The sequence below is a fragment of the Vicia villosa genome, linkage group LG1 (assembly GCF_029867415.1).
Source record: "Vicia villosa cultivar HV-30 ecotype Madison, WI linkage group LG1, Vvil1.0, whole genome shotgun sequence".
In the NCBI taxonomy this organism is placed as follows: Eukaryota; Viridiplantae; Streptophyta; class Magnoliopsida; order Fabales; family Fabaceae; genus Vicia; species Vicia villosa.
In genome coordinates, this window is record NC_081180.1 from 27804798 (window position 1) to 27916214 (window position 111417).

Sequence of the window (111417 nt, forward strand, 5' to 3'; positions counted from 1 at the left end):
TGTCCATTGCCATCCCTATTTCATTCTTCGCAAACTCTTCATATTCAATGCATTGTGTTACATCTCTTCGTATCATTTGGAGTAATTATCATAACATCAAAGGGTACAAATTTTCTTTACCTGTTAATTGATTATTTTTCAATTTGTTGTTAATCTTGTTCTTCCTTATTTAATCTGTTTTATTATTTCTCATTATCTCTGTGTAGTTGTTCTTCCGGCTTTCTATTTGCTTTTATTGTTCATTATGTTACAAATAAGACTTGCAATTACCCTGAATCAATTACTTTTAATTTTCTTTTTGTTATTTGTCTGGTTATTATGCCATTAGAACTAAAAAAATATTCTTATGAATTTCAAAACATTATGAACATTATATTTAATAATTATTCTCGTTTTACTATAGTCTATTTAGGTGACATGTTATTATTCTCAAATTCTATAAATCAGCATATGTAACTTATGAACTAATTTTATGAGATAATTAAAGATAATGGATTAATCTTATCAAAAAAGAAACTTAAAGTATTTCAATCTAAAATAAGATTTTTGGGGTTTGATATTTTTCAAGAAATATATACCTCGTTAGTAGATCTTTGGAATTCATTAGTAAATTTTTAGATGAATTAAAAGATAAAACTCGCTTACAAAGATTCTTATGCTGTTTAAGTTATGTGTCCGACTTTATCCCAAACTTAAGAACCATTTGTATACCATTAGTCAAGAGACTTAGAAAAATTCCTCTTTTTGGGATGAGTCAATGACCAAAATCAAAAGTGTCTTGCAATTAAAGCAAATAGTTAAAAAAATTACTCTGCTAAGGAATACCTGATAAAAAAAGAAATTTTATCTATTATTTTGTATATTAAAAAAATTTAAGATGACTTGTTTTCAAAAATATTTTTATTAAAAATATATTGCAAAGCTGCATAAAAAAGATATTACAAAATATTTTACAAAAAAATGTTAAAATAAAAACATAAGCTACAATACTTGAGATTCGAAACGTGTCATAGTTTGTTTTTCTCATCAATTTTATTAAAAATTGAAAGAATATGTTGTTTCTATTTTTATAAAAAATAAAATATGACGCGCCTTGTCATAATACCTCAGTTTTTTCTGGATGAGGTGAAAGCTTCCTCATAAAATCATTATTTATTGTAGTGATTATATTCGTGCATGTCTCTTATAATTGGCCACTATTCATTAAAATGTGTATAGCATGCATTAAAATCAAGTTAACATTACAACACTACCACCATAAAAAATGACATTACAATATTCATGACATAACACTTAATTCAGCAACTACATTTCATAACAAAATACACATTCAGGATAAAGGACACAACAAGACAAAACATCTTCAATCTTCCATGAAATTTCTCTGTTTTCAACTTCATCTTCAAGTTCTTGCTCTTCTTCCTTGATTCTTCATACAAGAACTTCATATATCCCAAAGATGCCATGACTTCTGAATCAGTGTTCATCGAATCTGCAACTTCAGTTCCATAATGGTCTGCAAAATCTTCATCCCATATGAAGAGATCACACGTATCTGCTCTCCTCCAATTAGGGCATCTCCAAAACAACCTACCTTTGTTTGGTCCATTCTTGCAGTGATACGACACCATACGAACATAACACCCACAAAACTTCCCAACTCGAGATTTCACCGAAGCAGTTGACATGATGATGGAGAGCAGAACAAGAATAAGAGCAAAAGGATGACAAAAACAAGCAAGTGGGATGATGGGTTTCACGATTTTAGTAGAGAGGAGATGAAGAAGAAGAACATGAAAAAATTGAGAAACTTTCTGTAGCGATTAGAGCAAATGAAGAAATTGATGCTCCTCTTTATAAATTAACCTACTTATGCCACGCTGTCATTGCAGAAAGTAAAAGAAAAACAAATATTTGTTACACGTAGGATGCCACATAAGCAACCGTTAGTGGCATTTGACGTTAGGATCAATTATTGAGACGGAAAATTTTGAAGGGATGAATTGTTGAAGGAAAAATTTGGAGGGACTAAAAATGAAATTTCAAATATTTAGAGGGACGAAAAACTTATTTAACCCATAACTATATTTAAGTAATTTTTGAGTAGTTTTGCCTTATAATAGGATTGTTTCCATATACTCACTTTTGTGTAATTTTCTAGTTATTATTATTATTATTAGTGTATTCCGAAATTGGTTTCGTTAGCAATCTATTTAAGTTGCATATATAATTTTCACTATAGATATTATCAATTCTTATATATTTCAAATAATTACTAGATGATATTAAGGTAAAGTTAAATAGTAAGAAGATTCCCACACATAATATAAAGCCGGATATAATAGAGAAAACTAGAAGTTCAGATCCGCAACAGAGACTTAAGTCGTCGCAATTGTGACATGAGCAGGACAGATTTAGAATGATTGCATCAATATAAGGAAAATATTTAACAACCTTGTTTGTGTCATCTTGTTTAACTTGTTCACTCAGAGATTTTCCAATTACCCACAAACCACTCTTTTGAAGTTCATGTACAAAATCATTTGGCAAAGACATCTCAAAAAGTTTCCTTTCTATTAAATCAAAGACAACACTACCATCCATAAAATCACGAGTAAAACCCAACCAATAAAGAGCTCCATTAAAGAGTAACCCTGTTTTGGGATCAAGGTACAAACAGGTTCGATCTTCTTTCACCAATTGTGCGCAACTTTTCTTCTCAACTCGTTGCATTCTCCATTTTCCGAGATGCAGCGCCTCTAGGTTAGGTTAGAGATGAAACATGAAAGATGAATTGGGCTCCAACCCAAGAGCACACTTGTCTTTTACTAATACAGCCCAATTAGTTTGAGTTTATACATGTCAGCCCCAAATTATACATGCCACCCCCACATGTTATTTCTAAAATGCCATACTATTTACTCAAAAAATTTATCCTTTTTGAAAAAAAATTACTGGGGCAAAAATCATGAAAAAACAAATTTTTGGCACCCTTTTTGGCAGATACTAGAAATTCTTTATTTTTACAAAATTCTGGTATCTATTTACCAAAAATTTCAAAATTTCTAGTGTAATATTCAGATATTTTAAAATTTTCGGTAATTTTATAACAGTCATTACCCATCCCAAAAATTTCACAAATTTCCACTAGAAAACTAATTCCGGATATTTGGAATTTCTGGCGTGGACCTATGTGTTCTCAAGCGTAACAGCCTATTATCAACGTGTTCCAATACCGAAAATTGCTATGACCATGTGTTTAAATTTTTGGTAAATCAAAACAATTCAAATAAACATATCAAAATTTTGAAATATTCGATACCGAAAATTTTAAATTTTCGATATATAGCATCAATTACGATAAATTAGTAAATTCAACAAATTTTTTGATATTTATATGATATTTCCGATACATTATCGAAAATTTTAAAAAATCTAATATTTTATAGGAATATTTTGATAAAAATGCCTACTTAAAAGATGCCATATATAATTTGGGGTGATAAGATAAATTCTCAATTAATTTCCTTCCCTTAAAAAAAATATATCTAAACATTACTTAAGTTTTTGTAACACGGTTTGAAATTTTCTATAACACACAAGTTAAGTTGTTGTACGATTGCATTCCAGATTTTTTGAGAGCAAATTTTATAAAGAATAAGCTGGATCTGTCTTTTTTTAGGTTCATTTCTTGAGAGGGTTTTGGTCTAATTCCCCTGCTCTGTTTGTTCTGTTTTGTTTGTTTCAATGAAACATTATTAATAAAAAAAGTTGTTGTACGACATGCAGCAAGAAATTGGATACATATGCTACATGAGTGGAAAAGCAAAATAGGATTATAAACGAAATTAATATGTAACGTGAATTCTATTTTGATGGAGGGCCAACAAATGATTCTTTATTATTATTTATTTTTTACTGCCACATAAAAGAAGTTTAATTTACATGTCCCATGGGACTATCAAATATCAAATGTAAAGTAAATGAGACAAATTTGAGAGCTTAAAATTAAGCAATTAAAATTTTGAAGGTTAAAATTAAATAATTTAAAAATTTGAATGGTCAAAATCAAATAATTGAAATTTGAGATCAAAATCAAACCATTAAAAAATTTAAAGAGTCAAAATTATAGTTAAGCAATTAGAAAATTTATTTTGCCTTTGCTTTCTAATATTATTGTGTAACTATCCATGTTCACTTTTTTGCTTTGGAGGAAAGTCTCATTTGTATTTACAATATAGTAGTGTTATTAAACTTTTATTTGAGGCCTTGGTAGCCTTGCCCAAGGATGAGTCTGAACACTCTCTTAACTAAGATAATTAGAGCATCCGCATCCATCATATCCATTTGAGTTTTTTAAATAGCTCCTATTTAATTTTTTATATTATTTTACTCTTCCCAATTATTTAAACAACACAACTATATTTTCTAAATATCCATACAACCTTATAAAAACTTTAAAATAGATCTCACCAAACAGATGGTATTCCTCACATTTGAATTAACTTTGATACTTTTTAAAAAAAACTAGCGGGATACCCGTGCTATCGTACGGGACCGTTTGGATTTAATATTACGTGGATAAGATCTATCTTATAAAGTTATTCCGTATATATTTAAACAATACGCATATTAATTGAATGACTATTGGAATAAAAATTAAACATGTAGTATGTTAAATAATAGTTAACGATGTAAGAACTAATAATACATCCAAAATTTAGATTTAACTAAAACAATAATTACACGTCGGTGGGTAAAATAATTTTATAAAAATAATTAGTAGATTTTTCTTGTTTATTAAAATATTTGTAACTTGTTTCCGTTTATAAAAATAATGGTATCACCAATATACTTTTTTGCATTTATAAAAATATTTTTAACTTATTCACGTTTATAAATATAATTGTATTAATAGTAGACTTTTCCCGTTTATAAAGTTATTTGCAATTTATTTTCGTTTATAAAAATAATTGTATCAACAATAGTCTTTTTTCGTTTATAAAAAAAATTGTATCAACAATAGGCTATTTTTGTTTATAAAAATATTTGTAGCTTATTCCTGTTTATAAAAATATTTGTATCAACAATAGACTTATTTTCGTTTATAAAAATATATGTAACTTATTCCCGTTTATTAAATCAATTGTATCAATAGTTGATTATTCCCGTTTATACAAATATTTGTAATTTATTCCGATTTATAAAATGAACTGTTTCGACATTAGACTTTTACTTTTTTCCGTTTAATAAAAGTATTTGTAATTTATTCCCTTTTATAAAATCAATTGTATTAACAATGCTTTTTTCCCGGTTATAAAAATACTTAAAACATATTTCAGCTTATAAATATAATTGTATCAACAATATTTTTTTTTCTAATTTATTAAAATATATGTAACTTATTTCCCTTTTAAAATTATTACATATTTAATTATTTTAAAAATAAATAAACAAATAATTATTAAATAACTTAGCTATAATATGGTTGAACATAAATATGCATTTAGATTGATTTATTTTTTATTTAAATTCACAAATATAACTCAATTATTGTTAAAAATATAATATATCTTTAACTATAAATTAGCCATACTTAATACTCTTTAGATAATTAAGAATAAATTTATTATTTAATTAATTATTATTTAATACTCTTGAATCTAATTGAGTCACATCATCATTTATTTTCTGCATATTTATTATCGTGCATATTTATAATTCCAAATATATAATCGTGCATAATTAACATCTACCAAATATATATAATTTTAACATCTTTCTCTTATCTTTATAAAAATATTTGGATCAATGTCGACATTTATAATTCTTCTATAATAATATACAATAATTTCACGATTATATTACATTTGTGTTTCTATTGTATAGAATATTTATTTAATACTAATATTTTATTTCTTAATTTATATTCATTATTTTTATCACTATCACCCTAAATATTTGCATCTTTATAATTATACATTAATTAATATTATAATCATTTATTGCATTTACATTGAATTATTTTATTATTTGTGTTCACAAATATAACTCAATTATCATTTAAAATATAATATTTTCTTAATTATAATTTATTATATGTTTAATACTCCTTAAATAATTAAAAAAATGTTTATTATTTATTGAATTAATGTTTATATTTTATATAAAAAATTAATTATAAATATGATATTCCTATTAATGTTTTTAAAACTAACTGAGTCACCATGTATTGTATATGTTTGTGGAATTTGAATATGGAGTGTAATGGAATACATGTATTAAAAAATAAAAATAAATGATTTCGTTTTTATTTATTTATAAAGATGATTAGGTTAAATGGTATTGACAATAAAGGTAATAATTATAGATGTGAATTTTGAATAAGGATAGTCATCGTTGGAATACTGAAATACATTCATTGCAATACATTAATTACAAAATAAAAAATGATTTCGTGCTTAATATTTATTATATGGAAGACACGCATACATTGCAATGATGACTCTAATTTAGTGCATAATACTATATTTTGAAAATTAATTAGCAATTTATGACGAAATTACAAAAATCGTAATAATTAAAAAATCGCAATTATGATTATTTAACGTTTTAGATTTTCTAAGTTTTGGAAGAGAGAAATACAACAATTCTTCACTTATTGCAGTGATAAAAATAGTAAATAATGAAACAATGAATCATAATTAGAAAATTAATCAATATTGAAAATAAACTATAACAGTTCATATGCATATTTGAAACTAAATATTATAACATAGTTGTACAACTGAATTATAATATTGTATCAACAATAGACTATTTTTGTTTATAAAAATATTTGTAGCTTATTTCCGTTTATAAAAATATTTGTATCAACAATAGACTTATTTTCGTTTATAATAATATATGTAACTTATTCCCGATTATTAAATCAATTATATCAATAGTTGAGTATTCCCATTTATACAAATATTTCTAATTTATTCCGGTTTATAAAATCAACTGTATCAACATTAGACTTTTACTTTTTTCCGTTTATAAAAATATTTGTAATTTATTCCCTTTTATAAAATCAATTGTATCAACAATAGCTTTTTTCCCGGTTATAAAAATACTTAAAACTTATTCCAGCTTATAAATATAATTGTATCAACAATATTTTTTTAATTTATTAAAATATTTGTAACTTATTTCCCTTTATTAATATAAGTGTATCAACAATACTATTTTTCCTTTTATAAAATATTTATAATTTATTTCCGTTTATAAAATAAGTTAACAGTAAACTTTTCTCCGTTTATAAAATATAAAATATTTGTAACTTATTCAAATTTATAAAATATTTGTAACTTATTTGAAAATATTTGTAACCTAATCATTAATTTAAAAATATTTGTATCAACAATAATTTTTTCCCTTTATAAAAATATTTGCATCAAAAATAGATCTTTTTCGTTTATAAAAATGTTTATATCCAAGATACATCTTTTCCCGTATTTAAAAAGAATGTCGTTTTAAAAAAATTAGATTAACAATATACATTAAAAAATAAAGTAACACTTACTTTTAATTTATGATAAAATAATTTTTTAACTTCTATATTATAAAAAATTTAGTTTAAAATTTTTATTTTGTTTTAGCATTTTTATAACTTAGAAGATTGAAAAATGTTAAATTTTATAATTTAATATTTGAATGTGGGCACCAACTATAATTTATAAATTGGTTCATTAATTGAGGCCAAACTTTTTAAAATAGATGGTAATGTTTTTAATTTAAACGTGTTTCATATTCTTATTAATTTTCTCATAAAAATCTAAAACATTAAAAAAAATTATTTCGAAAAAAGAATCTCTAATTTTAATTTTGTATAAATGATTAAAACAAAACAAATTTGTAGTATTAAAAACCTAAGGACCAATATCTGTTATAAACATATCACATTAAAATAAATAAGTAATAAATTGTAATTACAATATTAAATAATATTTTAACCTTTATTATAGTTGTTATAATTTAATTGCATTTAAGATCTAAACTATTAAAAATTGAAATTGAAACTTAAAAAACTACATTGAAAATTTGCATTTATTAAATGATAATTTGACCATTATTATATTATTAATTATTTGAATTCGCATTTAAAATTAAGTGAATTATTCATAAATATGATAATTTATATTTATTATTTTTTAAAAATGCTATTATATTAATAACATTAATAAAGTTTTAATGATATACATTTCTACTATTTTAAAATACATATTTTTCATTATTGCCAATATTGTTGTGAAGGAAAAGAAATATTGTCAAATATAATTCAAATATATTTAAATAAATGAAATGCATTGAGCAGCATAAAATGTGTCATGTTAGTATCTTTAATCATTATTTTTTGTATATATATATATATATATGGGGACGACTCAAGTGAGAACACATGGTTATTATGAGAAATGAGAACAATGAATCACGACCATTAAATTTGATTTTAATGGACTGGATTGATTTATCTTTCTAAGATCCTTAATATTTAATGGACTGGATCCTAGAAAGAGAAACCAATCCAGTCCATTAAAATCAAATTTAATGGTCGTGATTCATTGTTCTCATTTCTCATAATAACCAAGTGTTCTCACTTGAGTCGTCCCCTATATATATATATATATATATATATATATATATATATATATATATATATATATATATATATATATATATATATATATATATATATATATATATATATATATATATATATATATATATATATATATATATATATATATATATATATATAAAATATTGTTACAATATTATCAAACCTATAATTTATGGAATCAAAATCAAATCGTACATAAACACTTTCAAAAAAAAATGAAAAGTATTGGCTATGTGAGTTATGTGAGTTTGTATCTAATATACAATTATATAGTGATTCTAATTTAGTGAGATCCAAAACAGAAAATAAATTCACCATAAAGTAACCGTTAATCTCTAACTTATTGATATTCTAGCTTAGTTGTTTCTACATGATAAAAATCCGCAAAGTGAATATGTAGAAGTATTCATAATATGCAGCTAACAGAGAGGTCGTAGCTTTGGCAAACATTTGAATATTGCACAATACCTACATAAGTCAAAAGAGTAAATAACTATTAAAATCAAAATCAAATACATTTGATATTTAATTCCATAAAATATTATGATCAATAAAATTTGCCTTGTCTAAGGAGTATTGATTAGCAAGAATTCATCATTTTTTTTTTGCCTTGTCTAAGGATATTTTCTTTGTAATTCATTTTTCTTCAAATTACAACTTTCCATACCCTCAAACAAAAAGTGATGAGAACATAATGACAACTTTCCATACCATCAAACAAAAAGTGATAAGAACATAATGGTTTTAGATGAAAACCTAACAATTGCTCATATAGTTTTTCTAAAGCACTGTCTTCGACATCAACAGCCCATATAACATGCCTTGCAAGAATATCATGTGTAGAATATCAAAATCAATGAAATCACACACCTTATGGCCATCTAAAAACAAAAACAAAGTTAAAAGTTGAACAATGTATAAAATATTTATAGAAATCACTAAACAATTTGCTTCAATTTGCTTCTTTACGATAAAAAGGTTTAATATTTTCTTACCTTTTCTTATAGCGCTTTTAAGATTTTCTCATGGCCAATATCAGTAGTTTTCTTCAAAAACTCAAACATGGTTTTGTAGGAGAACTCAAATGTAGGAACCACAAATGTTTCAAAACTGGATTTGATTGTATCCTGCAGCGCTCAAAGCTCTAGATTTGTATATTTTATAAAACCGACAATTTCCTGCCAAAGAACGAACAACTCCCCCGTTATGCATCTACGAAAGGATGTGATGTAGTGTCTTGAAATACTGTCTTTTCTGTTGTAAACTGTAGAGAGCAAATCAAATCGAATACATGACCATCAATAAAACAAAAATTGAACAAAATCAGAATGGGTTCATAATGATTCCAGATCTAGTATGTAGAAGATTAGAATAAATGATTCCAGATCCGAAATTCCCTCTCTTAGAACCCTAAAATTCCAATATCAAAAACATTAGAGCATATGTTAACAGAAAACAGAAATACATTTGATTGAAAGTGAAATTAGGGAAGAAGAAAATGAATATGCGGGGAAAGATGAACTTCACAGTGAGAAGAAAAATTAGGGAAAGTGAAATTGAAAGAGAGTTTAGCAGATAGTTGTCCTTACACGGCGGATTGTTTCCCTCAAATTCACTACAAAAATTTGCTTTCAAACAATTGTTTCCCTCAAGTTCACTACAAAAATTTGATAATAATGAGTTCACAAGTATTCTCGCAAAAAAATAATAAACTGAAAATTGAAACTTTGTGGATTCATCCTTAAAAAACTAAAAACATATCTTCATCCTTAAAAAACTAAGAACAGATCCAGCAGAATGCAGATCTACAATAGGGCCAGCCATGAACTAATATGTTGAATCTATAAATGAAAACGAAGAGATAGTAAGAAAACAGTATTGATATTTCTGCAAAAACGTTTGACATAAAAGGATTTCATAGTGGGTAATACCGAAATTAGGGTTTCAAATTCATAGATTTTAAACTTTATACCGTCAAAACAATGCAAAAGCGTGCTCCAATGATGGCTGAGTCCATATATGCAGTGATATGTTGAATCTACAAAGAAAAGAAAGACATGTTAACAAAACAGAATTGATATTGCTGCAAAAATATTGACATAAAAGGATTTCATAGTGGGTAACAACAAAATTGTGGGTAACCGAAAAATGAGGGTTTCAAATTCTTAGATAAGGGTGGGATTGAGAAGGTGAAGGGTTGATAAGGGGAAGGGTTGAAGGGAGGATTAATAGCAGACATAGGGAAGTGGAGTTGTGAAGAGGAAGCGTTTATGACTTGGGAGAGTGGCGTGAAAAAGTTTATGACTTGGGAGCGTGGCTTTTCAGGTGAAACTTGAAATTGAATGTCTTTCCAGTTTCTTGTATATTAAAATAAATAAAAAAAATCAGTAAGAAAATAATGAGGGATTGCCATGTCAGCAAAATTAAGATTACAATCAACTATATTGTAGTATTTAACGAATAGACTAAATTACCCTTAATAATTAGATTAGTTTAAGTTAAAGTCAATTAAGGTAGACTTGGAATTTCCAGGTACTTTAACTTTTATATATTGTTAATAGATTAAAATAAAAAGAAGTATAAAATTGTAGAAGCGTTGTTTACTGTAACAACATTGCTTTATGCATGAACGACTTTTCTTTCCAATTACGAATTACCCATTGTTTTCTGATACAGTGGTATCAAAAAAGTGTAGGAACGTTGAAATAACACCAATAATTATGCTCTTAACTTCAATAAGCCATGTAACTAACTTGCATCATCATAAGTCAGGCAAGTTCATCTAAGTGTCAATGTTATTGTGTAATACATTAAGCATATTTTTATTCTCACATGTGCAACTATTGTCGTTATCGTATATCTTTATTATAATTTAAAGAATTCTTTTGAGCATACGCATGATCATTCCCTTTATTTTCAAAACAAATGACCCGAGGTTTGGCCTTGTAACCAGGTCCAGTTTTTCTAGCATAGCTTATCATTAATTGGATTTTGCTAGCTATTACTCCCACTTCCAATGTTACTAATTTTAATATGTGCTACCTAGCTTGTTTGAGGGTGTCTCTTTTTAGTACCTTGCTCCAATTTTTTCTTCGGATAGGACCATCACATTAAAAGTTAGGTGACCATTTGCATTAACAACATACTATCACCCATTCTATTAGCATATATTGAAGAAAACTAATATTAACTATATCATTTGACTTATTAGTTTTTCTTATAAGTATATTTTTTTTTACAATATTTCTCTGCCCCTAACTATTTGTCTCTTAAAATTAGGAGTGATAAAACGGGTAGTCGCCCGCCGGGCCAGCCCGCGCACTCGCCAAAAAATGGCGGGTTGGATTAAGATTTTAGGCCCACCGTCCTGCCAAAGTCTGCCCCTCCTCCAAAACTCACTCTTTTTTTAGTTAATTCTGGTAATTACAATTCTTGATGGTTTATTTTGTACATTTATTTATAAATATATGTAATTTTTTTAAAGTAAATTTGTTAAAAATTTGCTTTTATAAAAAATTGTTTTAAAAAATAAGTGAAAAATTTAATTAAAAGGAAAAAAAGCCTATTAATATATTAAAAAAATATAAATAAAAATAGACAGGTAAGTCCGCCGCCCGCCAACCTGTCATGTTAGCGGGGCTGGCATGACTTTTATGCTCATTTTACTTGGATGGCATGTCCGCTCCGCTCGTTTTTTGGCGGGCATAAGGCGGGGCGCGCGGCGCGTGGCCCGTTTTGTCACCCCTACTTAAAACACAACTGGATTATAAGACACTTTTCTATATTAATATATTCTTATTTATTATAACTTAACTCATCTAGAAACTTCATTAACAAATACTAAAAAGAATATTTTATTAAATTAAACTATTTTACTATTGAAGTAAACAAAATAATTATTATTTTAAAAAGTGTACAACACTCAAACATGACACCTAAAATAAAATAGATTGGACGTCGTTGCCTATTATTTCATGTGAGAATAATATTTTACTTCTCAAAAATCAGGTGTTATTGTAGAGTAAAAATATTGTAGCGTGTGTTTGAAATGAGTTTCTCAACTCCAAATTTCTCTCTAAAAAACACTTAGACCTAAGACATTGTTTTACCTAAAAGTTCTCTCTTTTGTTCTCTCAAGATTTCTCATAAAGAAAATTAAACAAAGACTTAAATAAGGCTCTGAAATTGAGACATGCGCCTCGTGACTTCCTCGGGGGCCTCCCGCTCTCTACCAGTGGCGGAGCCAAAAAATTTAGAGAGCCTGGGCAAAAATTTTACACCTTTGTTTTTACTAATTTTACACTCAATTTCTATAAATTTTGCCCTTGATTTTGTCTAAAATTTCGTCCTTAATTTTGTCCAAAAATTTCACACCCTGTTTTTACGAATTTTGCCCTTAATTTTGTCTAAAAATTACTGATTTTGCCCCTCGTGTTGTCTAAAAATCGACTATTAAGTGGAGAGTATACAACAAAGGGAGAGGTTGAGTTTGGGCGCTTGCCCGAGCTCGCTGGATTGTAGCTCCGCCTCTGCTCTCTACCAAAAGCACTAGGCATTTCACACTTGGTGAACACATCCATCCGATTGCCTTTCAAAGTAACATTCTCAACTACGATCTCTTTATATTCAATCATTTCTCTAATAAAGTGCAAACAAATATGTCAATGTGCTTTATACTTTCATGATATACTTAACATATTACCTCCATGAAGTCCATTTTCCAAACCACATAGATTCAAATGGTTGTACTAAAAAGTCTAGTAGAAATCATCACATAGTTCTTGTTCTTCATTTTATCATCTTGGAGCAAACCTTAATTAGCTAGCTCATTGAAACCTCTCTCATTCACATGCCATAATAGTAAATCACATAGTTTTTTATCATGCAAGTATCCATAACTGATGTTGTTTTAACTTGAATACTAGTAAACAAAGTTGAAACAAATAAAGCAAATGAGTGATCTGTCACGTGATGGAAAGTCGGAGAAATGAGAATATAAGGTAACCATATGGCAACCTGATAAAGAAAATTTTGGAGCACATTAGATTTAACCTTCAGAAGGATAAATCTATTGGAAACTCAACCATGATATGGAAACATGCCTTGGGGCAGAGGAGGATGACTATCAACAATGGAGTGTTTGTGCAAAAACCTCCAAAAGCAAATGAAGATGGTCATCGTCAACAAGCTCCAAGTAGTAAGCATCTCAACAAGGATTACCTTCAACTGTGGAGGATTTTCATTATGAAACCCCTCAAAATCTTCCTACTGAAGCTCTCTTCAACATCATTTCAAAGCGGAAAATAAGACCCAAAAAAAGATAGCTTACTTAGCTCGCAAGATGACAAAAAATTGAATGTCACTTCGTCATGGTTTGTTTCGTGATGATAATGAGGACACTAAGTAATCATTTCCCGCTTTCTTTATTTTCTTGTTTCTCGTTTACTCTAATTTCTTTTGCTTATAGTACTTTTCCTTTTTGTAATCTCTTCATACTATTACTGAGTAGTTCTTTTGTTTGGTAATTGATTATATTTTTGTTATATTTCTTCGATGATTACTTGTGATCTATGTCTTGTGCTATTTTATCTTTCCTTCTTTATGTTTCCTTCCTTTTTAATAATGTCAAATGGGAAAAAGTATATTCTCATGAGGAGTAGAGAATATTATCTTTTCATGTGAGAGGGGGTTTAACACTCCAATCTTTCATCTATGTTTTATCTATTTTTCCACCTCCCTTAGATATGTGTTGCCATCATAAAAAAAAGAAGAGAATTTGGATCTATGTGTTGTGGCAGGTACAACTTTTTGGAGCTGTTAGATTATTGTGCGGGTTTTGATTATGGCAACATTTTATGTAAAATGACATTTAATGAAGTCTTTAATATCAGGATGATTCAATGGTCAAGATGTTCTTTATGAGGAAAAGTTTAAGCTATCTTAAATGATGATATCACCTTAGGTCAAACAATGTTTGTTGAAGTCTATGGTGACATCTATCTAGTGATCTTTGGTGATGGCATTCAATTGTTAAGATATTTCGAGCCTCCTTAGTTTGAAGAGTCAAGTTGCAACACTTAGTACCTGTTTGTGTTATTAGTGTAATATAAAGTATAAGATTAACTATTAAGATATTGTTTGGGGACGCCTAGAAGGCCCAATATGAAATACCCAAAAGCTAACGCTAAAGATGCACATGAGAAGAATAGGTGAACCCTCATTACCAACAAGGGCATGTAATTTTGAACTCTTATGTATCATACATCATCCAGATCATTCAGGCACTCGATCACATAACATGTTGCATGCCATGCAGGTAAATCTTACCCACCTCACGTAAGGTGAAAGACCCTGCTAGGCCGCATGCGGGCGGTTTGAATGATGTTGCTAGGGTTACTTGGAGCACAATGTTCTCTGAGTGGTGTTTTAATGTGTGTAAGTAAGTTTTACTCGAGAGTTATTCTTTATCCCATTGAGAGATAATATATTTATAGGAGTTATCCCAAAACTAGGGTTTATTGCCTCATGGACGTGGTCTTAACTACTCCCTTTCATTAAAGAGAGTATGGTCCGACTATATTTTTGGAGTCAACAAAGAAATTTCTTTTTATCTAAGTGTCACGTTAGGCGGACCGTAAGGGAGACTGCATTGGGTTCAGTCCAAGCAGTCCCTTCGTTAGACGATAGACGCCTTAATCTAAAACTTTGTCAAATAAGACACTACAATTTTTAACCAAACTAGATATAAAGAGAACACTTATTTTACATATTTAAGTTTTTTAAATCATTGTTATTCAAATTTGTTAAAATTGAAACGGCTGATAAAAAAATTGAAAAATTCTGTACAAAGTATTTTCAAAGAAAAGAAATCAATTTGTTTTAAATGATTTGTGAGAAAACAATGGTTTTCTTGTGGTGAACACATCAATCATTAGCCAAACTAGATTTTTGGCCCGTGCGTTGCACGGGTTTTATTATAATTTTAACCTGAATTTTATTAAAATCAAATAATATATTTATTAAGTATAGTTAATTATAATAATATCATTAAACATATTTTAAAATTATATTAAATACAAAATAAAATTTTATAGTATGAGATCTGTTTATAAATTATACATAAAAATTTTCAATTATATTTTTAAATTAGAAAGATATGTCATATTTATGTGAATAATACAATATTATAAAAAAAATGTTATATAAAATCATGTGTATGTATTATTTGTGATTAATCATTAAATTCATAATAAATATAAGAGTCAATCAATGTAAATTTCAATTTAGTGTTTAATCTATAATTTATGAAACCTAAGAATTTTTTATTCAATGTCAAGTCCAAAAAAAGTTTTAATTATATATTCTCTAAAAAAATTAATTATTTGAAATTATATTATATCTTACCATATTGATTCATATTTTCATGATTTATTTATTTATTATAGTGGAAGAAATATGTTGTGACTTGATTAATGGATTGGTTATTTAATGGGATATAGAAAGCTATTATTTATTATGGGAAAATGTATATCATTAATCAATTGAAAAACTCTATATAATCATCTCAATAAATTAATTATATTCACATCAATAATTAAATTAAAGAAAAAATAAAAAAAATAATTATGAAAATTAAAATGAAACATTGAAGAGTTCTTTTTCCAATTTTATAGACATTGATGATTCTAAAATTTATTATTAAATAGTTCTCATATTTCTCTTCCATTTAACAAAAAAAATTAATTATTTATAGTACATATTACTTGAATACTATAATAGATCAAATACTTTATCATTACGTAACTCTTAAAAAGTTTAGTAATTTAAAACTAAATCAATTATAACTTACAACTAAATTTTATTTTACAATTTTATTTTTCGTAAATAATTATTTAATTTTAAAGGATATTTAGAGATAGTTAATAATTATTATCATATTAATACAAATAAAAATTAAAATTAAAATTAAAAAAATAATACAAATAAAAATAATATAATTTATATTATAGGATTCAATTGATGTATAAAATAAAATAGAAACCATGCCGATTACTCATATAAAAACCCAATATTATTAAAATGATGTGTAGCAAAAATTAATTATTTTATTTATTATAATTAAAAAAGAGAGATAAAAAACTATAAACATAAAAATTACAATATAAAATTAAAAACTAAGAACCATTTAAGAGATAATACAAAATAAAAAAGTATATATTCACCATATAAGAAGTGTTTGGAGAAAAAAAATAAGATCTACGACTAAATTGTATACTACAATGTAAAATATGTGGATCAATTATACATTTATATATGCAATCATAATTATTAATAGACCATAAATTTCATTAAAAATGATAACTCATAGCTTTAGTAAATAAAATTGTAATTAATTAATATCATTTGTATTGAGTAATAGTCTCCTAGTTCCGCTGCCAGGTTTTCAACATTGATCAAAAGAGATGTTCAACATCTGTTTCTGGTCATTGTGTCAAACAATATCCCATTGATAGGAAGGCCAATAATTCTCCTTTGCCACCACCGAGAACGTATTGGTGTACACATTTAAGACTTTTTTCGACATTGTAAACGGGAATATATGTCTTCCAGAGACATATAATTTATAATTTAAATATCAAATATAGAAGAGAGAATTTTTTTATTTAATATTACACATTTAATTGTAAAAAATAAAATTTTAAAATAAAAGTTTTAAAATCTTTTTTAAGAGACAAATATAATATATTATATATAAGACAGTACCTACAAACAAATACTAAAAAATTAATAAACATCAATAAAATTAAAAAGACTTAACATATTATAAAATTGAACAAACAAATATTAGTAGTAAATATAGAAATCAAGGCATAAAAAAATAAGGAGTATGTAAATAAAATGTAAATATTGTGTTTGAGATGAAATAGCATAATAAGGGAATTATATGTGAGATTCAATGACATGAATTGTGATTGAGATGAAATAATATAATAAGGATCGATTATTTATAAAGGGAATGATAGAGAATAAGTGGGTGAGTGAGATTGGTTATGAAATAATACTGATGGAGAGTAATGACGTGGTTGATTTTTCTTAAAATAATTAATAGATTAAAAATGACTTTATGATAAGAAAACGGATAGTAATGGAGTTGTACGTTTTATTACAACTAATTAATAGATAAAAAAGGAGTTATTATAAGAAAAATAAATGTCAATAATTACATTTCCAAAACGAATGGAGTTATTGGACCATTTACGTAGCTATTATTATTATTTTAAATGCAATAATTATAATTGTCACACTAAATATTAAAATTTATTAATTGTAAAAATTATATATATATATATATATATATATATATATATATATATATATATATATATATATATATATATATATATATATATATATATATATATATATATATATATATATATATATATTATCAAAACAAAATATATTTTATTTTTTTTGGTAACCAAAACAGAATATATTTGAGTTATAGAATATTAGTATAAATGTTGAAGCAATCTAAAGAGAATATTTATAATACTTGAGTTATTGAATATTTAGAAAAACTAAGTAATTCAAAGTTTATATAAAAAAAATACTTTTAATATTAAAAAAAAACTTAAAAGAGAATAATTAAGAAAAATAATTAAAAGAGAATTAGGATTATAAGATATAATAATGTTAGTTGAATATAATAGTGTTAATTAAAAAAATTGTATTATTATTTGATAATTAAATATTTTTTTTGTATGAAAAAATGAAAAATTAGGATAGTAAAATATAATAGTGTTAGTTGAATATATTATTATTATTATTATTATTATTATTATTATTATTTTAATATTTTTATAAGTTAGATATTATATTATTATTATTATTATTATTATTATTATTATTATTATTATTATTATTATTATTATTATTGATTATAATTGTGGTAGTTGGTTATTAGAATATATCACAATTTTAAATTTTTATTTTATTTTTATTTCCATTTTTATGATTATATAGTTTTATAAATTTATTAAAAAAAATTAAGGATTATTAATAAAATATAATTATTGAAGGATTAGTAATAAAGTAATAACTATTTATTAATATTATTATACTATTACTATTTGATGTTATTGCTAGAAAGATGATTTAATAATATTGTTAAAAATATAGTGGTTAGAAAGGTGGTTTTAATAATATTGTTAGAAAAATATAGTGGCTCATAAAAATTGAAAATTCTAAAATTATGCCACATAAGCATTATAGTTAGGATTGTGTTCAAAGTTGCTATAATCATGCCACATAAGCATTAGGGTTAGGATGACAACCTTGCATTTAGATTAAGTAGATTAAATCATATCATATGTATATTCTATTATTACCATCAATAAAACAAATTAAAACAATGTATATTTAATTTTTCATATCAATTATTGATATATTTTCATTTTCATAAATATGAATTAGAAGATAAAAACAATTAAAATTACATTAAAAAATTTAAAAGTAAAAACTATTTTAAAATAAATCTATTTTATAAAATGTGATAGTTATAATAAAATATAATGTAACAAAAATAAAAATAAATACAATGATTTTGAAAAAATTATATAATTTTTTTTGTTATTATACTATAACATTACAATATACTGTACGGTATGTAACTAAATCACAGTTAGAGTATTATAAAATTTTATTATTAAAAAAATAGCAATCACATAAAAAGCACCTATTTTATATATCAAATCAGTAATTGTAATCTTTAAGATTAACTTTTTCATGGAAACATGACACGTGATTTTACTAGTATAAGGTATAAGAAGAATTATTATCCCATGAACAAAATAAGGATAATGCTAACTTGTATCTTAAGGACACCAGTTAAGAAACTCACTTATAGAAATTTTATTTTGAAATAAACAATAATAAAATTAAAGTTTAAATGTACTTTTGGTCTATGTAAGTTATCGAATTTTTTATTTTCGTTCCTATAAGGTTTTTTTTGGTTTGAGTTCCTATATCTTACTTTTTGTTTGCGGTTTTGTCACTAAGCCAAAATTCGTAGAAAAATCTGTAGATTTCCTGCGGATTTTCCTGCGAAATTACCTACAAATTTTGATTTTAGAGACTAAAACAAACGCGAAAGTGAAATATAGGGACTCAGACAAAAAAAAACTTACAAGAATGAAACTCAAAAATTTGCTAACTACCAAAAATGCATTTAAGCCTAAAATTAATTTCATACTTAGTACACAATTTTTAAAATATTCTTTCTTCAATTAATTCTTAATTTATTCGCTAAAGACGCAAGTTAGCATCAAACAAAAAGATTTTGGCTTAATTGTAATTTTGGCCCCTCTATTTTATTTTTTTTGAGTTTTGGTCCCCCATTTTAAAAACCACAATTTTTTGTTCCTTTTTTAAGTTTTATATTGAATTTTAATCTCCTATCTAAATTTGGACTAATTTTTAATGATGTAGCATTGGTAGTGACGATGTGTCATTGCCACAGGATCAAATTCAATTTCATATCAATTTAGTTAAATTTATAATTACGTTATTTATTTTTTAAAAATATATTCAAAAATAATACTAATTTTATTAACATTAATCATTCAAAATTTCAAAATTATACATTAATCATTCAAAATTTCTATAAATAAATATATAATAATAAATTAGTATTATTTTTAATACATTTTTAAAATTAAATAACATATTTTTAAATTTTAAAAAAATGACATGGAATTAAATTTGATCATGTAGCAATGACACATCATCACTACCAATGCAACATCATTAAAAATTAGTTTCAAATTGAACAGGAGACTAAAATTCAAAACAAAACTTAAAAAAGGATCAAAATTGTAGTTTTTAAAATAGAAAAATCAAAATTGAAAAAAAGAAATTAAGCCAGAGATTTTGTATATTATATAGAAAAACTGATCGATAACATATTAATGTTTGTGCATTCAGTGCTATATAAGGCACCTAAGAAAGCTTTCATTTCACACAACACCCAAGCTAGTGAAGCTAGCTAGAACATAGTTTCCTTCCACTTTCCACCACCACCATGAAATTTGATCTTCTCTCTATTCTTGCGTTAATCTTCTCACTCCAAGCAGTTGTATCTCTTACACCATTGCATTTTCAACACCCACTTGACCCTTTAACCAAACAAGAATTTCTAGAAGTTCAAACCATAATCCGAAACAAATATCCCATCTCAAACAACAAACTAGCTTTCCACTATATTGGCCTCGATGACCCTGAAAAAGATATTGTCTTAAAATATGAAACACAATCAACTCATGTAACAATTCCACGTAAATCTTTTGTCATTGCTATCATCCATAGGAAAATCCATGAAATAGTAATTGATTTAAGGTTGAGAAGCATTGTCTCTGACAGTGTTTATAAGGGATATGGTTTCCCTATCTTATCCGCTGATGAACAATCCCTAGCAATAGAGCTTCCATTTAAATATCCACCTTTTATTGCTTCAGTTTACAAGAGAGGATTGAATCTCTCAGAGGTGTTGTGTTCTAGTTTTACTATTGGATGGTTCGGTGAAGAGAAGAATAGAAGAACTGTGAGTATAAATTGTTTCATGAAAGAAAGTACTGTGAATTTCTACGCTAGACCAATTAGTGGAATCACAATAGTTGCTGATCTTGATCTTATGAAAATTGTTGAGTATCATGATAGAGATATTGAAGCAGTGCCAACAGCTGAGAACACAGAATACCAAGTTTCAAAGCAGAGCCCACCATTTGGACCGAAACAACACAGTCTCATTAGTCATCAACCACAAGGTCCAGGCTTCCAGATCAACGGCCATAGTGTTAGGTAATATACTTTATGATTCATTTTGTGCTGTATACATATATATCACTTGCTTTAGAAATAACATTGTCATGTGTTTGTTCAGCTGGGCCAATTGGAAGTTTCATATAGGATTTGATGTACGAGCGGGTATTGTTATATCACTTGCTTCTGTTTACGATCTTGACAAGCATAAGTATCGTCGTGTTCTATACAAAGGCTACATTTCTGAACTTTTTGTACCTTATCAAGATCCAACTGAAGAATTTTACTTTAAAACCTTCTTTGATTCTGGAGAGTTTGGATTTGGTCTGTCTACGGTGTCCTTGATACCAAATCGTGATTGTCCACCGCATGCACAGTTCATTGATACATACATTCACTCAGCTGATGGTACCCCAATCTTGTTGAAGAATGCAATTTGTGTTTTTGAACAGTATGGAAATATCATGTGGCGTCACACTGAAGTTGACATTCCTAATGAATTCGTAAGAGTCTTTACTATAACCAACTAATTCAATTATTTAATAAACCTATTAGTAACTAGCTAGTTATCTCTTTGCTTTTTTTCCTTAAATAATATTTGACAGATTGAAGAATCTAGAACAGAAGTGAACTTGATCGTAAGAACAATAGCGACTGTGGGAAACTATGACAGTGTTATGGATTGGGAGTTCAAAGCAAGTGGCTCCATCAAGCCAGCGGTAAGAGACAACATATCCCATTTGGCATGTGACTTACATGTATTTTGGATTAAGTAATTCTGATTAAAATTTTAATATATGCTTTTATTTATGTATACTATTGGAATCATATAGTGTTTGTCTAGCCAATGGACTTTCTCACCTTCATTGAAGTGTTGAAACACTTTCATACATTGCACAATTTGTGATTCCTACACAATGTGATTCTCCTTCTTTATAGATTTTAGTTAAGATTGAAGCTGACAAACTCACGCTTTCATAATTGCGTTGAAATGCACGAATACGATCTTAGACTTAATATGAGTGCTTGCATGCAAGAACCTATGTAGTCCGATAATAGTCAGATAAAGAGCAATTGATCTTGAATAATCCAGGTTTCAAACTCACATTCATCTAAGTGTTGAATCACTTTCATACATTGCACAATTTGTTCCATGAGTTCTATGCTAAGTAGAGAGTTTGTCACCCATATACAAACTTCTCTAAATAACTATTACAAGACTTTTTTAGATGAAAAACAATTATATCTTCAGCTCTATACAATAACATATTGCTTTAAAATAGAAATAATAGATTGTATTTTGTGGCATTTTGTTTATTTCTTGTTTCTTCTAATGTATACAGATAGCTCTATCGGGTATGATTGAAATTAAGGGAACAAATATTAAGCACACAGATGAGATTAAGGAAGATATACATGGTAAACTAGTGTCAGCAAACTGCATTGGAATTTACCATGACCATTTCTATATATACTATCTTGATTTTGATATTGATGGTACACACAACTCACTTGAGAAAACAAGTTTGAAGACTGTAAGAATCACAGATGGAAGTTCAAAGAGAAAGAGTTATTGGACTACTGAGACTCAAACTGCTAAGACTGAATCAGATGCAAAAATCACAGTTGGACTTGCACCAGCTGAACTTGTTGTGGTTAATCCAAACATAAAAACCGCTGTTGGAAACGAAGTCGGTTATCGTTTGATTCCAGCAATTCCAGCTCATCCATTGTTAACAGAAGATGATTATCCACAAATACGCGGTGCATTTACAAATTATAATGTTTGGGTGACACCATATAATAGAACTGAGAAATGGGCTGGTGGACTCTATGTTGATCATAGTCGTGGCGATGATACTTTGGCTGTTTGGACTAAACAGTACGAATTTTTCTTTACTTGAAAATTTACAAGTAAATGGTCTTAGTTAAAATTGATTAATATACTAATTAATTTAATTTGTTTAATTAAAATTGCAGGAATAGAGAGATTGAGAACAAGGACATAGTGATGTGGCATGTAGTGGGAATTCATCATGTTCCAGCACAGGAAGATTTCCCCATAATGCCATTATTGAGCACTTCATTTGAGCTGAGGCCAACCAATTTCTTTGAGAGGAATCCAGTTCTTAAAACACTTTCACCAAGAGATGTTGCATGGCCTGGTTGCTCCAATTAAAACTATCCAGCTTTGTTGAAATTTAATTAGTAATTTTGGTTTTAAATAAATTCTAATTATTAGGGAGTAATTACTATGAGTTATTTGAGCAATATTTTTGTTTTAGTTTTTTTGTCAAGAAGTCTAATGACTGAAATTTATCTTTTAAAGGTGAATAAGTAAAATGTCACAGATTCGAACTCGCGTTTCTGCATCTGATGTTCTTGCACAACTATCAACTGAGTTGGTTGAATGAAACTTTGTTTTAGTTATTATGATTCACATTATAAAATGTGGTAGTGGGTGATTATTTTATTTCGTATGTAAAAGGCTAAACATGTTTGTAGTTTGACTCATTCAATTAATTCAGTTTCCTTCTCATAATTAGTGGAGATGTGATCTTTTATTAAAGCAGAACATGGAAGTGGACTATTAATAGCACTTAAGAGTACAATTCAGTAACTGGTGATGAGGTTGAAGAAGAAAACATGATCTGCCTTCAAATTCTATTATTACAAATCTCACCATCTGCCACTCAGCAAATTCACAAGTAAAGATAAAGTACCAAATGAATCTAGTTTCTCACAAGAAGAAGGCAAACATGGATGCAAGATTATGGGATTATCAGAGTTAATCAAATTGATGATCTAGTTTCTCACTTTGTTTTATTTTCAGGCCATTATCCTATTGCTTTTCATGATATCATCAAAGATTCAAAGTGGCAGAAAGCTATGGATGAAGAGATTGAAGTAATAGAAAGAAAAAAAAAACAACACTCAGGAATTAACAAATCTTTCAAAAGGACAAAAAAACCTATTATAGTAAAATGGATGTATAAGAAAAAGCTCAATAAACAACTAAAGAATGCTTGAAGCATAAAAGAAATGCAGCAAAATCAACTCTCATTTTGGCGAACTGGTCGCTCTACTTATTCGCTCGAAGTTCCCGGTGGCCATCAAAAAGTCACCCTCACAGACAACTTCGCCTCCAACATATGCCTTCCCTTCCATCTTTGCTATTCCAAATCGCTTTTGCAGTTTGATAAGTGTCATTCTCATAACTAAGGTGTCTCCGGCAATCACAGGCTTCCTAAACCGTACTTTGTCTATACCGGCAAAGAAGAAATTCTCGCGAGAACCTCCCACTTCAGGTTGTAACATAACCAAGCCACCTACTTGTGCCAGTGCCTGCATAAAACACCTCGCATTCATCACCACAAGCAGTAAATGAATTACGAATGAAACCTGACAGAGCAAGTAAGAACCATACCAACATACATATTCTATTCACAATCAATTGAGATCATATGAACATTAAGTTTGGCACAGTTGCACATTGATCTTCATATATAAAATCAACAGCAGAGTGGCATGTCAAGACAATCATTCCAAATTTAAATTGTAGTAATTTCATTCATACATGTGTTTGAACATGAAAAATCATGGGAATGTGTGTGTAAATGTAGAGCTAGCTTGTGTTTTTTAGAATTACAAACCTCAACCATAACCACCGCTAACAAATTCATAATGTTAAGAAGTGTGGTTGGACCTACCTCATATCTACAAAACCGGCTTACTACACAACTAAAGTCCAATTAATAATATTATATTTGTTACCATAACTAAATAATTTAGTTAATTATATTTACTTTCCCTATTATTACTCACCCTTCAAAAGCAATCTTGTCCTCAAGTTGTAAGTGAGATAAACCTCTAAAATATTTACCAAAATAGCTTTCAATTTCTTCCTTGTGCCTGTGCTTGCTGCTTGTCATTTCATCTAGAACATACATTGAAATTGCGCTTGACTCCTTGGCTTAAGGCACTTTAAAGCATGCTTGTTGTTTCCAAACAATTGAAGTAATTGTGAACTTGAGCAAGGTACACCATCAATCAAGAACAAAACCAAAATTAATTTCATGTCAAAGACGACAACCCGACCACTTAAAAGTTCAATAGCAAGTTTGGTTTTGGAATTTGCAAACGATAACACTTGTAGCATAGAACTGAGATGAGAAAAAATAACACTGCAATGAGGTTCTTTTCCTTGTGGAGTGTCATGGACTTCCATTTTAGTTTCTGTGACAAACTGGAATTCTTTTTCCAATAGAGCACTTTTTATTTTGTTTATAAACAGGAACAAGACCGCATTCATTTCCTACAACCAGAAGTAGGGAAACAAAACAAAAGTCCAATTTTGTCATTGGAGCAGTTAACCCGGCCACCGTTTCACCATTAACCTCTCCTGCTATGTAGCAATTATAAGACACGATTAAGTGTGTGACGTCAAACAAAAGGACAGATTCCATATAATAACTCACAGAATAAACTCTTTCAACTTCCAGTATTTTGATGCCACCAATTGTTCCATCATTGTAAAGCTTCATTATCAGTGAACATTGAACCAACACAATAATGATCTTATCATTATCAGCAAACATTGTAATGCTGTCAGTGTTTGAAATAAGTTCAGGAGAGGCAACTGAATGTGTTTCATAACTAGAGTTTTCAATATCCTAGCATCTCATTTCAAGGACCTTCCTGTGGGAATTGGAGTGCAGTGAAGGACAAAATGTTGGACTAGCAGCAGGACGGTATTCAGGGAAAAGTCGGTCTGACTTGTAGAGAACGCCATAAGCATTAACCATTCAACCGCATCGCAGAGAGATGGTTGTATCTGAATTTTGTTCCAATATAGTGATCGCAAGACCCGTCTTTTCACAGTAAGTCCCTGCATCAATGTCATTATTCTCACTTTCAGTGACAGTAATTTTCTCTTCTGAACTTGTAAGATAGTTGGAATTGAAACCGTAAACGCCGCAATCAGCAGAATTATGTGTATTTATGATATCAGTTGAAAAGACAGTGGTATTCAATTCATTCCCTATATCTACAAGATTCCTATTCTCTGAACATTCTATTTTCTACATCTATATACTTCCCAGGTGACTGTCCTGATGTAACAGCTGCATCACTATGACGTACTAAGGACGACCACGGTTGTCCAGTAGGAAGTGCAAGCATGTGAGGCAATGCATTAAAGGGACTGAAACTCTTAATGATATAGAGACCAAGCCAGGACCAAGCAATTCTAAATTCAGTGATGCTGCAATGCAAAGCTTTCAGTTAAAATTGTTTCCAATTCTTATAAGAGGGTAGAGTTCACATAAATGGGTGTCAGAGGTATCTTAACAAACAACTTGTGGGCAAAAGCTGAATACAGGGTGTTGGCATACAAAAGGTTAGTAATGCCCTTTGGATTAATGAATGCGCCTGCCACATTTCAAAGTCTGATGAATAAGGTTTTACAAACTGCATTAAGAAGATTTGTTCTTGTGTTTTTTGACGACATACTAGTTTATAGTGACTCTTGGGAGTGTCACCTACAAGACTTAGAGTGGGTACTGCAAGTTTTAACAAAAAATGAACTTTTTGCGAAACTGTCCAAATGTTCATCTGGCCAAAGAGAAGTGGAATATTTGGGGCATATAGTGTCAGGAACAGAGGTTACCATGGATTCCAATAAAGTCCAAACGGTGAGAGATTGGCCTAGACCTACCAATGTTAAGCAATTGAGGGGATTCTTAGGTTTAACAAGGTATCACCGGAGGTTCATTAAAGCAGATGCTCACATTGCTGGTCCTTTGACTGACTTGCTAAGAAATTATTCATTTGTGTGGCAAGAAAGGGCGGAAGAAGCATTTGCTAAGCTGAAGTATGCTATCACTACAGCACCGGTGCTCATATTACCAGATTTTACACAGCCGTTCACTATAGAAACAGATGCGTCAGGCACAGGAGTCGGGGCTGTGTTGAGCCGAAGTCGATTGTGTCTGACAGGGACAAGGTGTTTACTAGTGCTTTTTGGAAACAATGGTTCAAGTTACAAGGCAGGCACAACTCTAGCTATGAGCACAGCATACCATCCTCAAACGGATGGACAATCGGAAGCCTTGAATAAGTGTTTAGAGATGTACTTAAGGTGCTTCACTTTCAACAATCCAAAAGGGTGGTATAAAGTCTTAGCTTGGTCAGAGTTCTGGTATAATACAGCGGCTGTATGGAATGTCACCTTTTAAGGCTTTGTATGGGAGAGAACCACCAACACTAGTAAGATATAACAATAAGTTTGCAGATTCGCCCAGTGTTAGAACAATTGCAGAGAGATTTGGTGATTACACAACTCAACGCTAATTTGATGAAGGCACAGCAGAGAATGAAACATCAAGCTGATAAAGAGAGAAGAGAGTGGAAGTTAGAGGCGGGAGAACTAGTATTAGTCAAGCTTCAGCCCTATAGGCAACAATATGTCGCCTTGCGAAAAGATAACAAGTTGTCTATGAGATACTGTGGCCCTTTTGCTGTCTTGGAAAAAATTGGAGAAGTGGCTTACAAGTTACAATTGCCCACAACAGCTAAGATTCATCCGGTGTTCCATATCTCAGAGTTGAAACCCTTCAAAGGAGACTCACGAGAACTATATTTGCCCATGCCTCTGTCAACAACAGAAAATGGTCCTATCATTCAACCAACTGCGGTGCTAGACGGCAGGATTATCATACAAGGAGATCAACAAATTCCACAGGTCCTCATTCAATGGGAGGATGGTGATATACCAGAGACTACGTGGGAAAACTATAAAGATATGCAACTGAATTATCCGCTTTTTAATCTTGAGGGCAATATTGATTTCATAGGAGGAGGTATTGTAGTGAAACCGACCAGGCGTGAGGGGAAGAAATGATGACTCGGCAAATTCTGTTGCAACCAATTCCACAGATGTGGGAGTGAGAAGAGGGTGCAGGGTGCGTGCACCCAATTCGCGTATATATATATATATATATATATATATATATATATATATATATATATATATATATATATATATATATATATATATATATATATATATATATATATATATATATATATATATATATATATAGCAGAATCTAGAATAAGGAGGATAGTGTGATCATTATTTTCTCTCTAATTATCTTGTGTTACATTCAGTTTAATTCTTCCTGCACTGTACTTGATTTCTTCCTTTTGGAAGGTGATTTTCATTTATCAGTAAACAATCCTTTTACTTGTCATTAGTACATAACAATCAGCATAGCTCATAAAGCACAACATTGTAAACTTGCACAAATATGAAACATGAAAACCAAAAACACGTCGAAACCGTTAATAATTTAAAAAATAATAAAAGGTGTTTACCTCAATCATGAGTACCCCAGGCATGATAGGTCTTTCTGGAAAATGTCCAGGAAAGAAGTTATCATTTATGGTTACATTCTTAATAGCCACTGCAGAAACTCCAGGATTATATTCAATGACTCTATCCACTAGAAGAAATGGAAACCTAAACAAAACCCCACCAAACAAAATAAAAAATATTGAATTGAATTGATGCATCCAATAAAAAACCAAAGTTTTACCTGTGTGGTAGAATATCACGAATCTGATTGATATCCAATATGGTTGGAAATGCAGGGTACCCTACAAGAAAATGAAAAATCAAGAAACCATTAAAAATGAGAAATTGAACGTGGGTGGTGAGAAGAGATGAAAACAAAAACGCATACTTAATTCAATTGGGGTGTTTGCGGAATCTGAAGAACAAGAGAGTGAAAATCGTCTTGTGGCATTGGTGTTCCTCAACTGGGTAGGTATAGGCAGATATCTGGAGGTGGTGAATCTGGGAAATGGAGATTTGGAGGCATATGAATGGGGAGAGATGGTGTTAGTAAAAGTTGAGGATGCCATTGTTGAGGTTTAGTGAGTTTTTGGTGCGAGTGGAGTTTAGGGGGTTAAACTAGGATTTCTTATTACACAGGCGGAAGTAACAAAGATGCACGTGCGAACTAACAGCATAAGTATAAGTATCGGTATTATTTAGGCGTTCATACACTTTCTCCAAAGAATCCTTTTGAACGTACCTTATTTGAGAAAAAAAAAATCGAAAGTATATAGTATATCTAAGGTTGGAGGACTTGTTTGATTCAGCTTTAAAAAAAAATGAATTTTTTTTATATTTTTTAAAATATATTTTTAAGTGATTTTTTTAAATATTATAAGTTTTTTAATATTTGTTTTTTTTTAAAATGAAATAATATATTTGACATCCTATAACATAAATATAATTATTAAAAATCAAAATTGTAATTTTTTAAAAACGTTGTATTTTAAAAATAATTTTTAAGAAAATTTATTTGAAATAGGTTCAAAATTAAGTGATTTTTTGAAATTTTAATATCCAAATATTTTTCCAATAAGTAAATGAATACCTAAAATCACATTTTAAAAATAACTATTCAAACTAAATTTTCATTTGAAACTTTTATAAAAAATTTCTTTGTAAAAATTCTACACAAAATTTTGTAACTGACAATGGATTTCAAAATCTCTCCCTCTAACTCATTGATTCATTTCCTTACCGGTAAATGACATGGGTTATTTGTTAGTTATTTACAATGCATTGGTATATAATGAATGTTATCAGTAAATATTTTACTTTAATGATAATAAATTGTCTTTTTTATATTAACTTTAAACTAGATATATAGCCCGTGCGTTGCACGGATTTAATTAAAATATATTTTTAAAATATTTTATAAAATTTAAAATATCAATTTAAGTAAATATAAACATATATAAATAACTTTTTAAATATGAAACTGTGTTTATATTTAGTATTAATTTATTATAGAAAATAAATTTTTTATATCATTTATAAATATAAACATTATATAAGATTTATAAATATAGTGGTTTACTGATAAACGTTGAATATTATAATGTTAAATATACTGAGTTAAAATTTTTTTGTTCAATTAGTAAAAGAGACATTTTTCAATTTTTTAAAATAAATAAAAATAATTGAAGATAGTTTTTATATTATTCAATAAATTTTAAATATCATATTTTATTTTAATAGTGGTATCACATTATATTTTATTCACTTATGATTGGATATTCTTATATTATTTATATTTATCTTTTGTTATATACGATTTGTAAACAACAACTCATTTATATTATAATAATTTTTTACTATTCACTCATCCCATAATACAAAATTTGTTAAGTTTAAAAATATATTCATTCGATTATTTTTTCAGTAATAAGATAAGTTTTTAAGTTTTAAATATACTCATTCGATTATTTTTTCAATAATAAGATAAATTTTTAAGTTTTAAATATACTCATTCGATTATAATATATTAGTTGAATGTCTTTTTTTTTTTTTAAATAAGATAAATATTTCTTTTAAGTTTATTTTATTTACTATGAATTGATTTATGTTCAATAAAAAAAAGTAAAAAACTATCCAACTTATTGTATTTGTTAATAGATAATATTATTTAGTGATATTGAAATATTATTTTTTATTTTAACTATGAGAAATTAATTTGTATTTATTAGAATTTTTATGCACACAGTTAAAAATTTCAAGCAATAATTTAAATGTCAAATCAAATGAGGATGAGAAATAAATTTTATATTATACATTGAAATAGGAAAATTATTAATTTATTAAAATTAAAAAAATAAATAAAGTTATAATGATGTAACCGTAAGTAATTGTATAAGATTTTGGATTGTAATATATTATTTTATTAGGATAAACAAATGAAATATTCATTCATGTTAAAATTTTAGAGATAAATTTTAAATATATGTCTAATTTTTTTTAATTTTCATATTGAAGGGTGCACAAAAGTAAACAATGGTTTTAAATAAATTATATTTTTTTAAATGAAAAATTGATATTATCTTTATATGGTGCAATATAATAATAAATTCGTTTACTTTAATCTGAGATTATATAATTTTATTATGAGAAATATTTTATTAGAGTCAATCTGTTTGACCAAATCCAAAACACATCCACTTATAAATAATCATAAATTTTCCTTAATTTTATATATGATATACAAAATACAAATAAATATTTTGTATATCATTGCTTTTGTGAAATATTTTATTAGAGTCAGTCTGTTTGACCAAATCCAAAACACATCCACTTATACATGATATACAAAATTTTATATCAATACTACCAAAGCAATGATATACAAAATTTGATTAACAACAACAAAAAACTATAAATGTGTCTTTTTAACAATGATTAATATCATAAATCATATATCCTCACATATTCAGACAATTTTTCCAATTTAGAATCCTCTCCTATAGTCAATTGTGACACAACCTCTTTTTTTATACAAAAATATGTGATTTCAACAAAAAAAAAAATTTTAATGGTTTAAATTATTTGTAAGATGTAATTAAAATGATGAGTGAAAAGAAAGACAATAAAAAAATTCTTAAAATTTCATACCTTTTTTATTTTTTCGGTTAATTATAGCAAATAGAAAGTAAACCAAAATAATATAGTAGCCAAAACCTCCATTAAAGTTTGTAAATCCAAAAAATAATAAAATAATAATTGTTCAAATCACATATATAATATATGATATAATAAGAATGGAGAATGGAAAAGACATGGAAAAGAAAAATCTTCAAAATTACTTTTCTTTCCTTCCTGTTCTTCTGAAATAAACTCAAACAATATATTAGCAATTTTTCAATATATTTCTTTGATTAACAAAAATCTTATATATGATTTTTTTTTTATAAAATGAATAAATATATTAAAGATATTGAAAATAAAATGATAAAAACAAATATATTAAGTAAACATAATTATTATCGGCATATTAGTGTAATTTAACTTTATAATTTCAAATTTAGTTGATGCAATTAAAATGGTTTGAGCCAAACTTACCTTTAAGATGTCATTTGTCATCGATTTCTTGAACACTAAAGATGCAATTGAAACAACAATATAAAGATAAGATCAAGTTACTTTAGTTTTTTTTTTTTTTGATGGGATCAAGTTACTTTAGTTAGTATCATACAATATTAACTAATGAATAGTCAAGATAATATGAAGATTAAGAAAGATAAACAAAAGTTACAATACAAAAATAAAATTGCTGCTACAAAATTATTGCTAAAAAGTGATTACAAATCAAAATTAAATATTAACTAATCAACAATCAAGATAATATGAAGATTAAGAAAGATAAATACAAATAATAATATAAAATTAAAAAGCTGCTAAAAATTGCAGTTTATAATTTATAAAGGGATTAAAAATCAAAATCAACATCTATATTCAATATTTAGTATATATACATAATTGAATGAGTATTTCTTGAAAGAGACCATGTAGAGAACAAATCTAAAAAGAGAAATAGAAAAAAATTGAGATTGAACGCCATTTTTAAAGGTGTATTTATAATATGAGTGATGCTATTTGTAACGAAAATAAAATTCACGAAAGCATCACGAATAAACCATAACCTTTGTCGTGATGCTATTTAAAGGTGTCCACATATAATTTGTCGTGATGCTTTCGTGGGCAAATTGCTTCGCGACAAATATCATTATCCTTATAATATACATAGAATTTAATGAGAGGGTAAATGTACAGTAAAAAAATTGTAACATACTAAAAAAGTTTAAGTTAATAAATTTTGTTTGGAATAAGTTAAAATGCGGAAGATAGAAAGTTTTTATTCTCACAGTTGAAATCTTCAATTTAATTCTTATTGAACATAATAGCATTAAAAAAGTCAATAAAAAACGTTTAACAGTTACATTTAAATTTATTATTATTAAACATTTTTGTAGAATTTATTTTTATTAAACTTCTATGTAACTGTTAAATGCTATATATTCTAACGGTTAAATGTTAAATTCATTCTTATAAAATTTATGTAACAATTACATTAATTCTTTTATATTCTGAAAAAAAAAATATTTTTATTTTATAGCTATGGCTCAATATTATTATTATTTTTATTAATATTGTTATTATTATTATTATTATTATTTTCATTATATGTCAATTTAATAAATAATATAATAATATAATAGTATAAATAAATATTTGTGTTTTATTAATATTTAAAGTGACTACTAATTTATAAAATAGAAAAATTACTTTAAGAGTAAATAATATATATTGGAAATAAGAGTTACCACCAACATAAAATTTATTGGTGTTTTAGTGTAACATTGTTAACGTTACGACCTCTCATTTTCTATAAAAAATATGATAAATTAAATTGAGTATTATATATTATTAAAATTTAATTAAATTTAAAAATATTTATTTTTTAAAAAAATGTATAAAATTGGAGAGAAATTTAAAAAGTGGTTTACATAAATATAAATAAAATATATAATAAAGTAATGTTACTTTTATTAAAAATTAATTGTATTGTAATGAATAGTATAATACATATAATAGTATAAATAAATATTTGTGTTTTGTTAATATGTTTATTGTTAATATAAATAATAATATTTTATTTAAAGTGACTTCCAATTGATAAAATAGAAAAATTAATTTAAGAGTTAATAATATATATTGGTATATAATTAATTTGTGAGGAAGATATATTTTATTCATGTATTAAATTAAAAATGAGGTTTTATAAATAGGTAGAATTATGTGACGATGACACGTAAACACGGAGATATGTGAGGATGACACATAAGAAAAGATTAGGGTTTTTGTCTAGGGTTGTCATCATGACAACCTTACATTTATATTAAGTAGATTTGTTTTAAATGGTAAACATAGTAATATCTCCACTATTAAAATATTTTGTGATGAAATTTTTTACATGAATTTTTTAAAATATTTAAACATATTTTTAAAATGTAATTTGATATTTCAACTATTAATATTTTATTAATGTTTGATAACTTTAATATCTTAAAATATTAATAGTTTATATATTAAATAGTTGAAATATTAAATCGTTTATATATATTTAATTAAACGAAAACGCCGAATAAAATAAACGACATATCAACATAAAATACTAATATAATAAATACAAGCTGAATAATATATACAAGCCGAATAAAATAGTAATAGTATGCGAAAATGAACGTGAATGCCAAGAAATACAACCCAACTACAATAAAATCCAAGAAAAATAATCCGGAACCCCCTACTGAGTATGCCTAACCCTAACTCCCTGGGACCTCATCCGTCTCCTATATGCGGCCGCACCCGCCGCATCACCGACCATCCTCTCCACCACGGCGACTGCCTCTGGATCGTCCGGATCAATGATACCTCGCTCCAACGCGTCCCGCCCAAGCATCTCTATCCGTTGGCATATCAGCAGGAGATCAATGACATGGTCATCCTCGGTCTGCTGGTTCTCCAGGATCTCCTCGTATGCTGGCCTAGGAGCTCCGGGAGCGTCGGGTGTCATCAGAGGATGTGACACCCGATAGAACCATGTCACGTACCCCTCTACACAATGCCACTCCTGGGTGGCCTGCATGCGACGATACTCCTTCGGGACCAAATGATGCTCCCAATCCGCAAAGATGGCAGTGAGCTCCACTCGGGTAATTGTGCCGGGAGCATCCTCAAACGGTGACCTCGGTATCATCTGCACATGTCCAAATTACCGCATGCACCGCTCCGACAGATACCTCATCATAGTGTTGGCCCCGCGTGCCAACCAGCCAGAGTATAACGCGATGCGGTCAAATGGGACAACAGCAGTGTAGTCACTGAATGGCGTCCAACGAATGTCATCGTGAGATATGCGGTCGAGGTACCCGCGATATGGTCCCACTGCATTGTTCCTCCTTTGGAGAATGTATCGGGCGGCCCTAGGCATGGTGTCATCGTACGCAGGATCAATGGCGAAGCCGTGGATGCAGGGGAAGTAGAATATGATCTAGCCCTGAAAGACAAACAGGATAATATATTAAAAATAAATACGAACCCTAAATAAATGTGAAACAATTAAAATGAAACGTACCGTCAAGAGTGTGGCAGATCCAGTCAACTGCCTGGTCCTCCAGTTGGAGGCTTCATTCAGCTTCTGGTATAGGTATACCAGAATAGCTGACCCCCAGTTGCACTGGTGAATGATAGTCAAGTCCATGAAGTAGCGGAGGTAGGTCACGTCGACGTATGTTGCACTCTTGTCCACAAAGAGCGCAGTGCCTACCAAAAACATGAACCAGCACCGGAGAGCGCAGGCACGGTGATACTCTATAAATAGGTCGTTACCCTCCTCCTCGGAATCGGCCGCCGCCACCAAGTGGTGCTCATACAGCTCTCTCAAGGTGGAGAACCGGATATGATCCCCATGTCGTCCAGCACTCATAATCAGCCATATAAGGGTCCATACCCAGATAGATCCCCATCCACTCGATCGCATCGACCCTCTGGATCCGAGAATGGTTCAGCAGCATCCCCGTAATCGGCAAGTGGAGAAGACAATGCACATCATGCAAGGTGATCGTCAACTCCCTAACCGGTAAGTGGAAAGAAGACGTCTCCCTATGTCACCGCTCCACAAAAGCCCCCTGCATGTCGTGGCTGATGGTGGTATACCCGGTCATGCACAACCCACCTAGCCCAGAAGCAGTCACCGCATCATTAAACCATTGCACCTCTGGTTTAAAGAGAACAAAAATCTTCCGCGAGTGATTCACCATTTTTACCGTCTGCCTTTCCTATTATAATAAAAACAAAAACAAAAAACATTGTTAATTAGACTGTTAAGAAAATGTGGAATAAAAAGCTTAATAAAATACGGTTAAATAATAAAGTCGTATAAATTATAAAAAATACATCTCCCTCCCAGACACGTCGAGCGAAGTGCTCGTGGTAGGAAATCAGCACGAAAGTGTCCCTAGGCCCTCCCGGGTAGCCCTCCTCCTCCTCCCCGTGTGGAGGATCAGCATCAGGTATCTCCTCCTCTGTCTCCTGGTATCTCACCTTCTCCTCCTCCTATACCTCCTCCTGACGGGAAAAAGATACCCGAGTCAGCCGACTCCTTGATTCAGACAAGGAACCAGGCTCATCTGTCTAGACGGGTGCTCGTACTCTACCCCGTCCTCGCGTTGATGCGAGCTACGCCGCCCGCTCGCGTCTAGCCAACATTATCTGTGTCTCTCTCCCCTGTCTAATTCTAGCTGGGTTGTCTGCCATTTTTCTAAAACAATTGAAATTCATAAGCGAACAGGTAAGAAGGCTAAATAATCAAGAAAATAAAAAAAAAACTTTTTGGGTCAACTTCGAAAGTGCGCTTCCGAAAACACATGCGACTCCATTTTTGCAGAAAACCCATTTCTTCCCCTAAATGCTTCAAAATCAGATTTTTCCTATCTAAACAACCTAAGTGACTAATAGTAACTTAACCCTATATCATTATCCTAATTTCTAACAACCCTAATATGAATTTCAATGCTACAATTTAAGTTTGTGAGAACTTACAATTTTTAAGCTTTGAATGTAGCCTTTGAGTAGTCTTTGAAGGTTGTAGAGCAACTTTGTAGAGCAACTTTAGAGCAAGTTCGTGTAGTAGGAACCACAAATGGGAAGATTTTTGAAATTTTTTTAGTTTTAGGGTAAAATGGAATTGGGGGAGGTTGTTTTGTTTAAACAGCAGAACGCACATTATTTCGGAAATGCATTTCCGAAATGTTGTTTTCGGAAATGTATTTCCGAAATATTTTTTTTACGTAAAAAAAGGTGATTTCGGAAATGCATCTCCGAAATCAGTCTTTTTTTCAACTTCGGGAATGCATTTCCGAAGTATAGGGGCAATTACGGCATTTCAGCGAGGGTGACCAAGAAGAGAGGGGGGTCAATAAAGAAATTCTCTAAAGAAATTATCATAATTTAGGGGGCTACTACGGCCCATAGCCCATCTCCAATACAACATGGCTGAGGCCTGCTGCCGGTGGCTATAGCAAGGGTACAAATTCTTGGCTTTTTGTTTCTCTTAATTTCTCTCTCTTGGCTCTGTGCATTCGAACTATCTTAATTCCAACTGAATATCATGAAATTGATGGTAGGAATACAGGGAGTATAGCCTATATAAACTCATGAAATGTATGAGAAATGGGTCCTAATTTTGCCCTAGATTTGTGTTTACTAGTTTACTTCTTTGCAATTTTATTTTCGTTTTAGAGTTTTACTCAAGAATCCATTGGATCTGATTTTTTATTTCGAGGTTCCTTTCTTTAATTCCACGTTTATTTACTTTGCTTTGCTATTTCTATTTCTTATGATCGCGTATGCCATGTCTTTTTCTGTTTTACTATTAAGCATGTGTTACTAGTTTCCTAAAGACTAAGGGTCATGAGTATTGTCTCATGACAAACGTCAAGTGAGGCTCCTATATTTTCACTAAGAGAAAATATTCCAGACGGCATTCTACAATTCTATAATTCTTGCATGAGTCTAAGGATGTGTTTGGTTCGGGGTAGATAGATGGGAGGGAATCGGATGGGAGAGAATATTTCTAATTAAATGTGTTTGGTTCAAATTTTACGAGGGAAAGGGAGGAGAGCAAAACCCTTCCAAAACATAATTTTTGCTTCCCCCAAATCGGGGGGATTTGGAGGAGAGGGGAGGGAATCTAAACATTGATATTTTAAAACTTGTTATAATTACTATAATATCCTCAGTTTTATTTTAATATTTTAAAATTATTCTTTTTTTTTTGTATTACTGCTCTCTTCTGTGTGATTTTTCTCGATTGCTTCTATCAACTTATTATAATTATTCTCCACCTTCAAATTATTTTAAAATTTTTATCCTTAATATAAATCATAATCATTGTACTTTTTTGATTTTTTTTTATAACTCTTTTATGTTTATTTATATTTTTTTCCCTAATTTTGTTATTTATCCTATATATTTTCTTTTATATCAAACTTTAAATCTTTCATTTTAATTTTTTTATTTATTTTATTAAAAATTTTAAACCATTTATATTTAATAATAAATTATTTCAAATATTTGATGGGTTAAATAATTCATTACGATTTAAAAGTTGTTATGAACATATAGTTTAATTTATTTTTGAACATTTTATTCGAATTGAGTTAACTCAATTTTTTAACATAAGGTAGTAAATTATAACTTTTTAGTCACTCAATATTAGAAATTTTACAAACAAAAAATATGTAAAATTTTCACATTTGAATATCATATTGTATCACTTATATAAGATAATAAGGATAAAAATATAAATTATTAATAAAACCCCTCCACTCCCCTCCTGAACCAAACATATTTTTAATTAAAATCCCTCTCTTCCCCTCCTCTCGTTTGAACCAAACACCTATCTAATTAAAAAAATCCCCTCACATCCCCTTTACTCCTCTCCATTAAAATCCCCCCCCCCCCCTCATTTGAACCAAACAGACCCAAGAGTCTAGTTATTATTTAATCTTTTAGTATTTTAAGTTGTGCAAAATTAATTTTCGAACCTCAATTTATCGAACGACGTTTTTTTTAGGATTAAATATATTTTTGGTCTCTATAAAATATCAAATTTTGTTTTTGATCTTTATAAAAATAAATTACATATTTTGATCTTACAAAATTATTATGCACGTAGTTTTAGTCTCTATTATTAAACCAATGTCTATTTTTGAATAATTATCTTAAGAATATATTTAAAACGTTTTAAAAAGTTCATTGAAAAAAATAACTCAAGATTTGATTTTTAAGTTGAGATTTTCATTAATTTTTTAAATTAAACAAATTCATATTTTTTTTTGGAGCAAATAGAATAATTTTATTCCAAAAACAGATAAGTACAAAAGTCGATCCGAAGATCCAGACATCCAACAGACAAGGTGACAAATAGACTAACAACACCTAGTACTCATATTTAATTCTTCTTATTTTAAAAAATTCTAAAATTTTGTAAATAAATATTTCAAAGTATTCTAAACACGTACGAAATAATTTATTCAAAAATTTAAAAATTAAATGATAATTAAGTAATTTTTAAATTTTAAAAAAATAGTAGAAACTAAAATTGTTTGCATAATTTTTTTTTGAAGAACTAAAATATATTACTTTTTTAATATTGAGTAAAAATAAAAATTTGAGATATTTTTAAGGATAAAAACATATTTAATTTTTCTTATAAACATTGAACGACTGTTTAATCACACTAATTCATATGAATACCTTACTAAATTACTTTTAATATTTCTTTAAAATAATATAAGGTTCAAAAGAACACAAGTACGACAAAACATAAAAACATAGGCATCTCGTAGAGATGTATTAATAGGAATGGGCAAACTTTAAAGAAATAAATATAAAACAGCAATGCTATGCTTACACCATTTCCTACACCCAATACTTACACCGTATACACTGTTCACCGTATTTATACGGTGAACAGTGTTTTTAAATAAAATAATATTAAATGGTGAACAGTAACAATGAACAGTGTCGATGAACATTGTTTATGAATAGTATATGAACAGTGACTTTTAATAGAAAAACAAAGTTGGTTAATAAAGTCAAAAAAATTGGTTAATGAAATGATGAAGTTGGTTAATAAATATTCTGATGTTAAAAATATTTTTTAGTAAAACAAAGTTGGTTAATATAGTGTAAAAAGTTGGTTAATAAAGTTATGAAGTTGGTTAATAAACTGCCCAGATTTTAAATGATTTGAAGTTGGTTAATAAAATATAAAAAGTTGGTTAATGAAGTTATAAAGTTGGTTAATTACATAATTTTATTTTCATATTCTCTCAATCTTAAAAATAAAAAAATATTTTAAAAAAATAATAATATAATATTATTATTAAATTTCATTCACTGTATAAGTGAATAGTAAAATAGGTGTAGGTGTAAGGAAATGGTGTATGGATATCATTTCTCAATATAAAATTTTAGAGTATAATTCAACAAGATAAGAGAGAAGAAAATCTTAAAAGATTGCAATCCATTCCAAAGTAGGCAAGTTGTACATTGTCCCACATCCAACCAAATCGTGCTTGGCTTGCACAACCAACAGAAACCATTATCAAAGCCTAAACAGAACACTATAATTGCATACTAAATTATGTATTCACACTGTCCAGCATCAGCATCACATCTTTCTTTTCATTTTAATATTTGATTGGTGTAAATCACATCAAAGAATGTTTCTAAACAACGTTGAACTACCATTTGGTAGTAACATTTTAGCATAGTCCAAAAGCCACAATATATTTGATTGGTGTCCTATATACTTAGTAGATATTACCTCTAAAACAGAAAAATAAAATTCAGCTAGCAAATAAACCTCTCATTCATTCATTCATAAAAATAGTTGAAAACGAAACATTATTCTTCCACATGCAACAAACAAACAAACAAAACAACATTTATTCAAATGGCCACAAGGCCAATGCAAATCAATTGCAAACACAAAGCTGGATAGTTTTAATTGGAGCAGCCAGGCCATGCAACATCTCTTGGGGAAAGTGTTTTAAGAACTGGGTTCCTCTCAAAGAAATTAGTTGGTCTCAGTTCAAATGAAGTGCTCAATAGTGGCATTATTGGGAAATCTTCCTGTGCTGGAACATGATGAATTCCAACTACATGCCACATCACTATGTCCTTGTTCACAATCTCTCTATTCCTGCAATTTTAATTAAACAATTTAAATTAATTAGTATATTAATCAATTTTAACTAAGACCATTTAATTGTAAATTTTCAAGTAAAGAAAAATTCATACTGTTTAGTCCAAACAGCCAAAGTATCATCGCCACGACTATGATCAACATAAAGTCCACCTGCCCATTTCTCAGTTTTATTATACGGTGTCACCCAAACATTATAGTTCGTAAATGCACCACGTATTTGTGGATAATCATCTTCTGTTAACAATGGATGAGCTGGAATTGCTGGAATCAAACGATAACCGACTTCGTTTCCAACAGCAGTTTTAATGTTTGGATTAACCACAACAAGTTCAGCTGGTGCAAGTCCAATTGTGATTTTTGCATCTGATTCAGTCTTAGCGGTTTCAGTCTCAGTAGTCCAATAACTCTTTCTCTTTGAACTTCCATCTGTTATTCTTACAGTCTTCAAACTTGTTTTCTCAAATGAGTTGTGTGTACCATCAATATCTAAATCAAGATAGTAAATATAGAAATGGTCATGATGAATCCCAATGCTGTTTGCAGAAACCAGTTTACCATGTAAATCTTCCTTAATCATATCTCATCCTTGTGCTTAATATTTGTTCCCTTAATTTCAAGTATACCCGATAGTGCTATCTGTATACATAACATAGAAAAATTAATTAATCAGAATAGCTTTAGTGAAATAACATGCATGGGAAGTGGGGTAAGATAACATTTACACATGTTTCTCATATTACCCATTATATAATGTTTAAAACGAATTATATATGTGCTTTTCAAAACATTTTACAAACTTACAGCAGGCTTGACGATGGAACCACTTGTTTTGAACTCCCAATCCAAAACATTATCATAGTTACCCACGGTGACTACTGTTCTTACGATCAAGTTCACTTCTGTTCTAGATTCTTTTATCTGTAAAATAATATATAGATAACATGTTATTAATAGATTATTAAATAATTAATTAAATTAGTTGATTGTATTGAAGATTCTTACGGATTCATTAGGAATTCCAGATTCAGTGTGACGCCACATGATATTTCCATATTGTTCAAAAACACATATTGCATTCTTCAAGAGGATTGGGGTACCATCAGCTGAGTGAATGTCCGCAGGGCCGGCCCCGGACCAGGGCAACCAGGCCCTCAGTCCAGGACCTCAAAAAAACATGGGGCCTCTAAAATTTAGATTGTGGGCTTTAGTAATTTGATTATATATATATATATATATATATATATATATATATATATATATATATATATATATATATATATATATATATATATATTGCGTATTGTCCTAGCGGAAACAGTGTAGCTATCCAATTTGCAGGTTACAGGATTGATACTTGTCTAATGCAATTATTATTTTTAATTTTTATTACAAAAGCTAATTAACAAAATGAAGATATTAAGCCAACGAGAAGTAAACCCTTGCCATATGGAAATTCAAAGCACAACCCACCCACTCGGCCACTCATTTTAGTTAAATTTATATATCTTCTATTATCTATTATCTATCAAATACTAATCCATTGACCAAACTATCAATAATGCCCTTTTCTCAAAAAAAAATTATACTATGAAAAGGACATTTTAGTAACTAACAAATTAACACTATAACTTTTCTCCTTTCTAATAACTATTTGACACTTGGCAATTAAAATCCTTTCTCCCACTTCTTTAATTGAAAATCACTTTAATTTTCAGTTTTTCTTCTTTCAATTCAACCATATGCTGCTGTCATTGAAATGTGCACCCCCCTCTCTCTCTCGGTCCTATTTCTCTCTCTGTTCTTCCTATTTTTCTTCTTCTTCGATTTAACTACTTTATAAACAACTGAACATTTCTAAATATATAACAAACTCCAATAATGCATGTTTTTAAGATGTAGTCGTATAGGTTCTTAACAACTCCAACTTTATCATTTGAAATTCAATTAAAATACTATTTTTTTATTAATATTTCACATATTATACTTTTTCTAATTGATAAGTATTTAAAATGATGATTGATTATATATTTAGAAATGTTCAATTGTTTATAATAGTTTTAATAAACTATTAATTGATATGCATTATACAAATTTTTTCATTTTATATTTATAGGTGTTTTTAAATAAATTATGCACGGATTAAAATTAATCGACCAAACAGACTAAATTGTCCTTTCACTTAAAAATTATTTATAAATAAAAGAGGATAATTATGTAGCTAACAATATAACATTAAATTTTTTTTTTACTTTTCATTAACCAAAAGTCAATTGTATCTCATTGGTCCAATTTAATTTTTTCCTCTTTCCCTCCGTAACATCCTTGGATATTTCTCATCACTTTCCACAATTTTCTCTTTGTGTTATTCTCTTTCAAATTTTGCATTTATATCTAAAATTTTATATTTGTATTGGTTAGATTTCATTTTTTTCCAACTCACATGTTCTTATATGTTATTAGGCTGTATTTTACGGGTCATTATCAACAAAATACATATTTTATTTATTTTTTTAAATGTTAAAATTATTTTTATTCTCTTTCCGTCTCATGGGTCAATTTTTTCTTTATATAACTATTTAATATTAAGTAATTTATTTCAAATTTATTTGTATTTAATAATTTTATACCATATCAATTGCATGATAGTATTTAATAACATTAAAAATGTATTTATCTCACGGGTCACTAACAAGTAAATATTTATTTTACTTTAATAAATTATTATTTTAATTTAAGAGACAAAATCTTTATTTTTAAATATTAATTTTTCTCCATCTAACAATTATATTTTTTTTCCTTCTTTGATTATTTATTATAATTAAATCTATACGATTACTGCTCATTTTAAAAAAAGATAAATCATTTCAAATTTTCCATTTGTATTTGGTACTATCTAAATATTATGACATTAAGACTCATTCATGTGTTATCACATTAACAAATATTTTATTGTTATTTTTTATTTCATGATTAATATTTGAAGATTCTAAATTACTAAATATATTTTTTAGTTATTTACACAATATTATAATTAAATTACTCGTGCGGGAGCACGTCTCTTACTAGTTAATGTTACTACAATACAATTCCAAGTGCAAAATAATTAATGGTGTAACTATCCACTAACACCATTCTTTTAAATTCACTTTTTAACACCAATTCTATCATAAAAATTTATAAAAAAAAAAATCATTTTTTTAATATAATTTTTAATATTATTTACATTTTAAATGAAATATCTTTTTTTTAATTCTTTGCACTCTATTTTTTAGAGATTAATTTTTAAAATTAGAACTGAACTTCTAAATTGTATAAGACGTTAATGTCCTTAAAGTAAAATTTAAATAATTTTTGTTTTCATAATTGAACATTTAAAAATTTATTACATGACCAAAATTCAAGACTAATTGTTTAATTTTTTATTAGAGCTCTATTTTTTGTTTTCATGATTAAACATTTAAAAACTTATTATATGATCAAAATTCAGGATTTATTTTTAATTTTTTATCAAGGGCCATTTTTATTACTAGCCCAGGATCTCTAAATAGTCAGGACCGGCCCTTAATTTGATTATCTATAGTTTTATATATATATATATATATATATATATATATATATATATATATATATATATATATATATATATATATATATTGTTCGCTGTTAGTAAAATATTGCGTATTGTCCTAGCGGAAACAGTGTAGCTATCCAATTTGCAGGTTACAGGATGGATACTTGTCTAATGCAAGTATTATTTTTAATTTTTATAAATGAAGATATTAAGCCAACGAGAAGTAAACCCTTGCCATATGGAAATTCAAAGCACAACCCACCCACTCGGCCACTGATTTTAATTAGACTTATATATCTATTATCTATCTATCTATTATCTATCAAATATTAATCCATTGACCAAACTATCAATAATGCCCTTTTCTCAAAAAAAAATTATACTATAAAAAGGACATTTTAGTAACTAACAAATTAACACTATAACTTTTCTCCTTTCCAATAACTATTTGACACTTGGCAATTAAAATCATTTCTCCCACTTCTTTATTGACATTTGTTTTCATTTCATTGGCTTATTTATTTGAAAATCACTTTAATTTTCAGTTTTTCTTCTTTCAATTCAACCATATGCTACTGTCATTGAAATGTGCACCCCCCTCTCTCTCTCTCGGTCCTATTTCTCTCTCTGTTCTTCCTATTTTTCTTCTTCTTTGATTTAACTACTTTATAAACAACTGAACATTTCTAAATATATAACAAACTCCAATAATGCATGTTTTTAAGATGTAGTCGTATAGGTTTTTAACAACTCCAACTTTATCATTTGAAATTCAATTAAAATACTATTTTTTATTAATATTTCACATATTATACTTTTTCTAATTGATAAGTATTTAAAATGATGATTGATTATATATTTAGAAATGTTCAATTGTTTATAATAGTTTTAATAAACTATTAATTGATATGCATTATACAAAAAATTTCATTTTATATTTATAGGTGTTTTTAAATAAATTATGCACGGATTAAAATTAATCGACCAAACGGACTAAATTGTCCTTTCACTTAAAAATTATTTATAAATAAAAGAGGATAATTATGTAGCTAACAATATAACATTAAATTTTTTTTTTACTTTTCATTAACCAAAAGTCAATTGTTTGTCTCTCATTGGTCCAATTTAATTTTTTCCTCTTTCCCACCGTAACATCCTTGGATATTTCTCATCACTTTCCACAATTTTCTCTTTGTGTTATTCTCTTTCAAATTTTGCATTTATATCTAAAATTTTATATTTGTATTGGTTAGATTTCATTTTTTTCCAACTCACATGTTCTTATATGTTATTAGGCTGTATTTTACGGGTCATTATCAACAAAATACATATTTTATTTATTTTTTTAAATGTTAAAATTATTTTTATTCTCTTTCCGTCTCATGGGTCAATTTTTTCTTTATATAACTATTTAATATTAAGTAATTTATTTCAAATTTATTTGTATTTAATAATTTTATACCATATCAATTGCATGATAGTATTTAATAACATTAAAAACGTATTTATCTCACGGGTCACTAACAAGTAAATATTTATTTTACTTTAATCAATCATTATTTTAATTTAAGAGACAAAATCTTTATTTTTAAATATTAATTTTTTCTCCATCTAACAATTATATTTTTTTCTTCTTTGATTATTTAATATAATTAAATCTATACGATTACTGCTCATTTTAAAAAAAGATAAATCATTTCAAATTTTACATTTGTATTTGATATTATCTAAATATTATGACATTAAGACTCATTCATGTGTTATCACATTAACAAATATTTTATTGTTATTTTTTATTTCATGATTAATATTTGAAGATTCTAAATTACTAAATATATTTTTTAATTATTTACACAATATTATAATTAAATTACCCGTGCGGGAGCACGTGTCTCTTACTAGTTAATGTTACTACAATACAATTCCAAGTGCAAAATAATTAATGGTGTAACTATCCACTAACACCATTCTTTTAAATTCACTTTTTAACACCAATTCTATCATAAAAATTTATAAAAAAAAATCATTTTTTAATATAATTTTTAATATTATTTACATTTTAAATGAAATATCTTTTTTTTAATTCTTTGCACTCTATTTTTTAGAGATTAATTTTTAAAATTAGAACTGAGCTTCTAAATTGTATAAGACGGTCATGTCTTTAAAGTAAAATTTAAATAATTTTTGTTTTCATAATTGAACATTTAAAAATTTATTATATGACCAAAATTTAAGATTAATTGTTTAATTTTTTATTAGAGGTCTATTTTTTTTTTCATGATTAAACATTTAAAAACTTATTATATGATCAAAATTCAGGATTTATTTTTAATTTTTTATCAAGGGCCATTTTTATTATTAGTCCAGGACCTCTAAATAGTCAGGACCGGTCCTGAATGTACGTATCAATGAGCTGAGCATGTGGTGGACAATCGCGGTTGGGTATTAAAGACACAGTTGACAGACCAAATCCAAACTCTCCAGAATCAAAGAAGGTCTTAAAGTAAAACTCTTCAGTAGGGTTTTGATAAGGTACAAAAAGTTCAGAAATGTAGCCTTTGTATAGAACACGACGAGACTTATGCTTTTCTAGATCGTAAATAGAAGCAAGTGATATAACAATTCCAGCTCGTACATCAAATCCTATATGAAACTTCCAGTTTGCCCAGCTGTACAAACACACGTATAGCAATGGTCAATGTTAGTATTTTCTTTTTTGGTTTGTTTATACGGCTTATTGTTGGGATTTAAGAACATGGAGAGTTCATTCGAAACTATTTAAGTAGTATAATTTCATGTTTTAATCACTACATTGTTTACAACCAGTAATTACAAGTTTAGATTTCAATAAACAAATTTAATTTAATTCAAAGATATTTTTGTCTAGCCTAAAATGACACTAACTATTATAGATCTACAAATAGATTAGTTAAGTTGGTAAGTAATTTGAAGTGGATTTTGTATAACAATTCAAAGAATAAGTAGATGTAAGAAAATACAATGTGACCAAATAATTGATAAGGTTATTAGATTATTAATTTTTATTATTATTATTATTATTATTATTATTATTATTATTATTATTATTATTATTATTATTATTGTTATTATTATTATTATTATTATTATTATAATAATGAAAATCTTGGATCTACCTAATCTATTAATACTTTACTTTGACTTATAAAATTTTGTTTTAAAATTAATAACTTTATTATAGAATAAACTGTATTTTTTTTAAGAAAAAAAGGGTTGTATATTTTAGATACTTTTTATATTATTATGTTTATTGATAATTTTAAATATTTCTAAATAATTAATTAAAAAAATTTTAAAAATATAAAAGATGGTAAAAAAACCAAACAAATTATTAAGTGTTAATTATTAGAATATTATTAATAATTTTTAAAAATACAACTATTATTGTGCAATATTGTTAGTAGTATTATATATAAACAACCAAATATGATTTTAATTTTTTCAATTTCTTATGGAAAAACTTCTAAATTTATATTAAATAAAAATCACATTAACCAAAATAGAACTGACATATCCTCTTTGTTTTATTTCCTTTTTTCTTTTCATTTTCAAAGGGGTCCTTTTTTTTTTCTTCTTCCAAGGGACCGTATCCTAAAGAATAAAATCTTTGTACTTGCCAATTAAGGAAAGGAAACAAAGCAACACACCCAAAAAAGGAAATATAATAAAACAAGAATTTTTACCTAACACTGTGGCCATTGATATGAAAGCCTGGACCTTGTGGTTGTCATCCTCTTCAAATCAATCACATTCCAAACAGCCCCTTATCATACCTCTTCGCCCCTAAACTTCTTATAACTTGGGCAACACATTCCATCGCCGAAGTCTAATTTCTGAAACATCACGACTGCAATCCTCTTTGCAACTTGCAACTAAACCTCTTCCGAGACACAAGGCTACTTAACTGACAACTTCGCAGTCCACCAGCAGAGCTGATACATTGCAACTTTCTAATTTCCCTCTCCCACAAATAATCATCAATTACATCTAATCATCCTCCTTCAAGATGCTCTAACTTAATTACCAGTCAAGCCTAAATTCCAAGTCACCTTTGATTCGGGAAACAACAACTCCAACAACGCTTGCACTGTTGCCAACAACAGCCTATTGAACCAATCATCTTACAACCGAGAAGTGAAACTTCTCCCCCACTTGTTTCAATCCAACACCTGCAACAAAACAAACAAGTACCGACAGTGATTCACTCACATGTCGCGTACCAAGGGATAAAATGCCGACAGTATACAACTGTCGCGCAACTCAACTGACTCGACATGGCCGGACGGACCGACCCCGCAGAAATTAATAATTAAATCAGAGTAACATGCACAAGGGCGTCACAATTCATAATAAATTAAATATCATATGTCATAAGTCATGCATTCACTGAAGAAAACATCTTAACATAACTCATAAATCAATAACTCATGTTTACACAGCGGAATAAATCATCAACTAGCATTACATCATTAATGCTTTCAATCTTTAAAATAAAGTAAACAAAACAGAGTTAATGCCATAATTTAAAAACAACGTTCCCCAGTGTTACATCTATCAGAGCATGACCCGACACTAACTGACACATTGACTCATGAGCTAATCCTCACCGAGTCGAAGTCGCTATCCTCAATCTGAAAAATATAGTGTAAGGGTGAGTCTCATTCACAATTAACAAATATTATTGCATTACAAATAACAATACATCAATAGTTACATTGTTCACCCAATTCATCTATATTCAGATAATCTATCATCCACACAATCACATAACACCAAAACATAACAATGGAATACATTCAGTCATGTTATCAAATTCATGCATATGAATGCAACTGACTCCATGCATGTGGTACCAAACATCACCAGTGGAAATCATCCACCGACCGATCTATCATCATCCAGATACGGCTCTGCCAGCACAAATTCCACACAATGGGAATTATGCCCTTCACTAAGTCCTCTCATCATTAGGATTCAGCCATCATCAATGTTTATATCGTATCCACAGAGACTGAGTCAATAGTACTGTCGTTCTATAGTCAAATTATGATGAGTAGTAAAAAAGTATTGGTTTTGATTGTTTAATCCAAAAGTGCATATAAGAGAATAGGAATTAAATGACTAAAAGCTTAAAGAATGAGTAACAATGATGATGAATATGTTGAGTTCTAGGGTTCATCAACCTATTCGTATGCAATAATCAATTAATCCACAAGTGAACCATTATATAAGTTATTATCTTCATTCATCCTCAAAATAGATATTATGTCTAAGATCAATTTAGAACCACCTCTATCGGTATGATATTCGATCTCTTAGAATAACTATAAAGATAAAGGGAATTAAACCACGAGGATTTATGAAAACTTCTTCAAAATCTCATCTCTGAGGATTAATCAACAAGTTAATATAAGAACCTAGGGCAAAAGTATGAACCCTATCTCTCGATTGATAGTTCAACGATGATATAAAATAAAATCAAGGTTCTTTATTGATAATAAAACTTAAACAATTGTTCACAGGAATTAATCACAGTAATTGCATCTTCATAGGTTAACTACTACCTTAAACTCAACACAATGGGGTTTAGCTCTCCATAGACATGAAGAACACACAAAACTTCATAGAGGAATTCATCTTCATCAAGGGAATGTCTTCAATTGATGTTGAATTCCCTGTCGGATGTTGTTTTCTGCTCTGGAATAGGAATGCTCTCTGAATTTCGCTCACCAAAAGTTATTTTTCTTATGAGGATTAGGGCTTCTATTTATAACAATTTCTCTTTTTACGAAGAAGCCGCGACACGTCACGGATTGGCGAGGCGCGAAATGAAGTCAGAAGGTTTGGCGCGTCTCGCCCATTATTGCTGCGGCTCGGCCTTTGCTTCATCCCACTTCTTTGTGATTTCTCTTCTCCAGAGTCCTTACGCCTTCGTGTTTCTTCGTCCTTACTTTTCAAACTTAATACCTGCACAAATAACACCCAAAGTGATACAATTTGCTCTACAATTAGCATCGAACCTCTAGAGTTCAATTCTAACCATAAAATCCTTAAAAATCATAAGATATGTTCAACTTCAGATCAAAAGGTAGTTGTTTTAACACATGAAATTACTACTAATTCACTCCTAACAAACTCTCCCCAACTTAGAGTTTTGTTTGTCCCTAAACAAAATTACTTACCTCAGTGATTACAACAATACATACCAACAATCATGCAACAAGTTTTTCAAAAAGTTTTTCATATAGCCCAATTCAGTAATAAATTCAGATACTCTTCATCTCCCTGCAAACTCAGAACATGCACATGAAACAGATTTTGAAAGAAAATTACCTCCAGAAGTTCAAAACACTACACAACCGTAGTTGAATCAGCATTAATCACTCTCATCAAAAGGTATGATGAATAAAAGAGGGGTTAAACACTCATCCAAATAATTAAATCAACAAGTATTCATATCATACGTTCACCATATTGTTAACATTAAGTCCTGTGGAATCTGAGAATTGGAAGGTCTTTATAGGGTTGTAATGTGGTTTAAATTCAAAGAAAAGAAGATATTCAAGGGTTGTTCCTATTCTAGGGAAGCATCCGAATCACAACTCATTCCTTTTTCTCTATACCCTTAGCTTTCTCACTCGTTCATCTTTTTATTTGTAGCTCTATGTTTCTTTTATTTTCAACAACTTTGGTTCAACGTTGTCTTTCTTTTGTTCTTTTTTTTCTTTATTCTCAAGCTACGAATTTCTTTTGTTCTTTGCAAACCACCACCTGTACTTACTCTTCTTTTGATTATGAATCTCCCCAACTTGGAAATCAACCTGTATCTAGATTCTATGGATGCTCCCCTACTTTCTATAAAGGTAAAAGAGAAAACACATCACCAAATTTTATGGTTGGTGGTCCAAAACAACACTTTTTATTGAGATCAAGGACTCACCAGGTGCTTTTCTCGGTGCATTTTATGATCTTTATCTTGATCTCAGTCTCAAAGAATGGTTAGCAAAGGACCAGACTCTCACACAAAAAGAATAAGTTTTAAGATGGAATAGGCTCAAAGAAACTCTCAGATTCAAACAAGTGCCTAAGTCATTTTCACAGATTTCCACAAAACGATGCGACAACTGGTTTAGCAAAATACAAACATGTCAAAGTAATCGATGGTCTCCTGCATATAGTAAACAATGGAAAGCTTTCCTCACAATGGTTAAGGCTAAGCCGATCCAACAAAAATTGTGTACCATAAAGAACTTCTATTAGTATTTACTAACAACCTAAGTTTCATGCACACACTAAGAGTCAGAGTTCGAAAATTCATATCTGCCTTGTCACTTTTATTGAAAAAGAAAGGGAAAAATTAATTTTTCACAAATTTCCACTCACTACCACTTTCATGCATGCTGCTCCGTTGTTGGCATTCTCATTGTTTCACTCGAGCTTTTCATTATGCTGTAGAAATTACTCGTTCTAAACTGGGGATAAATAACAAAATAAAAGCAAAACTGATAAGAAATTGTAAAACTGAAATTACTGACACAAAAATTAAAGCTTGAACAAAAAATTTATCATCACGACAGTTATCATAAACATAACAGCTCACTATCCCCCTCTGGTTGCTCCTGAGTCTCATTTGGTTGAGCTGGTGCATCCCCCCCAAAGGAAAAGGGTTGGGCTCCGGCTAACCGCAATAAGAAAAACAACTGATGATAGGTTTTCATTAAGGGCGAAAGTTCTGCCAACGATTCGCAGCGCGGTACGGAGTCCCGCGGCGTGCCCTTAGTGTTTTATTCGGCCTTCTGTCTCTGCTCAATCAAACTGGTCTGATGATATATGAAACTAAACGAAATAAAGAGGACGAGAAAACAATAAAAACTTACTGCGTTGGGTTGCCTCCCAACAAGTGCTTTGTTTAACGTCGTTTGAGCTCGACGGTCAACGCTTTCAAGGACTTAAAAATGGTGCATGTTGCTCCACTCCCCCGAAGTAATCTTTCAACCGTTTTCCATTAATGGTCCAACTCTCATTTGTCTTAGGACTCTCTACCATAATGGCTCCATAATTGCATACCTCTTTTACCACAAATGGTCCCGACCATTTTGACTTCCCTTTACCCGGAAATAACTTGGGTCTTGATTTGCACAAGAGCACCATTTTTCCAACTTGAAATTCTTTGTGGTTGATGTTTCTATCATGAGATGCTTTCATTTTGTCTTTATGAACTTGATTTTCGGCATCTTTGAGTTCTCCTTCGGTGGCATCGATTAGGAAAATACCCTTCTTGTTCTTAGGATGCTTCTTGGCTTCGAAAAGATTAAACTTTACCTCTTCATCTTGCACCCTTACTTTCATGAGCCCCTCATCAATATCAATCATCATTCGGGCGGTCTTCATGAATGGTCTTCCAAGAATTAATGGTACCTCACAATCTTCCTCCATGTCAACTACCATAAAATCCACCGGGAAAAAGAATTTGTCCACTTTTACTAGGATATCTTGAGCCATTCCATACGGTGAAGTGATAGACTTATCGGCTAGTTGCAATGTCATCCTAGTAGGCTTCATTACAATATTCCCCAATCTCTTGACAATGGATAAAGGGATTAAATTGATGCTAGACCCTAGATCAATCAAACCATTACCAGTGTAATTACTTCCAATAGTTAATGGCAAGGTGACTCGTCCCGGATCGGATTCCTTTCTTGGAGTATTCCTTTGGATCATGGCACTACAATGGGCATCGAGCAACACTGTCTCTTTGTCCGTGTACCTCTTTTTCTTTGTGAGCATGTTCTTCATGAATTTAGCATACTTGGGCATTTGCTCCAACGCTTCGGCAAATGGAATATTTACATGAAGTTGTTTAAATATGTCCATAAACCTTGCATGTTGCCTAACATTATCCTTCTTTAACGGAGCGTGGGGATATGGTAGATGTTGACTTGGGGTTACAGTATCTGATATTTTTTTCTTAACACTTTTCCTTTTCTCATCATTCCTTTTCCCCATCCTCTCACTTTCTTGGTCGCATCTGGTTCTCTTTCTTTTTCAATAATTTCATCCTCTTTATCGTCCTTTCCTTCAAACTCATCCTCAGCTTCATCCTCACACCCATCTTTTTCACTTCTTATAGAAGTAGCATTGCAAGTTTCTACACAAGTCGTAGGGTTTTGAAAAGTTGAGACTTGATTTACGTTTTGCTCGGTTAAGAATTTGGTAAGTTGAACATCTTGAGTTTCCCGGTTTTGTTGAATGGCTAAAGAGAATTGCATGAATTGATTCATGGTTTCCTCTAACTCAGAGGGTCCTCTTTGATAACCTTGATTATAGTGTGAAAGCCTTTGTTGTTGATATTCATGGTTAGCCATATGATACTCCATCGCATCTTCCCGTGTGTATCGTCCGATATCATGAAACTCATTAACTTGAGGTGTGAACTGTGACACACTTTTAAGGAGATACTCCATTTGTTGAGTTATGATCTCGTTTTGAGCATGAATCGCAACATTTATATTTGGGTCAAACATTCCGACAAACAAAAATCTACAAAACTAGCAAACAAGTGAAATAACAAAAAATAATAATTAAAAAAAAATCAAAATTAAAAGACTATTGCAATAACAAAATCTAAAATAAAGGAACTAAACTAAAAATCTAAAATTAAGTAACTAAACAAAAAATCTAAAATTAAGTAACTAAACAAAAAATCTAAAATTAAGTAAATAACTGTTAGGAGTAAATTAATGGTAAATTCATGTGTTAATATAAGTGATTTCTTCTCTAAACTAATGCAAATTGTGATAGATCCATAGGTTTTTAGTGAGAATTGAACTGAAAAGGTTCAGTTCATGTGTAAAGCAAATCGAATCACTTGTGGGTATTATTGATGCAGGTTTAGAGCTGAACTGAAGCTTTAGGAAAACATGAAGAGGAAAGGAAGCTGGAAGTCTCAAAGGCAAAGCAAAAAGATGAAGTTTGACAAAGCCGCGCCGCGGGAGTTCTAGCCAGCGCCGCGCCAAAGTCTCTGTTTCTGATCGCGCCGCGCACATCCGTTGCCGCGCCGCGGCCTCGGCGTTAAAAGCCCAAAACTTATAAATAGAAGCCCTAGCTTCCAAGTGAAAGAGGTCCTTTGTGAGCGAAATTAGGAGAGCATTCTGATTTTGCAGTCAAGAACAACAATTGAAGGCCAATTCTTTACCAATCGAAGACATTCCATTGATGAAGATGAATCCCTCCATTAATTCTTGTGTGTTCTTCATGTCTATGGAGAGCTAAATTCCTCTTCTTGAGTTTAAGGTAGTAGTTAACTTATGAATATACAATGCCATTAATTATTTCCTATGAACAATTGTTTGAATTTATTATCAATAAGAAACCTTGTTTTACTTTACACCATTGTTGAATCTTTGATCGAAAGAAAGGATTTTAACTTTTGCCCTAGGTTACTATATTGATTCAATCTCAATTTGCAGAGATGGAATTGTGATTGAGTTTTCATAATTATCGTTCCTTATTACTATTATCGATATTGATATTTGGAGAGATCGAATCTCATACCGGTAAAAGTTTATCTAATTTGATTTGCAGACATGGAATCATATTTGAGGATAAGTGAAGATAGTAATTCAAATGATTGTTCAATTGTGAATTAATTGATAAGTTGTATAGGAATAGGTTGATGAACCCTAAAGCTCAACATAATTCCTTAATCGTTAACAAACGTTCATTATTTGCATTTAAATTATTGTTTAAATTTGATAGTATCATAATCATAAAACAAATCCAATTACTTTTTCTAACTCAAAATAATTAACTATAGAACGGCAGTGATATTAACCAATCCCCGTGGATACGATATATTACCGAAAATATTTACCCACAAATACTTTCAACAAATTGGCGCTGTTGTCGGGGATTGGTGTCAATATTGCACGCATTGCAATAGTTCTTATTTTGAGTTTTAATTTCTATTTTCTCCATTTGGTTGTTTCACTTGTTTGCTAGTTTTGCAGAAGTTAGTGTATGCGCAGCAAAGTTCCCAGTGATCAACTTCTTTTTGATCCCGAGATCGAAAGGACCGCTAGGAGGTTAAAAAGCAAAGCACGAAGAAGAGCAAACATAGCAAGAACAAGAGACAACGCAACCGCGACATCGTCACAACAACTTGAAACCATTGACGAGTCGCAAGAAGGACTTTTCTTTCACGAACTATTTGCGGAAGAAGAACAGGAAGTTACTATACAACCAACTATTGTCAACATGGCTGCTCCTGGACCATGTGCAAATAGTCCAAGACTCAACCCACAGTTCGCTAGAACTTCCGCCAACGGGCGGACTTCAGAATTGAAGACCGGTATCATCCAGTTGATATGTGCAAGCCCTTTCGCCGGATTGGATCACGAAGATCCATATACACATCTTACTAGATTCTATGAGTTAGCATGTACAACTGGTGTAGCTCAAGCTGATGAAGAAGCATTGTTCAAGAGGTTGTTCCCACACTCTTTGTTATCTAAGGCAAAAGATTGGTACTTGGATCAACCTGAAACGGTGATGACTGATTGGAATACCTTAGAGGAAAAATTCTTGGAGCGGTTTTATTCTCAAAACCGATTTTTTGAAGCAAAAACGGCAATAGCGGTATTCTCTCAAGGTAGTAGTGAATCATTGAATGAAGCATGGGAGAGGTATAAAGCTATGTTGAGAAAGTGCAAAGGACACGGTTTCGCAGAGGTTGACCAAATCCACATGTTCCGTAATGGCCTCACCCCAACCAACAAAACACTCTTGGATGCCACAGCTGGTGGTTCACTTATGTCCAAGACACCTGCTGAAGCTACTCAAATAATTGAGCGAATGGCTCTGAATGATCGTCAGGGTAACCATGATCGAACGGTCAGAGATAGGAAACCCGGAGTATTGGAGTTGAACAATAGTGATGCTCTACTTGTTCAGAATAAATTGCTAACCTCACAAGTGGAGCTTTTAACACAACAAATGTCCAAACTTCCACAACAAATCAAAGAGCTGAATGGAGTTTCAAATTCTTATCAGGTTGCTAAGTGTGAATTGTGCAAGGGAGATCATCAAACTGGATTTTGCCCACCAGTCTTGGTAGAAGAAGTGAATTATATGAATAACAACCAAGGACCAAGGCAAAATCAACATCCAAATCCTCCACCATATCAACAGAATTATCCTCCGAGGAATAACAACCAAGGGTATCAACAAAGACCCAACAATCAAGGGTATCAGCAACAAACTTTTCAACCATACAATCAACCGCCGCCACAACAACAAGGAGGACAATCTAAGTTGGAGGAGACCGTGAATCAGTTCATGCAAATGTCAATGACAAATCAGAAGAACCAGGAAGCTGCAATTAAAAATCTGGAAACTCAAGTAGGGCAACTGGCTAAACAAATTGCAGCTACTCAGTCAAATGCAACATTCTCCGCCAACACTCAAGATAATCCTAAAGAGCATTGTAAAGCAGTGGTGACTAGAACCAGTCAGAAAGGCGCTGAGAAAGAAGTTGAAATCAATAATACCGAGAAAGAGGATAATAATCAGGCTGCGGAAGATGAGGAGAATGAAATCATAGTGAGCACCATGAGCAAAGATGCTGAAAGAGAAATAGATGAGACCAAGAAAGAAAGAGGGATGACAGAGAAAAGAAAAAGTTCTAAGAAAAAGAAGGTAGATCATGTGATACCAAGCCAACATCTACCATACCCCCACGCTCCGTCAAAGAAGGACAATGCCAGGCAATATACCAGGTTTATGAGCATCTTCAAACAACTCCACATAAACATACCATTTGCCGAAGCATTAGAGCAAATGCCCAAATATGCTAAATTTATGAAGAACATGCTCACAAAGAAAAAGGGATGCACAGATGAAGAAACTGTGGTGCTTGATGCTCAATGTAGTGCTATAATCCAAAGAACTACTCCAAGAAAGGAATCCGATCCGGGGCGAGTAACCTTACCATTACATATTGGAGGTAATTTCACTGGTGATGGGTTAATTGATCTGGGGTCGAGCATCAACTTAATCCCTTTATCCAATGTCAAGAAGCTAGGGAATGTTGTGATGAAGCCTACTAGTATGACATTACAATTGGCCGACAAGTCTATCACTTCACCCTATGGAGTGATTCAGGATCTGCTAATTAAAGTAGACAAATTCTTTTTCCCGGTAGACTTTGTGGTTGTTGACATGGAAGAAGATCATGAGGTACCTGTAATTCTAGGAAGGCCATTCATGAAAACCGCTCGAATGATGATTGATCTGGATGAAGGGATCATGAAAATAAGGGTGCAAGATGAAGAGGTAAAATTTACTCTGTTCAAGGCCAAGAGGCATCTTAAGAACAAGAGTGATATCTTCCAAATCGATGCAACTAAGGGAGCAACCAACGAAGACAAAACTCAAACTCCGAGCTACTTCCAAGTTGGACAAGAGGTACTCCTGTGCAACTCAAAACTAAGATGTCTCTCGGGTAAAGCAACAACAAAATGGTCTGGACCACTGATAGTAAAAGATATATGCGACCACGGTGCCATTATGGTAGAGAATCCGCTGACAAAAGAGAAGAGAACCGTTAATGGAAAACGGTTAAAAGATTACTTCGGGGGAGTGGAGCAACATGCACCATTCCTAAAACCTTGAAAGCATGAACCGTCAAGCCATGCGACGTTAAACAAGGCACTTCGTGGGAGGTAACCCACACTTCTAATGTTTTATTTTATTTTGTTTATTTTTATTTCAGGCAATAATAAGGGGACCTTTCTAGTGAAAGCTAGGAATAAGCAATTGATATGGCAATACCCTTTGTGAGTCAACCCTCCCGGGCTTGTTCTGAAACATTGAGGTCAATGTTTAGTTCAAGTTTGAGGGTGGACTTACTCTTTTGCATTTTTCATTTTTTTGTTTATTGTTTCTTTTATTCCCGATTTAGAGTAAGTAGTCCCACAACAGAATGAGAATCTCAAGCAAAGCACCAACAACGGAGCAACATGGGTGAAAGTGGTAGTGAGTGAAGTGAAAATTTTTGAAATTTTTTTAGTTCACTTACTTTTTCAATAAAGTGACAAAGCAGGTATGGATTTTTGAACTCAAACTCCTAATGTGTGCATGAAACTTAGGTTGTTAGTAAATACTTAACAGAAGTTCTTTATGGTACACTATTTTATTGGATCGGTTTAGCCTTAACCATTGTGAGGAAAGCCTTCCATTGTTTACTATATGCAGGAGACCATCAATTGTTTTGACTTGTTTGTATCATGCTAAACCGGTTGTTGCATCGTTTGTGGAAATCTGTGAAAGTGATTTAGGCACTTGTTTGAATCTGAGAGTTCTTTTAACCAATTCCAACGTAAAACTTATTTTCTTATGTGAGAGTGTGATCCTTTGCTAACCATTCTTTGAGCCTGAGGTCAAGATAAGCATCATAATATGCACCAAGGAAAATACCTGGTGAGTTTTGATCTCAATAAAAAAGTTTTGTTTCGAACCATCAACCATAAAATTTGGTGATGTGTTTTCTCTTTGACCTTTCTTAGAAAGTAGGGGAGCATTCACACAATCTAAGTACAGGTTGATCTCCAAGTTGGGGAGAATCACAATCCGAAGAAAAGTAAGTACAAGTGGTAAGCGGTGAAGGACAAAAGAAATTCGTAGCTCGAAAAAAAAATATATTTATATATGAAAAAAAAAAGAAGAACAACGTTTGAATATAACGGTTGTTGGAAAAAAAAGAGAGAAAAAGAAAAACCGAGCTACGAATGAGAAAAGATGACCGGGTGAGAAAGCAAAAGTTATAGAGAAGGAGGAATGAGTTATGATTCGGATGCTTCCCTAGATTAGGAACAACCCTTGATTATCTTCTTTTCTTTGAATCTAAACCACATTACAACCTTAGAAAGACCTTCTGATTCTCAGATTCCACAAGACTTGATGCTAACAATTTTGGTGAACGTATGATATGGATCTTTGTTGATTTAATTGATTGGATGAGTGTTTAACCCCTCTTTTATTCATCATACTTTTTGATGAGAGTGATTAGTGCTGATTCAATTACAATCGTGTAGTGTTTTGAACTTCTGGAGGTAATTTGCTTTCAAAAATTTGTTTCATGTGTATGTTCTGAGTTTGCAGGAAGAGGAGGAGTATTTTGACTTGGTTGCTAAATTGAACCACTTGAGAAACCTTTTTGAAAAACTTGTTGCATGACTGTTGGTATGTTTTGTTGGAGGTAAGTAATTTTGTTTAGGGACAAACAAAGCTCTAAGTTGGGGAGAGTTTGTTAGGAGTAAATTAATGGTAAATTCATGTGTTAATATAAGTGATTTCTTCTCTAAACTAATGCAAATTGTGATAGATCCATAGGTTTTTAGTGAGAATTGAACTGAAAAGGTTCAGTTCATGTGTAAAGCAAATCGAATCACTTGTGGGTATTATTGATGCAGGTTTAGAGCTGAACTGAAGCTTTAGGAAAACATGAAGAGGAAAGGAAGCTGGAAGTCTCAAAGGCAAAGCAAAAAGATGAAGTTTGACAAAGCCGCGCCGCGGGAGTTCTAGCCAGCGCCGCGCCAAAGTCTCTGTTTCTGATCGCGCCGCGCACATCCGTTGCCGCGCCGCGGCCTCGGCGTTAAAAGCCCAAAACTTATAAATAGAAGCCCTAGCTTCCAAGTGAAAGAGGTCCTTTATGAGCGAAATTAGGAGAGCATTCTGATTTTGCAGTCAAGAACAACAATTGAAGGCCAATTCTTTACCAATCGAAGACATTCCATTGATGAAGATGAATCCCTCCATTAATTCTTGTGTGTTCTTCATGTCTATGGAGAGCTAAATTCCTCTTGTTGAGTTTAAGGTAGTAGTTAACTTATGAATATACAATGCCATTAATTATTTCCTATGAACAATTGTTTGAATTTATTATCAATAAGAAACCTTGTTTTACTTTACACCATTGTTGAATCTTTGATCGAAAGAAAGGATTTTAACTTTTGCCCTAGGTTACTATATTGATTCAATCTCAATTTGCAGAGATGGAATTGTGATTGAGTTTTCATAATTATCGTTCCTTATTACTATTATCGATATTGATATTTGGAGAGATCGAATCTCATACCGGTAAAAGTTTATCTAATTTGATTTGCAGACATGGAATCATATTTGAGGGTAAGTGAAGATAGTAATTCAAATGATTGTTCAATTGTGAATTAATTGATAAGTTGTATAGGAATAGGTTGATGAACCCTAAAGCTCAACATAATTCCTTAATCGTTAACAAACGTTCATTATTTGCATTTAAATTATTGTTTAAATTTGATAGTATCATAATCATAAAACAAATCCAATTACTTTTTCTAACTCAAAATAATTAACTATAGAACGGCAGTGATATTAACCAATCCCTGTGGATACGATATATTACCGAAAATATTTACCCACAAATACTTTCAACAATAACTTAAAATAATATGACTATTGCAATGCGTGCAATATTGACGCCAGTCCCCGGCAACGCCGCCAATTTGTTGAAAGTATTTTGGATAAATATTTTCTAATATATCGTATTCACAGAGACTGAGTCAATAGTACTGCCGTTCTATAGTCAAATTATGATGAGTAGTAAAAAGTATTGGTTTTGATTGTTTAATCCAAAAGCGCATATAAGAGAATAGGAATTAAATGACTAAAAGCTTAAAGAATGAGTAACAATGATGATGAATATGTTGAGTTCTAGGGTTCATCAACCTATTCGTATGCAATAATCAATTAATCCACAAGTGAACCATTATATAAGTTATTATCTTCATTCATCCTCAAAATAGATATTATGTCTAAGATCAATTTAGAACCACCTCTATCGGTATGATATTCGATCTCTCAGAATAACTATAAAGATAAAGGGAATTAAACACGATGATTTATGAAAACTTCTTCAAAATCTCATCTCTGAGGATTAATCAACAAGTTAATATAAGAACCTAGGGCAAAAGTATGAACCCTATCTCTCGATTGATAGTTCAACGATGATATAAAATAAAAGCAAGGTTATTTATTGATAATAAAACTTAAACAATTGTTCACAGGAATATATCACAGTAATTGCATCTTCATAGGTTAACTACTACCTTAAAATCAACACAATGGGGTTTAGCTCTCCATAGACATGAAGAACACACAAAACTTCATAGAGGAATTCATCTTCATCAAGGGAATGTCTTCAATTGATGTTGAATTCTCCGTCAGATGTTGTTTTCTGCTCGGGAATAGGAATGCTCTCTGAATTTCGCTCACCAAAAGTTCTTTTTCTAATGAGGATTAGGGCTTTTATTTATAAAAATTTCTCTTTTTACGAAGAAGCTGCGGCGCGACACGGATTGGCGAGGCGCGAAATGAAGTCAGAAGGTTTGGCGCTTCTCGCCCATTATTGTTGTGGCTCGGCCTTTGCTTCATCCCACTTCTTTGTGATTTCTCTTCTCCAGAGTCCTTACGCCTTCGTGTTTCTTCTTCCTTACTTTTCAACCTTAATACCTGCACAAATAACACCCAAAGTGATACAATTTGCTCTACAATTAACATCGAACCTCTAGAGTTCAATTCTAACCATAAAATCCTTAAAAATCATAAGATATGTTCAACTTCAGATCAAAAGGTAGTTGTTTTAACACATGAAATTACTACTAATTCACTCCTAACAATTACTTGTTCAAAAAGGGTTTATCCACAAGCCTTCATCTCATTAGTGATCAAAATCACTCTAGAGATATACTCAGAGACTTTCTCATTGTTCTTCATGTTGAGATTCTCATATTGCTTTCTCAGGAATTGAAGCTTCACCTTCTTCACTGATACGTCACCACCGTAACACTTGACCAGTATATCCCACGCCTCCTTTGACGTCATAGAATCAGCAATCTTATCAAACACATTCGCATCCACACACTGATGGATGAAGAACAACGCCTTTTGATCTCTCTTCTTCGTCTCTCTCTGTGTTTCTCTTTGTTCTTCCGTTGCATCCGCTGCAACCGGAACATATCCTCCAGTGACAAGATCTAGAACATCTTGAGCACCAAATAATACACGCATTTGAATCATCCATCTATTCCAGTTTTTTCCATCAAGAACTGGAAGTTTGGTATTCAAGTTGCTTCCACTCATCTTTAAACTTGTGCAGAAAAAATAGATTTCACTCACACTCACACAGTGTTTCCCAACCCACAAACAACCAAGAGAAAATATGATTCAACACAACGTTTTTTCCCAGAAACAAAATCAATCACACAGTCACACAAACTCACGTTCACTCGTGTTTCCTTGTGTTTGGAACCGGAGCTCTAGATACCAATTGTTGGTGCACAAAGAATAAAGATGATGACAAAGAGAATAACAACGCAAAGATTAATGAGAGAGAATAATATTGTATATTCTACTTGCGTTGTTATTAATGATAGCTACTACAAGGTTATTTATACAAAAGAAAAATTGCCACCTAAGCCCTAACAGACTAAACTTAGTGAACAAGTTTAAAGTACAAACAGTACAATACTACAAAGTACTAAAGTACCATTTAACTAAATAGCTAAGCTAACAGGACCCAGAAGGTAAAACTTCTGGTCAACACTATCTTCTGAGTAACCATCAGAAGATCAGCCCACATTAAAACTTCTGATGCTCGTCTTCTGAATATTGAATTACTCTTCAATATTATCGAGCAATGTGGAAGATGAAACATAAGTTTAAAGAGGTGAAGATCAAATAGTCTTGAAGAAAGAATAACACAGAGCCGCATTACCAAGCCAGGATTTGTGTGACTAAGCGCAACACTAATTGTAATTCGGATACCATAAGTGGACCAAAGGCCCATCTATAATTTGTTTTTTAGTGAAAATGAGTAAGTTATATGAGAATGTGAGAATGAATAAGAATCATTAGATTTAAAAAGGAAAGGTTGGAATTAAATTGTTGTTTTCACTAAATCATGTGTCATTAAGAGGAAAGAGAAATCATTAATCAAATTTTTAAAAATATATTTTAATCTCAATCATTAAATATAAATCCAACGGTTATTATTAAATTATCACACTCTCATATGACTTACCTATTCTCATTTGATGTGTTATATATATATATATATATATATATATATATATATATATAATAACAATAACAATATTAATATTAATAATAATAAAAATAATAATAATAACAATAATAATAATATCGTGGGACAAGATATGTTACCCGAAAGGAGCTGGAGGCTTTAATATCACATCTCTTAAGGAATGGAATCAAGCCACTATTGAAAAATGCTTTGGAATTTACAAGCGAAAGTTGATTTAAGTTGTGGGTAAGATAGGTTAATGCTTACTATCTCAAAGACCAAGAGGTTATGAATTGGAACATTAACAAAATTTGTTCATGGATTGTGAAAAAAATCATGAAAAGGGACATTGTTTGAGATCTCCCATATTGGAAGGATGTTGAACAAGGCAAAGTTTACCAAAATGGAGCAATGTTCAAAGCTATTAGAGGGAAAAAATGTGAATTGGAAGAAAGCCATGCTCAATACTTGGCGTGATCTAGATCAATATTCACTCTTTTGATTGCTCTCAATGGTAAGCTTCCCTCAAAGGATGAACTTATTAGATTTGGAATGCATATGGATCCTAATTGTAATTTTTGTGACAAAGTTGAAAGTTTGAATTATATATTCTTTGATTGTCATATTTTCAATAGTATATGGAAAGATGTTTTCCATTGGATAGGAATCAATAGAAACCTGGTGGAGTGGATTAAGGAGAAAGATTGGTTGATCAGGAAAACAAAAAAGAAAGGTTGGAAGAGACAAATCTAGAAGATTACCAGTGTCGTAATCATCTATGAGCTCCAGAGAAGAGAAGGAGAAATGAGAAAATATTCCCCAAAAAAATATGGATTATACTGAAAGATAAGATTATTGATATCATTATATTGAGATGTAATATGAATAGGGTGTTAAGTACACATGTTAATGAGAATACTAGTAGTATTGCCTAGTCTTTTTGGTGTCTTAAAACCTAGTTTCGTAAGATCGGTTTGTAATCATCTGTTTTTGGTAATGAAAATTATGTTTTAATTCCAAATAAATAAATAAATAATAACAATAATAATAACAATAATAATAATAAGAAAATAATAATAATAATAATAATAATAGAAAGAATTGTCATACCCCAAAATTTGCCCTCCCATATTCCATTCACAATAATGCAAAGCTCAAGGTTCAGTCCCAAAGATCACTCACTCCAAAGTCCAGATGATCCATAGTCAACTGGTTTGACCTAAAAAAGTCAACCATCACCAGAGCATAGTCAAAGCCCCCAATTTTGGTCAACATCAAGTATGTGAAGCGTAATAATCATTTGATGAAAGATTGATCATGATTCCATTAAAAGAAACTCAGAGATGAACAAATACAAAAAGGTTCAAATTAGGGTTTCTTAGGAGAAAGTCAACCCAACTTTGACTGGGCATAACTTTCACATGGAACATCAAAAATTCCCCACTCAAAGCCTATTTTAAAGGAAATTGGATTCTCTACAACTTTGTCTCTCACAAGCCAAGGCTAAAAATGATTCATTTGAGAGATACAGTGCAAAAGATTACAGGTCATTTTCAAGCATCCTTCAAAAGCAGTTTTTTGCAAAAAAGGATGTGGTCAAGATAAAAGCTCCAAATGAAAAATATATTCCAAAGTGGCTTATAGAGGACCTCTTGAGGTTTCCAAAAAGTCTTAGAACTCCCTCATAGCTTAAAAATTGAGTGAGATATGATTGATCAAAGTTGGGTGATTTTTGAAGGCAAAATGGGAAAGAAGAAGGTTCAAATTAAGAAACTTTGCAAATGGGCCTATCTTGTTATGACCCAATCTTGATTATAAGGTTACTAAGAACCTCCAAATTGAATCCCACGACCATTTGATTTTTAAATATAATTTTAGTGAATTTTTATTCATTTTAAACATATTTTAAATCAAAATAAATAAAGGAAATATGCAAGATTTGTTTTAGTTTTGATTTCTAATCAAATTCTATCACTTAAATGCCATAATATTCATCCAATTTCGTGCTAAATCAGATTGGTAAGATTAGATTGGAATTGAGCACATTTTAGAAATATTTTCAAATCAAATCTCTTCTAAAATGGTAACCATGGATTCAAGGGCTTTGGGCTTCTCTCTTTGACCTAAATTAGTTCTCCTATAAGTATACAAGTAAGAGCAATAGATTAGGGGACGCACGATTCTGCAGAGAAGGGTTTCAAGAACAAAAAAATTTCACCAAGAACTTGATTTCGGTTTCGTGGAATTTGGAACTTTCAAGGAGAGACAAGGATTGCTAAAGACTCGTGGGATCATTCTGAAGCTATTGGGATACTCACGCTTCAACAACAACCCCAGAATATCTCCATATAGGCCCTGGTAAGTCGCACTGAACTTTGAATTGATTGGGCCAATCTTTGCGTTTTTACGTGAAATTGTTTGCGTGTTATGCTTTGTTTCAATGTTGTGATTGTTTCTGGGTAAGTGGCTTGAAGTTTGGGGGTCTTATGCATTATCGGCCATTGGAGGCCGAGTGGAGTTTTTAGGTTTCAATTTGGGGTTTTTTGGTAGGTGTAAAATTAGAGCAAATCAAGGGTAGTGCTGGATTCGTATGATCCATACGAAGAGAATCAGGGGGTCGCGCCCTATTTATTGGTGTATATACGCTATTCGCTATTTATGTAGGTCTGTTTGCTACGAATAATATCGTAGCTAAAACGTAGCAAGGATTTGCAGGTTTTGGCGTTTCCTTGGAGAAGATGATGAGGTGTCTCCACACCATTGGGGCGTTTGAATTCGCGCGCCTATTTTTAGGTTGGTTGGCAAGGATTGTATATCATACTTGTTTCCCATACTGTGAATAACTAAGCGTGTTGGTCGGGGTGGTGAAGCGTGCGTTTGACAAACCCAGGGTCCAGGGTTCGATCCCTGGCCCTCAACATATTTTTACACAAATTCTCAATTCCTGATCCTATGCGCTTGCACCTCCGTGCCTTATCATAGTCCCTCAGATCTGAACCATAGGACTGCCACTAGCTTAGATCTGACGCCCCAGCTTGGTTCCCTATACCATAAACCCCAACTACAACCACACAGAATCCTAACCCTAATAAAACTAAATAATTTTAATTATTTATTTGTTTAAATCAAAATACTTTTAAATATATTAATTATATAATAATAATTATTTTTATAAATAAGTTATTATATGATATTTATATTAAAATGTCAATTTGTTGTTCGTGCCGATTAAATCGATTAATCGCTATGGGCAATAATAATTTTAATTAAAATGTTTATTTAATTGAAATACAAATAAATTCTATTTAGTTAAATGGTTTCAACCATTCTCATTGGTTGTGATGATTAACTATTCAATGTCCTCATTCCTAATTCGTTATTTTTTTAATCGAATCAATCGATTACGAGGGGTAACGATACAAATTAATTATTAAATTATTATAATACAATTCAATTATATTCGATTAAATGGTTGCAACTATCTTATTAGTTGTGATGATTAATCCTTTTTTCTAACTTCAAATTTGCTATTCTTTTTAATCGAATCAATCGATTGCGAGGGGTAACAATGCAAATCAAATTCATAATTATTAAAAGTGCCTTAATTCATTATCAGTAATAATCAAGTCAATTGATTAAAATTGGTAACAATACAACTTTCAATCTGTTAACTATGGCGATCGAATCTATTGATCGTCGCGGTTAATAGTGCTAAATCAAACCAGGGTTGTACGCCCAAACATCGAAAACAACTTCAAAACATTTTTCAAATTTCAAACTCCAAATACAGATTTTTATCTACGACAGGCCATTCAAAGCCTTCAAACCTTCAAATCAAATTTCAAACCTTAAGGGCGTACAACCCGTCCCCCGAACTACGTTGACTCTGATCCTCCATAAGGAGGTACGTAGGCACTTGGCAACAAGGCGAGTCCCCCTCCCTAAAATCTCAATTTTTCCCCTATTCAATTCTTTAGCTATTAAACCTGAATATTTTAGCCATAAACTTGACCCTTAGATTCAAAGCCAATAGGAAAGGGTTGAGGGTGCCTAACACCTTCCCTCGACCTGAATATAGTATCTTACCCTGATCTCTATACTGCGTAGGGTTTCCTATTCGCCCTTCAGAATAGGTGGCGACTCTCTAAGCTTTAAATTTTAGGCAGGTTGCTACAAGAATAATAATAATAATAATAATATAATAATAATAATAACAATAATAATAATGATAAAAATAATAAGAATAATAATAAAAATAATAATAATAATAACAACAACAACAATAATAATAATAATAATAATAATAATAATAATAATAATAATAATAATAATAATAATAATAATAATAATAATAATAATAATAATAATAATAATAATAATAATAATAATAATAAGAAGAAGAAGAAGAAGAAGAAGAAGAAGAACAATAAGAATAGAATTAACAACAACAATAATGATAAGAATAATAATAATAATAATAATCAAAATAATAATAATAAAAATAATAAGAATAAAAAGAATAATAGAATAATAACAATAATACTAATAATAATAATAATAATAATTATATTTATAATTATAATAAAAACAATAATAATAACAACAATAACAATAACAATAATAATAATAATAATATAACAACAACAACAACAACAATAATAATAATAATAATAATAACAATATTAATAATAATAATAATAATAATAATAATAATAATAATAATAATAATAATAATAATAATAATAATAATAATAATAATAATAATAATAATAGAATTTCTCACTCCACCCGTTAAATCTCTCAGGCACCACTGATTTGCCAAAATTGCCCATTGCTTCCGTAGATGTACCTCCTAACACTTCTTTTAAAAAAGATTTGATTTTTTCGAAGGTGTATCAACGAAAAGCCTTAATTTATGTACTTACGGAACATTATGTTATATTTTCAAATCAACTACTCCCTCCGTTTTTTATTATAAGTCGTTTTGGAAAAAAAAATTGTATTTTAATATAAGTCGCTTTACAATTCCAATGAATAATTAATGATATTTTTCCTATTATATCCTTAAATATTTATTATTCTCTCTCTTTTCAATTATATAAATTTATCTTCCACATGTCATTAATGAAGGATAATTTTGTAAAAACCTTCATAATTTCTCCTTTTCATATAACAATTATTATTTTTCTTAATCTGTGTGAAAAGTCTAAAACGACTTATAATAAAAAACGGAGGGAGTACATTTTAGACCTAAACTCCAATTTTTTTAACAAAAATGAAACATCAAATTATAGTAAATCAAAGTAATTGAAAAACCTCAATTGCACTACTGTGATTTATTATAATTTGATGTTCCACTTTAGTTATAAAAATTGAGTATTTGAGTGAAATATAATTGATTTAAAATATAATAGAATATTTTGTAGGTATATCTACGAAACACTCTATTTTCAAAACTTTCAATATGTTTTAATGCTTCCGTAGATGCACCTATGGAAAAAACCAATTTTTTTGAAAAAAAAACTTACAGAGGTACATTTACGGAAGCAGAAGGCATAAATGGAATTTCGGCGGTGGCTTAGAGATTCAAGGGATAGATTGAAATTTTCTCTAATATTAATAATAACAATAATAAAAAGAATAATAAAAATAATAAAAATAATAATAACAATAACAATAATAATAATAATAACAAAAAAAATAATATAATACTAATAACAATAATAATAATAATAATGATTATATTAATTATTATTATTATATTAATAATAATTATTATTATATTATTAATAATAATAATAATTATTATTATTATTATTATTATTATTATTATATTATTATTATTATTATTAATAACAATAATAATAATAATAATGATAATAATAATAATAATAATAATAATAATAATAATAATAATAATAATAATAAATGAGCGTTGCTATTTAACGCAACAAGTATTTCGCGAAAGCATAACAAATCTTCCACATAATCTATATTTGCTCGTATAAATAGTTATTTTTTCTGAAAGATTGTTTCTATATTATTATAATTCTTTATTAAAAGATAAGACAAATAATCACTCCACTTGCAAGGTCTACTACTGCCTTGCTTCACCGTCACCGCATGTCAACAAAAAGTCATTCTTTATCTAGGAAGAAGCTGAAAGGAAATTATAAGAGACGAGTGAATCACTTATACATAATTCAGTCCAAAAACTAAATTAAATTGAATTTTAATCTTAAAGTATGTAAGCGAGATTTGCATGAAAAAATATCGTTTCATTAAAATTTACGAAATAAATTTTCGTGACATTAATCATTTCCCATAATAATAATAATAATAATAATAACTAGGCGTTCTACCCGTGCAATGCCCGGGTTAGTTTTATTGAATTTTTATATTATATATTAGAGTAATGCTATTTAGTACGAAGAAAATTGGAGAAGAAATGCAAGAATGAACCAATGTCACTATATTATAGGGAAATTTTTAATTTATTTTTAATTTAATTTCCTTTTTAATAGGAATCATGAGGTGGTGGTGATAATGAATGGTTGAGATTTATTCTTGTCTTTCTTGTTTTTATGTTTTCTTAACAATTAGCATTTTCCTATATATTAATGTTTTAAAAAAGAATATGTTGATATGTCTTTAGTTTATCTTTAGAGAAAAGGGGACTGTCAACCAATCATCACTCATGTATCCAATTAAACTATATTTTTATTTTAAAAAAATTTAATGATATGACACATTTATGAATTTCTATTATATCTAATATTAAATTCATTCATAAATATTGAAAAAGTGTTAAATATAAAAAGAAATAAAAATTAAATAAATCATTACAATTTTAATAAAAATTAAAAACAATTTTGTTATTCTCAATTACCTAAAAAAAATAAGACTCGAAAAGATTGCATGAAATAAACCAACTAATTCTAATAAAATATTAAATAAAACAACTAAAGAGTTAAATACAAATTAAAATTAAAAAAAAAATGAACAAAAATATTAGCAAAGTAATACATAATTTTAAGACAACAAAATAAGAAATATTTATTTTAATATTGAATGATAAAAACAAATTTAAATATATTGTAAAAACATTCATCTTCTAACCCTCTATATTTTCACAATTCAATTTATTCACCATATATATGAGAGATAAAATGGAAGAATGGTCATGATTAAATGCTTCAAATGAAATAATATGTAATTAATTTTGGAGGTGGTGTTGCTTTGAGTGCTTATTGCGTTGAGAGAAAAGTACAAATAAATTATATTTACTGCATTGAGAGAAAAGTATATAGAGAAAGAGATAACAAATGGATTGAGAAATGAGATGAGAAAGAGATGAAAATAGATCCTCTGCCGCGTTTTTTCTACTGCCCTCCCTTCAGCTCCATTTCTAGCCATTAGATTTTATCTAAGCATTTAATCTTGTCTATTTTAAAATGCAGAACTTTTATCTCTTCTTTTCTCCATCATTAGATCACAATAGAATAGACAGCAGGAGATGACAAGCGGTAGAAGATCCAAATCCGAAAGAGATAGTTGTGTTTACTTTGAAGATGGTTTTATATTTGTTTCAGGGATGAAATAGTGGGAAATGGATAATGGGTAATAACTAATGGGTAGTGGATAACGAGTAACGTGGTAAGCCAATGAGAGATAAGAAGTTAAAACAATAGTAATTATTTTTATTATTATTAATATTAATTAATTTAAGATAAGCGATGCACGGAATAGTAATATATAATTTCATGTTATGAAATAGTTGTACATAATTACATATATGAATTCGCTAAAGTTATTTTTAATATAATAAAAAAATTTCTAAAATTGATATTTAATTTTATACAAACAAAAAGTAATACGATTAAAAAAAAAGTATAATTTTATGTATTTTATGCATTATATTCATGCATTAGAAATTAAAATACATCTTTAAAATACCAAAGAAAAATTATATACTCTTATTAATAAAAAAGTTGTCTAAAATTAATATTTAATTTAATACTAAGAAACAAAACCAAAATATTAATTGGGTGCTATAGTGGATATGCAAACAATATGTTAATTAATAAAACTAGTAAAGACTATAATGGCATTAGTGGGTTTTAATATTTTTTTAGACTACAATTTATTAAAAATGAAAAAAAAATTATAACATTGGACATAGATTAATAATAATATAATTATATTAACATTGGATTTTTTAAATCAATTTATTGTTTATTTATTATTTACGTTTTTAAAATAAAACTAAAGAGGAGAGAGAAATTGGAGAAAAAAGTTAATAAGTGGGTGAGTGGTTTTTTTTAATTAATTTATTATTTATTTATTTAATTAATTTATTATTTATTTATTATCTAATTTAATTTATTTATTATTTATTATAAAATTTGGCGGAAAGTTTTGGTGGGAAGAACTGTTAGGGTCTGTTTGGTTCAAATGAGGGGGAGAGGAGGAGAGGGATTTTAATAGAGGGGAGGGAAGGGGAGGGGAGGTGAGGGGATTTTTTTAATCAGATAGGTGTTTGGTTCAAACGAGGGGAGGGGAGGGGAAGGGTGGGATTTTAATTAAAAATATGTTTGATTCAGGAGGGGAGGGGAGAGATTTTATTAATAATTTACATTTTTATCCTTATTATCTTATATAAGTGATACAATATGATATTCAAATGTGAAAATTTTATACATATTTTTTTTTAGTAAAATTTCTAATATTGAGTGACTAAAAAGTTATAATTGACTACATAGTGTTAAAAAATTGAGTTCACTTAATTCGAATAAAATATTCAAAAACAAATAACAACTTTTAAATCGTAATGAATTATTTAACACATCAAATTCATAAAATAATTTATTATTAAATATAAATGGTTTAAATATTTTAATAAAATAAATAAAAAAAATTAAAATAAAATATTTAAAATTTGATATAAAAGGAAATATGATAGGATACATAACAAAATTAGAAAAAAATATAAATAAACATAAAAGAGTTATATAAAAAATTAAAAAAATAAAATGATTATGATTTATATTAAGGACAAAAATTTTAAAATAATTTGAAGGTGGAGAATAATTATAATAAGTTGATAGAAGCAATCGAGAAAAATCACACAGAAGAGAGCAGTAATACAAAAGAAAATGAATAATTTTGAAATATTAAAATAAAACTGAGGATATTATAGTAATTATAATAAATTTTAAAATATCAATGTTCAGATTTCCTCCCCTCCCCTCCAAATCCCCCCGATTTGGGGGACGCAAAAAGTGTGTTTTGGAGGGGTTTTGCTCCCCTCCCCTCCCCTTCCCTTCCCTCATAAAATTTGAACCAAACACATTTAATTAGAAATATTCCCTCCCCTCCCCTCCATCTACCCCGAACCAAACACACCCGGATAATAATAATAATAATAATAATAATAATAATAATAATAATAATAATAATAATAATAATAATAATAATAATAATGGAAAAGTTAACATGTGCTCCAAGGGCACAACTTAATGATATATTTATAGAAATATTTTTTGGAACGCGTGCATTCAATGTATCGAAACTTTAAATATAATTTTATTGTATTTAATTATATTTAATTTTTTCTAATTATAGTATGCTTAACATGTGCCTTAGGGAACATGTTAACATGACCCTAATAATAATAATGAGTTTAAAGGTAGTGCACTGACAGTGTAAACAAACTTTACACATACATCCAATCAAAATCCTTACACTTGCCATGTCATATTAATTTTTTAAAATTAAAATTGTATTTTAATTGGATGCATGGTTGTGATTGGTTGACAGTGTAAAAATATTTTACACTGTCAGTGCATATCGCTTTTTCTCTATAATAATATGATGATGATGATAAAAAAAGTTTCAAACATGTTACGCGGATTTTATTTGATCACATCACAACTAATCTAATTTTTGTAATATATTTTCTATTATTAGTTTTATATTAATTTTGTTTTTTAGTTAATGTGGATCCTACCCAATCCAAATCAAAATCATTATTATGTTATGAAAAATTGACCTCTTATTTCGCCCTTAGCGTTAATTTTGATTCTCATCATTATTAATTAATTTATACATTATTTCATTTAGTATATCACTATATATTATTGGTTAACTTTATTTCTTTTTAATATTTAGATTTTATTTTAAAATGAAAATTTTAAGTTAATGTAACAATTTGTTCCTATATCTTTTTAAATTTTGTTAACATTACATAAAAACTATAATTTATTGTCGATATATTTGATTAGTTATATATAATAATTAGCACAATCTAAATAAAAGTGAAGATAATATTTTATTGATATTTTAAATCTCTTCCTAAATTGAATAAACATCTACCTGAGGTTATAAATACTTACAATACTTTCACTAAACATAAGAAATAATCTAATTAAAGTTATCATGGAACTCCAATATGAAAGCTATAGGAATCACGAGCATCCAAATCTTAGAGATCTCTTAGAATTCAAGGTTCAGATTAATCACTTTGATAATTTAAATCACATGCATTGTGAAACATTCAACCTTCCAACCATAATTTTCAGGAAGTTATTTAGTCAAGAAGGTCAGGATTACCTTCGAACACATTTATCTAAAGTTTTCTTTTTAACTTCTAATATGCTTGATGACTTAATAAGTAGTATAATAAATGAGGTTCAACAAGTATACAATATTGACATTGTTGCTGAAGAAAGTAACTTGGTTGAAACACCTTTAAATCACAATTCACAACCAAAAGTGTTCAATTTGAGCTTGGAGATGGAGATTCGTATAGATGATATTGGTGATGAACTAGAGATAGAAATTGAAGAAGAATATTATGATGAACCCATACACGATGTTTATTATTTTTGAAGCTAACTTGATGGAAAATCAAATGGAGGTATAATTTAGAGATAGACAAATTATTTTTTAGTATTTTTATTTTTTAGTATTTTTTCGTTTGCAACGTATAGGGTGAATCTTATTCAATTAATTTTTCGTTTGTAACCTATATGGTGAATCTTATTCATTAAATCTATTTAACTTTCTACTTTATGAGTTATGGTTTGTAATTTGAAATTTTTTTATTTAAAAATAAGAATATTAAAAAGATTAACAAAAAATAAGAAAAAGAAAAATATGAGGGGCAAGAATCAAAATTAGATGAAGATAAAAACAATTTAATTTTATGTCAAAGAGACTAGGAAAAAATCCAAAAATATCAAAAGATGTCAAATCTAAAGTAACTTTTTTTTATACAGAAAAATATAAAGATTTGAATCCACGACCCTATTCAAATCTAAAATATGTAATCTTCCTCTATGTTTATTATGTTCGTGATAAAGTGTTACCTTCAAAATTCTTATATAAAGAACTTTTATTTTAAAACAATAATAGATTTCTCTTAAAAAATTTAACCAATTAGAATTAAGTCAAAAACTCACATTTCATTCTGGGGACAAATATAATTCTGCTCAATATGATTGTGATTGATTTTGGTTGTTTTAATAGATTAGACGTTATGGGACTTGGTTTTTTGATATATATATATATATATATATATATATATATATATATATATATATATATATATATATATATATATATATATATATATATATATATATATATATATATATATATATATATATATATATATATATATATATATATATAAATTAATTCTTAAAATAAATGTATTAATTAATTGTATATCTTCATTAGATGTTTTAAAAATCTCATCATACGTTGTGAATTTCAACGCATAAAAAGAAACAATTGAATCATGAATACACTTCACATTGTTCATATTTAACAAATATCTATATTTATGGAATGGTTAAATTTGTATTTATGTGCATTTGAGATATTTGTTATCTCATAACAAGTTGTGCTCTAAGGACACAAGTTAAGACATGAATATAATAAAATTTACTTGAAAATTGTGTTGAATTTAATATTAGGTTATAATTAATTGCTTTTCTCAATACAAATTTACTATTTATGCGTTTTTTAACATGTGCCTTAGGGTACAAGTTAGCATTATCCTATATTTAATTATTATAAGTTTTTACTTTTCAACATTATCGCCCCACACCATGCATTGAATCCGCCCCTCTAAAATATGATCTTGACATAAAAATAAAAATATTTGAATGGAAAAACAATTTTTAGGAATAGTTAATAAAAGGAGATTAATTGATACAAATTCTAGGATTCTTAAAAATCATATCAATTTGATCTCGAAACTCTCCACATCTTAATCTTCATATCCCATCTTATTCGTTGATTCAGTTGGTATCAAATCTTCTAGTTAGAAAGATGTTCCATCATAAATTTTATTCAAATAATTAGCAACTGTCCAAATGCAAGAGGAAGATAGATATATCCTAAGGTTTCGAGACCATGAAAATGTGAATGAAACTCCTAATTAATGCAACTTTTCTACTAGTCGTAACCGATGTCATATCCAATCACTGAATATTGGGGATTCTCATAGACAGTGGAATCTTCTGCGGCCTATTGTACGTCAAAGTCTTCACGAGATTAGAACTGCACATAAAAGATTTAAAATCAAGAAAATGCATTAACCTTATAGGATTAAATGACTACTCAACCTGTCCATGTGGAACCAGAGATCTACTGGTCTTGCTCTAAGAAGGTAGAAAGGAGAGAGTCTTGAAAGTATGCTTCCTCATCATCCCTTTTAAAAGCGTATACAATGGTATCTTAGGAAGTTCATTTATGGCCACATTAGACGCAATGACCTGCACGGTCCATTTGAAGAAGACATATAACAACAATTTGGGTGAGTCGGGTAGTATTGCATCAGATTTGCAGGAAGCTCACCTTATACATTGTAAGGTATTGAAGAACCCCCTCGTGACCACCTTTTACTTTGAGAGGGAGAAAAACAATGTCCATGAAGCATTTTGCGTAATCGATCTTAGCATGCGAGAAGAAGAAACCCCTTAGGACGACCAAGGTAGTTTGTTATTAGGATTCAAGAGTAAGAACTTAAGTCCAGTTCTAGATGGAGAGTATGAAACCCTTCAACTAAATGATAACCCAGCACAGTCACCCTGCATAAATGTTGATCTCCTCCCCACATTGAAAAAGAGGCCATTAACTACTATAAATAATTCATTTCATGATGAAACTTTCACCTCAGCCAAAAATAAACCGAGATATAATGCCAAGGCGCGCCATGTTTTTATTTTAAAAAAACATATTCCCTCGATTTTTAATATAATTGAGGGGACAATAATTTAGGACATGTTTCGAATCCTAGCTATTGCAGTTCATGTTTTTATTTCTTTATAAGTGTGATCTAAATGATCTATCCCTTCGGTTTTCATAATAACTGAGTGATAAAATAATCAGATTTTACTATAAAACATTTGTTAAATAGATTTTATCAAAATCCTAACTTATATGGAGCCGCCCTACACTCGTATACATCATTCTTTTGGGATGGATTGTAAGACAGAAAAAATCTTCAATGTTATTCTATCTTGAACAAAACACTTTTTATGTCCTTGTAATCTATCTCACATAATGGTGTTAATGGTGTTCTTATTGTATTCTTCGAACAACGTGCAATTAAAGAAGATTGGAAAAGTTCTCTATGATAGATTGCAAGTGTAGAAAATAATTTTCAACTTCAAGTTAAAAAAGAAGGTATCCAACCTTTGAAAAGATTATAAGTTGGATGCATTCAAGATATGCAACAAAATCTCAAATTATAGCGAGGATGACGAGTCTGGATTTGTTAAATATTCTGTGTAAATAATAAAAATCTAAAAAAAAGAGATAATTTACCTCGGTTTTCTTATAATACCGAGGGTTAAGCATATTTTACCTCGGTTTTTGTTAAAATTGAGGGAATAATTTTGGCGTAATTTTTTAGGATATTGATCATTGTCCTTAAACAAATCTTTATCGTCCATTTCATGACTACCATTAGTGGTCCGAGTGAAACATAAAAAAACTTTCGTTATAAAAGCATTCTGAATTCCATTCTGAAATATCATGAAGCGCTTAAAACTATCTACATCCACCACTTCAAGGTTTGCCATGAAAAGATCTCTATGGTGGATTGGAAGAGCAAAAAATTATTTGGGTTTAAGGTTTGTGTTCTTATATATTTATTTGAGAAAAAAATTATTTATTTATCTAACACTTTTTTGTTTTATTTTAGAAACAAATGCAAACAAAAGCAATTGAAAATATCCTGCACCCAATATTTTCTCTTCCACAAAACTATATGATTTGAAGATCTAAAATCTAAATCTTCAGGAATTTTTTTTATGTGTAAACAATGTAATATTCTAGTTAAACAAAGTAGTTTGTAAACAAATATTTAATTTATTAATATTCCGTGTAAACAATGTAACGAGTGTAAAAATAAATTATCTTACCCCTTAGTTTAATTGAAAAACCAAGAGGTATTATGCGCTAGTTTTAAAAATAATTGAAATGCAAATGCAGGGGTTCAAACTCATGTGTAAACTTTTTAAGACGTCCTTCGTTACCTCGCTACTATAGTCGAGGTTAAATGCATTTCGCGTCCAAGGTGAAACATGTTATTTGTAGTAGTGATTGAGCGTCTTAAAGCCAATGTCGACACCATGTTCATCACAAAATTCTTCAAAGGTTAGATTTTAAAATTCTTCGCCGTGGTCACTTTGAATTGATGCGATCTTCATGGATTTCTCATTTTGCACCAGCTTTGCATTTTACTTGAATTCTTTGAATGCATCACTTTTCTGTACTGAAATCAAATTCCAAGAGAATCGAGAAAAGTCATCAATAATAACTAAAGCATAAAACATTAATATAGATTAAACATTTCACAATGGTTAAAACAGATTTTAAACCACAGTTGAAGGTATGTGGTAAAGTAACATGTGGTATTAAGTGGGCTACTTACCACAATGGGCTATTGGTCGCTGTAATAAAAAAGGAAAGTGATCTAGATATCACCACGGTTATAATAAATCATTGTAGTGAAAATCTAAAAGGTCCTGGGTTCAATACCCAACAACGTCATTTTTGGAGTTTATTAATCTGGATAGCGCACTACACATAACCACGGTTTAAAGAACTAACCGTGGTGAAATAATTTGTTTTTGTAAATAGAAATTTTTTTTGTTTTATAGAATTCACATTTTTTTAACGTATATTTTTATTAATCTCAAATAGACCAGAAACACCAACACAAACCATTTTTGAATCACACCTATAATTGACACTATTAAGAACCAAAAGTTGTATTACATCAAAATCAAAATGGCATAAAACAACATTCAATTTACACATTATTACATCAAATAATACTACAACGAGAGAAGTGCGTCTTATTTCTTAGTGTCTTGATTTTAAACACATATCATTTCAAATGATAATACTTGTCAGTATATAAACTTAGAAATTATAACATACAATAAATTATTAATAAACAATAAAAAAATTTACTTGTTAATTTTCCATATGTCTTCTTCATGATTAATTAAGTTCTTTTTCCTAGTTCTTCTTGAACCAGATGTTGTCTTATACTCATCACCACCATATTTAGACGATAATACTTACTATCTTTAGTCTTCCTTAGAATGTTTAGAAGTGTTCCAATCAAATTATCACACACATTTTTCTCCATATGTATCACATCAAGACAATGTCTTACATCGAGGCTAGACCAATATGGAAGACCAAAGAACACCAATATGTTTTTCCAAATATTTCTCCCAGTGTGCCCTTTTTTATTTTTTCCCAAGACAATAGTAATATTTTCTTGTTGTTTATAAACTTCATCCTTGGTTAAAGGTTTAGGAGCGATATCAAACTCCCGCTCTCCGTTATAAGCATTGTTCAATCTACAATATAGATGATTGGGTTTTAGAAATTTCTAATGCCTAAGGCAGTGTTTTAAAAACCGGACCGGACCGGCCGGTCGGACCGGTTGAACCGGGAATCGGCCAGATAACCGGTCTGGTTCGATTGCTGGATCGGATATGTCATTGAACCGGTGTGAATCGGTCAAAACCGGTGTAAACCGGTAAAACCGGAAAAACCGGTGGTTTAAATGCATTTTTTTTGACAAAATATATATGAATTTTTAAAAAAAACTTAAAATAACATCATTTTAATTATTTTAATGAAAAATTAAAATAAAATCAAAATCAAAATCAAAATAAAAAAAATGTTTCAGATGCGGTTAATTTTGATATTGAAGAAGGAGATACCAACATTGAAATAATTTTTTCCTTGAAATTAAATTTAGTAGACAATGAGGTTACTTTATTATAATTTATTCAATTAGATTATTTTGCGATTAAATTTTGTTTGCAAATATATACTTTGTAATTTTGTGCTATTTTATTATGTGTGATATGTTTGTTTAAAATTTGAATTTAAATTATGAACTTGTGAATTTATTTAGGATATGATATTTTAAAGAAAAATTAAGTGCCAGTTATATATTGTAGAGACTGAATCATCATGTTCGACATGTTTTATACCTATATAGTTTTGTTATAACGACCAATCTATTCAACCGAGTTATCCGGTTTAATCCGGTTTAGTCATGCGGTTCGACCACTGACTCAGTGGTTCGACCAATAAACCAGTGACCCAGTACCCTCACCGATTTGATGTCCGGTCCGGTTTTTAAAACACTGGCCCAAGGTAAAAGTTATTTTTTCCAAACCGAAGTTGGTGAAAATAGGTATTAGATTCACATATAGGAAACACTTTATGTCCCTTAACATTGTATCCATCCAAATTACGACATGCATGCAAGTCGTCGGTTGTGCAAAATAACATGGCACAAATCTTAAACTCTTCACCTGAATACGCATCATCAACATCAATGCCTTCATCCCACAAAAGTCTTAAATCTTCAATTAAATGATTTATATATATATATATACCATTTCCAGTTTGTTTCGGTGCTGAAATTATCATCGATAACAAAATATAATTGTGCTTCATGCATAACTAAGGAGATAGGTTGTAAATTATGAGAAAAATAGACCACGTAGTATAGTTAGTACTCAGATTATAAAAGGGGTTCAGTCCATCTATGGCAAGTCCAAGCCTAAGGTTTCTTAGCTCAAAACCAAAATCCAGAAACAAGGAATCAATTTTCTTTCATTGCAAAGAATCTGCTACATGGTAAATTTTTCTATCACATTTTCTTTCATCTGCATGCCATCTAATACTCTTTAAATCATTCACATTAGCTAGAATTATTCGAAAGTACCATAACATTTTAGCAAGATCACGCTTGTGGCTAACATCTTCATAGTCATCACCACTTTTGTTCTTCACCTTGTAGCGCGATTCACCATATTCTAGACATTAATCCAATTTTTCATACTCTTTCATGAATAATATGAAATCGTTACGGCATGCATGTATTTTGATATACTCCAAACCCATTGGACACAATATCTTCTTTTCCTCAAAACAATGATTTGATAAATTGTTATCTTTGTGTAGCATTTATTTTAACAAATCATGCAATTCAATGAAACTTTTATTCATCCACCTACTTCTTGCCTTTAGAATAAACAATTTTAAGTCCATAGATAATCGTGTGAAACTTAAGCACCCCTTATATAAAGGCACATCCTTATCACTATATATATAAAGTATTATAAACATGGGCTTTTCTAAAAGAATATTTCCCTATATCACGGATCATATCTTCTAGTCGATCATCCATATATTCGTCAACTTCATATCTATGTGGCGACGCATTTTGTTTTGGCTAAATACCCATTTTGGTCCTTTACCTATACCCCTGGGTCCATTTTAGTTCCTTTTCTTTTAAAAGAATCAAATTGATCCTTTATCTATTCAAACATCTTCATATTAGTCTTTTGTTAGGTGCCAAATTGTGTTAATATTTAGTTTAATTAATGGCACCTTTCGACCGTTTTTTATCGTATATTCGTACAATTCCCTGAAGTTTTAGATAATTATTTATAGTTTATAATTTTAAGCTTTCTTTTAATGATAATATGTGTTTTAGTTGTGATTTTGTAGGTTTTAGCCATTTTTGAGAAGTTTGGAGCTTGTTTTGACCTTGATAAGAGAGTGCTGGGCAGAAGTATGCGCGCGTCGCGCGCATTGGCGGTTTATATTTCTTAAGTGTAATGGCGCGAAGCGCGCTGGAGGGCGCGACGCGCCCTTGACAGAAAACTGTTTTACTATATAAAGAGTAATTCTGATTTTTGGACTGGACTTGACATTCTTAAGAGCTCATAAACCCTAAACACTGTAGCAAACTAAGAGTTGAAGATTAGAAGCCTTGATAGTCGATTAATCGCCTTTGATGCTTGTTGATCTTCATCCTTTACTTCTTGAGCAAGCTACCATTCTCATGGATAGCTAAATCTCTTTTGTATCAAGATAAGATGTAATCTTCCTAGCTTTTTGTATGTTTTCTTGTGAATATATTATGTATGAACATGTGATGATCAATATAGATGGTTTAGTTTGTTAAGTAAAGATTTTCTTTGGTATAAGTGTTTGAGACATCAATATTTGTATCTAGATCTAACTTTATCATCTATCAAACTATAAATTGCAGACATGGATTTAGCGTTTGATGTTTACTTAGTATCGGTTTTAAAACGTTATTTGTATTGTTTAAAGGATGGAGAAATCGTCGGTTAAACAATACGGTAAATCTAACTATATCATTGCGGACACGGATGATATAGGCGTCGATACGTAATTATGTTGATCGTTACCATGTTCATATACGTATATTTATAAGGAGACATACAAATTTAGGTCGATGAAATCGAATCTTGATACATTTTCTTTAACTTAGAACTTTCATTACTTTACTCTTTGCTACTAAAAGTGTTGAATGATCTTTTGCAAACCCAAACTTAAAGTAACATTAACTCACGACAAAATAGGCTATAGAACGGCGGTGATATCGCAATAATCCCTGTGGATACGATATAAACGAAAAGTACACCACAATATTCTTTCAACAAAATGGCGCCGTTGCCGGGGATTGTTGTTTAGATATTGCAAGCATTGCAATAGTTTGTTTTGTATTGAGTCTTATAATTAATATCTTGTTTCTAAATTTATTTTCCTTGTGTTTGTTAATTTGCTTGGTTAGTTTTTCAGATTAAAGTTTATGCGAGGACGTATACCTGCAGATCAACTCCTTTTTGATCCTGAGATTGAAAGGACTGCGCGTAGAGAGAATAGCAAAACTCGTAGGAGGAGACAACTAGCTAGGGAAAGAAGACAACAACAAGAAGCATCTTCTTCTTCAACTCCGGTTGAAAACTTGGTTGAGGAAGAAATGGCTGCGGATCCTCCACCTCGAGGGACATGTGTTAACAGCCCTCGTCTCAATGCACAATTTGCTCGTGATCAGGCCAATGGAAGAAACTCCGAAATGAAGACGAGGTTACTTCAATTATTATACCAAAATCCGTTCACAGGGGCAGATCACGAGGATCCATTTACTCATCTAACAAAGTTCTACGAGATCGCCGGAACAATTGGTGCTCCGGAAGACCAAGAAGAACAGGTGTTCAGGAGACTCTTTCCTCATTCCTTAATTGGAAAAGCTAAGGAATGGTACCTTGATCAACCAAATAATGTCATGACAAATTGGAACGAGTTAGAAGAGAAGTTCTTGGATCGGTTTTTTCCTCACAATAGGTTCATGGAAGCGAAAACTTCTATTGCGGTGTTCTCTCAAGGTTCGAATGAATCTCTCAATGAAGCATGGGAGAGGTTCAAGTCCATGGTTAGAAAATGCAAAGGTCATGGGTTTGATGAATTGTCTCAAATCCATATCTTTAGAAATGGACTCCAACCTCAACCAAAAACTCTTTTAGATGCTACCGCGGGTGGTTCGTTGATGTCAAAAACTGCGGCAGAAGCAATTGCTATCATTGATAGGATGGCTTTGAATGATCATCAAGGGCAACACAACCGTAGTGCATCGCAAAGAAAACCGGGAGTTCTTGAATTGAATACTAGTGATGCAATACTTGCTCAAAACAAGTTATTGACACAACAAGTAGAGTTGCTCACTCAACAAATGTCAAAACTCCCTCAACAAATCAAAGAGATAAATGGGAGCCCTTCTAAAAATCAACATGTGATGTGTTGTGAATTGTGTAGGGGTGACCATCAAACAGGTTTTTGTCCTCCACCTGGTGAAGAGGTGAATTATGTGTCTAATCCTAATCAAGTTTATGGTGGGAGACAACAACAACAACCTTACAACAATAACCAAGGTTACCAACAAAGAGGTAATCAAGGTTATCAACAAGGATGGAGGCCGGAAGCGGGTCCATCGAATCGTCAAAATCCTTATCAAGGTGGTTACAACCAACAACCTCAACAATCAAAGCTTTCAATAGAGGACACTCTTAGCCAATTCATGCAATTGCAAATTGCAAGCCAAAAGAGTACGGATGCCGCAATAAAGAATCTTGAAACTCAAGTCGGGCAATTGTCAAAGCAACTTGCCGATCAAAACAAAGGTCCTTTTCCGGCTACTACACAAGAAAATCCTCGTGAGCATTGTAAGTCAATTCTAACTCGTAGCGGTAGAAATATTGATATGGGTGTAGGAGAGATAGTTGAGGAGGAAATTGTTGAGAGTGAAAAAGATAGGGTGATTGAAGTAGAAAAAAATGTTGAGGGTGATTTAGTTGAAAATGAGAAAGAGAAAGAATTAGTGGAAAAAGAAACTCTTGAGAAAGTTGTAGAAAAAGAGAGAAAAAAATTGAGTGTGAGTGAGAAGGGAAAGAAGAAGGTGGATGATTCTATACAAGTGAAGAAATTACCTTACCCTCCCGGTCCGTCAAAGAAAGAAGATGCAAAGCACTATGCTCGGTTCTTGGACATCTTTAGCAAGTTACAAATCAATGTTCCCTTTTCCGAGGCATTAGAGCAAATGCCGATGTATGCAAAATTCATCAAAGACATCATCACTAAGAAGAGAAGATTCTTGGATCCGGAGGTAGTAACGGTGAGCTCTTGTTGTAATGCGTTAATTCAACGCACTACTCCGATAAAATCAAATGATCCTGGGCGGGTAACCTTACCGGTGTCTATTGGAAATGTTCACATAGGCAAAGGTTTGGTAGATACCGGATCTAGCATTAATTTGATCCCATTGTCTATGGTGAGAAGATTAGGAATCAACGATTTGAAGCCGACAAGAATGACGTTATCATTAGCGGATAAATCCACAGCTCATCCTCATGGAGTTGCGGAAGACTTGCTTGTCAAGGTTGACAAATTTTGGTATCCTGTTGATTTTATTGTCATAGACATGGAAGAAGATCCTGAGATTCCATTGATCTTAGGAAGGCCTTTTATGAAGACGGCCCGAATGATGATAGATATTGATGATGGCTTAATGAAATTAAGGTACCAAGATGAAGAATTATGTCTTGATCTCTTTGAAGCCATCAAGCATCCGAGTGATGAGGATGATTGTTTTAGAATCGATGCTACCGAAAGGGCTATTATGAAAGTGGAGAATCAAATGCACTTGTCGAATCCTCTTGAGAAGACTTTAATGGAAGCTCTTGAAGTTCTCACCAAAGATCAAGAGAAGGAAATTGAAGATTGCTTGAGAAATTTAGAGGCTTGTGATGAGATGAATCCATTTGAAACTCAAATTGAAGAGTTGAAGGATGAACCTAAAGTTGAAGAGCAAAAGGTGGAGTTGAATGTGTTACCGTCTCACTTGAAATACGTGTTTCTCGGTGACAATTCTACTAAGCCGGTTATCATTAATAGTGGTTTGTCTAACAAGGAAGAGCATCGATTGAAAGAAGTATTGATAAAGAATCAAGAAGCATTAGGATGGGTTTTATCCGACTTGAAGGGTATTAGTCCGGCCTATTGTATGCATAAGATTATGTTAGAAGATGATTTTCGGCCCATAGCACAACCTCAAAGGCGATTGAATCCAACCATGAAAGAAGTTGTTAGAAAAGAGGTTGTGAAGTTATTAGAGGCGGGGATGATTTATCCCATCTCCGATAGCGAATGGGTGAGCCCGGTGCATGTTGTTCCTAAGAAGGGTGGGTTGACGGTAGTGAGAAATGAGAAGAACGAGTTGATTCCTTCGAGAGCGGTGACCGGGTGGCGTATGTGTATTGATTATAGGAGGTTGAACCAAGCAACAAGAAAAGATCATTTTCCATTACCTTTTATGGATCAAATGTTAGAGAGGTTAGCCGGAAGAAATTTCTATTGTTTCTTGGATGGTTATTCGGGATACAATCAAATATCAGTGAATCCGACGGACCACGAGAAAACTGCTTTTACATGTCCTTTTGGCGTTTTCGCATACCGAAGAATGCCATTTGGACTATGTAATGCTCCCGCAACATTTCAAAGGTGCATGCAAGCTATCTTCTCAGATTTGATCGAGAAAAGCATCGAGGTGTTCATGGATGATTTTTCTGTGTACGGGTCGTCATTTGACTTGTGCTTGAAAAACCTTGATGTGGTGATGGAAAGATGTATTGAAACAAATTTGGTTCTCAACTGGGAGAAATGCACTTTCATGGTAACGGATGGGATTGTTCTTGGCCACAAGGTATCTTCAAAGGGGCTTGAGGTCGATCCGGCAAAAATTGAGGTTATTGAAAAGCTTCCCCCTCCGGTGAATGTGAAAGGCATAAGGAGCTTTTTGGGACATGCTGGTTTCTATAGAAGATTCATCAAGGATTTCTCCAAGGTCGCAAAGCCTTTGAGTAATTTGCTCAACAAAGGTATGGAATTTAATTTTGATGAATCATGTCTAAAAGCTTTCCTAGAACTTAAAGAAAATTTGACCACCACACCCATAATTGTCGCTCCTAATTGGTCGCTTGAGTCTGAACTCATGTGCGATGCTAGTGACTATGCGGTTGGTGCGGTCTTAGGCCAAAGGAAGAACAAACAATTCCATGCTATACATTATGCGAGCAAAGTTTTAAATGAGGCACAGGTTAACTATGCCACTACCGAAAAAGAATTGCTCGCAATTGTATTTGCATTGGAAAAGTTTCGTTCTTACCTCATTGGTTCTAAAGTGGTGTGTTATACAGATCATGCCGCAATCAAATATCTTCTCACCAAGCCTGATTCAAAACAGAGGCTTATTCGGTGGATTCTTTTGCTTCAAGAATTTGATCTTGAAGTGAGAGATAAGAAAGGTACCGAAAATTTGATTGCGGATCATTTGTCTCGGTTAGTGAATACCGAGGTGACAAACAATGAAAAAGAGGTGAGGGAAGAATTCCCAGATGAAAAACTGTACATGGTACAAGAAGTTAGACCCTGGTTCGCAGATATGGCTAACCACAAAGCATCTGGCTGGATACCAGAGGATCTAACTTGGAATCAAAGAAAAAAGTTTTTGAACGATGCAAATTTTTATGTTTGGGATGAGCCTCACTTGTTTAAGTTGAGTAGTGACAATCTTTTGAGAAGATGTGTCGCGGATGACGAAACAAAAAGCATTTTGTGGCATTGCCACAATTCTCCTTATGGTGGTCATTTCAATGGTTTGCGTACAGCCACAAAAGTCCTTCAATCGGGATTTTGGTGGCCTACTTTGTTCAAAGATGCTTACCACCATGTTGCCTCATGCGACAGTTGTCAAAGAACTGGTGGAATTGGGAAAAGAGAGGAAATGCCCCTCCAAAGTATTGTAGAAGTAGAGGTATTTGATTGTTGGGGCATTGACTTTGTCGGACCATTCCCTTCCTCAATGTCAAATGAATACATCTTGGTAGCTGTGGATTATGTGTCTAAATGGGTGGAAGCGATTGCTTCACCCAAAGCGGATGGTAAGACCGTGATCAAATTTCTGAAGAAAAATATATTTTCGCGGTTTGGCTCGCCAAGAGTGATAATTAGTGATGGTGGATCTCATTTCTGTAATGCCCCGCTTGAAAAAGTGTTGGAGCAATATGGAGTAAAACACAAGGTAGCTACTCCATATCACCCACAAGCTAATGGGCAAGTTGAGAGGACCAATAGAGAGATTAAGAGGATTCTTGAGAAAACTGTGTCTAGCTCTAGGAAGGATTGGTCAATGAAATTAGATGAAACCTTGTGGGCGTATCGGACCGCTTTCAAAGCACCGATCGGTCTTACACCATTCCAAATGGTGTATGGTAAAAGTTGCCACCTTCCCGTAGAATTAGAACATAAGGCATATTGGGCCTTGAAGCTTTTGAATTTTGACCACAAGTTGTGTGGAGAGAGAAGAAAAATCCAATTAAATGAGTTGGAAGAGATGAGATTGCATGCCTATAAGTCTAATTCAATTTACAAGGAAAAGACCAAATTCTATCATGATAGTAAGGTTAGAATGAAGGACTTTAAGGTAGGGCAATTAGTTTTACTCTTCAATTCCCGGTTAAGACTTTTTCCGGGAAAGTTGAAGTCGAAGTGGTCCGGACCGTTTTTGGTCAAAGAAGTGAGAAGCCAAGGGGCTATTGTGATAGAGGACCAAAAATCAAACCAAGAGTGGGTAGTTAATGGTCAGAGGTTGAAGGTTTATCGAGGAAGCGATTTTAATCGTGAAACTTGTGTTTTATCGTTTGGCGATCCTTGATTGCCTTTGACCGTCGAGCTGACCGACGTTAAACAAAGCGCTCTTGGGAGGCACCCCAAGTTGTATATATTCACTTGTATTTGTGTTATTTGTGCAGGTGGGATTTTTGAGTTGTCGTCGAGCCAGAAACGATCTACCGGTATTTTTGGGCGTGCTGAAACAATGCAGTTTTTCTGCTGTTTCTGGTGTAGCGCGCGTCGCACCCTTATGCGCGCGTCGCGCGCTATGTGAACTCAAGGACCCCTTCCAGGCAGAGATGAGGGCGCGTCGCGCGCTGTGTGTATTTTTGAAAAAAAAATAATTTTGATTTGGGCCCACCCATGCTGGGCCCGACCCGGTTCATTTTCAGAATTGAGATTTAGGGTTTTTGGAGGTTTTGCCTCCATTCTTGCCCTTTCTCCTTTTTGTTCCAAGAAAAGAAAAAGAACAAACACACACTTGCTCTTAACTTCTTGTGCATTTCCTCACTGTTTTCGTTGCTCCATTGTCATCATCATCAAAGGTATGCTTGTTCTTCTCTTCTATTTCCATTAATATAGTTTTAGATGTTTAGGTTTTTAGATTTAGGATTTTTTTTATAGATTTTGAAAAACTAGGGTAGAAAACATGTTATTGATGTATATATTGTGTGCTGGAACCTTTAGAAGGGAGGAGAAACTTGTTCTCCTCTTCTGTTTTGCAGATTTCTGAAGAAATTTTCTGGGTTTCGCAGAGCGCGCGTCGCGCCCTGGGTTAAACTTTGAAAAAATTTTTTATGCATTCTGTGAAGTTGTATAGGGTCTGTTTTGTGATTGATGATGAATGTGGATTGATGTAGGCTATTAAAATAGAGGTTATGCTAACTTTGTTTCAATTTGTGTGTGTTTTGTTTGATTTGAAATTGTGCAGGAATGGCACCCTTTTTAAAGAGAAAGAAGACTGGTTCTGGTGAGGGATCTTCCTCACAATCTGGCAGGTTTGATCGGACGAAGTTTCAAGGTCCGGAGCAAGAGGCGAGGTACCATGAGCTCGAAAGCCGAGTTGTGTGGAGTGAACGCACTGTGGTTCCTATTGACCACGGCCACTTCCAAAGGGCGTGGACTGCTTTGTCTGAAACATGCTGGGACAAGTTGTTCACTCCACCAAAATTCTATCAGGTGGAGATTGTCAGAGAATTCCATGCAAATGCCTTGCCTCCGAGCAGTTGGGTAGGTACTGAAGCTTACCCGTTTAGAACGTGGGTGAGAGGTAAGACCATTGACTTTAGCAAAGAAGCAATTTTTGATTTTCTGGATAACCCTCTTGCTTTGGTAGAAGAGTGTGAGTACCATCCCAGGTTGAATAGAGGAAAATGGGACGTGGAGAGTATTAGGGAAAGGATTTGCAGGGCTGGTTTCACCTATACTCTGACTAAAGCTGGGCTGCCAAAGACTTTTACTCGTAGTCAGTTGACGGAGGAGGCTCAGTTGGTGACTTCGGTGGTCCTTTACAACATTAGGCCACAGAGTCACACTTCCTCCCTCACCATTGATACTGCAGGTTTGGTTCAGGGTATTTTGAATGGTGATAACATTGATGTGTCTAGGATTGTGGAGAATGAGCTGAAAAGAGTCGCCCTGAATGGGACTCTTCATGGTGATGGGGTCAAATGTAGGTTGATTTTTCCTGGATTAATTATGGGTTTATGCAGGAAGGCTGGTGTCCGGTTTCCATCTGGTGGTATGATTCCCATGGATGGTGTTATAGATGATATTTTTGCTAACAGGTACTGTTTGCCTGGAGGTCGTCCTTTTGGTGCTGCTGCTAATGCACCTGACCTTCCCGATGCTTCTCAAGCTGTTCCGGTTGCTGCTGCACCGCCTGCTGGTCCTCAGTATGGTGATGCAAGTGATTGGAACTATCAGATGCATATGGCGCATCAGAGAGCGTTTATGTTTTTGCAGGATTCTATCCGGCAGCTTTCTCTGCAGCAGCCTGTTGGTTCCAGGGATGATTTATCTGCTTATGCTTCATGGCCTGAGGGCAGGCCAGATCCTGAGGAGGGGATGGCTGATGATGATGAGGATACTTCTGATGAGGAGTAGTTTTGCTTTACTGCTTTATTGTTATTTTTATTGTTTTTAGTTTTATGTTAGAACAATTTTTACTTTGTTTTTAATTTTGTTCCATCCTGTTGGATGAGGTACTTTGAAAGGCTAGGTTTAAGCCTTTGGATAGTTAACACCGGTTTGGTGTGGTTTCTTCTTATATATATAAGTTCAGTTTACTTTATTTATCGCATTTATTTTTTTTAGTATTTATATTTAAGATATAATTAATTTTGATAAGTTGTCCTGATGATTAATTAGTTGGAACATGAATTTTTGTGTCACGATGAATTTAGGTGATGCAACGCAATTTGAGTGGTGATGATATAAGTTGAAAACTGTACGTGCAAGGTACATCCTTTATCGTTCTGTTTATCAAGTACCGTTGATTCTGATGCTTTTAAATTGTACAAATTAGTTGTCATTAGTTTCTGTTGATAAAATTAGTTCAATTGTGAATCATTTTAGCCTAGTTGTAGTTGTGAGGAGACTTTCCACTGTGTAGATATATAATAAATTGTGCTGGATACCAGCAATGTGCGTTTTAACTCGTTTTTATTATGATTAATCTTGCATTTATTATTAAATTGTGTTAAGCATGAAAGTGATCAAGGCGTTTTGTTCTGCATTACGAGTATAACTTCTCTACCATATATAACCTACCCGGTGAGTGTGTGTGCATTTGATAACCATTTTGAGCCGTTTTTGCCAAGATTCAATCGGTATCAATTCCTTGTCTATATTTGCCGATTTTTGATCTGAATCTTGATGATTTTCTTTCAACCTTGAAGAGCACCATTAATTGTGGTTAGGAATGATTCCTTTTCGCCTTAGAATAGAGAGCATGTGGATTATGTGGTGGTAATATTCAAGTTGGGGAGAATAAAAAATTTTTGGTTGTATCGGTAATGAGAAGTAAATAACTGATTGCTCAAGAGAAAAAAAAAAAGAAAGAAAAAGAAAAAGAAAAAAAAAAGAAGCTTTGTATATAGCTAGTTCCTTTAAAATAAAAAGGTGAACTCTTGAGCAATAATGTTGTATGATCTGTTGATAAAGAGGTGTGGATGTAAGTGTATTTAAATGCTCTCTTAGGTATTGACCCTTTCGATTCAATGGCCGTGAGACATGACATTTCGTTGTTAACCAAGCCAAGCTACAACCCGAAAGTCCTTAGTGATTCATGCTTATATACTTTTTATTTATTCTGTGCTTAGATGAGTTCATAATTAATTCGGTAGGTTTGCGTCATTGACGGGTGAGTGTTAGGATCCTTCATTTTTGTTCTCTCAATAGAGAAGTGTGTAGGTGTGATTCATTCTTGAACTTCTTTTGCTTGTGGAATTTTTGACATAAAATTTGTATATAGGATTAGCATTGTTATCATGGTGCATTGATGAAAACTGGTAAGGATTGATCTTTGTGTACTGTGGGAATTTGAACCACTAAATTGTTCTTGTTTCTGTCTGGTTGTTTCATTTGTGAAATTTTGTGTTCCCGGTAATTTATCATTGTTTTGTTTGAGGACAAACAAGAGTTTAAGTTGGGGAGAGTTGTTAGGTGCCAAATTGTGTTAATATTTAGTTTAATTAATGGCACCTTTCGACCGTTTTTTATCGTATATTCGTACAATTCCCTGAAGTTTTAGATAATTATTTATAGTTTATAATTTTAAGCTTTCTTTTAATGATAATATGTGTTTTAGTTGTGATTTTGTAGGTTTTAGCCATTTTTGAGAAGTTTGGAGCTTGTTTTGACCTTGATAAGAGAGTGCTGGGCAGAAGTATGCGCGCGTCGCGCGGAGATGTGGGCGCGTCGCGCCCTGGGCAAGATATTTTGGAGCTTCAAAGCAGAGAGTTGCGTGCGTTGCGCGCATTGGCGGTTTATATTTCTTAAGTGTAATGGCGCGAAGCGCGCTGGAGGGCGCGACGCGCCCTTGACAGAAAACTGTTTTACTATATAAAGAGTAATTCTGATTTTTGGACTGGACTTGACATTCTTAAGAGCTCATAAACCCTAAACACTGTAGCAAACTAAGAGTTGAAGATTAGAAGCCTTGATAGTCGATTAATCGCCTTTGATGCTTGTTGATCTTCATCCTTTACTTCTTGAGCAAGCTACCATTCTCATGGATAGCTAAATCTCTTTTGTGTCAAGATAAGATGTAATCTTCCTAGCTTTTTGTATGTTTTCTTGTGAATATATTATGTATGAACATGTGATGATCAATATAGATGGTTTAGTTTGTTAAGTAAAGATTTTCTTTGGTATAAGTGTTTGAGACATCAATATTTGTATCTAGATCTAACTTTATCATCTATCAAACTATAAATTGCAGACATGGATTTAGCGTTTGATGTTTACTTAGTATCGGTTTTAAAACGTTATTTGTATTGTTTAAAGGATGGAGAAATCGTCGGTTAAACAATACGGTAAATCTAACTATATCATTGCGGACACGGATGATATAGGGTCGATACGTAATTATGTTGATCGTGACCATGTTCATATACGTATATTTATAAGGAGACATACAAATTTAGGTCGATGAAATCGAATCTTGATACATTTTCTTTAACTTAGAACTTTCATTACTTTACTCTTTGCTACTAAAAGTGTTGAATGATCTTTTGCAAACCCAAACTTAAAGTAACATTAACTCACGACAAAATAGGCTATAGAACGGCGGTGATATCGCAATAATCCCTGTGGATACGATATAAACGAAAAGTACACCACAATATTCTTTCAACATCTTTTCCATTAATTTTTCAAAATGGCGTCAAATATGGCATACGTGGCATTTGAGGTGGCACTTCTTCATCACCAACTTCTTCTTCACTGTGTCTCTCTACTTTTTTTACTAGTAACAAACTAATGATAAATCTTGTTTGTATGAAAAATCTGGAAAAACTTCTTATAAATCTTCTTATAATATTATTTATGAGATTCACACTTTCTTATGGGAAAAAATTCTTATTAAAACTTCTTCTGAAAAAAATGCTTATAAATCTTTTTTTATGAACCCTCACTTTCTTAGATTCATATTTTTCTGGGATCTCGAAGAACCACCACCCAAACCATCTTCTTTCTTTCTAACAATCAAACAATTTGAATAGCTTATATTCTTAACCACAACCCAAGAAGGGCTCTATTCTGGTACCCAGTTCCATCCAGCCAAAAGAAGAAAAAAATTCCCCAATAAAAAAACATCACCAGTAATTCACCACAAATTTCCAAACCTAATTCAACCAAGAAAACCCTAAATCAAAGTCAACATAATATCCCACCATAAACTCCAAGATCTGAACCAAGATTCAATCGGAATGCAAGGATTCTTCTCCTCTCCTCGCTGAAAGAAAGCCAACAAAAATCAATTAGCAAAACATTTCTATCGAGAAACTTACCGCAATAGAAAATTGAATGATTGAGAAAAAAATCAATTAGAAAAATTTTTCGATCGAGAAACATGATAGTGTGTAGAATTTTGTTTATCATGTAAATCATTAAAAAAGATTTGGTTCTTGATTCTTCTCTCTACCCATTTTTGTTTTTTTCTTCCATATTTGGTCGATTTCTTGATTTTTTTTTCAGATTGTGGAATATCATTTGAAAAGATTTGTTTGATTTGGTTTTTGATTATTACTTCTTCTCTCTATCAATTTTTTATTCTTTACAGATTTCTTGATTCTTAATTATTTCCAGATTTGTTGAGAGACTACCATGAGAGAAGATAAACTTGATTCTTGATTTATTTTCTGTATTTTTTCTGAATAATAATTGAGTTTATTTTTAATTTTAATAAATTTAAACCATTGAAATCAACACTTAGCACATGGCAGTCATCTATTAAAAGAATCAGCTTAAATGGAGGTATTTGATTTGCAAGTGTGCATGACGTGGCAGAAGTATTTGACTTTGACTTACAGAGTTAACAGAAAAGGACAAATGTGACACTATTTGAAGAAATAAGGGATCAGTTTGGTTGTTTTTAAAGAAAAAGGATCATAATGAACATAGAGGTATAGGTAAGGGACCAAAAGGGTATTAAGCCTTTTTTTATTTACTTCACCATGCCACACACATATTGTATAATTTTGACAAACTCCCACTACAACATTTTTATTCTACCGCAACGCCTAATTTTTAGGAGGTAAAAAAATTGTTCTCGTAGAATAGAATAGGCAACAAAGTTTATATTCTGTTGCAATAGTGTATATATATTTTTTAAAATTTTATGCTACGGCTATTAGTTATTCTTGTAGATTAAAGTATTTATTAGTAACCATTTTAAGCTGCTCTCATATAATTTATAATTTTTTTCAATAAAATATTTATTATATATATGATCTTTATTGATGGTTAACATAATTATTTATTTGAAAATAACGTTTTTCTCCGGAATCGAAGCGAGGTCTCTTGCTAAAAACAATTATACAATACACGTTAAAGAAATTTAACCGTTCCCGTTTCATCCGTGTTTTTTTTTATAAAGCCGTTCCCATTACCTTCTAAAAAACCCACTCTCTACTTTTGTGAAAAATCATAGCGCTAAAATCAGAGCGCCAAAATTAGTGTTAAAACAAATTATGCTCATAAGTGAAAAAGTTAGAGCGGTAAGTGAAAGTTTTTCCCTCCCAAATTCATCAAATCTTAACCCTAACCCGTTTTTGTTTTCAATTAATCAGATGTTGAATCTTTCTTGTTTTCTCACAAACCATAACCCTAAACGCTCGTGACTCCTATTTTTCGTTCTTTTGCTCGAAAACGCCTGTGAAAATCCTATTTCCGTTCTTCAGAAGATGAATCTTTAACGATGTCCCGACACGCTAGCTACTCGTGATTTCGTTCTTTTGCTCTGTAACCAGGTATTTTGAATAGCCCTTATTGCTTTTTGTTGTTGTAATATTTTCTCTTTTTCCTTGTATATTTGATTTCCTCTTCATGTGCGCAAGCTGTTTGATAAAATGTTTGATTGTTTTGGAGTGATTTTATAGAACCATATGTATTTCTTAACGTTTCACTAGTTTATGGTGTTTATATTAAATAAATAGAGGCTTAGATTGTCTAACGTTTTCACTAGTTCATTGTTTTCACTTAGTATCTTTTCATTCATTTATGTGTTGTTGCATTGCTCTGCATATTAACAACTGTAATAAGAGAAGAAGGAATTGTATTTGAATCATTCTTGCTACTCTTTGTTCAAACTGCTTTATACCAACTGCTATGTTAAAGTTTTTGATTCTCTTCATTTTTTTCAAGGGTAAGAGTCTTTTGGCAGATTCTAACACAAAACAACTAGAGTCCATTTCTCTATCTCAAAGGATCGGATATCCGAAGTATCAGCATGAGTTCAGACCTTACTGAAGCTACTACTTTTTCTGCCCAACTGACACTATACCAGGTTTGTATTACCATCTACTTATGAATTTTGTTGGACTGGTTGTCTAGTCTTCCTAAATCTAGTGTAAATGCTAGTTTCTGTTATCTGTTGAATGGTTGAAATTTAAAATTCCTTCCTGCACTGGATGATCATGTTGTGTGTGCTCAATCTGTTTTGGTAAATTAGTTATTTTTTCAATTGAAATGGTGTGTTGTCCTATTGCATATGCCATCAGATTGTATACCTTAGTGTCTATGCCCTGATTGGAAATTGTCATAGATATTCCAAGTGCTCTTGAGTTATGTATGCTATATGGTGTGTTGGATCTGCCTGTATTTGATTTGGCCGTGTGTGTATATTTGCTTTTACTTGCTGAATTTGGTTGAAGTTTGATCTCCCTTCTTGCATAACTATCTAAATATTATTGATCTCACTCTATATATTCACCTTAGAAGATACATCACTTTTCTGGTTTTTTACACACAAAGCAGTAGCTTGTTTCATGTAACTGTCATAGAACCCAAATTAATAGTGAGACTTTGGTTAAACTTATGCATCATATTTTGACATCTTTACCAAAGCTCAAATAAACAGATCACAAAAACCATGACTTAAATGATACATGTGAACTACTTTTAAAGTTAAGGGATATAGAACACTCGTTAAATAATTATTAACTGCATATTTCTAATAATAGATATTAGAATTAGAATATAGGTATAGTAACCAAAGAGTCTTTGATGATTGGATCTTATAAATGGTGACAAGACGATGATGGTTACATGTTGTATGATGACCCATCTACCATGTTGAGTTACAGCCATATGGATCACCTTTATAAGTACTTACTACCACCACTTATAATCCAAATTGATACATCATGCTGAGGCTTTTTTTCCTTATAATAATTCAAGTAGATAAGTCTTTATAAGTGAGCATCAATATTAATTATGATCTCATGATTGTAGATTATATCTTTTATTTAGACTCTCCGCTTCATGACTAGCTCCTAATTATTTTATAATTAAAAATTCATTATCATTATATATAATAAAAGATAAAATAATTACTTTAGTGTGATTTGTAAGAGAGATTAATGAAAAAGAAATAAAAGATAAGATGAGATGAGAGAGATAATAAAATGAAAGAATATTATTTTCAATTGAATATTATAGTTGTGTGAGTGTGACATATATACCAATTGAATTATTTTAATTGCAAGTCTTAGAGTAGATTAGATATTTTGACATATTCTTGAACAATAACCCTAGTTCATTCTATAATTAGTCAATTCAAATATGAGAAATGCTAAGTTTACATCAAGAAGCTACAACCACCGTATTTCTATACGGTTAGACATACTTCTGTTTTTTTTTAATAAAGTGATAAAAAGAAGTCTCTAGAAAAAAAGAAGCTTTTTGACATAAGAGCCATGTAGCCATTGTGATAGTAGATGCATGCATGCATATGCAAATAAAAACATGTAATAGTTTTTAAACAATTCATTGTTATTTTTCATGTACACGTTTTTTCTCTCACCAACTTTGTGGTTTTTCTTGAATTTGAATATTTTCTGATATTTGTTGAGTATGAGAATAAGTTCTTGTATCTTTGTGTTTTTGTTTATAGTCTTTTATTTATAATTATTTTATTCATATGGTAGTCTCCTCGTAAACCCGATGGACAAGGAATGGACAAAGTTAAACCCCGTGAGTAAAGAGTATCAAAATGGTCTTGATTTTTTTCTAGATTATGCATACACCAAAGGAAAACCCCGCGGAAAAGAGATTTCGTGTTCTTTGATATAATGGTTCATTTGCCAATACATCTAGTGAATGAGGTAAGAAGGGGAGGACCTGTTCAATTTCGGTGGATGTACTTTCCAGAAAGATATCTAGGAAAATTAAAGGGTTATGCCCAAAATATAGCTCAACTGAAATGGAGACATCGAATGGGGAATAAAGGCTTTGCTGTTATAAGAGAAAAAATGGTATTATTTTCTAAATTATTCTAAGTGAATATTTTGTGCTACTTTATTAATATTCTCATACTCTTATTTTATTTGGTTTAGCGTGAAAGTAATGAAAATAAAGAACCTCCGACTCAAGCTGAAATGTTCATTGCTACTCGACAAAGTAGGAAAGAAAAGAATTTGGATCAAGAGACTAACCATGCAATTGTAAGTTATTGTTGTGATTTATTGCTGATCTTGCTAGTTTGGACATTAGGATAGATCAAAAAGATGTGTGCTTTAGTAACAGAACTTGACTTTTGCTAGTTACATGTGGAAAAAAAGTTAATATTATAAATTTATAAACTATTTTACTTTCTTCAAGGATGATGTTGTTATTATATTATCTTATTCTAAGAAAATTATTAATTGCAAGTGGTTGGAGGTTGTTTTAAAACATTGTCAAATTCAAAGCAAAGAAAAATATTCGTTTTGTAACTTTTGGTAGATCTTTTGAGGATTTGAATTTTGTTAGTTTCATTTCTATGTATGGTTAAAATTAGATTCACCTCCATGTTTGTGGGATTCAGAGCTGATGTAATTTTCCGTAGGATTCGAAATGAGAGATACACTTGAAAGATATGTTTTACTAGCTTTAACTTTAAATTTACATTGTTGATGTTGTGTTTGCTGGACGTGTCTGACCTATAAGCAAAACCAATGTTAATTTGTTTTGTTTGTTTTTTATATTCTGTTCTTTGCCTTGTATTTACAACTGCTATGTTATGTATGCTAGATAAAGCTTCAAGATTTGATTGAAAATCAAGGGCAGTCTTCTTCAGAAGCTTTTCAAAGTGTATTTGGAAAACAAAAACCTGGGAGATTGCGTTGTCATGGGAGAACGACAACACCGACTCTCTTAAAAAGAAATGAAGAAATTGCAAAACTTAAAAGAGATCATGCTGCTGAAGTTAGACATGTGATACAAGAGATGGAGGAGAAACGTCGTCAAGATAAGGAGGAAATAGAAAGAAAAATGCAGCTTCTTCTTAAGACCGTTCTGAATCAAAACACCTCAGATTTGGATATAGAGGCTCTGGCAGCATTGATATCAGCTCCTACAACTGATGCTAATAGTGTCTTACGTTCTTCTGCATCAACACATGCTCCAACTAATGATCAAGTAAGATTGAATTGTTTTACGCGTTACATTCAAATTTTTAAGTCTTCGGATAATAATCTTATATAAATTACATTACTTTTATTTTGCAGATCATGAATGATGATATGAATGAAGATTTTCAATCATTCGGAGATGAAGAAACATAGATGTAGATGTTTAACTTTTCCTAGAGATTCAAGATGTTATTTTGATTAGGAAGATGATTAACATTATAGAGTTTAAGTTTACTTTTGGAGATTCAAGATGTTATTTTGATTACGGATGATGATTAACATTATAGAGTTTAAGTTTAGTTTTGGAGATAAGATGTTATCTTGACTACGGATGATGATTAACATTAGAATTTTTACATTAAAGATGTTATTTTGGTTATGAATCATATGATTGGCGTTATAATTTTTTCAAAATTTAAGATGTTATTAAAATTTGTATCATAATATTATTATATATAAAAAAAAAAGAATGATAATTTATATAAAACAAACTGATTTTGAATTTTTTTTAAAAAATTATTCGTTGCAACAGTTAGAAAGTGTTGCTGTAGTATATAAACTGAAAATAAAAAATATATAAATATGGTTCTAGCAGAACGGTTTACAATGGGCTACAATTAAAAAGCGTTGCTATATCTAGTAAATGACCGTCCCCTAAATTAAATCAATTGCAACGGTTATTGTTTACAAACGGAGTGTGGCCGTTGCTGTTTGGCACCGTTCTCTAAGAAACATTAAACAACACTTCTTTTTAAAGCGTTGCCGTTGAATAAATAACCGTTGCGAATAGATAAGGGAACGCCTCAGTTTGGAACGGCCCCAAAACCGTTCTCATAGGCAACGGCAACGGTTTTTTTTTGATTTGGCAACGGTTTTTATGTGTTCCCATATAGTCAAAATGTTGTAGTGTCCATCACAACATAGGTGTAGGAAATTTATTTCTTTGAATTTTTTTGATATTCCCCCATATAAAACAAGGATAATAAAAGAGTCCATTATTGTTGGGAATATTTTTTCCACGTATTCAAGGAATTCAATAATTTCTTTCTCATACATCGAACCTAGTCTATCAGCTTTCGTCCAACTATGATCCATAATACATTCTAAAATTTATATCAAAAGCCTGCAGAATCATTTAATAATTCAAAATTTAACAATACAACAACACAATAAGAATGAAACAATCTCAATGTCACTCAATCAAAACAATATATATAACATTCTTAACAACAGGAAAACAATCTCAATATCAGAATCACCACAACATATAACATTTAACAACACCAAAACCAAAAACTACACATGAATGGTGATGAAATAGAGAACATATCATGACTTGAAGAAAATGAAGAGGCCAATAAATGGATTTCGTGTACGCATCTTGAAGTTTAGACATTTCACTCCTTGATTCCAAAAAATGATAGAGTTTTCTAACACTATCGTATGGTTATTCGCCATCGCTTTCATTTGTTCATTCGCTAGGGAACTTGTGTTATGAAGGAAATAAAATAACCTGTTATGTTTGAATTTTAAAGAAACACATTTTACCACGGTTGATAAGACCAACTATAGTGAAACATTTCAATTTTACAGAAAAATATTACAACGGTTGACAAATACAACTTTGGTGAAACAATTTACATATTTTACTATAAAACTAAACAAGTGAGTCATTCTCCAATTTCTTAAACACAACTCATTCCACTTTCAACCTGCATATTCTATTCTTAAAAAGTTAATACTATATATTGAAAAACTTGGTTTAAAGATTAATGTTAAGATTCATTTTATCGAGTAAACGATAAGTCTGAATCTTAACATTGATCTTTAATGTTAAAATTTTCAAGGTATAAGTTAAATGAACGAATATATTGCATAGAAAATGTATGAGATTGTAAAAACCATGACTTTATTTAAAAACTTAACTCTATGAAAAATAAAGTCTCTTTTAGTTTGGGAATGCCACTTTTTGTAACACCCTAAACCCGAAACACTCAATTTATAAAACATGTCGAATAAAATACTCAAAAAAGGTGCCACATTTCTTAGCATACCATTCTCAAATCACAATAGCAGTGAAAAATAAACTTCAACACAAATCCAATTGTCTCATAAATAGAAATCAACTTTGTTTAATCAAAAAGACTCATTTAAACAACTCACTAAAAATAATTAAAGTATCCACAACCTAGTGTTACACTATCAGAGCAGTATGCGAAAAACTAAACGACGTAGATTTGGCCTAATTTCACCTCAAACCAGAAACCCTAATTTTAAGCTCTTAAAACTTAACAATGGTGTAATGCCGAACCTGCACTTAAACTTCAATTAAACCAAACAGAAAGCATCGAAATCTTAAGACAAACAAGAATACATGGTTGAATTTGATTAAAAACGTATGAATGCATGGGATCGAACATGAAATTAAAGGGGTATAAACCGAATTAGGATGCTTTGAATCAAAGTGAGGGCTATCTGTGAATGCCTGGAACAAATCAGAGTGACTCAAGGAACGTGTTAGGATGCTTTGAATCACTTCAATCGAGTTAAAACCTTGACTATCAAGCTCCTTGAATGTCATAGTTTTTTGAAGTTCTCTTAGGGTTCCGGAGGCTGCAAAACATCCCCTCTGCATCTAATAACATTGTGTTTATATAATAGAATGTATTAGGGTTACAAATTCTGATAGAATCCTATTGAATCAAAGATTTGAGTTTTGATTGAGACATGATTTTCAAACTTTCTAATTTTGCCAAATTTCAATCTTTTCCAACCAATATACATGAGCACGAATTTGATATCAATTATGGAGTATCTTGATGACTGAAATGATTAGAAATCAAAGATGAATCAAATCTTTTTATATTTTCCTCAAATCTTTGATTTTTAACCATAATTTTAATGAATAAAATTCACTAAAAAACCAAATAATTATCAATAATTCGTGGCTTTCAGGTTGGATCTTCTAGATAACTTGGGTAACAAGACTAGATCATAAAAAGTTGGGCTTCTTTACAAAAAAATCCATTTTGACCCTTGTTTTCTTCATACACCTCACTAAAAAATGATCAACTTTGATAAGGCATATCTCTCTCAATTTTTGTGATATGAAAGTGATATAGGACTTTTTGGAAAGCCCAAGATGTCCCCTATAAGCCACTTTGGAACCTTTTTTGCATTTGAGGATTTTATCATGATGATATAGGCTTTGACACAAAATAGCTTTTTGTTGACTTTCAGAATGACCTGTAATGTTTTGGCTCCTATCTCTCAAATGAAGCATTTTTGGCCTTGGCTTTAGAGAGACAAAGTTGTATAGAATTCAATTTCCTTCAAAATAGGATTTGGTTGGGAAATTTATGATGTTCCATGTGAAATTTATGGCTGGTCAAAATTCTGTTGACTTTTAGGTTAAAAACCCTAATTTAGAAACTTTAGGTTTTGTTGATTTCTGAGCTTTCCTTGATAAATCATGATCAACCCTTGATCAAAAGATAAATTTTACTTCAAAATATTGATGTTGACCAAAAATCAGGAGTTTTGACTGTCTGTTGACCACAGCTGACTTTCAGGTCAAATCAGTCGACTGTTGGCCTTTTGAGCATTTGATTGGGTAATCTTGGGAACTGAGGCTTGAAGATTTTTATGGGGATTCTTTGAGACATATGGGAAGCCATGAGGTCCACTTGAGGTTTCAGATCCTTATTTGACTTTGAGAGAAGCAAAACCCTAATTTGTGGCTTATTGCTTATGAGAGAGATAGTCAGGCTCATTTCTCAGTGCTTGTGCCAACAATATTTTAAAATATGATGGGAAAATTTTGGGGTATGACAGTATGGATCTATTTTGGTATGCAAAACTATTTTGCTTGAATGGTGTATGTTGCTCATTGAATTGTTTGGAGTTTTTGTAAATTTAGTTTGGACTTGTGCACTCATAGCATGTACGTATGTTGTCTGTTTAGTTGATGATGCTATGGTTATGAATGGCTTGGTATAATGGGTGGATGTGATATGTATGGACTAGATGAACTTTCGTTTTCGTTTTAGTCCGAGCATCCTTGCATTGGATTGTATGGTATACTTGTTATGTTTTAAACTTGTCCATATTGCATTTTCTTCATAGGTGACTTTGAGATGTTACATGCTTGTGTATTATCGCCGCTTCCTGTGTCAAATGTAGGGCCTGTTGGCTTTTGGATATTGATTTGACGATTTTTACAACAGTTTATGTGAATGTATTGGGATTATTATGTGCATGTAATGTATTGATTGGATATTATGTGCATGTAATGTATTGATTGGATATTAATGAGTTATGGTGTGGTATGATGTTGTTGAATGGTCTGGGACTGATTTTGAATTCAATGTGATATGGTTTTGTATATGTGAATGTTGCTTATTTCATGTGCTTGTGTTGCTGCAGGTTTGGAATGTTCAGCAGGTTTGAAAAGTTGTGGTAAGCTTGGTTTACTTTTGGAATGCTTCAAGATGAAGAAAGATGTCTAGGAATGCTTCAGAGAAAATGTGAAGAAAACTTTGGTAAATAATGAAGACGGATAGGAAATGGCTTGAAGATGAAGAAAGATGTCTAGGGATTAGGTCCTAGGTCGGTTTGAATTTGGTCAACTGTTTGACCAGAAAGTCAACTTATGTCAAAATGTCATTTTTTGTGTAATTTTCAAAGATGTGATAATACTATTGGCATTTTGTGATGTATTTGACCTTTGGAAATGTACTTTGGCTTTTTCATATAACTTTGTCTTTTGTTTCCATACTCAATTTTTCTTTTATTTCTTGTAGTTTAAGTAATCAATTAAAACAACCATCCTTGTAACCTTGAGTAACTCAAATAAATCCAATCTAAATCAATAATTTCCAAGGAGTCATGACTTGGTCAACTGTTCACCAAAAGTCAACAGTTGACAACAAGTTAACTATGCCATGAATAACTTCTAGATTCTCCTTTCATAATATACGCATCAAGATCAACCCTGATTGAATTTTGAAATGAGAAGTTCCAAATGTTAGGTCGAAAGTCAACCTTCATAGTTGACTTTGACTAAAAATCAACTACAACACAATAGTTTATTCCCCAATGTGGACCTCCGATTTTTTTTAATACCGGGCCATACCTCTGATCTGTAGAGATACGTGAACTGACTCTTTTTTGTCGCTTAATGCTTTCGCATTTTGAAAATTCACAGAGTCGCCACCGACCTTTTATTTTATCCAATTAAGGAAAGGTTTATAAAAGAAACAGAAAAAAGACCTTTAAGAAATTCTGGGTAAGGGGGTAGGTTATACAAAGGGAAGGTGTTAGCACCCTTTGTATCCATGGTTATCCATGGGCTCTTAAGTTTGCTTAGCTCACTTGTTTTTCGATCACTTTTCAATTGCTCTGAAATTGCTCATATGTGGTTTCAAATACTTTTGTAAATTGAATTTTGTAATGATCCGTGTGGATGTATACAAAATGCTTGTTTATCTTTCGAAAGATGTTTTGAAAAGAACGTTAACTTTGTAATAACCCGTGTTTGGATGTATACAAAGTATTGTCTTTTTTTGAAAGTTTTGAAAAATCAACAGTGTATGAGAATTTTGTTTGTTTTGATTTGAGCAAGCAAACTAGGAGGTCTACCCTGAGTTGTAAGGTCTTTATCCTATTTCCTTTAAAAATCTATCCTTTCACCGGATATAAAAGCAAGGTTCGATTTTGTACTCAAAACAGTGGAATTTTGACTTTGATTTTGAAAAGAATGAGAAGGGATTACCTTAAAAGGTGCAAGTGTGATTGTGATTGGATTCAGATATTTATCTTTGAAGTTAGTGATCTAACGGTTCAATTTTATCTTTGACATACACGCAGTTTATATGTGCTGGAAATTAAAATGCGGAAATGTAAAGTGCGGAAAGTAAATCTACGCTATTACATCGATTGTGCAGGAAATGTAAACTAGCCTATTTACATGAATTTGACATCCTATACATTTATCTAGGAATTTTAAATTGCAAGAAAAATAAAAGGCATGTTTTTTGGTTTTTTATGATTTCTTTTAATTATAATTAATGTATGATTAATTAAATTAAAATGGAGAAAAAATATGAAAATTGATTTAAACCTAGAAATTAAGTTTAAAATATGTACAAAATATTTATCAATTAATTTTAAAACAAAACTAATTTTTTTGGAATTTTTGAAATTGATTTGAAATTGATTTAAGTTAATTAAAACATAATTATGCAAATAATTATACAAATAATTAAAACTTAAAGATAAAATTATTCAAAATATGTACAAAATTAGTTTATAATATATAAATAATTTTTAACATTAAGAACAATTTTTTTTATGATTTTTTGATTGGTTAGAATAATTAAAAAGCCAATATATAAATATATACTAATTAATTATGCAAAATATTGAAATTATGAAGAAAAATAAAATATTTTTATTTCAGAAAATAATATATTATTTTAGAAGTATAAAAATATTTTTTGTGTATTTTTTGGATTTTTAAAACTATTTTTAATTAATTTAACAAAGAAATTAAAATAAAATAGAAATATAAAAAGAAAATAAAAGGATACTGATCCTGTGTGGTTTGATTGAGGGAGTATGGTATGCACGCATGATCTGGTGCGTTGGATGAGCCATTAAATGAAATCAGGTGGTCCAGAAATTGAGGCACATGGCTTACGTTACACCTGCAAGGCACAGAATTAGAGAAAATTCAAAAAGTACGCGCGCGCTTCTGAACCAATGAGGTGGAGACACCTCATCGTCTTCAACCTCTCGCCAGGGGTTTCAACAGCGCTTTTGTAAAAAAGCGCTATAATAAGTGAACCCTAAATCTGCAAAATAACGAATAGGGGTAAACAAGCAAATAAATTTGGCGCAATGGTACCATTTGATTCGTCTTGTTCCGCTGAACTTAACCATGTCCTTAATTTTGCTTAATTTTGGCCCTAATGAAGAACCCTAATTTTGAACTAAGCAAACCCTAAAATGGTATATGCTACAAACAGCCATTAAAGTCCAATTGAAGCTCCAGAAACGACCAGAGCTTCAAACCAAACACAATTATGCATCTACATCTTGTTAAATATGCGTGAGTTATGAGATATAAGTTGGTTTTAGTTTGAACAAACCGTGGCTTTATATAGCTCGATTCAGTGAAGTTTAGGACTTGGAAATGATTGGAATTGTTTCAGTGTAGCTCAGAGATGATGTTTGAATGTTTATTTTATATTGAAATGGACTGAAACTTAAAATTCGAATTTCAAGTTTCTTTGAAAATTACAAGTGGTTACAAGTATGCTATATGCTTATGGATGCTTCTGAACTCGTCTCTCTCTTGTTGCTGAACTAAGATAGCTTATTTATAAGCTATGTGTGCTTACAATTGAAGCTAATATGTGCCTTAGTTGCCTTTGTTGAAACTTTGGTTTTTTAATATTAAAAACCTTTGAAAAATTGACCAAGTCTTGCTCTCCTTCAATGCACCTGCCTTGCCCTTCAATTCTCTGCAGAAGATGAAGATTCCTTAGGGGTGAGTCATGCTTGGAAGTTAAGCTACCATTATCCATGCATTTTCCTTTTAATTTTAATCTTAAAGTAAGATAAAATCATGCAAAAAATGGATAAAAAAGGTATGGGCTTAGTCTTGGTCGTGGGAGGCCCATATCATCATGGAAATGATGTTTGAATGCTGAAAACTTGGCCCCATTTGGAAAAAATGCCATTTTAATCAATGTTGATTTCATGTATTTTCCCAAAATTTAGCCAACTTCAACAAGGTGTAAATCCTTCAATTTTTGTCATATGAAGGAGATCTTGCACTTTTTGGAAACCTCAAAGAGTCCTATAACCAATGCCTTTGGTCTCATGTCAAAATGATTTTTGAAGCTCCTTGTGTGTCCTTTTGAAAAAAGTGTCTTTTTGTTGACTTTGAAAATGACCTGTAATGTCTTTGATCATATTTTTCAAATGGTGAATCCAATGACCATGGGATCAATGGCATTTGAAAGATAATTGAATTTCCTTCAAAACAAGCTTTGGTTTGAATTTTTTGGATGAAGGATGAGAGAGTTATGATCAGTCAAAGTTGAGTTGACTTTTCAGGCAAAAACCCTAATTTTGAATCTTAGGGTTTTGTTGATTTTTGATCTTTCCTTGATGAATTATGATCATCCAATGATCAAATGATGAATCCTTTGACAAAATATGGACTTTGACAAAAAAATTCATTTTTGACTGTCTGTTGACTTTTTTGGTCAAACGGGTCGTCTGTTGACTGTTTGAGCTGCTGACGGTGCGTCTGAGTGAATTGAAGTTTGAAAATTTGTATGATGGTACTTTGAGATATATGGATGCATATGAAATCCATTTGAGCTCTCAAAAACTTGTTGCTCCTGTAAAAACAAGAAAAACCCTAGTCAGGGAATGTTTATGTAGGAGACAGTTAAGCGTACCTGATTTTTGCGCAGTGTTGAGTCTCTGCTAATCGCGTGATATTCAGAAGACTTCTAGAACAAAAATCTTGGAATTTTGAATTGTGAAAGATTGATTTGATTGATGGTACAAAACACTGAGAATTGTACTGCCAGCAGTTTGGCTGTCAACTGACTGTTCAGGTATTGACGTAGCAGTTAGAGTGAAAAATCAACAGTCAAAGTTAATTTTCTTTTTTGTTGTTTTTTTGTTTTTGTTTTATGTAAAAAATGAAAGTTTATTTACATGACTTGTTAGAAAAACACAGACATAATAAATAACTAATATTTACGGTATGCGGGCAAAATTACCGATAATAACCCTGAAAATCATTTAATGCACAGAAATAGGAATATTTGACTGGCAGAAAACACACAAAATATTATCTTAGTAATTAAGCAATATTATGACAAATAGTACAACATTTACTACTGACAGTACAAATATCACATACTATATTGAACAGTACGACGAATAAACGGTACATTTAAGAAATAAGAAATACGGCAAATTTTAAGAATGACGATTAATGACCCATGCTATGAACAATAACATGTAGATGATTGGGAGTGCAACCATTGCAGGTCCACACTCTTCAGGACTACGCAGGCAAAAGAAAGTCATGATCACCGTAGCAATGGTGATGACTGTAAGAAACAGTGTCTCTATCCACTTTGCCATTCTTGTCATGGAAGAAGAGAAAATAGATATGAGATAGGAATTTGAAAGATGAGTTGGAATTTGATGTGAGATTTTATGGAAGAAAATGAGAGGTATTTATAGAATGGAAAGAAGGAAAGAGACGTTGGGGAATGATGTGATTCCGTACAAAAGGAAAATTTGAGTGGAAGTAAGATTTGAAAGAAAGTGTATGATAGTGTTGGAAAAAAGAGAGATTTGATTTTTGAAAAAGAGATTTGAAAAGATTTTTGCAAATATAGTACAAAAATTAGTGGGAAACAAAAGATAATAATAATCTACTTGTTACCAGTACAGTCTGAGTTTCCTGATTATGCGCCTGCAAAAAGATTTAACTCTGTACCAATTGTGCCAGTACCATTTATCTGTAAATAAATAAATAGCATGTGTGAAGTAATACACAGTATTTGGCGTTTGCGTAAGAATAAATTCAACTGCAAGCCAAATTACTGTATAAGAAAAATTCTAAAAACTAAGCATTTCATATGTCAGGATATTTGTTGAAATAAAAATCCATGATTATATGAGACCCTTAATTTTCAGATTGGAGTTTTCTTGAAAAATATGTGGGCAAATTTTGGGGTATAACAATTGCCCCTATTCAATCTTCTTAAACCTGAAGAGATTGTCTGAAATCTGAAGGTAGAAGATGATTGAATATTTAGATGCCCTGAAAATTTGCACTTACCTTGATCAGAAGAGATGTTGGAAGTTGCATTTGAATGTCGTCTGCGAAATGTTGTTGGCAGATTGGAACATTACCTGAGATGGGCTTTCAGATGCCACCTGGTAAATGTGTTGATGGTTTGTTCATCAGAATGAATCCATTGATTATATCTTGATGAAGGATTTGAAAGTCTTTGTGTTGACTGTTTCGGAACCGTCTAAGGTTACCGCTTTAAGTCTTGGAAGATAATCGTTACGGAACTTGTCCAAAGTTTTTCCGATTTAGATTTTGGAAGTTGATCATTGTGGAACCGTCTGAGGTATCGCTTTAGATCTGCAATGTTAGATCGTTCTGGAACCGTCTGAGGTATCGCTTTAGATCTGCAACGTTAGATCGTTCTGGAACCGTCTGAGGTATCGCTTTAGATCTGTGATGCTAGATCGTTCTGGAACCGTCTGAGGTATCGCTTTAGATCTGTGATGCTAGATCGCTTTGGAACCGTCTGAGGTATCGCTTTAGATCTGTGATAGTAGATCGTTCTGGAACCGTCTGAGGTATCGCTTTAGATCTGCAATATTAGATCGTTCTGGAACCGTCTGAGGTATCAACTTAGATCTGTGATGTCTGTTTTTGAGCTGGTAAGTGATCAGAATGAATCTTCGGCTTGATTATATCTGAGAGAACCGTTCATGGAATTCAGGTGAACACGGCATGTGATTGAGAACATCTTTGTTGAAGATATCTGCCTACCTGAAAAATCAAGTTAGTGATATGCAATGTTTATGATGCATGTAAATGTGAGATATTCCCGGAGAAATATGCATGTTATGTTGTGCATGATGTATGATGTATGATGCATGATGTATGATGTATGAATATGTGAATGTATGAATGTATGAATGTATGAATGTGATGTCAAGCTTCTAATTGGAAAAATAAATTCCCACTAGTCAGCTGGGCATGAATGTATTGTGATCGTTGATGATCTTTTGTCTTGCTTGAGTACCCTCGTCTGGGGAAATTCTTTGAGAACCCGGGTATCCCGTTGAAGGATCTTTGACTACTGCTTGGGGAACCAAAGGTAACTGGAAGTTCTGATGTCCTTTCAAATGGGAATGAGGAAGATGCATAATCCTCCGATGCACTATCTGACCAAGTCCGGGTGCGGGGATCACACCTTCTGAAGATAGTAATCTGGAACAACCCTGCTGGGGAATAAGACTTCTTTTGAAGAGAAAATCCTTTTGAGGAATTTGCTGAGAAATGCGTTTCTCTTGGTGATTTCCTTCTGATGGAATGATGTCCAGATGATCGGGACATTTCCTGAATGCCATTCCTGTTTTTCATGGTAAACATCAATCATATTCAAATGCATATGTTCATTCAAAATTATCATTGGGATGCTTACGTATTTAAACAGAAAAAATGAAAATAGTGATTTTTGAAAGAGCTGCATTGAAAAGAGCCATGATAGGCGGGTTAGCACAGGGAGACAACAATCCTAGAAGTAGGAAACTGTCAGAAAGTTTTGAAAAATATTTATGAAGATAAATAGCTATGTGAAAATGATCCAGTCAAGTTTCAACTCTGCTATTGCCAATCTGTCTTCGAGCATCTCATCCCTCACTTGTTGGAAGAAAGTGATTAGACTGATCGGTGTCTTTGAGGTGTTGAATCTTGATGGTGAGTAGGCAGCTGAACGGAACACAGTTGTATGCTTCATTCCCTAACTTTTGCCTAGGCCGCCCTTTCAGGTTTTCAGCCTACCGGGATAGTATTTGTTTAGTCTCTAATTTTTGCCTGGACCGCCCTTTCGGGTTTTCAATCCACCGAGACGCTCATTTTTGCCTAAGTTGCCCTTTCAGGTTTTCAACTTAGCGAGCTGTTTTTTTTTTTTTTTTTAAGAGAAGTATTTTTTGACTATGTCAGCATTCACAGGGTGTGGGAAATCCTCGCCATCCATGGTGGTAAGCAACATGGCGCCGCCGGAGAATATTTTCTTGATTATGAATGGTCCCTCGTAGGTGGGAGTCCATTTGCCTCTGGGATCACCTTGTGGTAAGATGATGCGTTTGACAACCAAGCCACCAGTTTGGTATGCTTGACTTTTGACTTTTTTGTTGAAGGCTTTGATCATACGCTTTTGGTATAGCTGACCATGACAAATAGCTGCGAGCCTTTTCTCATCAATCAAGTTTATCTGGTCCAATCGTGTTTGAATCCAATCGTCTTCGTCTAGATTGGCTTCTTTCATAATCCTTAGGGAAGGAATCTGAATTTCAATTGGAAGAACTGCCTCCATACCATAGACTAAGGAGAATGGAGTTGCCCCTGTTGAAGTACGCGCAGATGTGCGATAACCATGAAGAGCAAAAGGTAACATCTCATGCCAGTCTTTGTAGGTTACTGTCATTTTTTGTATGATTTTCTTGATGTTCTTGTTGGCAGCTTCCACCGCGCCGTT

At 31.1% G+C, this 111417-nt stretch overlaps 4 protein-coding genes and 1 pseudogene across 6 annotated transcripts; 2 read left to right on the top strand and 3 right to left on the bottom strand.

Annotated features, from left to right (window-relative positions):
* The first annotated feature begins 20700 nt into the window (after positions 1 to 20700).
* Positions 20701 to 24008, top strand: LOC131632469 (primary amine oxidase-like). Its single transcript, XM_058903213.1, has 5 exons — positions 20701 to 21520; positions 21603 to 21984; positions 22087 to 22200; positions 22825 to 23363; positions 23462 to 24008. Exons 1-5 carry the CDS (start codon positions 20745 to 20747, stop codon positions 23658 to 23660), a joined length of 2010 nt encoding a protein of 669 aa, XP_058759196.1. The 5' UTR covers positions 20701 to 20744; the 3' UTR covers positions 23661 to 24008.
* A 363-nt stretch (positions 24009 to 24371) lies between these two features.
* LOC131632475 (uncharacterized) lies at positions 24372 to 29501 on the bottom strand. Its single transcript, XM_058903227.1, has 4 exons — positions 29227 to 29501; positions 29080 to 29140; positions 28859 to 29003; positions 24372 to 24826 (listed from the first exon to the last, which is right to left on the bottom strand). The coding sequence occupies exons 1-4, from the start codon at positions 29405 to 29407 to the stop codon at positions 24542 to 24544; spliced, it is 672 nt and encodes a 223-aa protein (XP_058759210.1). The 5' UTR covers positions 29408 to 29501; the 3' UTR covers positions 24372 to 24541.
* Positions 29502 to 40876: 11375 nt separating this feature from the next.
* Positions 40877 to 48488, bottom strand: LOC131599787 (primary amine oxidase-like; annotated as a pseudogene).
* A 4214-nt stretch (positions 48489 to 52702) lies between these two features.
* Positions 52703 to 53767, bottom strand: LOC131599896 (uncharacterized). Its single transcript, XM_058872170.1, has 2 exons — positions 53180 to 53767; positions 52703 to 53116 (listed from the first exon to the last, which is right to left on the bottom strand). The coding sequence occupies exons 1-2, from the start codon at positions 53765 to 53767 to the stop codon at positions 52703 to 52705; spliced, it is 1002 nt and encodes a 333-aa protein (XP_058728153.1).
* Positions 53768 to 95088: 41321 nt separating this feature from the next.
* On the top strand, positions 95089 to 99480 carry LOC131603504 (uncharacterized). Of its 3 annotated transcripts, XM_058875837.1 has the most exons (7): positions 95089 to 95200; positions 95273 to 95452; positions 95847 to 95988; positions 97631 to 97957; positions 98039 to 98146; positions 98715 to 99101; positions 99191 to 99480. In XM_058875837.1, exons 4-7 carry the CDS (start codon positions 97775 to 97777, stop codon positions 99245 to 99247), a joined length of 735 nt encoding a protein of 244 aa, XP_058731820.1. In that variant the 5' UTR covers positions 95089 to 95200; positions 95273 to 95452; positions 95847 to 95988; positions 97631 to 97774; the 3' UTR covers positions 99248 to 99480. The 3 variants fall into 3 exon arrangements, with proteins under 3 accessions (XP_058731820.1, XP_058731810.1, XP_058731828.1); XM_058875827.1 differs by having other exon boundaries at positions 95093 to 95452; XM_058875845.1 differs by having other exon boundaries at positions 95093 to 95452; positions 97717 to 97957.
* Positions 99481 to 111417: the final 11937 nt, after the last annotated feature.

Bases quoted from the DNA above. Each gene is read 5' to 3' on its own strand.
- LOC131632469 (XM_058903213.1), top strand. From the start codon at position 20,745: ATGAAATTTGATCTTCTCTCTATTCTTGCGTTAATCTTCTCACTCCAA. The intron at 21,985-22,086 runs GTAAGAGTCTTT...AATATTTGACAG, and splicing joins TTGACATTCCTAATGAATTC to ATTGAAGAATCTAGAACAGA. The intron at 22,201-22,824 runs GTAAGAGACAAC...TAATGTATACAG, and splicing joins GTGGCTCCATCAAGCCAGCG to ATAGCTCTATCGGGTATGAT.
- LOC131599896 (XM_058872170.1), bottom strand. From the start codon at position 53,767: ATGGGGAAAAGGAATGATGAGAAAAGGAAAAGTGTTAAGAAAAAAATA. The intron at 53,117-53,179 runs GTACCATTAATT...GATATTGATGAG, and splicing joins ACATGGAGGAAGATTGTGAG to GGGCTCATGAAAGTAAGGGT.
- LOC131632475 (XM_058903227.1), bottom strand. From the start codon at position 29,407: ATGGCATCCTCAACTTTTACTAACACCATCTCTCCCCATTCATATGCC. The intron at 29,141-29,226 runs GTATGCGTTTTT...ATTTTCTTGTAG, and splicing joins AAACACCCCAATTGAATTAA to GGTACCCTGCATTTCCAACC. The intron at 29,004-29,079 runs GTAAAACTTTGG...GGTTTTGTTTAG, and splicing joins CGTGATATTCTACCACACAG to GTTTCCATTTCTTCTAGTGG.
- LOC131603504 (XM_058875837.1), top strand. From the start codon at position 97,775: ATGGTTCATTTGCCAATACATCTAGTGAATGAGGTAAGAAGGGGAGGA. The intron at 97,958-98,038 runs GTATTATTTTCT...TATTTGGTTTAG, and splicing joins CTGTTATAAGAGAAAAAATG to CGTGAAAGTAATGAAAATAA. The intron at 99,102-99,190 runs GTAAGATTGAAT...TTTATTTTGCAG, and splicing joins ATGCTCCAACTAATGATCAA to ATCATGAATGATGATATGAA.